Here is a 144,179-nt window from a genome sequence, read left to right as displayed (position 1 = left end):
GCACCCTTGCAGGTGCTTTTGGCCGTCTGGGAGAAATAGTGCAAGAAAAAGGTGGTGGAAACAATTTCATCTTGAGTATATTTTTGTCCTGGTACTCTTAGATTATACTAGTCTTGCTTACTTTTACCTTGATGTTTGCCTCCCTTGCCCCCTAGAATTGATTTCCATCCAAAGTTGGGGAGGGGCAATAAGAGTATAATATCGTTTAATAAGCGATAAGATTCTTCTACACTAAATTTCTAGATGAAAGTATAATAATGTAGGGACATAGACGTCTGGAAGGGGGAGGCAAGGATGGCCACACCTCCCCCTTATAAATTGAATGTCAATCTAATCTATAGGTCTGTCAGTAAATAGGATGTTGGTCTTGACATAAAGTGATTTAATTTTAATTTTTGTTATTTTAGCATCGCCTTTGTGCCACATTTGGCTAATCTCGACGATGAGAGTGAGCATAGGCGTGCGCATGGGGGTAATTGTCCCCCTAATCAAGAACGTCTGCAGAATATTTCCACAAAGGGACAAGCAAGCATCACACGTATAATTCGATTTCAGTCATAGTAATTTACATTAATGCGATAATTTAAAATTCAAGTGGTGTTTTTTTGAGGGGGCAACACAATTATCGGTGAAATATGCCCCATTGAAAAATGGCTTGCTTGTCCCTTTGTGGAAATATTCTGCAGACGTTCTTGATTAGGGGGACAATTACCCCCATGCGCACGACTATGCTCACTCTCATCGTCGAGATTAGCCAAATGTGGCACAAAGGCGATGCTAAAATAACAAAAATTAAAATTAAATCACTTTATGTCAAGACCAACATCCTATTTACTGACAGACCTATTCGAGTTTAATTTTTTGCAAGACCCTTCAGAATATTGCTATCATTTTAAGTAAAGAGATGCCACAAATGAACAGTCACAAAAATGTAACAGCTTCTCCAAGATGGAAGGCATTACACATCCAGATCAGGATGCAAATAATGTTAGGTGTTGTGTAGGTACACTTTTGGGTGAATAGGCATCTTTTTCATGGTCTGAATTTATGAGGAGAGTTCAAGTCAAACAAGCAATTTTAATTTTTCAGAAAGAATGAAGATTTTCAGCGTCAAGAATGTAATTTTCCTTTACACAAATACACTTATCCCAGAATTTCACTAGTGTTTGGATACCAGCAGTGTAGAAATATTTATTTCTTAATACGTTGGAGAAATGATTTGCCTGCTTGCTTCTCCCCTTCATTACAGCTGAAATGCTGGCCTCCTGATGATGAACTCCTTTAAGGGTGGAAACAGGTAGTGTTGCCCACGAGACGAGACTTTGGCCTGTCTCGTCTCGTGGAGCCTCGTGGAAATGCTGTCTCGTCTCGAAAATATTCGTTTGTCTTATGACACATGGTCAATCTCGTCTCGTCTCGAATTTCTAAAAGCCTGTCCCGTCTCGTCCCGTGGGCAACACTAGGAACAGGTGAAAATTGCTTGGAGTGAGATCAGGACTTAAAGGGAGTGAATGCCAGCAGAGTTCCTGTAGCAAGCAAATGGTATGATTAGCAGTATCTTGCATTCTTGCAGCAACAGAACACATTTAGTGATCAAACATGCCTAGGGTGACCAGACACATACATTCAAAAATGAGGACAGGGCATGGCGAAAAAGGAGGACAAAGCCCCAAAAAAGAGGATACCGCAAAAAAATCGCAACACATTTGCCATTATTACTCTTAACCCTAGCTAACCCGAGGGAGGTGGAAAAGGGGGGGCGGGAAAAATTTGCAATGTCGGGACGGAAAATATTCAAAATTTCCCGACACTGTGGAAATCTCGATTTCTACAAGTCATTTCCCATTGAGCGATTGTTTCTAATAATCCCAAGAAGTTTCAGACACTTATACAATGAAGAAAACATCAAGAATTTATCACTTTTTAAAATGTCCATTTGCAGGACCCTGTGGCCGAGTGGTGTCAACCTCCGTGGCGGAGTGGTTAGCAGAGTGTGCTACAACGCCAGGGATTCCGGGTTCGAGCCCCGGGTAAGGCATGGGTATTTGTGTTTGTCCAGATGATAAGAAACTGAGAAACTGTAACAATTGAAATTTGTAAAAGTGAGAAAAAGTGTGAATGTTGGGGGATACCTCCGTGTTGGGGGTATTTAGCGCTGCGACGCCAGGGTCCCGGATTCGAATCCCGCTCGGGCTTGGTTGTTTGTGAATGTCCATTCATCAATTTCATCATTTCACTTCGCACAAAACGCGAAGTAAAATAAATCAATCAAACAAATCAATCAATAAAATGTCCATTTAGAATCCTGACTGTTACGGATCGTTTAACCTATTTCCAAAACTGAATTAATATTTTATGTAGTTTAGGTTGGGACAAGAAATATAATTTTATTGCCGTGAACATTTCTGGCACTCTTTCATCAGCAGGGGAAAGTGACTGACTACTTTACATCCTGCCTCATATTCGTTTCTCCCATCCTTAAAACCTTGGTATAGCGTATGAATGACTCGTTCGTAACGGAAATGCAGAGATTGTATAACAGTATGCTCTCTTATGATACTGATGACATACTTGGATAAAATGATGGTAGATAAGCTCTCAGATGCTCAGCGAATATTGCTTAAATATTTAACGCACTCCAAGCGATCTAAAACATCCAAGCTTTTGATATGAAATAACAAAGGATGATCCTTATGCATGGATACATTCTCTGTGCAGCACACACCGATGCAGTATACTCTTTCCAAACAAAGGAGGACATTTGCCGATTTCTAAAAAATCCGCCCGGGCACCGGACAGACGTCTAAAAAGGAGGACATGTCCGGATAAAAGAGGACGTCTGGTCACCCTAAACATGCCCATTTTTGTGATTAAAGATTAACCACCATCTGATGAAATATTACACCTAGAATTTCTCAGGGTCACTCATTCCACTCATCATTTGTTTATAGGATTAACTGCAGTGCACTCCAATATCACAGCGGCAGGAACCATCTTGCACTGATGTATGGCTGTCTTTATACTATTATCATTATTCAAATATTTTACTACAGGTAAGAACCCCTTCACTGTTCTGTGTTTGAAGTCTTCTGTAAATGTCACTTGCTTCTACACCATTCAGAAGAAATTTCATCATAATATGCTGTTCCATGTTTTCAATCACAGACATTGATTGATTGATTTGCTTTATTTTACTTAGCTTTTGCCAGTCACGTTCACTGAGGAGTATCTAGTCTAGCAGAGATAGATCAATCAATCTCACATCTCTAATTATTTTCAAATCACAATATTTATTATCTTGAAGCCTCAGTTCATATGCAACATTTCTTTCCACGTGCTTCTTGTCCCTCGATGTGATCAGCTGGCAAGGCTGAATACCCTAGCTGGCTCTTCTTCCACCTTACCAGTTCCAGGTATAGACAACTGCCCGAAGCGAAAGGGAAGATTTCTGCCTGCACCTCCCTTGCCCCTTCACCCCCCGCTCCCATGGTTGAAAGCCCGTGGTTTCAGGTCCTCCAGTCTATCTCCTATAGGACAGATAGGGGATTGGTTTCCCTTCGCTTCCTTTGTAAATCCTCTAAAGAACTCAGGGGAAAATTTTCTGCAGTACTTATGTTCTCTGTATTTACACAACCTTTTAAACGTTGTACAATATCATGTATAATATGGGATGTAGTTTATTTATATATGAATGGGAACGTACTTGTATTATGTGCAAACAAAAATGTTATGGTTTCTTTTCTTTTTTTCAAATATGGAATATATAATGATTAAATAACAAATATTGGCTCACACTCTCTCTGGCTCTCGTTTTAGTAGTGTTTTATTTAAATATTCTAATAATTTGCCCTCCAATAAAAAAATGGGTAAGTTTAAAGTCATGAATATGGATGTATTAATTTGGGCAAGAAAATGTGCATTCTAATTGTTGTTGTTGGTTTGGTTTATTTTACTTCACCTTTCTGCCACATTTGGTTATCGCGAAAATGAGGATGAGTGATGACATAATGAAATTGATGAAGGGACCTCACAAAGAACAATTCAGGCCGGGATTCGAACCCGTGACGAGCGTGCATTCTTGTTCCTATATGTTGTACTCTGCAGTGAATAATGAAATAATTTGGAATGTAAAGTGTATCCCAGAACTAAAAAAGCCAAAGGAATATGGTTGAAGAAACTACAAAAAAGTGTGTTTTGTTACCTGTTCATCCCCTCTAATATATTTAATTTTTGCTACCTTCCATCCCTTTTTCTAGCTGTATAGATTTAACCGCGATAAGTAGCTAATGAGATTATGGAAGTCACGAGGGACAATCATAAACAGAGAACACTGGACTACTGATTTCACAGTGCCCTGCAGATGCACTAGGAGGAAATTATTTGTATTTTCTTTTCCTTTCTTTAGCGTTGCTTTTCCATCACTTTACCTAACTTCTGCCATGACGATGAACGTTGATTAAATTAAACGGATGAAGAGTGGTTACAAAGGAACACTCATGCACAGGCCAGGGCTCGAGCCCGGATACTTCAGTAACGAGATCGTGAGATGAAGAAATTAGGGAAATCAAGGAATGCAATTTCTTTGGAAAAACGTTAATCATGTGCAAATATGGTGTTTCAAAAATCCAATTGAAATTTACGTACCACTGAGTAAATACGCAGTTTGCTTTACCGATACCCAAGTATCCGAATAGTTAGAGCTTTCCACTCTCATCCTTGTTGTCGGCCGACCTCCGTAGGGGAATGCAAGTGGCTCCGGATCGGTACCAGGTGGACGCACATAGTGGTTTGGATCCCACTTTAAACTGTGGGTCCAGTCCTGATTAGCTTTTATGTACATAAAGTGGACTTAAACACCAAATCAACCAACCGCGGGGTAGTGGTTATCACTGCATGCTATGACACCAGGAGTTCTGGGTTCGAACCCCGACCTCGGCATGGGTGTTTTTGTGTTTGTCTCTTCATTAATTGTATTGTACCATCTTCACGATTAACCAAATGTGTCAGCGATGCTAAGTAGCATAAATCAAACCATTGATTGATTGTTTAATTTGGTTTGTTTTACTTTGCTTTTCCTACACTTTTGGCTAATCGTCAAGACGGTATGATAAAATTGATGAAGGGACAAACACAAATAACACCCATGCCCAGGTCAGGGTTCGAACACGGGATCTCTGCCTTAATAGTCAAATCAACATGTTTTGTATTTTCGAAAGTGGGTGGGATTAACACGTGCTTCTTTTCAGTAGTCCTTCCTCATTTTGCAATCCTTTCCTTTCTTTGACGTTCTATTTTTAGGAAAACTGGGCCCTAAAGGGCAGAGGGGGATTATGACCCGCACCAACCTCCCTTGGGCAAGCCACTGATTGCTACCCCAAGTGTCGACATCACCGCACGTCACTGGCTTTTGTGCCACTTTTGGCTAATTTACCTCCTTTGGTTTCTTTAATAATCTATTTTTAAGGGAAGTGGGTTATTGGCCTTGGCACTTGCCACTCCACAATGTGGGACACAGATGCAGATGTTTGCATTTGTCTGTTTGGGACTGGGTAGGAATATTAGGATAGGATATACTAGGTAAGATGGGACGTTGCACAACGCCTTAGTCTGGCTTCTCTTCTGAGACCTGTCCAGCATGGGTGACCCTGCTGGTAGATTCTACCGCTGGCATAGCTCTCAGCCTCAACAAAGTACGCAAACCCCTCTGCCTGCATGGTCAGTGCTACTTTAAGGTGGCGTTCCCTGGAGGGGTGGATACAAGAGTAGCACATTAAAAATAACTTTAAATAAGACTGAATATATCAAACAAAATTTGTATCATGAATATTACATAGAATGGATGGAACAGCAGATGGAATTATAATAGTTCAATCAATCAAATATGGAGGAAAGAAGAATATGTATTGCAACAATTAATCAATATGAATAAATGTGTGAAAAAAAATATATCATCTGATGACTAGGGAAGAAAGGCATTACGGAACATAGCAGACAAAATATTATCTTCAGTGTTAAAGAGAAGTGACAAGTGAAAAGAAATTATCAAAAATGCATGGATTTCACCCAATTTCAAAAAGGGGGGAAAATATTTGAGGAATAAATAATTTTAAATTTTGGAACATAAGAATATGTATATATGTGTATGCATGTGTGGAAAGGAGGGGGTTTTATAATGAAATAATATTCATTTAAATAAAAATCCTGTATTTACTAGTTTTACACATTAATTCATAAATCACTGACACAACCATTTCATTTGATGTCAACACCAATATTATCTACATACCCAATCATTTCTGCTTATCTGCTTGTCTAAAAAATCCTTACTATAATTAATGATGGAAGATTGCTTGTGCTTTGAACAGAATTCAAATTGTGAATGGTATTTCTAAATTTGAAAAGAAAAATGTAACAAATATGAAAAGGTTATAAACTCTTATATAGAGTTTTAACAATGGTAACAATGATTGCAACATTGAGAGGCAATTCTGTAACTATGAAACATGACTCTTGCACTCGCAAAACTGCTAGAGGCAAGTTAGAAAACAAAACAAAGATTGATAGATATTGCCGACAGCTAAAAGAACTCATTCCAATGCACATGGTGGTGGAGAAAAGTCATCAGTGCCAAGTACAAAAGGCAAGTATAGAGTACATTGATTGTATGTAGAAGTATGCTTCATCAGTTACTTACTTTTTGTAAAATAATAAAGCAGAGAAGTAAAAGTTTTCATCATTAATGCCCTCCAGTACAAATTCTCTCCTTTTTGCATATTTCATATTATAACCTTGTCATTCAAATTGATGCAACTCTTCTTTCTTTTGTTTCCTAAACAAAGCTAGTATTTTTTTGAGTAGGTTTCATGTTTTTTTTTTATAATAATGTTTGAAATTCAGTGTTAATTCTTAAAAATACCGAAATTACATTACCTTCTAGTTCCAAAGCAAAAAAAAACTTCCTTAATCATCAAACATATTTACGCACTTTATACTTGTTTCTTCAATTTTTTTGGTGTTACTGTTAAAATTAAATTTTCAGAACCCCATTAATATGAAGATAATATGCACATGTGGACTAGCAATAGAAGCTTTCTGTCTACTTGCACAGTCGCACATGCACACTCAAATAAAGCTATTAACCAATGAAATTTTAATATGCTGGTTCACTGAGAGACATTTCCTTCAAAATATAAAATATTCCTGTGTCACTTCACATTCCATCTGCATCCATACTTCACCAGAGTTTCTGTCTGCTGTTGGTCTCCTGCATTGACTGAGGCCCAAGAACTCCCTTTCCACCCAAAATTTTTGAGCAACTATCTTCAGGCATGCATTGATATTCCTTCCTCATTATATAATGTTGCAATTCACATATCACTGAAAAATGAGATTTTTTCTCCCCTTAGAAATGAAAAATTCGATGGTACAAATCTGAACCACAAAGAGAAAAACCCTCTGGTGCTGTCATCGAATTGTCAAATCGACGCAAGCAGCAGGAGAATGAATGATGCAGTCAGCCGCTTCCATTGCCTCTGCATTGACAAAATGTGCAGTGCTGTCAAAAGCTCTTTGCCTTCATCTTTGTCCAGTGTAAATATATTAAGAATAAATGTGTATAGATAAATGAAGCACGTTGTTGGCTCCACCATGTCTTTGGATCCAATATGGCAGACAAGAGAATTTTTGTGAACTATAATTTCCAGAAAAGCGTTGGCAACACTGTCTTCATGTGAGCAGCACTCCTTGTGTTTGTGCATTAATATCCCTTTTCGTCTCTAGGATAGGGAATGTGTTTGTGAACCAGTTATTTGTGTGTGTTCATTAAGCATGTATTTCACATAAGATGAGTGTCTTTCACACCTACAAAACCACCGATAGTTTCAGATTAAAAACTGGAATGGGGTTAACGCTCCCGATACATGTGTCTGCACATGTTACAATATTCATTGCTTAACACATTTGAGAGCATTGAATACAGCTACACAGAACACACAGGCATGCATGATAGGGAAGCAGGAGGACAAACAAGTGACTATCCACTTAAGTTCATGAGTTTGCTGGGGGAAAAGAGGAGGGTAAAACAACTGATAGTGAAACCGGGGTTGAACATTTACTAGGTGCCTTGATAAAAGGAAAGCGAAGGAAGAAACAACCTTTAGATGACAAAAATGTTCCCTAAAATGGGAAGTACAATGGTACTAGTGAAAACTTTATGCCAGATGTGAAGACATGTGAAGTAACAAGGGGAAAATTTGCTATTAATAATTCAGTTTTTACATAAATTATTTTCAATATTAAAAAAAGATCTTGGAGACTGTCCCTTCCTCAATACGATTAAAGTTTCCAATCACCAAAACTTAGTTCTCAGATAAACACTGTACGAGATTCAGAGTGATATATTGTAGTGTATGCTTGTAGTGTATCATAAAGGAATTATAACAATCAAATCAGACCATGTTTTAATTATAGCAGATAAACAAGATATAAAGTTTTCTGTTGAAACAGCAAGTGAACAACAAAGATACCCTCCTCTAGTCTCGAAAATCACGTTGTTCCTTTTAACTTTAGAATACTTGAATTGACAATACAATTACCATCTAAGTATTCAAAGATTGGTGTGAATAATTGAGAGGAGTGATAGCTCTTCTTCTGGATGTGAGGCTGAGATACACTCATAGACTCAGACCACTATTCGCCACTGCTCTACATGGTCTCAAAAGTAACAGAACAATTTGAAAAAACATGTGTGTACATGAGATAATGATTCTGAATTTGTTTTATCCTGATAATTCACTTCTACTTCTATGGTTTAATTGTTATGATATGGATGGAAGAAGTGTAAATGAAATTGGTGAAGTGATAACAAAATGAATTTGACATCTGTGTTTTGTGTAATGCACTTTGAAACAAGGAGGTCCTGTTGTTGAATCTGGGGTAAGACTTGAATCTATCATTGTACATTTCATTACATCATTATTCAACCTCATCATCACAATTAACCAAGACATGCAAAAAAGAAATGTAAAATATTCCAAATAGAAATACAGGATGAGTCGTAAATTTGTACAATTTTGCAGAACAGATGCAAATGGTCCTCCAAACAGGTGTTAAATGTGTAGTAGAGTGGAGTGGGTACTGGTCATCATCTCGCCACATGCGGGCTTAACAATTGAGATGAGGATATATTTATTGAGAAAATGTCAGACACAGCACATAGCCATTTTACACTGTTTGTGTGCCACTGCTCATAAGAAGGGCTGAATGCTACAGCTATAGTGAAGGAATTCTATAGCATAAAACTGTAGCTGACAAAAAATCCAACTTATTTGACCCGAAAACATCAGTCTCCTCAATAAAGCAAGGTGTACTCTACCAATAACCACCATTACTTGTACTACTCATATTAGCAACAGAAGAGGTCTATGTATCATTTTCTACATGCACCAGCTGGGTCACAAGGTGACTTTGATGGCTTGCCATGACCTCAGATCAAGCTCAACAACTTCTCACCCTTACCTTTCAAATTGCTGCACATGCAACACTACGATCTTGTTTTGGTGGAGACTCGTAACAAATTATGGCAACCGATTCTTTCTTTGTTATCCCAAGACTGCAAACTAATGGCTTTGAGTTGATTGATTGATTGAGTTGGTGGTTAAGTGCACTTTATGCACAGTAAGGCTAATTGTGACTGGATCTACAGTTTAATGTAGGATCCGAACCACTATGTGCCTCCACCAGGTATCGAACCCGGGACCCATTGATTACAAGGCAATGACGCTACCACTGCAGGAGGAGGGGACCAATGGCTTCAGTGGACATGGCACAAGTGGTTATTCAAAGAAGGCATTTTGTCCTCTCCAGTGGAAGCTTTAACCACATTGTTGAACCATGGGAACCAATATATTAATCAGATGCAGCATTTCTATAATGTTTTGCTTCAGTGTTACCCAGCATTGGTGACTCAATAGAAGGTGCTCATGCAATATACAGGGCATGCTTGGAATGGAAGAAAATGTAGGATTTCAATAGCCTAGAATATTACCACACACAGCCCCTATATAGCCTGGACCTTATACCACCTGATTACTACAGTTTTTCCATGGCACACTTCTTGAAGGGCCTCCCTGATGTCATAGTAGTAGCCCCCATCACCTTGTAATCAAGAGGTCATAGATTCGATACCCAGTGAAGACACAAAATTGGTCGGATCCGATTTAAAACTACAGGTCGAGTCCCAATTAGCCTATCTGTGCATAAAAATGGACTTAAAACAAGGATGTGAAGAATGTCATCAATCACTGAGTTCGTCTTGCATTGAAGCCTGCCTGCTGCCTGGTATTGCCAAGGAATTTCATTAGTGGCTGAAAGTTGGAGAATTATTACTGTATTTTGCAGAATAGCCAACTGTTGCCTATATGTGGTGTAGGAATGAACAAAAACACTACAAATTTATGATTCGCCCTGGTAATGCTCCCTAGCCTGAACTTAAATCCCAGACTGTGTGTGACCTAACGTGTGTGAAAACCATAACATAACCTAAGCTGAAACACTGCAAACAAAAAAGAATACAAGACATACTGACGAATGTCATAAATGGTTGAAATACTCCTAATGGAGAAAATTATTAATTCTCTTTTAATACATAGTGATATACTGAACATTACCACCATTTCATGTATCCAAAATTATTTCCTAGCATGGGTGCAATTTTTACAGCTGTCTCACACATTATCATTTGTTGCAACGGTAGAACACTACACTGTGCACATCTGTAATGTCATTTTAAAAGCTCGGCACATCCTTCTTGAATGTGCAAATATTTCCTCTGACAGAGTTTTAACCTGCCCTTCTGTTTATCATCCATGTTGGGAGATGATGGCAGTCGTTTAAGCTTTATGAGAAGAGCAGGCCTTGTCTTTGAGGAAGCTTTTTAGTCTGTTCTTACCTTTTTAATATGTTGTGTATGTCCTGTGCAGATCCCTTTACAACCTATGCTTTCAATCTTCTTCAAGGGGCTTTTACCCCCCTTTATTAACTCTCAGGAAATAATTTTAGATAAGGGGATTTTCCCCTATACACATTGAAAGGTGCAAAATTCATGCCATCTTAAGTCAACACAGGCAATTAAGTTGCAGTAGTGTCACTTGAGGAAGGCACATTCTCATGTCTAGAAAAGATGATCATACAGATATTACATGGAAAATTCTGTATATTCATTCTTTTAGAATTCTAAAAGAAATGAGATTGGTAATTTAATACATTTGACTAATAAAACTTGTGTTTAACTACATTATATTGAAGCTGTGTGAGTTTATACACACTAAACATCTCTTTGAGTTTCGTTTAATGTATTACAAGCTTTCTTTATCTTTAAATAGAACAAATGTCAGTTCATTTTTATTGTTAATTTGGTTAATATATTAAATAATAAGTTCGATTGTTGTAGATAATGGTACTATGGAGACAGCAGTGAAATACAAATATCTGTCCCTGAGGATGGAAAACGACTTCAACCAAATCATCAGATTCTTCAGCTGTCAGTGTACAATGAGGATAGGAAGGATGCACACAGCTTCACTCTAATGAAGAGAATCCATAATGGCACTGGATGAATCACATGACATTTTGAAGGTTGGTTTTTCAAGTGTTAAACACTCTGCATCCATAGGAAAGTGAAAATTTTGAGGCTTCACGTGTAATTTAAACATATCGACTTCTAACAGCACCTTCCCTGCATTCAGGAGAATACATATGAGAACGGATGGTTTCACAATGGTTAAGTTGAGGAGGTTGCGATACGTCAGTGAGAACAACCTCAACATGAGGAAAAGTGCAACATGCCTGGTTCTCAATATTGTCACCATTGGGAAACCATCAGCTATGCTAGCTATTGTTGCTGCAGGCTTCATTCAAATCTTGATCACATTCTCATGTATTTTTGCCACAGGCAAACCTGGATATTAATCCACAATTACTGTTCTACCTTTGTAATCATGTTTTTGGGGCGGTGAACAAAATGGTGTTCCAAGCTGACATAGCTCACTGCCTCATAGCACATCCACGGTGTTATCACCTTTTCCTGACAGTGTTGCCACTACTATATTTACAATCCACCAGTGTTGTAGGCATATAATAAAGTTTGAATTTCACAAACATGTATTCTCTCAACCTCTCAGAATTCCTTTCTATTTTTTTCGCCTCATCTCTTTGCTGTTATACGTCTTAATTATCTTCCTCTGTCTTGCCTTCGCACACACACACAGATAAACCGTTTGCCAAATCTTGATTAAACTTTTCTCGATCCACTCTAATCTAGAAAAAGATAATGAAAGGACTTTTGATGTCGTCAATGTTCTAAAGCCGCTTGGCTATTTTTCCTGGGTCAGTCTTCATATAACCTCTATATGTCCCTCCCCTGATTCCCTTCAATTGCTCACTGTGTACTTTGCTTTTTACAGGGGACATTTTATCTTATCCCTTTAAATTAAGAAGAATGTAACAGAGCCTATACTTTATGAGGTGAACGAAACATATCAATTAATTGATTTGATTTAGCCAATTTAACTTCCCTTTCTTCAACTTTGGCTAATCACGAAGGTGAGGGTGAAGTGGTACAAACACACATGGGCAGATCACAAAACAAGCTCCACAGAGGATTGTACTAGTCCAGATGCCAGAGCCTCAACATTATGAGCTTTTAACTGAAATGAGCACTACTTCTTCATTGAGGGTTAATGAATAATCCTTTTACTTGGCTCACAAGGGTGTTCCCAATTACGTACACGTGAATCTTTGTATTTAATTAATGTCTTGTTAGGAAAGTTTTAAAGCACTTTTTTTCATTGTGCATTAAATTTTCCTTGCATAATAACGTAATTTTGCTACAAGATAAAACTAATAAATAGTAAAAATAAAGGAATTTGAAACGATGAAATCGAGGTGCTACATATGGTTCGATAGAAATATGCATGGAGATTGAGAAAAGAAATAATATGTTTAAATATATTGTAGGAAGTAATTTAGGCAAAAAAAAAAAAAATGAAATTTGATCATGGTAGCCTCTCTTCTTCACATTTTACCTTCAAACAAATAGGGTTTCTGTTGTTCATTGCACTTTGAAACTCTTGGAAACAGTTTCAATTACTCACAATTACCACACGAGCAAAATAAATCATCCATTACCCAAGACACTGGGTTAAAGAAGCCTAGTCATGAATTGAAGTTTGTTTGCATACTATATGGAAGTAACAAGAAGATGTTTTCATTTAATTTATTTGTTCGTTTTTTAGATATTTTTAATAACATCATATGATTTTGTAGTCCCACCTCAGAAAAAGTGCACTTTAGCTGTAGATATTGCAATACTTCTAGTCACAGAATTGGTAACTCGATCACAAGTCTTATGTTTCAAGTTTTAAGTAAGGAATAAATTATACATAATAGGTATTACCTCTCCCCATGCTATGATTTTCGCTATCTTAATCGGTAAATTAATGTAAATTCAAACACAGCGAAACTTCTTAAAGGATGATAATTTGTGAGCCTTTCCAGTCTCGAGAATATGCACAGAGTCAAGACAACAATATATTTTTTATTGAAGCATTCAAATTTTCACAAACACTTATTAACACTTCTTAAATCTGTTCATGTGGGCATTCAGGTGGGCAGGGTCCACCCCTGCATTTCATGTAATGTAATTTTTACAAGAAATATATAGGTATATGATTAACAGATATTGATGAAGGGACTGAACACAGAAACTCATACTGTTTGAAAGAAAAATATTGAGGATAAGGTTATAACAGCTTAAGATGTAAAAGCATGCTATATTTACAAATAGAAATATTTCGAGTGTTATAATAATACTTAATTTTATTTCCTTGATTTTACATTTTCCCACGTTATACACTCAATTCTCAAGGTCCCAATAGAGCAAAACAATACAAAATGTTGCTGGATTTTACATTTCACAGTGTTTTAAGTTTTCAACTCGTTTCCCTGATCAGTGACATGCACTGAGGAGTAGCTAGTCTAGCAGAGATAGATCAATCAATCTCACATCTCTAATTATTTTCAAATCACAATATTTATTGTCTTGTGACAGCCACAGTTCATATGCAACACTTCTTTTTTCACACGTTTCTCGTCCCTCGGGCAAAGCTGGCCTAGCTTGCTCTTCCTCCGCCTCACCAGTTCCAGATATAGAAATGGCCACTTGAAGGAAAAGGGAAGATTTCTGCCTCAACTTCCCTTGCCCCCTCGACCCCCGCTGCAATGGTTGAAAGCACGTGCTTTCAGGTCTCCCAGTCTATCTCCTATAGGACCAATATGGGATAGGTTTCCTTTCGATTTCTTTGTAAATCCTCTAAAGAACTTATGGGGCAATTTTCTGCAGTATTTGTGTTCTCTGTATTTACACCACAACTATTTACACGTTGTACAATATGTATGAATAATATGGGATGTAGTTTTATTATTTATGAAATGGAAACGTATTATGTGCAGACAATAATGTTATGCTTTCCTTATTTCTATTCTTTTTTTAAAATATGGAATATATAATGATTAAATTACAAATATTTGCTCAGGCTCTCTCTCGCTCTCGTTTTAGTAGTGTTTTATTTTAAATATACTAATCTCTTGACCTGTAACGGATGTATTTATTTGGGCAAGAGACCGCCCATTCATATTATTGAAATTTTGGTTTATTTTACTTCGCTTTTCTGTCACATTTGGTTATCGCGAAAATGAGGATGAGTGATGATATGATGAAATTGATGAAGGTAACTCATATGAACAATCCAGGCTGGGATTCGAATATGTGATGAGCATGCATTCTTGTTCCTATGTGTTGTACTGTGCAGTGAATAATGAAATAATTTGGAATGAAAAATGCATCTCAGAACTCAAAAAGCCAAATGAATATTATTGAAGAAACTACAAAAAAGTGTGTTTTGTTACCTGTTTTGTTTCTGTGCATAAAGTGGACTTAAAACACCAAATCAATCAACAGTGGCGGAGTGGTTATCACAGTGCGCTAGGACACCAGGAGTTCCGGGTTCGAACTCTCACCTGTTCTTTGTGTTTGTCCGTTCATTAATTTTATTGTATCATCTTCACAATTAACCAAATGTGACAAACAAGTGATGCTATGTAACAAAAATCAAATCAAATCATTGATTGACTGCTTGATTTGGTTTATTTTACTTCACTTTTCTGCCACTTTTGGCTAATCGCGAAGATGATACGATAAAATTGATGAAGGGACACACACAAAGAATACCCATGGCCAAGCCAAGATTCGAACCCAGGATCTCTGACTTAGTGGTGAAATCAAATCATCTTTTATTTTCAAGTGGGTGTGGGGGTTACGTGTACTTTTTTTTAGTACTCATTCATCATTTTGCAAGCTTTTCCTGTTATTGACGTTCTATTTTTTAGGAATACTGGGCCCTAAAGGGGGGGAGGGGTATGAACCACACCATCCTCCCCTTGAGCATGCCACTGATTGCTACCCCAAGTGTCGACATCACCGCACGTCACTGTCCCTGATAGACATAAAATCAAGGTTTCACTAAAAATTTGTCATCCGATTTTGTATGTTATCAGTTTACTGTTTTCAATACCTAAATATTTTCTGGGGTGTAGAGCATTTTTCTCATTGGATTGTTGAAAGTTTTTTTTTAAAAAAATAATCATCTTTCAAGCCATCGCATTTGTTAATATCCAGTCACCTCACATGCCAAGAAAATTTGTTGATCAACGAATGATCTTACCACCAAGAATTAGGTTTGAGGCCTAGCAAGGACATGGTCATTTCTTTGTTAGAGTCCCTTCGTCAATATCACTTAAGCACTTAATACCTCAAAAGGCAAGAAAGCAACATGAAGTAATATGAATTATCAATATCAATTTTGTCAACATTGATGATTCACTGATGATTTGTCTGTTTTTATTTTTATTATTTATTTTTTGATGAGGTAATCCAGTAAACTCTGAGCTTCTGACATTGATGAAAATTTCGAGGAGACAACTCATGAGAGATTTTAACATTATCAAAATAGTTCTCAATTATGCATGCTTATTTCCCTTATCTTAGCCACATTTCTTGAAGTGCATTGTGGAAACAGTAATCTACATGCCATAAAATGTATTTCAGAATCAAAATGTATTTTGGTTTCACAGTTATTATTTACACACTTCTCTCTTTCATTCATGGAGTGTCAGGTTTCCTTTTCTCTGCCAACTTATCTATGAGTTCTACTACTATGAGAAATACTGCTCCTCTTACATCCAAAATGGGGGAAAAAATTGACATCAGATAGTTGCATTTAGCATTTATGTACTCTCTCATTGGTTGCTACTGATGACTAGTAAGAACCAGTGGCCTGTAGTGCTGCGAAAGGGAAAAGCTCAGGTATAGAAACCAGAGTGAATTTGGTCATAACAGCTGCAAATTAAAAGAGAGCTTCCACAATTCAAGCAATACTTGTGTACAACAAGAGAAAAAAGTACGTATTTATTTATTTATTTATTGAGAAAATTCCAGATACAGCAGGTGGCAATTTTACATTGAAATTGTCAACAATGAGAAAGAAATAATAATAATAAGCATAAAAGTAAAAAATATAAATAAATAAAAAATAATGAAGAGTAACAAAACAACATAAAAGTGAATAGCAAATGAACAAAGAAATAAGTAAAAGATGGCACTATGTGATATTAATTACAAGCATTTCTTCTGATAGAAGACCGAAAGGCAAACTTGGAGGAAAATATATCAATATTTGAGGGGAGATCATTGTATTGTACTGAAAGTCTGTAAAAGAGAGATCTATTTTGAATTTCTAGTCTAGGTTTTGTTTGTATCAAATTTCTTGTGTTGCGTGTTGTGCGCATAGGTACTCGAAAGTGGAATTCCTCAAGAAGTGTGTTGCAGCGGATTTTGCCATTCACAATTTTGTATAAATAACTGAAATCATTCTCCAAACGTCGCTGATAAGCAGTTTGTAAGTTTAGAAAAGACAAGAGATGCGGAGATGAAAAATTGCATAATGAGGGAACCCTGTGACGGACTATAGCTAGGAAGAAGTGAAAGACTGAATCGATTCTGGAGAGCTGAGTGGGACATGCCATGGACCAGATGGGAGAGCAGTATTCTATTATTGGGAAGATGAAAGATTTGAAGTACAAGGTGAGGGCTGAGATGTCACTAATTTCAGTGAAATGGTAGAGTAAACCTAAGAGACGCATGGCCTTTTTTTGTGGTGCATAAAATATGTTCCTCAAATGTGAGCTTTTGGTCGAAAACAATACCTAGGTCTTTGTGAGAGAATACTGCTTTGATGTTATTGCCAGAGATGGAGTAAGATGACTTTAACAGATTTTTCTTGAGAGAGATAGTGAGAGTAGTACACTTGTCAGGATGTAATGTAAGGTCCCATGTCAGGCACCAGGAAGTAAATGTTGCTATGTCATTCTGAAGAAGATGAGTATCGTTGGAAGTGGAGATTTCTCTGAAAATTTTACAGTCATCTGCGAAAAGAAGGTAATTACTAGAGGGAGCTGTGAGATGGTCAGCAAGGTCATTGATGAATAATATGAACAAGAGAGGTCCTAGAACACTACCCTGTGGAACTCCAGAGAGGACAGAAAGAAAGTTAGAAACAGTTCCTGGAAGAACGACACGTTGTTGTCGATCGCTAAGGTAATCTGCGAGAAAGGTTAGAAATTTGCCATGAATGTTAAATCTATTGCATAATTTGTGAATCAGAAGATGATGTCTAACAGTATCAAAGACTTTGGCCAGATCAAAGTATATTACATCTAATTGTGAATTATTTGAAATGCATTTCATAGCATGTGAGAGTAAAACAGAGAGGTTTGTAAGACAGGAGGTACCAGGAAGAAAACCATGTTGCTTAGAGCTTAAGTACGGAGAAACAAATTTGTACAGTCTGTCTTTGATTACTTTTTCACAGATGATGGACAGAGGAGAGAGTAAGTAGATTGATCTGTAACATGAAACAGAATTTTTGTTACCACTTTTGTGAATCAGTGTGATGTTAGCTTGTTTCCAAGCATGAGGAAATATGCCTTCCGAGAAACATCTGTTCAAGAGAATGGAGAGGGGATAGCACAGGGATTGCACAGTTTTCCTGAGGAACATGGTGTTGATATTGTCCGGTCCTAGGGCACGGTGAGCTGAAAGAGATGGCAATAGATTCTTCATCTCATCAGGTGTAGTGACAAGCGTTGTTAGGGAGGAGGAACAGACTGGTCTTACGTTTGGCAATGCAGCAAGGGAAGACGGTGGGCAGAAGTTACCATGAAAATAAGCATTGAAGAGTTCTGCCCTTCGGTCGCCTATCACACTTTCACTATCATGTGTAATTTCAGCTGTAATCCTACTGTTATTTTTACAAATATTTTATACTTCTCATGCTTCTCTGGTTTTATAGTTTGTGATATTCAAGCATGTCCTTAATTTGGTTTTAGTTAAGAGGTCAATTCTCCCATTGCATGATGGGTATAAAGATCCCATGTGCTGATGTGTCCATATTATTAAAAATTACCTTCATTGTAGAGAATCAACTGGCCTCACAAAGAGAAACAGGAGAAATGCCTGTGCATCAGATCTTGGAGTAAGTAGAAAGTTACTTGCCACAATACAAACAATTACAACTTCACATGGACCAGGAAGGTAAGAACACCTTGTTAAGGTAAGTAATAGACTCTACAGGGTGGCTCAATAAGTCACTTAACACCCCCAGTACAAGGCCACTGCGGCATGGGACGTGAAAATGGCGATGACCAATTGTTATCAGGCCAAGGGGAAACCACATTGACGTCACCCGCATGGTCGGCAGCCATCTTGATGTCCGCCATCTTGAATTCAACTTCAGAAATTTAAATGGGAAGGGGTCGTGCAACATATCAAAATGGGCTAGAATTTCACCAGGAAAACAACTGTGACATTTGTTTTCACCTAACTTTAATTGTTGCAGAGTTAACAATACCACAAAGTTATAACACATGCTCAATATGACGTCCCTCTTGCGCAACACACACGTATAATCATCTCTCCCATGACCTTACCACATTCTGAAGAACCTCAGGAGTTATTGCAGTACAGACATTCACAATGCGTGTGCGCAAGTGGGCCACATCCCTGATTTTCGTAGCATACACCATGGCTTTCAGGTGTCCTCAGAGGTAAAAGTCCAATGGTGTCAGGTCAGTTGAGCATGCAGGCCATTCCACAGTCCCTCGGCGACCAATCCAATGGTGAGGGAATAGTTGATCCAGGTACTGACGGACTATCATCCCATAGTGCGGTGGAGCACCATCTTGCTGGAACCATTCAGGATAGCTCCCATCCTCGGACATTAAGGATGGTAAGATCTGCTCCCGTAGCAGAAGCAAGTAGCCCTCTGCATTTAAGTTGCCCTCAATGAAAAATGGACCAACAAGTCGGGAACCCCAAGTACCACACCACACCATTAGCTTCCCGCCTCCCGTCACCTTGCTGGGATCTGTCCAATGTGGATTTTTGGGTGAGCAGTACCGCAGATTTTGCTTATTCACCTCTCCCGGCACATAGAAATTAGCCTCATCACTGAACAGAATCTTGCTACCGACGGCAGGGTCACGTTGAAGTTGTGCTATAGCCCACTCACAAAACTGCAAACGCCTGTCTGGATCGTCCTCACTAAGGTTCTGCTGCAGCTGTATCTTATACGGATGCCAGTGGTGGTCACGTACAATCCTTTGAATTGAACCCCTGCTGACACCGTTTTCCAGCGCCAGTCTCCGTGTGCTACGAGTTGGGGACTTTGCAAATGATGCCAACACCGCTACAGCAGTACCCTCATCCATGGCTGTTTTCGGACGTCCATGTCGCAGCTTGTCATCCACAGATGACATCTTGACATCTTGGAACTTTGCCAGCAACTGGCTGACGGCCACATGTGACACCGGTTGTCTTGCAGGATTGCGGTTATTGAAGTCTGCAGCTATGTCACGCATACTTCTCTCCCCTGACAACAATATGATGGCAATCCGTTCCTCACGTGTTAGTGGCATTTTCGTTCAGATCAGTGAAAAAGGAAATATGCTACTCTTGACACGATCAATTCACATCATCACTCTCCTAAACTTTTATGTAAAGACAAAACACAATCATAATTCCCATGCCAACCAATACTACAAGATATGTACATACCGGTAAGTCAATATCCGGACATTTTCAGTGATTGGTCTAACAATAAATACCACATAATCACATACTAACGATTATTTGAACAATAAACATTTAAGCAAAAAGGAAAGGACGTGTCACTCTCCCATGCGGAAATCGCCCTTAAATTTAAAGTTAGGTGAAAACAAATGTCACAGTTGTTTTCCTGGTGAAATTCTAGCCCATTTTGATATGTCACACGACCCTCTTCCCATTTATTTTAATTTCTGAAGTTGAATTCAAGATGGCGGACATCAAGATGGCTGCCGACCATGCGGGTGACGTCAATGTGGTTCCCCCTTGGCCAGACAACAATTGGTCATCGCCATTTTCACGTCCCATGATGCAGTGGCCTTGTACTGGGGGTGTTAAGTGACTTATTGAGCCATAACTTTGTGGTATTGTTAACTCTGCAACAATTAAAGTTAGGTGAAAACAAATGTCACAGTTGTTTTCCTGGTGAAATTCTAGCCCATTTTGATATGTTGCACGACCCCTTCCCATTTAAATTTCTGAAGTTGAATTCAAGATGGCGGACATCAAGATGGCTGCCGACCATGCGGGTGATGTCAATGTGGTTCCCCCTTGGCCTGATAACGATTGGTCATCGCCATTTTCACGTTCCATGCCGCAGTGGCGTTGTACTGGGGGTGTTAAGTGACTTATTGAGCCACCCTGTATTTTTCCTCCTTTCTATTTTCCCCCTTACTTCTAATTAGATAATTCACTTCCTCTTGCCTCAGTAATTTCTCCTTCCTGAATTATCTTTATTCAATTTCCCTCCCTCTCTTTTATCTCCCTCCTCCTCCTCTTTGGTGAATTTGCTTCATTCTGCTTCCCTCCATCTGCTTGGAGAATTTGCTTCACTCTGCTTCCCTCCATCTGCTTGGAGAATTTGCTTCATTCTGCTTCCTTCCACCAGCTTGCAGAATTTGCTTCATTCTGTTTCCTTCCATCTGCTTGGAGAATTTGCTTCATTCTGTTTCCTCCCATCTGCTTGGAGAATTTGCTTCATTCTGTTTCCTTCCATTGGCTTGGAGAATTTGGTTCATTCTGTTTCCTTCTATCTGCTTTGAGAATTTGATTCACTTTGTTTCCTTCCATCTGCTTGGAGAATTTGCTTCATTCTGCTTCCTTCCATCTGTGTGGAGAATTTGCTTCATTCTGTTTCCTTCCATCTGCTTGGAGAATTTGCTTCATTCTGTTTCCCTCCATCTGCTTGGAGAATTTGCTTCATTCTGCTTCTTTCCATCTGTTTGGAGAATTTGCTTCATTCTGTTTCCTTCAATTGGCTTGAAGAATTTGGTTCATTCTGTTTCCTTCTATCTGCTTTGAGAATTGTCTTCATTCTGCTTCCTTCCACCTGTTTGGAGAATTTGATTCACTTTGTTTCCTTCCACCTGCTTGGAGAATTTGCTTCATTCTGTTTCCCTCCATCTGCTTGGAGAATTTGCTTCATTCTGCTTCCTTCCATCTTTTTGGAGAATTTGCTTCATTCTGTTTCCTTCAATTGGCTTGGAGAATTTGCTTCATTCTGTTCCCTTTCATCTGCTTGGAGAATTTGCTTCATTCTGCATCCTTCCATCTGCTTGGAGAATTTGCTTCATTCTGTTCCCTTCCATCTGCTTGGAAAATTTGCTTCATTCTGCTTCCTTCCTTGAGTTTGGAGAATTTGAATCATTCTGCTTCCTTCCATCTGCTTGGATAAATTTATTCATTCTGTTTCCTTCCATCTCCTTGGAGAATGTGCTTCATTCTGTTTCCCTCCATCTGCTTGGAGAATGTGCTTCATTCTGTTTCCCTCCATATGTTTCGAGAATTTGCTTCATTCTGTTTCCTTCCATCTGCTTGGAGAATTTGCTTCATTCTGTTTCCTTCTATCTGCTTGGTGAATTTGCTTCATTCTGCTTTCTTCCACCTGCTTGGATAATTTGCTTCATTCTGCTTCCTTCCACCTGTTTGGAGAATTTGCTTCATTGTGCTTCCTTCCATCTGCTTGGAGTACTTGCTTCATTCTGCTTCCTTCCACCTGCTTGAAGAATTTACTTCATTTTGCTTCCTTCCATCTGCTTGGAGAATTTGCTTCATTCTGTTTCCTTCCATCTGCTTGGAGAACTTTCTTCATTCTGCTACCTTCCACCTGCTTGGAGAATTTGCTTGATTCTGCTTCCTTCCATCTGCTTGGAATTAATAATCTCCTTCTCTTCTCTTTCCACAACATGCTTTTGATGACCCTCCCTTCTGTATTAAGCCTGCTCAGTGGTAGAGTGTATTTAGTGGTCGAATTTCTATATCGCCACTGAAGTTCCAAGATTCAAGTCTCAGCTGGGGTAGGGATGTTCCTTGTGAGTATCCCTTCATTTATTTCATCAAATTGCCATTCATCGCTTTCATTACCAGAAGAACTATCTCTTCCTATTGCATCATTCCACCTTTTAAGGCATGTTTCCTGCTATCTACCTCTCTATTTCTTTATCTCTTTCCTGCTACTAAGTAGATTTATGTTCGACCCTGTCTTCAGCCCATCTCCTTGTAGGACACATTGAATTTCATCAGCTTACATTCTCCCGTAAATGCATGCATCTTCCTCTCTTCCTGTGTTATCTTTAGAGGACTTTATTCATTTTACTCCCATCCATTCTCCTTGTAGAACTTTACTTCTGTTGTCTCTTCTTTTCTTCTTGGAGGAATTTCTGCTTACTATATGGCTCCCTTCTCATACCTTCTCCCCTCATCCTTTGTAGACTTGCCTCCTCACATCTCCCTCCTCCTATCTCCTTCCTTTCTACTAGCAGGAAATATTTCTTATTTTACCCTTTCATTCTATTTGGAAGACTTACCTGGTTTCACTTGATCCCATGTTTCTACAATCTCCTTTGAAAACTTGTTTCTTCCTGTCTTCTTTTTTTGTCTTCTCTTACATTTATCTGTTATTGTTGTGAAATTATCTTCCATCTTATTTTTCTTCTGGATTGTCACATACTATTATCTCCCCCTCTATGACTAACTTGCTTCATTTTGATTTTCTGTTGTCTACTTGGGTGAGTATCTCACCTTATCATCTTTCTTTGTCAATGGTGAACTTGCAACCTACCTTTCCTTTCTCATTTGAGTGTATTTCTCCTCATGTGCATTCCTTTTTCTTGAAGGACTTGCATTCTCTTCATATTTTCCTTCCTCATCCTCCAAGGATTTGCTACTCCTTACTACTTCTCATCACCAACCCTTTCTCTTGAAGCATTTGTTTCCTGCTATCTCACTTCCATCTCTTTTAGGAAAGGTATTCTTTAAGTTGAAGACATATGAATAAATGAGTCTTCTATGGAGAATGGAATGTGAGGGGATGGAAAGGAATTCACAAGTGGAAGAGGGGAAATTGGGAGTGGTGAGTTTTCCTCTATTAAACAATGAAAAGTGGGAGGAAAGAAATCCATTAAGTGGAAGAAAGTGTACAGGAAGCACCGAGTCCTCAAAGAAGAAATGAACGTGATAGAAGGAAGGGAGTACACCAAGTGGAGGGAAGATAGGAAAAAAAGAGTCCTCCATAAAGAATAGCAGATGGTGAGAAGGAATACAATCACTAGATGGAAAATTGGATACAGAAAGAACGGAATCTTCTGTTTCATCATCTTCCATTTGTAATCCCTTACTTCATCTCATCTTTTTCCCTTTGATTGGAGAAGTCAGCATTCCTGAATCCTCTTTTTACCTCCTGGCGAATCCCTGTCCTCTTATCTTTTTCCATTCACCTTGAATTATTTGTTTCTTCCTATTCCCTTCCCTTGTCAAAAGTGAATTGAATTCCTCTTATCTCTCTCTCTCTCTCTCTCTCTCTTCCCTCTCCTTGGTGACTTAAGATCTTGATATAACCTCTCTCTTAGTGTGCTGGTTTCCATTCCTTCTATCACCTTTCATTGGAAGACTCCGTTCTTCTTTTTGTGATAGTGCTGTGAGAGATTGCTGCAGGAAAATTAAGACTGGGCATGCAGCATAATGAAGGAGGCCAAGGAAGACCTTCAATTATGACTGATGAACTCATCCTGGAAATTTGAGGAAATTCCTCAATGAGTTGTCAAATTATGAAACGACATTTTGCTTGCACAATTTCTTCAATTTGTTGGATGAGTCTCTAAGAATCTCTCACAGCACTATTACTCATAACGCCGTTGCCATAAACATGACAAAATCGACGATGAATTTCAGTTGTGTTGACTCCTTCTGCACGAAGGAATCGAATCACACTACGCACCTCACAACTGGCGGGAGCAGTAATATGAGCATCCATGTTGTCAGTTCCTACTTGCACACTTTTCAAGCAAATGGACTGTAGTTGTGTGATGAGCGTGATTACACATTACTGCTGGCTACTGTGTAAGCACCATGTTGCTGCGGTTATGTATTGCTGTTACAAGCCAATTGGAAATTGATTTCTGAATAGCTGTCATAAATCCATGAAAGAGAATGGAGGAAGAGAGGAAAAAGCAAATGCACTAAGGAAAAGGAAAGGTAAAATAAGAAAGAGAGAGTAAAGGAAATTTCTTACCTCAATATGTTCTTCTCCCCATCTTGACTCAGTGGATGCAGAGTAACTGTTCATTTACTCCAAGATCTGAGGCATGGGGTTTCTTCCACTTCTTCCAAGGTCAATGGATTCTCTGCAACAAGGGAAAAAAATCATGCAGAAGCATAATAGGAAGCACAAATCAAATCATATTGGTTATGATTATGGAGAATACATTAATAGTATGTATTATTTTTACTTTTAATTTTTAGGTCTCTGAAATTTTCCGAGCCTTCCTAGGTGATTAATGGATTCTCAGTGAGGGCAGTTCTGAGTGATTTCTATTCCTCTTTAGACTTTATGTGTATATCACATAATCTTATCTGTGCATGAAATCTATTTGAAATAGGCTTTTCCAAACTACATATTTCTTTATCTACTGAAAAGAAAACAGATTAAAAAATGGGAATTTATGTCTTCATAACAGCAGCAGATTTCTTAGGCCAACCACACGGAACACCGGATCCAACATGATGCGATGCAACATGATGAGACATGACATGACACATGCAATACAATGATACACAAAGTGTCAAGACAAGTCTTCTTGTGTTCTTCATACAAGAGTGAGAGAGTAAAAAAGGTGTTGATTACTTTAATTCCATTCATGGCAATGTTACACGATAACAAAACTTTAAAAATTGCTAGCCCAAATGAAATTGGGAAGGGTGTAACACGATGGGTAACAGGGAAGGAGGGGATCAGAGATACCCCCACAGAGATATTCGTGGCAACAAAAGTTAATTTTCATAACTACCAGGGATGTTTATATTCCCATACCATTTTAGCACTTTGTAAGTAAATATGATAATTTAATTTTGATATTTTGTTTGTACAAAAACTAAATATGTTGCATACAAATATATATATATATATATATCTATCACTATATATATAATATATATATATATATCTATATATATATATATATATATATATATATATATATATATATATATATATATATATATATATATATATATATATATATATATATATATATATATATATATACGTGAAAAGATGAAATCTATTGAAGCTTTGGAAACACATTTTTGTGTGAGGAAATGTGAAACCAATTGCATAGCTCTGTTTTATATTGTATTTTTAGTTACTATTTATTCTAATGTTAATTTATCTCTTCTCAAAGGAGAGAATAAATGTAATATATTTACATTTCCTTGTAAATATATTAACTCTTTACACATTAATCCAGCAATCCCTGCAAAAAGGAAGAAGTTTCATTCACGAACTGTAAACACATAGTTATTTGAGCAAAAAATATTCTGGTCTGAAGATTGTTTTCTTGTACAACTTACGATACATTTTCTACACTGTATTATCTGTCCTAATACAACATAATTTCCATCAGTTCTATTTTTTTCATGTAATGCAATGGTGCCACTATTTCCATAGCACATAAATTTTGTCCTTATTATGGTAACCAGTCGAGGAATAATCGTACAACGGAGATCTCGCTTGCACAAGAATGATTAGCATCTCTGGATCAACCTCCATTTTCAAACTTGACTGCAACGTCAAATTTATATATAATATGTGCTATCAAACAGAACAGTGCTGAGTCACATGCAGGTGGTGCACTAAGAAGAATTGATTCACACTTATGCAAAGCATCTAGTCACATTGTGCACCTGCAAGACCAAATTCCAACGACATTCATTGTTTTGTCGCAAACCGTCTCAACGTGTCTCACGTCAAATGTTTGTCTGGTGTGTGATGTCCCATAAAAACCCCATGTTAAATGTTCCTCGAGCCGATTTGCAATAAAAATGACTCGTCGAGTTGTGTCGTGTTGGATATGGTGTGCAGATGGCCTTCAAGTGCCAGTCATGCTTGATTGATCTGGCTTATTGAGGACTTTTTGTTTTCGACAAACATGAGGTTTGGTAAGCAATTGAATTGTTTTAATCTAGAGTGAATTTGTCACATCAAACACTGGATTACACCCAATCTTTCCTCGCTCATTTAGAGTACTTACAGCATTTTAAAGAGCATTTGATCTTCATGAACTCCCATGCTATATATAGTATACAGTACAGTGTTTTGATGTACAGAAATGCTATACAGTGTATTTCAGAAGACAAAGGGTAAGCTACTGGAAAGGAACAATCTAGAAAACCAAACTAACAACAGTGATGGAACATGATGTGCCTATAGCTCATTGCTTAATGAGAAATTGATCCTCAAAGTTTTAGGTTTCAATGTTCAAGTATTGTCTTCACAATGCTAGGTAAATATTGAAACATTAAACTCATCATAGAGATAGACTGTGGGACATAGTAAAAAAATACATCAGTATTACACACATAATGCATGTTTTGGATCATTGAGAAAGATGCACACCAATCAAACTACTCTTCTATTGATGAACTTTAACTACTAAAAAAAAATAATGTCTTGCATTCAAGTTGCATTATAATATCAAAAATATTTGTATTTGTACTCTTGACACTGGCATATATATGTTTCATCTTATTTAATTTAATTGGAATACTTCTAATTTACCCATTCATGTGAAAATGAATTCCAACAATCTGTGTGGTAATATTAGTATAATTCTTGAGTAGAGTTTATTTCCATTCAATACATTCTACATAAACAAACGAATGAGGATATCCATATCATTCCAATTGAGCACTTTGCAACCCCCGTGGCAGAGTGGTTAGCACATCATGCTACGATGCTATGGGTCCTGGGTTCGAATCCCAGCCTGGGCATGGATGTTTGTGAGTGTCCATTCATCCATTTCATCATATCATCACTCATCCTCAACTTCACAAATTAGCCAAAAGTGGCACATAAGCGAAGTAAAATAAATCAATCAATCAATCGAGCAGTTTGTAAGTAAAACTTGATAACTCTTGAGAGTTTCACAAAAGTATGAAACCAAGAAAGACACATGTGAAAGTTCGGCCATTGCATTGTGGACCAAATGTTCCTGTGTGGTTTTCACAATTACTGAAAAGACTTCGATCACCAATGTATGAGCAACAGGAGAATGTGCAGCAATTGTTTCCAATGTTTTCTCAAATTTGAATGGAGGCTGAGTTTTACTGTCAGTCACACTAGTAACCAGTGCACAATGGAGATGGAATGTAAAACAATAAAAGTAATATTAAAAGAGCATTGTATAATTAATGTCTTGTGCTACACACAGTAGGCAAGTGAGTCCATTAATTCATTGACTTTTGATCTCATCAACAAAGTTCCCAGGTTTGAGTCTCAGCCTGGGTGTGGGTGTTCTTTGTAGTGATGGGCACCATCAACTAATTTCCACCATCAACTAATTAGTCATTTGTCGAAACAAAATATCAACTAATTAGTCGAAAAAATTAGTCGACAACTCTTTTGACTAAAATTAGTCAAATTAATCGTTCGACTAATATTAGTCGAACGACTAATATTACTCGAATTAGTTGTTTAAATAATATTAGACAAAACTTTTAATTTCACTGTTCGTTCAGACTAATGTAAGTCAAAATATTTACTTCATTATTATTTTGAAATTTCTCATCAAGGCTACGTTATGCTGAGGCAGGCTAAATGGGACTGAATCTAAAGTTCTAAGATACAAACTATACTATAATATATTATGAATAATGTATATATTTGACTATATGATAGTTAACGCATGAAAGCCATCTCGAAGGTCCGACACGTTGAGTTGTGGACTCACGACGTCGCCACCAAAGGTTCCAGCTTCAAATCCTGGACGAGACATAGCACGACCATACACAGGATTTTTAAGTGTGTGTGTGGGGGTGGGGGGGGGGTGGAGGAAAATCGGAAAATGTAGAAGATGCAAAATGCTGTTTAAGTATCGGATATAGCTGCCAACGTTATGGTGTTATTGCAGCTAGACGTACAATTATAGATTTACTATATTATGATTCAAAGTAACGGAAGAAATTCAACTCACCAACAGACACCCAAAGAGTCAGCAAAACAGTCGCTTACACACGCCATACACTTGGTGCTTACTGTTTACCATCGATTTTTAGAAATATTCTAAAATTACTGTATTCTAAAATTACTGCATTAACAATGCTTTCACCGGAGATAATTTACTAGTGTTGTGAAACATGGACCCAAAAAAATTTAATCCTCTGTGTCCAATGATCTTGTGCTGCCATAATTGTTTTTTTTATCTGACGCACCAATGTGATAATTAAGAGATGAAAGGTTATAAACCAATTTCTGGACTGAAAAAAAAAAACAGGGTGCGATGATCATGCGATTAAATACGATATGTTCTCTTAATGCTAAGCCTTCAACGCCAAGAAAAAGTAAACTGTTTTGGCCCCCCACCGTTTTGGCACCCAATCGGCGCTATTGTTTAGTTTACCAATATCACTAACCAACCATGATAATTTTATGTATAGAAACTAATATAGGGTAGTTTCCTATAAGAGTACGCTGTCTTGAAAGAGTACCCAGTGCCAATGTCCAAAGTTGGCAGCATTGTGGGATGGTAGCTTCTAGATGTTAGGAAGCAGCAGTACAGAAGGTTGTGTATGAGCATGAAGGAAGTAACAAGCGGCTGGCAGGGACTGAATAATTAGCATAATAATTTAATGCCATTTCAGGGTAATATTACGCTTGTAGAATATAACATCTGCCCAATAACGCTAAAACGGGAAGACAATGACCTGTATAGTAAATATCTGTGCACACCTTGAGAATACATAGGTGTGGATTTCACATGTCTAGTCTGATTGTTTCTACCAACTGGTGACCAAACTTTAAATGTGGCATTGTCCTCAAAGAGTACGCATTGGGGAGTACCCAAAGAGGGTACTCTTGAGGGACAGGGCAGTTTCTATGTAGTAAAGTTCCTTGAATCTGTGATATTTTTAAAAAGATGTCTGAGGTCACAATTTCTCAATAATTTTCTGTAAAATTAGAAGAATTTACATAGATTGAATCACAAATAAAATGAAAGTACAGTATCCTATGTGCATAAATTCATACTTAAAATACAAACTTTGTGACAATAGTTATTATTTCATCTACAGAAAAGATGTCAGGCTACAAAGGAAAACAAACCGTAAATTGGTGTTCATGGAGGAAGTACTGAATGACTGCTACAACTGGGAGAAAGCAAAAGGAAAATTGCCTCATCGCTGGGAGTAAATGAGTGCACACTCCAGAAAAGAATAAAGGCTGGAAGTCCATTTTCCTACAAAAATTTTATTTTTTAAAAAAATCTTTGGCATGCTACAAAAAAATTAACTAGCCTATTCCTTTTCAATCATGAAGGCCTATTTCGTCTTTTCTTGTAGGCCTAGTCTAGATTAGTTTATGGGAATAAGTCTCTCATGTGAAATAAGATTTAAACTTCGAATTTAAGGAATAAAGTTTGTAGGTCTACTATCAATCACATACGCTAACTAGCACTAGCTACTCTCCTCATTAGATACACTCACAAATGTAGCTATTCACAGGACATTTCTATTGTAACTCAAAATTTTGTTTCTTCTTTGCATTCCAGTGTACAGGAATACATCCATACAACCCTGACATTTTCACAGACGAATATTTCCTACCTGCAGCATTAACAAACCGTCCAGCTGTGGCAGTACACCAGGAGGAGACCAGTCAGGGCTCAGATATTTCAATTCAGCCCTCATGAGGATTACGTTCAGCATCTGAGGAATTCCAATGCTAGTGCAGTGTCTTAAAGTACAGACTGTTGAAGTGACAATGGCAGCAACAGACAGCCAGAAGTTGATCTACGAGTATCTCCTTCTGAATTGTTCCCCCTGTCCAAAGCCAAGCATGAGTTGAAGAGCAGTAGATCCGGAAGGAAATCCGGAATAATGACATCATCACCATATCGAGCAACATTAGAGTGTGCATCATTCCAAAGTACGGAGCAAACTAAAGAAGGCAAGCATTGCAAAGGGAAAAAGCGCTTGAAATTTGATGTTGCTGTACCTTCCACATCTACAGACCTTCAAGAAGTTGTCAACTGCCCAGGATGCCACGAAATATACGAGGAACTAATTACAGAAGACTGGATTCAATGTGGAGGTTGCAAGCAATGGTGGCATGTGTTATCCTACTGTGGAAATTTTTTGTACTCATTATTGTGCTAAGTAATTTATAGGCAAGTTTAAATGCAGAAATTTTGCAAAGTGTTGGTTCCCTTCTGAATCATAGGTGTAACTTGGCAGTGTCACTTGGCCCAGCCTAATTTTACATTCATTAAATTTAGAAGTTAAGAGATAAGAGTGTTAACCTCTTGGGACTTGAGGAGAGAAGCAATAAAGAGTAATATTTATGATTTCTCAAATGCAACAGTTACTTTGCAAATACTTCTGGATGAGATGGAAACCTTTTATGATTCCCTCCCAAAATTAAGCCTCAAGTTCGATTTTGTCTCCTCAAATTTAGGTCCCAAGTTACACCCATGTTGTAATTCATTTGTGTGTTTTCTTAGGCTTTAGGAATGGTAAATTGAAAAATATCCATTAATATATTAGTTCATCTTTGTTCAAATTTTTATAGGTGTATTTTGGCCGCATATAATGTAAAATATTTTTTTGTTCTTTTTTTATCATTTAACTTTGAAAGTAAGGTTTCTGGTGCAATATTAATTTTCTGTTCATATTTTTGGTCCTTCGAAAAATTTACACTAGAGCATTCACCTATCAGTGAAAACTATGCAACTGCATTCTAATGGAAACCTTTGAATGCAATATGTTCTGATATTTATAGCAGACAAAAATTATCCTATTTAAATTATCTGATATATATATATATATATATATATATATATATATATATATATATATATATATATATAACATGTAATTATATGTATAAATTTGTTCTGAGTTAATTAAATTCTCATACAAATTATACCACTAGGATTGTATTTTTCACTTCTACTGTAAAACATGCATCTCCAGGGTTTCAATACACAAGCTACACAAACCTTAAAGTAATCAAGCGCTGTCTGTATTCTACTGCTGATGGCATTATCAGCTTCCTTCATTACAATTAGGTTGTCTTCATTGTGACTTGTAAGCGATACAGTCTCTGGTGATTTCATTTCATTGAGTTGTGTCTCCATAGTATCCTTACCATCTACAACAATGGAACATTTCACTCTTCTGATCAACAATAACATTTAACTAATATTAAATCAAATCAGTGCCATTGTTAGGAATGTTCAGTATGTGACATCTCACAGTGTATCGCATTTCCAAAATATTTATATATTATTGAATGTTTAATTCTCATTAAATTCTCGCAAAATAGAAGAAAGCATGTTTTGCTGAAATATGTACAGGGAGGTTATTTCAGTCGTTCACCGCCAGCGTGACGGCCGTTCCGCGGACTCCTCATGCAACAGGTCCCGGCAAATTGCGTTCAGGAAGTCCGTAACAGAAACCGCTTGTTTTGTAATGTTTCCACTTTTCACAATTACAGTTACAATTACAATTGAAATAAGCACGTACCTTGTCGCACGGATGCAGGAAAAGGTGTCCTCCCAAATACAAATATTTCCGGCACCTTATTTCTGACATCTAATCTTAGATTAGACATCGCTACTTTATCCTCAGTTGACAGAAAGGGAAGACAGCATCCCGGCGCATAAAGCAAACCGAAAGCGTAAAATGATATTTAAAAGTAATAATGATGATGATCACTAACCTCCTGTGTTATAAGAGATGTTGAAAATGACTTCCTTCAACAGCAATACAACACGTTTCTTAGGTTCAAGAGATCCTGTCTATCGTAATCCCTGACCACTTTTCTGCAAGAATTTGTTTTCACGTAATTATCGTACATAAAAACTCTATGTTCAAGACTATATTTGTTTAACGACATAAGTAATGAATGAATAACAATTAACACACAATAAAGCACTGGCCACGAGTAAGCACATTACAATAACACAGTATAAGCAACACGCGTACTGTTGAACGCAAACAGAATTGAACATGAACGAACACTGACGTCTGGTAGCCGACAGTGTTGCTAACCATTTTTCGGCAATGTCCCTACAGACGTAGTCAAAATGTCCCTACAACTGACCAAATGTCCCTACGCCAAGTAAAGTGACTAAAAAAAAAACACCTCATGAGCATGCAAACAGAAGATAAAATATACACATTTACTTACCAAATCTTTCTGCTCGGTGCTTCCACAATTAATGAAGGAGCGAATTTACAATACAGGACCTCTCCCCGATTTTTTGTAATATTTCGCATACTCACTAATTGAGGCCTCCTAATCACGAATTTGAAGTTAAAATTTGGGGGGTCACGTGTAGAAATTGCAAAATAAGTGACATTGAGTGGTCCGCGATCGGCACGATTGCTTATTATTTACCGGAAGATTTTGTGTTTCCAATACTTAAAAAACGAAATATACATTCCTGATATTACTACGACCCCAAATTTTAACTATGTTTGCCTATCCTAACCTAACCTAACCGTACCTGAATGGTTCGTGGGGCTATCCGTCAATGGTTTGTTGGGCTACCCATGCATGTTTTTTTCGAGCCCAAATTTTAACTATGTTTGCCTAACCTAACTTAACCTAAACTTACCGAGAATGGTCAGTGGGGCTATTCCTGAATGGTTTTGCGGTAATTGTGATTACGAACCGATAAAAAATATTATTTTCGTAGCACTTTAACGGCAAACGTTCATCATCGAAGACGCCATTTTTGTATCCTGCAATTTTATGATTGATGTACTGTTGCCAAATTTACCTGTAATCAAATCAGTTCTTCTACATCGTGATTGTCGCTGTCACATGTAAGCACGTTCTTTGGGCAATATACTGAAATCCATAAGTTTATTAATTAGCCCACAGCCATCCTCCTGCACACTCCACCTAACAATCTGTACAACATTAACAACTTTTTTACTGTTCTCTTCCGCCATTCTTACACGATCCATGCTCTCCAAGTATGAAATCAACAGTGTGGCAACGCTGTAGACAGCGTAACTAATTTTAATTTGTTCATATCAACAAATATGGCTACCATACTTGTATACGGAGAATCATTGCGAGAATTGAAAAGCTTATTTTACAACTTCTACACGTTAATGAACATTTTTTCCCCCTCACCCCAACATGTTAACTTGAGATAAATAATCACGAATAATTATTTCGTGAGTATAAGACGTAGCATAGAAATTACAGAAGGGTCCGGTATTGTAAATTCTTGCCTTAATGAATAATAGGGGTGTGCTGGACAGAATTTTTTGGGTCGGGACGGGATCGGGACGGTAATTTTTTTAAATCCCGACATTCGGGACTGAAAAATTTGCAATTTCCCGACCAAGTCGGAAAATTTTCTGGACGGGAAATGTTCGAAATTTCCCGAAGCACTGGAAATCTCGAATTTTACAAGTCATTTTCACTTTAAGTGATTGTTTTTGCATTTCTAGAATAAAAACTTACAACTTTCGATAAGTTCCAGAAACTTACAAGGCAGAAAACGTCGAGAATTAACGACTTTTTAAAGTAAAGAATCCAGCACACCCCTAATGAATAACGTTGAGTCGTTTACTGTTGATTATGTTATTTGAAGTCATACATGCTGCTGCTGTGAAGAGATAGATGTTGGTTGGTGATGCTGTATTTCCTGCATTCTTTAACAATTTTGGTCCCATTTTATTTCCCTTTTTTGTTTTTGTATCACTTAACATTGAAAATATTCTTTCCGTTTCCGCGTTAGAATGCGGCAATGTTAGCACTATTTTCGCGAGAGTGGAAATGTTTTCAAAAAGGAACTTGCCTTGAAAGTTTTTGGTAACCGATAACATGTTCCAAAATTCTGATGGAGATCTGTTAGTTAGTTCTTTTTTCTCCTCCTCGCTAAAGTATCCAGATAAACTAATTCATAAAATGTAATTTACCAAGATTGAAAAAAGTACCTACGTTTTCCCTCATTTGGCAAAATCTGTCCCTACGTTCCTACGCGGGCGAAATTTAGTGAAAAGTCCCTATGCGTAGGGACACGGTTGGCATCACTGCCGACACGTGCAGTATGAAGCGCCCTCTCGCGGCTGACAACTCACCCAACCCCCGATAAGCTGCAGGCGCTGTCGCGACAACTGAGAATAAAGTAGCGATGACTAATCTAAGATTAGATGTCAGAAATAAGGTGCCAGAAATATTTGTATTTGGGAGGACACCTTTTCCTGCATCCGTGCGACAAGGTACGTGCTTATTTCAATTGTAATTGTAACTGTAATTGTGAAAAGTGGAAACATTACAAAACAAGCGGTTTCTGTTACGGACTTCCTGAACGCAATTTGCCGGGACCTGTTGCATGAAGAGTCCGCGGAACGGCCGTCACGCTGGCGGTGAACGACTGAAATAACCTCCCTGTACATAATACATCACCTGTGCAACACAGATTATGAGATAACAATCTCATATATCTTACTGTACTGAATTAAACCTTTCAGCACTGATTTGTTATTACTCCAATGTTTTGGAGACTAGTTCTGTTTCTGTTTGCTTGGAATCAATGATGATCTGATTAACATGCAGATGTGAGTTGCCATGATGGCACTGTCTAGGAGAGGAGTATTAATCAATAGAGGTCGAAGCTACACTACTGTATTTCCAGGTCAAGAAGAAAGAAGTATTGTGACTTAGGTTTTTCTTCCAGTATTTATTTCTAGTATTTTGAGAGCCTAACATTGCTCTCATCATCAAGGAATGTTCAGTGGAGTCCAAGTTTCAGTTTAAATATGCATGGATTAGGGGGTGGAGCTTAGACTGCATCCTGTGATTGGTTCGCTCTAGGTTCCAGTGTTTTCATTGGAAAATCATGCTTTTATGTAGAAGTGACTGAGTGGAGTCCCATGTCTCTATTGGTGTTTGTGCTTTATTTCTCAAGGGCTATTGTGATCCAGTCACAGGATGCAGTCTAAGCTCCACCCCCTAATCAACGAATACTTAAATTTACACTTGGTCTCCACTCAACATTCCCTGATGATCAGAGCAATGTATGAACTAGGAACATTGTATGTAGTGTTAACTTAGCTGGTAACCTGAGAACACCTGTTTGAATCACATCACCAGAAAAGGCACAATTCCTATTGAGATTTGTAGTAATATATGGTGTGCATGAGAAACTGCTATTCCACTTGCCTAGGAGGATTGCCAATCTGTGAAACCTTGAACAAAATTCAATAATTCTCTTAGAAAGTGAATTCATGGTAACTCATATCTTACACAGGTCACAGCAACGATTATCATTTAATGCCTAGATGGACGCAGAACAAGTCTCCAAAATGTTGGAGTAAAAGCAAAACAATGGTAAAAATCCTAATTCGTAGAATAGGAATTCACAACCACTGATCAGGTACAAAGAATATCACACATATCATCACCAGCCAGGTTAATTTGGCGTTAGACTAGAGAGCAACTGGGAAGGCGGTTGTCTGCTACCTTCGCGCAGTGTGTTGCCACATCCATGGCTGCGTGGATATGCGATGTATTTCGCATGCACCACAATGAAACGATGAACAAGATCTTTGTGCCAAAATAAAAAAAAGAAATTTCGTTTGACATTAAGCGAACAAATCGAAGCATTATTGTCTCCCTAAATACTACAATTATAAACATACAAATTAAATCGCAAAACAGAAATGAATAGGATAAGAATGCGGCAACTGAACATACATACCTGCGATTTTACTCAGATTCAGAAGATTCATTTTCACCCTCAGTGTCTTCGGAGTCGGAGTCCTGGAGGTTGATAACGAAGGGCTCCATGATGCTGTCTCGGGAGATTTCATGGTGATAATCCTCTTCTTGCAGACGTTCTGCATATTGCACACATTTATCCCAGGCAGAAACTGACACGTTCGCTACAGCCTCCTGCATCAACTTTTCGACATCAGCCATTTTAAAAGTGCTGTTCTTTTCTACAATGTAAGATTTCACTTGCGCCCAGATTAATTCGATAGGGTTGTATTGGCAATGGTACGGGGGCAGACGCATAACTCGGTGGCCGAATCCTCTTGCAAGTGTATCCACTTCGTATGATTTTGACGTCGGCTTGTGATCCCTGACCAAAAGTAAAAGCTCTGCTCTGGTTTGCGAAGATGCGTGGGGAATATTGTGTTTTTCCAGCCACGATATTATTTCTGCTTTCCTGGTATTTGTTGTTGGGGCCTTATTTAACTCTACAGAGTGTATGCTGGCATTATCCATAACTATAGTGGAATTTGGAAGAAGGTTCGGAATTCATTTTTCTTCAAACCACTGCTTAAAGACAGCACCAGTCATTTCATTGTGGTAATCGGTAGATGTGCTTTTCGATTTTGCCCTGAAAATCAATTTGCAATCGGGAAGGAAGCTGGTGTTTGCAGAGCCAATATGGCCATCAGATGCCCCCCCCCCCCTTTCCTACAGGAACTTTTAGACCACCCATACCATCGTTCATTTGCCAACATGTTTTTCGTGTGTGGTTCTGGTTAACCTACGTTTCATCGAGGTAGAAAACAGGTGATTTCCTTCTTGTTTGATGCAATGCATCTTTCGCAAGGATGCAGCTCTCGCAGCTACGATGTCCATCCTTTCCATTAACATCTTCCGACCATCATTGCACTTTCTATATTTAAACCCCATGGTCTTTAGACAAGGCTTCCAACAAATTTACATTGCGCCTTCATTTTTTTTGCGAGTTTCAATAATGTAGGAAATTCACCATTTCTGTACATGTTCAAATCTTCCCTGCGTAATATGCTCTTATCGAAATCATCAATATCGGTAACAGGCTTTTCGCGGCGAGGATTTTTGCCTGGTGATCGAAATAGAGCACTCCCGCTTGCACGAACAGATTTTTGCCCCTCGCTCACAATTATCTGCACGGAACGCAAATCTACGCTGCACGCCGCGGCAGTCCTTTCTTGAGGTCTGGCAACATTGCACTCAGCTTCGCCCTCCACAATCGTTTTCTGCTCGACCTCGATTTTAAAGTAATTGTACACGTTGTACACAATCTCACATGCTTGCTTGTGTAAAACACAACGCTTCCTATTCTCAGCTTCCATTGTGCACACTGATATGCCAAATATTGCTACTCCAATAGCCACAACCAAAACAGTAAATCACAGGCTAAGTACATTCCATACTGTTTTTAAGTTCCAAACTTGCACTCTCACATAATTATGTTTAGTTCATGACCTTTCTCTTCCATACTACGTGGAGAAGTGATTTAACAGTGAATCATTGTTCTTTTGATCATCTTTAAAAAGGCTAGAGACCAATTTAGTTGATTATTAGTTTGGTTGAATGAAATCCATCAAACTGGCCCAAGTAATTAAGAGACAATATTTTATTTCAGTGAGTATATCTAACAAACTATATATATGTAGTCTCATGGTGCTTGCACATTATGTAAATAAACTCGCATCAACTGGAACAGTGTTGTACATTCGTAAGAGCATACTGCCTCAAAGCAATTTAAGTAGACTTTAAGGCATGAATCTTCCGCTGCGCTCACACTTCAAGGTTTGTATGCAATAAACAAGCCAGTTTAACATGCATACAGAGGCAGAGCATGGTGCATACATGCTTTTATAGAAGTTTCTACTTTCTTAGGAAAAGGCTTTGCCTTCCTTCACTCTTCTGTTCCAGTAAGCAGCATATCTGGCTATGGTTTTGCAAATAAAATTCTGTGACCCTAAGTGATGCTGAGTTCTGTAGTCCTCACTTTATTGGTTGGAACAGTCGCATGTACCTTTTATGTCCATTTTGTCTCTGATGGGTCGTCCTGTTTATCCTGTATATATTGTCCCACATTCATAGGGTATGCAGTACTGGTGAGCACATTTTGTACTTTTCAACACCTCAGTCTGCTGTGCCGTAAACGAATGCCACCAAGTGTGACGTTCTGCTCGTGTGACTAAATTGACCCTAGAGTTTCTGTGGATACAAACAAGTAACAATTGCAGAATGCACAAAAATTTGCTGGTTGCAATCTGCAGTCAGCGATCCGAGAGCTCTCGAGTTTTCTGCGCATGACCGAAGTAGCAGAGTCCAATCGTAAACTGGGGGAGTTTGCAGAGGCGCTTCTTTGAAATGCGAGCAGCGCGACTGTCACGTGGGGAAAGAAAGCAATGTTGCCATCCGGAGAATATTGACACAAGATATTGGAAGTGCTCTGGCCGTGGAGAGGCATCTTTGCAAATGCTGAAGTCTTGAACGTAGCGCCAGTTCGGCATCTTTGACCCAACCCCAGAGGAAGCCGACCGGACCCATATCTGGTTTCGAGCCACCACCATGGGAGTCCGGAAGGGGCCCATTCTAAAGATGCCCCTATAAATGAAACTGCAATTCTTTACCCTACTATCCTTCCATTTTAAATTGTAAGAAGGACAAACGGCGTGGTTGTGATACAAAACAAGTCCTTGTCACAATCCTTTACTTCTGTGCATTTCCCTCAGTTTTCGATACTTATGTTCTGGTGGATAAGCATCCTCGCAGATTGGTAACACTGTTCAACATGCAACCATGAACGGCGTTCTCCCACCTGCCTTCCCCTCACGAACTTCCCCTTTTTCTTTGCCAACTGGAGCTCTCGGATCGCTGGTCAAACAGTATATGAATCATGGTTATGATGCACCTCAGGGTTCCTGAAGAACCTCCTTGTTAAGCGAATAGAAATTAGTTCAACTAAACTTTGCATAAATACTTTTCATGCTGAAAAGACACAATAGAAATAATCTCAAGAGTTATAATACCACTTGTCAAGATTCAGGGTGGTTACAAACAAGCAGAAATGAAATTCAATGACTTTTCCAGGACAACATTTACATTTTCCCTGACATTTACAAACTAAATTAAATCGATGTTTTTGAAAATGGAAATAATAAACTCATACAGATCCAGGTATGGATTTATTAAGTACCCATATTATCTTCTATGAAATTGACTTAATTTCTCCATTCTCTATGATTTGAATTCAAACAGCAAAACAGTGAATTTAGAAAATTATTACAATTCACAAGCTAGGGAAGGATTATGGAATTATATCATACACAGTAAGTTTGCAGGACAATACAATGATCTCCCCTCAAATATTGATATATTTTCCTCCGAGTTTGCCTTTTGGTCTTCCATCAGAAGAAATGTTTGTAATTAATATCACATAGTGCCATCTTTTACTTATTTTTTTGTTCATTTTCTATTCACTTTTATGTTGTTTTGTTACTCTTAATTATTTTTTATTTATTTTTTTAAATTTTTATTTTATTTTTATGCTTATTATAATTATTGCTTTCTCATTTTTGACAATTTCAGTGTAAAATGGCCACCTGTGTATATCTGAAATTTTCTCAATAAATAAATAAATAAAATACTTAATTACTTTTAAAGTTATGACTAAATGAGATAAAAGTGAAGAGTGATTGAATAAGAAATACAATTTGTAATTTATCAGTCTCCTTATTCATTCTCGGCATTATATGTTGATATTTCCACTGAAGTTTGGAACACACTGCTTGCAAAAATCATGAGTGCAGCCTCATTTTTCGATGCATAAAGCTACTTCTCTCTTCTCTGTAAAGCAAACAACTTGTAAGTCACATGGCCTACACCTCTTCGTGAGAGTTTGATATCTTTAAAGTTATTTTGGGAAAGTTATTTTCCATACCCCCTTTTTAATTTTAAGGTAAGGGTTTTAGATAATGGAATTTTCCACTTATACCGCGTGAGGCACCTAAAAGTACCACCTGAAATAGCGAAGAAACCAGAAACAGTAGCGATGTGAGGTTTGCGGGAAACAATATCATCAAATGGGGCTCGTAAATCGGAGGTATGGGGTGGGTCGAAAAATATCGACAAATGGGGCATCTGGAGCAAAATCATATTTTTTTAATGGAACGATATACAATAACATGCATAATATAAAAGAGCACATACAGAGAAACACAATGCCATTGGTCTCATACATCTACTGCACATAGGAACGAAGATATGGCCATGTGAAAATATGTAAACAAACTAACAAGTGGCCCACTTGACCGTCAGTACCACGGCATGTACAAGTATGAGATGTCGGAAGCCATTGGACAAGATGAAGACAGAACGTGTTAAAGGAAGAAAAAATACAGTAGACATCGTCAGCACCATGTATTTGACAGTGTTACAGCATAATGAAAATGACCATGACAGTATGTCGAAGAACCACTGCGTAAGAAGTGAAAACCTGTCAAAGTGTGTGTTCAAAGTGGTGGCCGTCAGCTGTGATACAGGCAACAAGGCGCCCACGCAAAGATCATTGCACAGAATGTAGCATCCCGTAGGGAATGTCCCTACAGGCCGCAGTAATGCGGTGTTGCATATCCTCTGGAGTTGTTGGCACATCCCGGTAGACAATGTCCTTCAGCTTTCCCCACAGGAAAAAGTCTAACGGTGTCAAATCTGGGGAACGAGCCGGCCATTTGACAGGCCCTCCATGTGCAATTCAACGATTTGGAAATGTATTTTCCACACCTGCTGTAGCACATCTTGCACTGTGAGCTGGGCACCCGTCATGTTGGTACCACATTTCCCTCCTTGTCTGAAGTGGTATGTCCTCCAATAGTACAGGCAGTTCATGTTGTAAAAACTGTATGTATCGGTCAGCATTCAGTGTCCCTTGCATAAAAAAAGGGCCAATGAGATGTTCACCCACTATACCACACCACACGTTCACACTCCATGGGCGCTGGCGTTCCACTTGGCGAAGCCAATGTGGATTTGTCACCGACCAATAGTGCATGTTCCTTAGGTTGACATTTCCATGATTGGTAAAAGTTGCCTCGTCAGTGAAGAGGATACGTGACAAATCGGGTGTGTCGTGTCGTAACATCCATGTGCAAAACCGAACACGGTCCACAAAATCATTCCCGTGAAGTTCCTGATGGAGGGAGATATGATATGGGTGAAACTTGTGTGTGTGCAGCATGCGCAATACACTTCGCTGACTCATCCCAGCATCCCTGGCAATTTCACGGGAGCTAACGTGCGGATTCACAGCAACAGCGGCGAGAACATTTGTTGCACCTGCCTCACCTGTAGTTGGCTTGTTCCGCACAAGTGCTCGTGGTGTTACACTTCCGGTGTCTCTTAATTTCATAAATAACTTACCAAACAGACGTCGAGATGGCTGTCGTCTGTCGGGATATCTCTCTGCGTACACACGGTAGGCTTCTGAGGCATTCTTTCGGCATTCCCCATAAATCAGGATCATGTCCGCTTTTTCTATGTTTGTGAACACCATAATCTTCGCTCTTACCACTACGACTGCTTGTTATGAACTAACACGATCTCGTGGACCTGCTATCAAAACTTGCTCTGCGTAAAGGCAGTTCTGTCAGGCACCTGAGAAGTCTTACATGCTGTGGTACTGGCGGTCAAGTGGGCCACTTGTTAGTTTGTTTACATATTTTCACATGGCCATATCTTCATTCCTATGTGCAGTAGATGCATGAGACCAACGGTGTTGTGTTTCTCTGTGTATGCTCTTTTATATTATGCATGTTATTGTATATCATTCTATTTAAAAAAAATATGACTTTGCTCCAGATGCCCCATTTGTTGATATTTTTCGACCCACCCCATACCTCCGATTTACGAGCCCCATTTGATATTATTGTTTCCCGCAAACCTCACATCGCTACCGTTTCTGGTTTCTTCGCTATTTCAGGTGGTACTTTTAGGTGCCTCACGCGGTATACTGAAGGGTGCATGCATAATGACCATAAGTGGCGATGCATCCAAAAATTTTAAATCAATCAATCTCACGTGACAGATACCGATATATTATGGCATCAAAAATTATCATTATCTTCCTTTGACTTGTTAGTGTTAAGTTTCCCAAAATTCGCATTTTTGTCTTAGAACATTTTTCTGCCAAATATACCAAAACTTAATACTTCATTGTGCTTTTAAACTATTATTTTAAATTGTAAGTCACATGATCTACGTATTTTCGTGATGGTTTGATATGTTGGAACAGATTTTTGAGGAAGTAAAAGTAAAGTACCTCCAGGTACCTGCTTGATAGATGCTGGGTGGGCACCGGAGCAGTGTGAATAGGTGGAAAAGATCCCGGTTCTCCCCACAGGGGATCGACCCCAGGCCTCTCGCATGGTAGTCAGATGCCCTAACGACTGAGCTCCATTATTTCTCGCTCGACAAATCCAATGGTGCGCACTTAGCTTGGTAATTCAAAACACATCTCGCGCGACAAATACTGAAAATGTGGCTCCCGTGTGACGGTAGATACACACTCGATCTCCTGTTAGAACCCTGCCACTTTGCTCTGTGATGCAAATGGTTTTGATAGAAGTTGAAAAAATCGTGGGAAATACGTGATTGAATGTGGCTGTGGGAATTATTCCATGTATAACAAGCATTATAGTTTACTCTTGAATAAAATGTTGGAAAACTTGCACGTTCTTTGTACACAAACATGGCCTAGAAAAGACAAAAATTATGGATTTCATGGAATTTTTAGTTGTTTTAGGATATTTTTTTTAAAAAAAATCGCTAAAAACGCCAACAATTAGCATTTTATGCCAAATTCGCATTATTTCGAATGGGCGAAAAATGTGTCCAGACATCACTGCACATTCATAAACACAACTTCGCAGCAATTACCATTTTTCACGGTTTTCGAGTTTGCGAAAAATCAATGTCCCTACTAATTAGAAATTACTTTTTGGACACACCTCGTATAAATCTGTAGATGGAAAGTGAAAATTTAGCAGAGCTCGCAGAGAAATGTCAATTCTTGAAGAAAGTGATTTGCTTCCAGGATTGAATGATTCGAGTAAATATATTAAAATTATTATTATTATTTTATTTCATAATATTGGACATTAACTTCACTCAGTGAGAGATGAATGACCCCCTCATGAGTTTAAACAGACAGGACAGAGAGTGGCGTTAATTTCATTGCAATACTAGTGTTGCAGTAAATTTGAGGTTGGGAGTATGCGCTTGCCAATTTTTATAATGTTCACCAATGCAGATTTATGTTTCACTGCTTCGTGATAGTATTCAATATTTATCCTGTTTTGTTGGATTCTTCTTGATATCTAAGAATAGTGCAATGTCATTGTAAACGTATGTTAACTTGTGCGAAACCAGTAATACGTCAGGATGATGAAAGAAAACCTTCGTAAGCACTGCTACATTAAATAAGGTGAAGTGAGCCAGAAGATAAATAAAATTCCAGCAGCATATTTGCAGTCTAAAGCTCTTCTTGTTTATGAATGTCATTTTTGTTGGATGTTGCAGTCCAAAGACATCCAACAAAAATCAATTGCATATGAGTGCCATGCATGGAATTTCTGTTGTATATTGTAGCAAGATACTTTGTCGGGTGGCGATATATTCGAAAAAAAAAATTGTATGTATCAATGGAGCCTATTTGTTTCCATGTTCCTCCAGTTTGCCCAACAAAATGCGTTACTACGACGTCCGACAACTATCAGACTGCGCCAGCTGCTCCTATCCCCTCAATCTGTTGACAGTTCTGTCCCCTTACTACTCCCATAAGGACAAGAAAAAATGATAATTCAATGCATTTTCACGTAATACAAGGTAACCAAAAAAGTTATTGCAGTTTTTGACGTCCCATTAATCATGCGCTCACAGAGAGGAAATGAAATGACGAACGTGCCTGCCAAGCGATCAGGAGTTAGTCTGACCATCGACTGTCAGTAATACAGGCACGTTGCACACACACAGCAATCATAGCTAGTCCAGTGTCGAAGAGAAATGGAGGTATCGAAGCAGCTTTTTGTTCGCGTGTGTTTGTTGTATGACTTTAAAGTGGGCCTGTCAGCTGCCGCATCAAGTCGCCGCATTTGCCAGGCATTTGGGGAGAATGCCGTGAACGAACTCACTGCCAGGCATTGATTCCAGAAATTCCGTTTGGGAGATGTGAGCCTTTCGGATGAACCTCGGATGAACCTCGCAGTGGACGACCACATGTGTTGGATGACGAGGCCCTGAAAGCAGCCATCAAGGAGGACAGTGGTCTAACATGTGAAGAACTTGCAGAAAGGTTCCAGGTTTCTTGTGCATAAAAGGGGCCTAAAAGTTGAGGCCGAAACTTAGCAACAAGATTTCCTGTTCCCGTGCAGAGTTCCATAATGTCATCTTAAAAAAAAAAAAAAAAAAAATTAAGACAAAATTCTCTGACTTCTCCCAGTTTTCCAGGTCTGTTGCCACCCTGAGATTGTACACACTACTTAAGTCTACAAGATCTCACTACAGTACCATTTTTATACTCGTACTGGAAACTACGTCACTCCATAAGGGCTGCGAGTCTGATTTTGTACCTATTTTATCTGAAATACAATTGCTGAAATAACGTCTCACTAAGAATTTAATCTTTAACAACCTGTTTATTTTGTCCTAATTCAACAAGAATTATGTGGTAACAGTCTTGGGTATACTATTCCAATAGTTTTTCACATTCGCTTCAATCAAGCATTCTTCATTGCAACAACATCTAATCTTCAATTGGTAACACTACTTTGAATCGCGTAGTAAAATATCGTACGTTCAATAAATATACAAATGCGCACGTAAAAATGCAATCCTAACAACTTTGCAATAATAATAACAATAATAATAATAATAATTTATTCAATCAATTCAATTTACCATTGAAATATATAGTTTTATGCTTATTCATTTAACGCTCTTTTTGCCAGATAATTAAAATGCTCATTTACATTTTTTATTTGATTTACCCAAGTGGGGGAATAGTGGGGGAGATTATCGAAACTTTACTTGCTTTCTTGCCCCTCCAAAAATTCAACAAGAAATCGTGATAAGTTTCCTTAGTATTTACGCAAAGAACTATCGTATTGCAACCCAGATATATTACAATTATACAAAGTTCATTTTTCTCTCTTTCTTATTTTCCACTCGATTCATTACGCGTGTCTCTACATTATGCATTAGTCGAATTTTCGTTCCAATTTAACTAGTTCACCGAATCTAATGCACTTTCCACTACGTAGAATTTGACCCAAAGCAACATTTCACTTAGCACCTACATTAATGCTTTTGTCTCTGACAACGTTGCCGCATCTACAAGTCCTCGTCGTATTATTAGAGGTTTTGACAGCTCTCCGCTTTCCAACGTCCCTGCAATCACTGGCAATCGGTATGCTTGTTTGGCTTCAAGGTTGCTTGAAAGAATCCCATGGCTTCATTCGGCATCCTTCTACTCAAGGAAAAATCCAGACAAGAAAATTGGCAACATCGGATCCAGCAGTTTTCATGAACATCGTGCACGTTTGGTTTGGCTTCTCAAATGAATACGTGTCTGTCACAAAAACTACGAATTCTTCCGGCATGGTCTCCAACAAATCAAAATGCAATTGGAAGAAAAATTGAACTTGGCACATTTCCATCGTTATGAGTACTGGTAAATTCTTGATGAGTAGAAATGGTCAAAAACACAGTTGTTCAATTGCAGGATGGCAAGTAATAAAAATATTTCACTAGACAAACATGTCTTATCCATTTGCATATGTACAATGCAGAAATAGGCCAGCTTATGCAATGTTCGACCACGACTTACTCCTCGGCTGTTATGTATGTCAATAGGCCAGCATGCCTATTCCCCGGAGTTCCTTGATCTGGCATCTTTCGAGGTACTCTCTGAGTGTCTGTTTGTGCTGTGTTTTCCTACCAAGCGAGAGAAAGTGAAGGCACGCATAGTGCTGCCTTCTAATGGAGTTATGAGAAAACACTCTCAAACAAATAACATCAAAAGAGCGAAAGCATCAACAGTGGCTTGTGACTGAAGATTGCGAAAACTATTATTTATAGCTTTTCTTCGTGATTTTCACCACACAAGCAAGGAATCATTTTACTAAATGGTATATTTCATAAAATGAACAAATTGAAGCTGGCTATATTATTTTACCCCAATTAAAATAAAATAAATAAAAAAAATTACAAGTAAAACGCCCTTATGACAAAATTGGGCATAAAGTTAAAACTAATTGCTAATCTTCTGTTGTTATAACAAAAACTCTCCCTCTGGAAATTTTTGTTGACGGGGATTTATGAGGCCAAGCAGGATTTCACAACAATTGGCAGTACTCCTCCATATCTAAGACGAGTTTCAGACCAGAAATGCCCTCTTCTATGAACAATGCATTCTTTCAAATAAGCAGTTCTTAAAAATGTATAACTGAACTATTTTTCTTGTTGGGACTAAACTTGAACATATAACTCAAAAATCTGTAAAGTGTGTTCGAAACTTAACTATACACCTATATAGCATTCCGTGCGCTGTGAGTAATGTTTTCTGCAAAGGTTGGTAATCCTGCATTGCGTGCAGTTTGCTTCTGAGAGCCAGTCAGGCTGGTGCTTTGAGACGAGAAGGTGTGTCTGGTTCTTTGTTGTTCGTCGCCAGACTGATAACTGAAATATAACAGTGCACAACCTTAGGGAAAATGCAAGAACAGCCTGAAAGACATGTACTATCGCGAAATGTGTAACTCCAATTTTACTCTATGCTTAAAAAGGAGACTGTGTAATAGTTCGTTACTTGCACTTGCGTTTCATCCTTACTTAATGAAAAACATAAGATCTGGGTTCCACTCTACATGTTTATAATTTTGTGTCTGAACATGGTTTCCACACCATGGCTTGCTTAACCATCCCCTCCCCAACTAACAATTCACACTCTGAGCACTGGATAAGACAAGTTGTAATAGAACACAATAATGCGATGCTTGTTTTCAAAAGTACAATTATTTAATATTCTTCAAGGATTAATTGGTTATTAAAATTAATAATGAAGATTTCAAACAGGTAAACTTTATTTTCATGTAACGGATAGTTGATTACTTGAAGTTGCAGTACCTAATATATTTCTTCAGGATTAACGGAATCAAAATTTAGCCCCACATTATTTTTAAGGAGGAGGGGGCAAGGGGGGGGGGGGTAAAAGAGTGCAGTCACATCCACAGCTTCATTGACTAAAGTGAAAATCTACTTCAACCTTTCAACAACTCAGCTACATACATTATGAATATGAAACATTGGAAAGTTTTTTGTTTTCAAGAATACAATAAATTATTACATAATAAAAGTAATGAAGTGTATGAATTTTATTTCTTCATCTTTATTTCATCTACAAAATAAATTGTGTTTTGATGAAGCATTTCTTGCAAGTTTAAACTTTATCTCTGCTATCTATCAGTACCTTATATAACATATAACTAAGAACAATACTTTATCATAACCTTCAGATGTACACGAAATATGACTCTTGTTTCTAGAAGAGAGAATAACAAACAACAATGTGTAAAATAAAAATAGTTATTTTGCTTGTACACTAAATTTCCTGTAGGAACAGTTTCTCTCCTCAATAGTTTCCACAGCAGAGTAATATAAATACAAACACATACTTTCTTTTTTAAAAAAATATAATACATTACGAATATATGAAATGCATATTTATGCTACACAAATTTTCTTACAAACATGCAAATTATGAAAAACAAAACCATATTAAAATAGTAAGTGCAAATAATGTGAGGATTATTTTTGAAATGAAATATGAACTTTCAGAAAAGAAGAAAAGCATACTGAAATACTTCATGACAAGTTGTAATTCCAGATTACAAATGAACAAATACCATGTTGAAAAAAGGGACAAAAGCGAAAGCACACTATATTTGAAATTGTTACTATTATTGGGGCTTATGCTAACACCAACCAACAAATGCACTGACGACAAAATATATTAACTTTATTTCAATATCCATCAGGTTTGTGAAATAGGAAAGGGTACTTTTACACAATGCATATTTAGTAATCAATGAGATTAAACTTTCTGAAATGTTACACAACTTATTTTTACCTAAGAGAAAAGCAAATGCTAGGTAATAATATAAAAAAATATACCAATTTAAAAGATAGAAGAAATATAAAAACCAAAGAACATAGTAAAATGAAACAAAGAGCATAGTAAAATAAAAGAATAGAGAATTATAAAAGCAACTTAAGGAAAACCTCGTTCCTAGTTCATTCACAACACACACACAAATATGGCTAAATTTCAAGACAAAAAAAACAAACAAGTATACTATTTAATACTGACAAATATTTCAACTCGTTCCATGAGCTCTTTAGTACAATTTCTAAGTCTCTAGAAAATGTCAAAACAACTTGTTTACCATATAACCCCTTTTTGTATGTCTTCCTATTGTGATTAGTCCATGCAATATAAAAGGCATGATCATGAAATAATGTGTAATTTGTTGTCTGTGGAAAGAGAAGAGCACGCATTTGGATTATATTACCCACCGCAAACTTTCATTCTCTTTTCTGTGGCAAAATGACTTGTAAATTGCCACCTTTGTGTCACGAAACTTTAACCAAATCTTGTGAGCAATATAAAAACCAATGAACACAATCATTCACCAAAAAACATGCCTCACTGAAGAAGAAGGCACAAAATATTGGCTTCAGTGTACACACATGTGTGTAACATTCACATATCACATGTCAGCTATGTAAAAGTAACATCATTTACACAATCATACTTGACATATACTCTTGATGCTAAGGCCAGCACCTACTATACAAAAATGAGATTCAGCAGTATCCACATTGTTGAAATGGTGTGGAATATCACAGACATCATTGTTACAAATCACTAAGAACTCTTGCAATGTTGTAAAATTAATACATATGACTAGTTTTAATTTACAATAAACATAGTTGTGAGATCCTATTTTGTACCTTATAAACAGTGTTTGACAGTTTGACACAATGCAAACATTTCGAGTTAGAAACACTTTTGCACTGTAAAATCCTGATTGAAAGTGAACAGTCTTTAACAATGTCCATGTAACTGTACATATTAATTTATCACAAATATAGTAATTTAAATTAATAGTTGTCAATTTTGCAAAAGTAAATTTATTGCATAATTGAGCAGAGAAAGAAAAAAACAACTATTACTGTGGAATAATAAAAGTAAGTGTTACTAAATGAAGAGAGTCATATCACACTTATTCATTAATCACATCAAAGGCATAATGAATATTACCGATTTTCCCCCTCTTTAAGATGTTGAGGGAAAGGAGATGAGTTCATCATGCTGTGACCTTTCATATAGAAAAAGACTGAAACACATGGAAATGGTCGTTAACAAAGGAATAATTGCTACTATATTGTAGCAATTATCCTTATGATGTACAATTATTAATTAGTGTTAAAACTCATTAAACATATGAAATAAAGGAAACCGAAGTTCTACTACAGTAATAACTAGCTTGTTTCTCATCTTCCATTTCAGTGACATTTGAAACACTGAAGAATTACAAATTGCACTTGTTAGGCACATGCTTAATATAATGTTATACTGCATAACAACTTCGGAAAGTAAATGTTTGAGGACATTAGTTTAGTTTTATAACATGGTTTTTCTGCAAAATTTGCACACATTATATGCACTAATAAAAATTTTAAAAAATGGGGAAATTAAAAGAGTAAGTCTGCATTTAAAAAAATATAACTGAAAATGAATGAACATTGTAAAACATTCACATTATTAACATTGTTCATTAATTATATTTTAAATTTCTTGATTTGTGCGAAAAGTGTAAACTGTACATAGCAGTAAATCCTAAACTCTCCTCTAGTAATCCTGAACTGTATTTCTGAATGTTATTTCACAGTAGAATAATAATAATAAAAAAAGTAAATATTAATTTAAGATTCTACATGTAGGATTTGATTTCATAATGCTATATATAAGATTATATATATTCTCAGTACAGGACAAGTTTTAAGGTCATACTACTTGAAAAAGTGACCCTACTTAACTTACACTGTTTAGTCAAATATTAAAATAAACAATAAAATTAGAAAGAAAGGGAAAAAGAATTAATGAAGTTATTTACACAAAGCAACTGCATTACTCAGAAGTATTAATAATTAAGGAACAGAAGAACCAAAACTAGTTTAATTCATCTTTATGCGTATTTTGCAGTATTACTCCTGATTGCTATCTAGTGAAAAATATTATAAAAAAAGCTGTTTCCTTTTAGAAATAGAAGTTTACAAAATTTAATTAACGGAACTAATAGCATAAAGCAGAAATACAGGTAAGAATCATACAGAAGACTGAAAAACTTATCCTGCAGTACAGCATGGGCATTTTCACATAGTAAGTGGGTCTGTTTTCTAATTCAATAAATATTAACCATGATTTAATTCCTGATAACGGAAGCAAGGATGACATTGTCAAAGATGGAAAAGTTGACAATTCATATGAAAATAATACAAAAATATCAACACAAGGAACAAAAATTATATTATCCTCAGTCCAATTGGTGATAAAGTTTTTACGGCGAGCTATGTGATGAATTGTTCAACAACTGAGCTCTCTTGTCTGGACTCAGTGGATCCTCACCATCAATCCAGCTCTGTTCTCTGAGGAAGTCTAAGACACGAACCATGCCTTCCTTGTTCCAGTGCACCAAGTCTGGTCGTCGGTTGGAAGGGCAGCCCATGAAACTGCAAAATATCAGAATCATAACTACACAAACAGGATCACATGAAGCTAAGCCATGTGTTATTAACTAACAGACTAAAAACAGCTTCCAAGCGCTACAAAATAGATCGGATTGACGAGCCTATCCAAAGTGACATGAGGATAACTGGACGAGAAATTGCACATTATCTCAACATTGGACACAGTGCTATACAGGACATCATATAGACTGTTGGTTATCACAAGCACAATGTCAATTTGTAACATTAAATGCCCGTATCCATACAGCTGTGCACACAATACCGGAAATTGAAAAGATGGGCTGGGAGCTAATGCCACACCCTCCCTACATACTAGACCTAGCCCTCTGACTTTTACTTGCTTGTTATATTGAAGAACAGCATTCCGGGTAACAAGTTTGACAACAATGACGAGGTGAAGGATGAGATTCACAGGTGGCTACATCATGCCAAAATGGACTTCCACGAGTGGCATTTTCCAGCTGCTGTTACGGTGGCGCAAATGCGTGGACCAATCTGCATGTTTCTTTTTTTATTGATTGATTTTGTGTTTTAAGTGGAATCCCAACCACTATGTTCCTTCACCAGGTATTGAACCTGGGACCCCTTAATTACAAGGCAACGATGCTACCACTACGCCATCGGGGAGGCCCTATCTGCATGTTATGTGGAAAAGTAACAATAAAGTACAAGTTATGTATTATCATAGATAGAACATTGGACATTTTCCAAGGCTGATGAGGAAAATTAACAACTGGAAGGACTTGAAGAGGAAAGAAATACACAAAGACGAACAACATAATCATGGAAACAAGGCTTAATGGTGTTATAATTGGACATTTTCCAAGGCTGATGAGGAAAATTAACAACTGGAAGGACTTGAAGAGGAAAGAAATACACAAAGACGAACAACATAATCATGGAAACAAGCCTTAATGGTGTTATAACTTACAGTGATCTAATACAGTGACTTTCTTAGCCTCGGTGACTGCACAGCGGCAGCTAGCACGACAGTCAACAAGAATGCATGAGCCAGCAAACTGGATGCAACATTTGCGTAAGTGGAACCACTAGCTACGTAATGAAATAAGCTTGTACAATGACATGGAGATTTACAATCAAAATTAGCATATACCTTGTTGCAAGAGGTGTTGGAAATGATGGCGTCCTGCTTTCACATATTGATGACATTTTGTAAGGAAATTTTCTCTATCATGTACCACTTCCTCTTCCAAAATTGCATTTTTTACTCTCCTGATATTTTCTTTCAATTCTCCTAATGTATGGTTTCAGGTTTAAAAGCTTGGCAGCTCGCCACACGGACAACATGGAGATGTTTGTTTCTTGTGCATGGTGCCAGAGGGATTTTTGACGAGTACGTTTGAATCGTGCTCCAACATTGTCTAATTTCTTTTCAGTAAGGATATGCCATTCCACCCTTCCCTTCTTATCAAGAACAGACTCTGTTTCCCTAAATTTGTTTACAAGTTTCCAAACACACACTCTGTGTGGAATGAGAACATCTGGGAATTCTGCTGCAAAATGCCTTCTAACTTCCCTACAAGAATTCATAATTACTTGAGAGTTGTACATAAAAAAATGTTGTTTTAAATTGTACGTGGAATTATTAGACTGCAGCAAAACACCAGTAATACGCAAACTACAAAAAGAAAAATCTAAAATACTTGCGAATAACCTTAACACTTCACAAACATGTGCAAACTGGATAATGAAGCACTGACGCATCCAGTGGCAAGTTAACATACAGCTGCAGGTCTAAATGAAGGCAGATGTGCTGAGCTAACTGCCCCTCCGCGGCCACCGAGTCTAAGCAAGGCACTGCATATTTATATATTACATTATTACAACTCTCCGAACTCCGTGAATATCAATGTCTTATTCACCTAACAAGAAGAAAAAGAAAGATGAGAGGGTGAGATTTGAACCTACGATGTTTTGTTCTTGGCGAAAAAAAGCATAAGAGTGCAACCATTTTACAAACTGCTCTATTAGAGTACTAACTAGGGCACTGTAAAACATGTTGGCCTCTGTGGAAACAAGCATGTGCCCGAGTTCCGAACCATTTTTTCACACATGTGAAGCAAAAGATGCACTTTGCAGAATCGCCTGGTACTGTGCAAGGTTTCGTTACTGAAATTTAGCCTAAAATCATGAGAAATTTCTCTTTTTATTCAAATGTGAGGGCAAATCTCCCCAAGTGGAGGAGAACCTGTTCAGTGTTTCAAACTGCATATAAATTACTCTCTCTTCAATTCCAGAACAAAGAATTGTAAATATTTTTTCGACATTGTGTATTGTACTACTCATTTAGGGTTTCTAACTTCATGTAATGCGAAAGAATGAAACAATTTCTCGAAGAGCGTTACCAATTAGAAAGAAGAACTGCTGTAAATATGTTGACTCTGAAATGCTAGGTTGCCACATTTACAAATTAAGGACTTTTTAATTTTTTGAGGGTGGACAAAGAAGGTGTTGCGGAGATTGTTTCACTTATAAAAATATTACTACATGAAACTTATCTTTCCAATCAGCCTCATATTCGGGCATTAGCATTGGCTATGTGGAAATATAAATGTAAATAACCATCATCATCATCATCCTTCGCCATTTCCTGACCATGACTGGGTCGTCATAGAAGTCAAGCCTCTCCGTTTTCTTCTGGACTTCTCCATTCCTGTCTTTCCACAGTGTTCCAATCTTGCCCTCTTTTCCTAACACTCTCTCCTATCTGCTCTTTCCACCGACATGCTGGTCTCCCCCTAGAACTTATTCCCACTCCTTGTGCATTGTAAGCTATTACTGGAAGTCTTAATGCACTCGTCCACTCATGTGTTCGAACCTTCTCATCTGTGCCTGATCTATCCTGTCCTGAAGCTTCACCACACCCACTGTCTGTCGGATCTCCTCATTCCTTATTCTATCCCTTCTCGTCTTCCCCAATATACTCCTTAAAAATTTCATCTTCACTGCCTGAAACCTTCTTTTGTCACTCACTGTCATTGTCCAACTAAAAGATTTCAAAATACATAATTCTTTGAATTTAGGTGCATTCTCCAACTTTACTTTCAGATACATTTCATATTTATAAATTGTTTGTTTGGAAGCAGAAATACAAACATACGTACAGAACACATAATATGAGATTAAGCGTTTCTTGCTAATTCTAATTAAAAAGTAAATATAATGACATTAATATTATATTTATTTCTCATAAAAAGAAAAGAAAAAAGACTTACCTTTCAAAAAGTCTTGTATTGACCTGATTTGGTGCTAAAAGAAACAAAGGAGCGATGTCAACAACTCTGACAGTTTTGCCTGAAAAAAACAACAACATGCAATTCATATATATACCCTAACCATAAGATATCATACAAGCATATGAAGATTGATTGATTGAATTGGTGTTTTAAGTCCACTTTGTGCACAGTAAGGCTAATCGGGACTGAACCTACAGTTTAAAGTGGGATCCGAACCACTATGAGCCTCCACCGGGTATTCAACCCGTGACCCTGTGATTACAAGGCAACAAGAATATGAAGAAAATTAAGAACTGACACAGTGCCTAAAGTTAATGTTCTCTTGCTTTATTTTAGTACAATTCAAAAACTGATTATTGAAATTGAAATAAGTTCTAAAAATATTAAGCTTGAAAAATCCTGAAGTAGGTTCCAAAAAAAAACATAAATGGTAAAAAATTCCTGAAAAATGCTGATTACATGCAATCGTTAAAAAAAATTACAATAACCGTATGAAATTTTAGTAGGTATATATAACAATCAAATTTTAATTTGTATGCATCATTTTTAAAATTATCCACAAATTGTTGTAATACTAAATTTGTGCTTGCTGTTAGCAAAAGTTACTTGTTGATGTGAAAAATGAATTTAGTGTGTATAATTTGATGCACAATATCAGGGTGGAATTCCTTTAATTCCGGAAATTATATGTAAATTATTGGCTCTGGGAATTATGCATGAATTATTTATTGGCTCTAGGGATTATGCGTGAATTTTGATAAAACATGAAAAAAAAAGGTACAAGCAGATGTTTTCTCTATTCCAAATTTTTTTCTCCGTTGAAGTGAAAAATTGCAACTTTTATTAATGCAAATCCCATTAAATTTATACATATTTATTAATGCCCTGAGGCAAGTTTCTCTCAGTTTAGCTCATATTTTTATTTTTCATCGAGGAGGAAAAACAAAGTTGCATGGAAAATAAAGCAGAATTTTCTCAATCCATTTATTTTGTTAGTGTCTTTTGCAGAACAATCTACCTGACAGACAGAAGATTATTGCAAGATCCTGTAAGACATCTTGAAGTTGATTAGGTAAATTTTGGGGCGCATTGGAATCAAACAGACCCTTTATATTGTTAAATATTTGTGTGTGTGTGTGTGTGTGTGGCACCAACGTAAAGTTGGTATAAAGAAAACTTCTGCTTGTACCTTTGAATTTTTGGAAAGTTCACCTTGATAATCGAGGATTAGCTATATTTGAATATTATCATGGTACAAGTGACCACCCTGAATCTATTTAATGTTAACCACAGTCAAACTCCACCCCTTGTCTACGAGAAACATTTTACATGCTGAAAATTATCTTTCTGCCATTTGTTGGAGGAAGAGGAAGGTTGAGCGAGATGTGTGACTTGACACCTTGTCTTGATGCACCCACACACGATTCTGATCCCTCCCGTAGAGATGGGGAATGTCATAGCAATAAACTGGTGTCAAGATGTTAGCCTGAAAATAATCAGAATTAACCTTCGTATTTTTGGCAACACAATGTATGGTCAGCTTGCCATTGTACGAGTATCCAGCAATGATCATGAAACCTGTGCAAAAACTTTCCTTACATTCAGTGAACCATCTTTGAAAGTCCCTCGAACCTGTCGATCAATAAAAATTTGCACGTGGCTTGTGACAGTCATCAAGATAAACATATATACCTTGTCCAATGTAACAAGGAACTTCCATTTTTCACCTGACAGGTGCCGCTCATAAAGCTTTCGACAGTTGTTGCGACGTTCCTGGATGTGTTTTGGCAAGAGCTTATGAACACTCCCCTTGCGTCGCTTTTCCAAACACAAATCGTGGTCAATGATGGTGTGCACTCTTCAGTGATGTTTGTAGCCGGTTTGCGATACTTCTCTGTGTGGCTGGATTCTCCCTGGTGACCAGACATCCCAAATTGTAGCTTGTATGCGGCTAGTGGCAGGCCGGGAGTTGGCCTGTTTCTGCCCCACAGGAATCATCCCAAGCCTCATGTTACCTGCCCCTTTCAACACCTGTGATATGCCATTTCTGGACAGAGTGAATCCACGCTCCTTGCACAGTTTTATAATGGCACTATAACTGTAGTTTAAGTCGGAAAGTGCATATATGTAACCCTCCCAATATGCACTGATTTTCGGCAGCATTCTTTTCGATACGCAATGACCACACCTGTCACGCACAGTCAACAGTCTAACGTGCCCACACGACTGGCAGCTTCGTTCTCTTCACGCTTGGTGGTGCTCCAAAAGGTGCAATTACTTGGGGGCGGAATCAACAGAAAACATGTTTCATACACACCAATCACTGAATTGTTTCGTCACCAACCGAGTAAATGCCCCTGAGACATAAAAATTCTGTCAAACCTAAAATAATGTTTAATTTAGGCACATAAACCTAAAATAGGTTCTAACACGCAAAATATGTTATTTTAGGCCTTTCCACCCATTTGCCTGTGAACTGAGGCCATTGTCAAACTTTTTCCTCCATTAATAAACTTGCTGGTGTGGTAAGCATGCACAGGGATATTGAATTTCCATTTGCCGAAAAATTCTGTAAGTTTTAAGCGACGGAGGTCATGAAACCACTCCTCTTCAATGGTGCAAGTGTGTACAGGAGGTGCCATCTTTAATTGCAACAATGGGGATGAGTGAAATGATGAAACTGATGAAGGGACACTCGCAAAGAACACCCATGCCCAGGCTGGGATTCAAACCAGGGACCCATGGCATTGTAGTGCACTGTACTTCCCAATCTGCCACGGGGATTGGTAGGTAAACTGACAGTAGCCCACTTGCAGACATGTATGAAAAATGATGTGGTAAAGCATTCACAATCTCACACATTCTGTGAAGTTAAAGAAAACTAAGTGGCATTATCATGCACTATCAAACAGGCCTATTATGCTACAACTGGAAGAAACTGCCATCAAATTTGAAAACGAAGAAGCAAATTTGTCAGGGGTTTAGTCGAAGTGATCTGTACCAAAAAAATAGAAAAAAAATATATATTTTACTTCACTTTTGCTAATTGCAAAGATGGAAGGGCAACCAGAAATGCATATGGATAACACACAAGTCCCACAGAGAACTATACTGGCTGAGAGTCCAGATACCAGAGCATCCTTAGTCTGCAAAATGCAGTCCAGGGTGGACTACGTGGAAGGAAGGTTGGCATTTGGGTGTCCCTCAAAAGGGCTCCTCAAACTGATTCTGATACTCAATTTGGTATTTTTGAAATCATAATGAAAAAGTAATAACATTTGTAATTAATTCAATAGAATTTGTTGGTATTGTTGTCCTGTAAAGAAAATTTCACACCAAAACTAAAAGTGTCATGTTACTGATATTTATTGGTTCATTCATAAGTGATGTGTCACTATTCGCTTTGGTGAAATCTTCCTAAGAACCATGATAATACTTTCAAATAACAATATATTTCTCTTGCACAAAGTGCATCTGGGATTCACTCAGCGTCAAATCAATGGGTAGCTGGGAGCAGCCCTTGGGGTGTTGGAGCATGGTGCTGATCACATTGCCTCCAAAATAGCAGTGTCTGAGGATATATGGAGCCCTACACCCACATCCCCTATCTCGGAAGATATTTATAAATAAAAACTTTTAGAAAATATATATGCAGGATACTAAAAATCTCTACCCAAAATTATATTGGTATCAAGTTACATATTGAAAAGAGCATTGACTCCCCAAAAATTATATGGCAAGCACGTTGACCTGGATTCTATTCTCAGGGTGGCTGATATCATTTGAGTATTTTTTAAACAAAACCCCTCCATAAAGCAGCCCTGGAGCTCAACCAGCTTGGAAGATTCGAGTTTGGCTGTGGGAAATCCTGGTTGGTGTAAAGGCAAGTGAAGCTTGGTGCTGATCACATCACCTTCACTATGGTAGCCCCTATGGACATTCACATACATTATCTTTTACGTCGAAATTGGTAAATTTCTTGGTTCACCACATCACTTCGGGGTGAGTCAAAAGTCAGGTTACATAGGAAGTTGACCACTCCAGACCTAGCACCAATGGATTTTTTCGTTTGGAGTCATTTAAAGGTGCTCATCTACTCAGTTAAGATTTAGAACATCCAGCATCTGAAGGAACGCATTGTGCAATGTGCAAACATGATTATGCATTATCTACAAAAGGTTCTGGAGAACTGGAAACGTTGCGTGCATACATCTAACCAGACTTTTGACTCACCCTGTATGTTAGATATTTAAAAAATCTGAATTGGCATATATTTTCTTAGTTTGGTCTTGTTAATACAGCATGGCCACTCTAGCACCATGATGAAATTCAAGTATAATTCCTGGTTTTCAAGTCGAACTTTCCAAAAATTCAAGGGTACGAGCAGATTTTTTTTTCTACTTCAAACTTACTGATTACCGCCTCTCATAACCCACACACACACAAACACAAATATATTAACAGTATAAATGGTCTGTGTTATTCCAATGTATACATATTTAAAATATTTAAGGTGATGAGTTTACATCTGCCATTTCCACATACTTACACTCAAAATACTTTTACAAATACAAGTCATAAACGTTTCGGGATACACTAATGTATGAAAATTGTTAATTGTATAAGAATTTCAAACTGAAATTTACCTAACCATCTTCAAGAGAGCTTATCTTGAAATAATCTCCCGTGTGTCAGATAGAAGTAAACGGGTTGAGAGAGTTCATTTTCTTTTCTATGCACCTTTCTTTTCCTTCATCGATAAAAATAAAATATAAACAAAGAAAAGCGTATCTCAGGTCATTTATAGATATGTATAAATTCGATGGAATTTGCATTAATACAAGTTTCAATTTTTCACATCTACGGAAAAAAATTTACACAATTCCCGGAATGGAAGGAATTCCCAGTGAGTAGCCATCCTGTAATAAGATGTTATAGTATAATTACCATTATCCAATGATTTTAAAAAAGTGTTGTGTTCATCTAGTTTGTCCCAGTGGTCTGTTTGCATCCGAGCTAATCTGGGAATTGGAGGTACAGTCAGGATGGTGATTAAGTCAGTTATCTCATGCAAGAAAATCACAAGCTTCTCCATTCTCCTCTTCATACGATGAAGTTTCTTATTCTGGAAATGAAAAGCAAATAATTGTTTCAATTAACAGAAAAAGTTGCAAATGTCTGAAATATGTGCATTTTACTCTAATAGTGAAATATAAATAAAATTACAACTCAAAACTTCAAACTTTATATCATCATGCAAAATAAAAAGTATGTTGAAACTTGCAAAAAAATGCCTTGAAAAGAATTTCTGGCATATCTTGTTAAGCCTGTACTTTTTGGCAAATTTCTAAATAGTGCATGTCCTATGTACAGGGTGATTGAAAAAAAATGTAATACTATATGTGGAATAGAAAATTTGCTTATAGGAGGAAACTTTGTTGCAATGACACAAACTTATTCGTTATAATTCAATCAAAGTAGTAAACGTAGATAGTGAGTACTACATTTTATATTTCCCATATAGTGTTAACATTCTTTTTGAATCACCCTGTGTGTGTGTGAGCTAAAAATGTCAGAACTGATATTTGCAGTTTAACCTAATGGTGTTAAAATATTCATACATTGAATACTGTAAATGGGCTTACACTTGTTGCATTCTGTTAGACATACAAAAGAATAAACACGGGCTGTAAACTCATGCTAATCTTAATTAATACGAGGAGGAGTCAAATGAAAAACTTAAAAGTGTCCTAAAATGTTTAATATTTACGCAATTGTGATGAGATTTGGTGGTGCTGCTGCTCGTACTTTACTTTCTCTCCAATAGGTGGTAGAAGTGTGTTGGTGACCAGTCGTCGTTGTAGGAGCAGTTTCAAGATGGCCGCACCACTAACAACATGCACCACGGAAGAACAGCGTTCTGTGATCAGATTTTTGACGAGTGAGGGTATTAAACCTATGGATATTCATCGTAAAATGAAGATGCAGTATGGTGAAGCTTGTATCTCACAGCAACAGGTATATGAGTGGAGTAGGAAATTCAGAAGTGTTGCGACATCTGTTGCAGATGCTCCTCGTCCAGGCTAAGAACATTGAGTTGTGATGCCGGAGAATATAGCGGCTGTTGAGGCTATTCTACGGGATAATTGCCAAGTGACTTTGGATGAAATAGCTGCCATTATAGGTATTACACATGGTTCAGCACATAACATCATTCATGACGTGCCCCTGTTTCGTAAAGTGTCGGCCACGTGGTACCATATCATCTGACAGATGAGCTGAAAATGTGACGTGTTGATGCATGTGAGGAACTTTTGCGGCGCTCCAAACAAGAGGGTAAGGACTTTTTAAGGGACTTGCAACAAGAGATGAAACATGGGTCCATTATTACATTCCCGAAACAAAGAAAACAGGCATCTTTCCCTAAACCCAAAACGTTTCATTCCCTAGCATCTGCCAGTAAGGTCATGCTGACCCTTTCTTTGGCCAAAACAGCATTATTCTGGAGCACTACACACCTAAGGGACACACAGTATCTAGTGTTTTGATCTCATGATAAAAACATCTGAAACCTGCAATAAGGTTGCTACGACGATTAACGACTTGCATTTTGAGTGTCTACCCCATCCTCCTTAATTCCCAGATTTAGCCCCAAGTGATTACCACTTGTTCGGACCACTTAAAGAGGCCCTAGGAGGACAGAAGTTCCATTCTGATCGAGGTCAAAGAGATGGTACATACGTGGTTACGCAACCAACCAAAAGACCTTTTTTTCCTGGTCATACAAGCACTTTGTAAACGATGGGAAACTTGCATTCAACGTGGAGGGTATTATGTAGAAAAATGATAACCATTTGTTTCACTTCTGCTGAATGTATATATTTTAACAGCCCTTTAAAGGTTTTTATTTAACTCACCCTCATAATTTGCCGAAAATTTTTCTATTAAATATTAACTCATAAATATACTCAGGATGAATGGGTGCTTCAGTTTTAAAAGAAATATTAATTTTAATTCACTGCAGTTTACAAGGAAAATAAGACATGCACTACACTACATCATCAAGTTATAACTCCAATCCCTGAATTTTACTAAGTTTATTTTAATTTTCATATATTATGTAATTTATAATGCATTATACATGTTAGTATCTCCATATATTTTTTATACGTGGTGGTTCAGATCTGAAATATTGAGTGTAAACATAGCATGTTGTACATTGTAATATCTGAAATTTTGCATAAATACATATAGGCTACCTTTGTATACAATAGACTGATATATTATAACACTATTTAAATATAACTCATTGTCTTTTTAACAATAATTTATGTTGTGTATATTTACTTTAGCGTTGACACGTTTTATGTTTATTTACATTTCTGTAACTTCAAGAACATTTCTTGTCATTAAATCATGTAAACTTACCAACTAAAATCAGAAAATGCAGAAAACTGTAGTTGGGCATTCAGCCGTTCTGTTAAAGTAATCCACCGAGATACTTTATGCTTTTTGTGGTGGCTCTATGTATAGTCTTATCAAGTCTGTTCTAACATAATTACTTCAAGCGATTCACAAGACCTTAACAAACTATTTTAACCTTTTGTAGGTGAGTGGCACCACCACGGGGATTCTGCAAAGGATGAGTAGTAGCTATACCAACTGCCTCTAAGTAGTAACAATTAACATGTCATTTTCAAAACTACACATGATATTTCAGTTCTCTCATTCTTATGAAGACATGACACACTCAAACTACACCACAATATATTCATTGTTGCTATTAGTAATAAAATGCAATTTGAAAGTGTCTTTGTTTTCCTCACAGTATAACATGATACATCTTATCGCCTTATCAAGGAGTCCTGGGTTCAACACCTGATGCAAGCACATATTGGTTCGGATCCCACTTTAAACTGTATGTCCAGTCTGGATTAGCCTTACTGTGCAAAAAGTGGACTTGAAACACCATCTCAACATGATAGATCTTATAAAATGGGGTGCAACTCCTCAACCAGCACTTTTCACTGATATACGGTGTGTTTTAAAAGTCCTGCTGGAGTCTTGCAACTTAACTGTAAAAAAAGTCATATTCCTCATATTTGACATGTTCAACCTCAACTGCTTAAAGCAGGATCTACCATACAGAGAGACAGTGAAAGCAAGCTGTTGTTAGAGTCCATTATTCTAGGAAATTAGTTGCCAATTCAAAAACCAGAAAATTAGATCTTTTACTTTTTATTTTAACAGTGCAAGAGTACATTTATAAAATTGTAACAATGAACAAGTAATTATTTCCCCCTTTTTTATATATCATTAATCAGACAACTATAAGACATACAAGTTAAATTGATAAATAATTAGAGGGCAATGCATTTATAGTGAATGCGGCCATACGACCGAGAATTTTAAGATAGGTTCCTCAATACCCAAACTAATATTAATTTAATAAAAAGTTAGAATAACCAAAACCTAATATAGAACAAATAAATGAACAAATAAACTATAGAATTTAAAGGAACCACAATCTACGTAATCCCCCATCATATCGCCACACTCACCATTCACGTTGATAGTCAGAGCTACACCGCTTTTTCCCCCGTGGCGGATGCCTCAAGTCTTTTCCTCCTCGTGGCTCCGAGCATACCAGCCAATCAAATCCAGGCATGATGTCATGCAATGTTACCAGTACATTTGTGTGCAAAGGGTTATAGTCTATAAAGCTATAAATTTAAAGTAATAGGTTTTTACAACGAAATACATATAGCTTTTCTTTTACAGAGGAAAATTTAAAATTTTGTTCTGCTCCCACTGCTGAATGACGTGTGTGCAGGCCATCACAGGATTACACAATGCAGGAAAAAGCTCAGTGCGTATTACTGCTTCCAGAGTTAAAATCTTGTGTTTTGGTACGAAGGTTCCAAACAACATTTTTAAAAACAAGTCCAGTGGAGACAAGTATCCAGAGATGGTACGAAAAGATCAAGATATGTCATGTGATTCACAACATTCTGAATGAGCATCATCCGAACGCAATTCTCGGATTCAAACGAAGATTGCAAGTGTGTTTGGACATAAATGGTGCCCAGCTGGAGATCTGGCGATGAACCATACCACATGAAATGTTAATTTTAAAGTTTCCTCTGTGTAACAAACAATATTTTGTTGTACCTATTACTTTAAAAGTTATAGGTTTTTAGAATCCTGCAGAACATTTAAAAACACCCTGTATTTCACTCTTACATGTAATAATGGGAACAAAAAAAACACGTTCATAATGTGTGACAATTGGGGTTCCAGCAGGAAATGCCCAATTTTCAATTTTTTTTGACAATTACAAGTTTTGAGAATGTTAAATAATTTCAGTTCTTTTTGGGGAGGACATGGTTAAAATTGTGGGAAGGCCATTCCATGCCCTAAAAGAGTAGGCTTTTCTCGTGCTTCCCTGAACTACTTCCAACATAACTTTGCATTCTTTAAATTATGCACACACAGGAGATCTACTACGTAGAATTTTCAGCGGAAAATGCAGGATGTCGCATACTGTGCCATTGCTCTACCACTGAGCTACCGGGCCAGTCTGGCTTTGCCTGATTTTTCGCTGCAGCTGTTTTACCTGTGTGGTATCGTCTCTTCAACTGTGTGTCTAATTTAGTGTACGAGTTGCGACACAAAAAAAAAGAAAAAAAAGGAGTTGGCAACAATAGTTTTACTGATGTCATGTGACACCCCTAGTCTATCTGTGCTGCAAGTTTGGACTCACCCGGTCTCACCAGTTGGGAGTATTGCATCATTGAGTCAACACCTGCAACCGTGTTCTTCTGAAAAAATGTCTAGTGTGAAAAGTGAACAAGGAATCAACATCAAATTCCTTGTGAAACTTACTTTCAGGGTCATAGGTAAAAGTCCATGACTCATCACAAGTAACAACAGATTCCAATGAACTTGCCTCATTTCTAAGGCATTGTAACATGTCCTCATGCATGTATTTACAACACAGTTTTGGTCATCTGACAGAACTTTTGGTACAACCTTCGCACAAATCTTCCGCATGTTCAATTCCTCTGTTAAAATGCATCGAACAGCTTCCCTATCCAAGTTAACTAACTCAGCCACTGCACAAACACTCAATCTTCGGTCACCATGTATCACTTCAAGAATTCTTGCAATGTTTTGTTCCGTAATCGCAGTTCGTGGGTCATCCACACTGTCCCTTCCCTCTGAAAACTGTTTATGCCATTCAAACATGCGTGTCCTAGATAAAGTATTATCGCCATAAGCCTCACTTAACATTTCTTAAGTTTCACAAGGAATTTGATGTTGGTTCCTTGTTCACTTTTCACACTAGACATTTTTTCAGAAGAACACGGTTGCAGGTGTTCACTCAATGATGCAATACTCCCAACTGGTGAGAATGAGTGAGTCCAAACTTGCAGCACAGATAGACTAGGGGTGTCGCATGACGTCACCAAAACTGTTGTTGGCAACTCCTTTTTGTTTTTCACTTATGCAATCAATCCAGTTTTTTTTGTTTCACACCTCGTAATAGTGGTGCATTTGTGATAGGTATCAGAATTTCAATAGAACAGAAATACAGTCGAATCACAAGTTTACACTCCCAGAATATATACTCATGGTGCTTCTAACACAACACAATGTAGAATCTTCCCCATGTTTTAAGTTTTTCTTAGCTTCATACCCCTGAAACAAATATAATTTAAGTTTTACTGGATATTTCTCAATGATACATAGAATTTTCAGCGAAAAATGCAGGTTCGACCAGGACTTGAACCTGGCTCTCTATGCTGGAAGGAACCAGGCCATGTTGACGTATACAGTGTTTCAAAGGCAACACATCCCATCTTGGTAGCACTAGCAGATACAATTCCAAGCAGGTATAACAGTGGCAGCTAAAATCAGGCTCCGTGGTAGAGTATGGCACGGTATGCCAGAGAGCCAGATGAAAGAAAATTTCTGAGGGGATGTTGTTTGACCCATGTACTTGCCAATTACATGTTGGTCTCATTACAGTTGTGATAGTTTTGAACAAATTAATTATGTAACTTGATTTAAAGTGAAGTGCTTTAAATAACTATGTCCATAAATTCATATCTTTAAATTCAAAAATTTTCTGTTGTTTTTGACATTTATGATAAATTTACCTTTAAGGCGAGGAGGGACAATTTCCCCTTGGTCTTTCTCGCTGGGGAAGCTTCTGATCACTGTTGCCAACTTCGCTTTTTTGAAGCCAGATCTGGCTCTTTCGTGCACTCGTTTGACTGTGAACTGTGGCACCCGCCCTCTGCCCCACCATGATGCCACCACTGGCTCCGGCCCATAAAGACCAACCTTTGCCATGAGTGTACATTTTGCACGTGACGTGATATTCATATATAGGCTGCGTCACCCACCCCCTCTTTCCTCCCCAGGTATTTTTATATATAGCTCTGTGGCTAAGGTGAAGATGACAATATTATTATCCGGGAATCCTTTATTTTTGATTTCATATGAGTGTCAATGGGTGATGCCGCCAAATCTAGGCGGCGAAAACTAAGAAAGAATAAATTGCCATCACTTTAAAGCTAACGGTAATAGCAGAACCCCCACCCCTCTGACAATTAAAATTACCCTAGTAGGCACTTTATGCAGCCTTCGTTAATCTAGCTCCTTGAAAGTCTTCTTTAGCTATATTAATGGTGAAATTTAGCTCTATTATGCACATCAGGTTTGGCAACACTGCCAGGATGGCCGTAGGAGGCAAGGAGAAATGCACTAGGCTTATGGGACCATCATTTTATTCGTTCTATCGGGAATATCAAACATCCGATGACGTAGAAAAGTACATGGACGGAAAAAGGACACGTAGAACTATGTCATAGCAGTAGGAAAAGTCGAAACTCCCATTTGATGAGCCGTAACTTGAAGTTGAAGTTCATGTCCCATAAGGAATACATGGGATTCGGTAAATACTAATTCATCATATTTTTCAAAAATCGTATAAGGCTTAATAATCAACTTAGGAAACCGCTTCCACTTGCCACATGGGGAGAAATTCATACTCTTCATTTCTGGCGGAGATCTTTTTAGTAGCATTGCTCATTCCGACGATATTGGAATAAATGCATGCCTGGTGCGTAATTGTCCCTCTTCGCCTTAAACCAACAGACATATCACAACACCCTTGAAATTGAAAATTCTATACATTTCCTTATTTGTCCTTCAAAGGAATTAAACGCCACAGATTACATTAAAGAACGATTTTGTCATCTACAATCACAAACCAGATTATAAATCTCATACAGTGTGTTTCAAGTTTAACATTACCAGTTTACACCATACAGAAAATTCTATAAATTAATAAATGCAGAAGTCACGGCTAAAATTGAATGCTACTTTTGGTTGAGAAAAACATGTAAGAAATTCAAACAAGTGTTGTTGGCTTACCAGCCAGGTTAAATTGGTGTTAGCTTCCAACATTTCGAGGGCATACATTGCTCTCATCAGGAAATGTAAAAAAAAAAAAAAAAAAAAAAAAATGAGACCAGTATAGGGTCGACTATGATGGGGCAGAACTTGACTTCCTATTGGTTCACTCTGGATCCTGGTGTTCTTATTGGCAGGAACTTTGCTTTTATGGAGGAGTGGGTTCCAGGCATGACTGAGCGGGAGTCCCACATCCCAGTTGAGATTGGTGCATTCCCGTGAAATGGCTATGGCTTCCTTTAGGGTATTCCATGTCAATTCATCTAGGCCATGTCACCCACCATCCCCGATTTTGACGAAATTCAGTATACTTATAGAACTTCTAATGCTGATTACAAAAATGAAAACTTTTTTGAGATTGTTCAAGGAGTTCAGAAGTTATGTGCTTTTTAAAATCTCCATGTACGCCACTTGCCACTTTGAATGACACACATTGGGTTATAAATGATTGTATCTTTTCTCAGGTTTGACACAGACCCTTCAAGCTTGTTTTATTTTTTTTTCAGAATAGTGAAAGCTTTCAATTATAATGTTTCAGATGAGTGTATAAATAAACATGTATTGTATTTTTATATATAGTTTAATGTATTTTTTTAAAAAAATAAATGACTAACTTCAAGAATGAATTTCATACAATGCCCACCCCCCCTTCAGGAGCGTGTGTTCTCCTGAAACATCACAAAGAAAAACTGTTTTCTTATGCTTGTAATAACCGTAAACTACAGGAAAATAATTCTATAATGTAAGCAATGCGTACATACAAGAAAAACAAAAACATTTACAAGTTACATATAGTTTGTGAACCTCCTGGCTCTCGAGAAACAAACAAATAAAGAGTAATTATTGTGATTTTTCAAATGTAGTTAGCAAATAATCCTGGACACTATTTTTATGGGATGGAAAACTTTTTGATTCTATCAACCCAAAGAGAGTTCCCAAGTTACACCCATGAAGATAGTATCTAGTAATATTTACTCTATTGTATTCTATGCATTGTCAAAATTTCATGTTCTATAAATTGATATTGATGCAGTTCACATTTTAGATGGATATTTTGACCATTTCGAACACACTTTACTTCCATTTGTATTGTTAATGTCCACTGGACACAGAATACTTTGTGGCCAGTAGTAGGAAGTTGATAGACCAAGTGGATGCAAGAATTTAATTGCTGCATCTCCTTTTTTCACGTGTACTTTGGAGCAATCCTACAAACAAGTTTTGAGTTGCACACACATGCTACTGCATAACTGTTTACAATTGAATTTCGGAAAGCCACTTCTTCATAACTGTCAAACCATACAGTTATACAAAACATATTTCATCAGCACTTACTATTTTTGCCCTGACTGTTAAACAACCAGTGTTTTGAAGTAACTAGTTACAAGTAACAGTTACTTTTTATTAAGGAATTCTAACTGTAACTAAAGTTCAAATCACAAACCCTGAGACCTTCTCTAAACAAAATCACCTGCATGCAGAAAGCAATCCAAACTCTTAGAAGTAAAATAATCCACACGAAAATCCAGCGTTGTTAAAATAATGGCCAAGTTGTAGTATGGGATACGCTGCCGCAAATGACGTCTCACTTTAAACCCAATGCTCTTTCCTTTTTTTACTTATTGCTTCACCTTTATGGTTAACTCCTTGCACCAGTAATCATTTCCCATAAATCTGGCTTCTTTCTTGCATGTGAATTGAATATATTTTACTTGCATTTTTTAGACAAAATGATATAACATGGTAATGTATATTTCTAAGGTTTGATATAGATAGGCGTGTATTTGAAATTTGTTTGTAAATTTTATGTAAATTGTATCTTATGTAAATCAAATATATAATGGGCATAAACAGCCATATGCAATGCTGTAAGTCCAATAAATATATTGATGATGATGATCAAAACAAGACAAAGAAAGTTCGTAAATTTATTGCGGTTGGAAACTTTGACAAGCATCCTAATAACAATTTTTGTTCCGCCAATTATAGTGCACTTCGTAAAATAACTTGGTGACATGGCAAGGCAAGATAAGTGTGAATATTTTGTAGTAATATGCATTGTAACTTTCAATGAGTTTAGAGATTTGTGTACATAATGATATTTTATAACATTGGTTATTTTCTAAAAATAATCATGTGAACAGCAAGGAAGTAGTGCAACTTAGTAATGTTGCCTGACTTATCCTTAGAAAAATAACATGCCGAGTTCTATGCGTGCGGGAAGGTCTCGGTGTTCTCCGAGCTTGTTTCCAAAACACCAGCAAGGACAGCCTTTGAAAAGGGGTGAGAAACAGATTCTACTCAATATTTATGTAACGTTCTGTCAGTGGTATCCTGAGAAACCAGTAAATGAAGTGGTTAAGTTGGTATCGCAGTGCAGTGGTGTGTCAGTGTCTGCAGTTTTAAGGGTTATGAAAGAGAGAATGACCAAGAGAGTAACAATGTATGCGGCTGCATATTCGTCTGATGTTTTGAGAGCGGGTTCTCACATTCAGAGGCTCTTATATAAAATGAATAGGTGCGGTGAACTATGAGTGTAACAGCAGATGATTGCGGTCATGGATCAGCTGACGCGGAGTGATACATCGAATCGGTGAGACCGTTTGTTTACAGAAGGTCTCAGGGTTGGTGATTTACACTATAGCTATTTTTAAAAGTAAATAACTCTAACGTTAACAATGGTAACACTTTATGTATGAGGGTACAACCAACGAAATGTATTCCTCGCCTCAGATATAGATAAAATTTTGCACAATAGCTAGCACATTGCGACTCTAATGCCAAGTCAGTTGCCACCTCATTCTTAATGCTACAATCCTATATAAGAATGTTTCAAGTTTGATAATCTCAAAATAATTTAACAGATGAACTATGTAGCTACCCAAAACATATTCACAAATAAAACAGTATTTATCTTTTAAAGAATAATATATTCGTCACAAATTATAAATATTATTGTTATTGCATGGCCACGCCTACGTGTAATTTCACAATAATTTTACAAGTACGTCACAAAAGTACCAATATTACAAGAGTTGACAATATTGAAGTTTCGTAAATATTGATGGTACGCTTAAATGGCCATATTTTGTAGTATTCAAAGGATCTGTATTCTTAAGTTAAACTTGTTCCTCTAGTTGTAGTGACTGTTTAAAGTTTTCAACAGGTCACCAGATGATTTCAGCCTCCCTTACCTGGAGCTGGCTATAAAACACTTATCTGTCCGGTGTATGAAGATCACTCATACACCACCACTTGTCTGTAGATTCCAGAGTATGAAATGATATAAAACTTGCTTGAGAATCACTATTTCTGTTTTTGATCCATTATTGAAGCTAATTTGGACTTATGTTGGCCAAATTTCTAAATTTATGGCCCTGACGCTACTCTGCACATCTTTTAGCAGACATTTTTTTTACACGAAGCCACGAACCCGGTATCCTTCACTTTCAAGTTGTGATATGGACACACAGACTATTGAATCATTACTTTTTTCTACATCACGAATGTACCTTTTAATAGAAACTGCTGTAAACTTATTTTACAAGTTCAAATATGTAATAAAATTATGTTTCATACAATTTTAAGACATTTTTCTATTATTTACTAACCCAATTGAATATATTTTGTATGTTTATTGTCCTTATATTATTGCGATATTTTCGATCTTTGTACAAAGTGATTTGGCAACACTGCAAAATAGCCACGAACTAACAACAATCACAATTATGCATTTTTCTTTGACGAATTTCATCGAAATGTTAAATTAACTTAATTGTGCCCTTTTTCATTGCAAATGTATGGAAAACCTTGTGGAACAAATGTGAGTACTAATTAGCAAAGAATGATTACAAAATACAAGATTTACTGCTACAAAATTTCCCGTTGTTTGCAATGCTTGCAATGGAACATGAAAATAAATAAAATACGTGCCAATATTTTAATTTTGAATAACTTTTTAAATATAACTCAGATAATGATGACATTTCAGAATCTGTGTTTATTTATTATGGGGAATGCAATGAAATAAAAGCCCCCACTGAAAAATGGAAGATTTAACTTTCCAATCTTAGCATATTTAATGCCCATATAACAGTGCATCTGAATGGACTTGTTATAATAGAGGAAGAACTAAATTTGACAATTCTATTCCCAACTATAAAAAAAAATGTGCCTTCTCTGGATGCTACGTAAAAGGATTTTCTTGAAATTGCTGGAAAAAAAAACTCTCGCTTGTTGCATGCTAGATTTAGAACATCCACGGTTTACTTAAATTCATTTCTAATTGTATGTGAAAACTTCCGTGTTTTTGGTGGACTGCTGCATTCGTTTGGAATGTGGTTGTTGATCTAGCAAAAAGTCATTGTCGAGGGAGTGGATCTTTGGATCTTGTTTAACTTGGAATGGAGGAGAAAGAGATAGGTGCAAGTGGAATCAATGACACCATATTCAAAATACTGTGGTCAGCATACAAATTATTTCTTAATTAAAATCGTTCAAGCAAAGTTGACTCTGTTCCATAATTTACTTGCAGTAATAATGTAAATATGAGATGAAGGCATATTATGTACTACAAACATATGTAAGTAAAACATGCAAGTCTTCATGATCATTGATTGTGTAATTTTTACACAAATCAATGTCATTAACTGTACGTTACTTTTACAATAACTATAAAGTAACTCACAGTTACTTTCAAAGTATCAGTAACTGTAACTCAGTTACTTTTTAAATGAGTAACAGTAACTCTGTTACTTGTAAAAAGTAACTTATCGAACACTGTAAATAACATGTAAGATCAAAATAGTGCATACTTAATCTTCCTGGTACTGTTGTAGTACTTTGTAATCGCTGACACATTGTATTGTGGGTTGTTGTTATTTCACCTGCAACTGTCCCCACTGTGGAGCAGTTTGTTGCAATATTTTAAATAAAAATAACTTTTCAAATGTTACTTATCACATTAGTATATTAACCAATTTCTACAATCACTATAGTTACGAATAACAAACAAAATAACATCAAAATTGAACAGAGTAGCACAACAGAATTTTCTTCATTCTTTTCAGATTATGCTCACAACTAAATAACAAAATATAATTGTAAAATGTCTTTGAATTAAAGAACTGTTGCAATAGCCTCGTCCTCCGGTTGAAAACCTTGACATCATACTTTGATGTAGAAATACGTATATTTTTCAAACGTAACAGCTTCAATGTATCATCTTCACTTCTTCTTTGGCAGCAATCTTATTCCTTTCACATCTTCTTTACAGCCATCTTCAGTAGATTTCTTCTTTACTGGAATCTCATTACCATTACTATTTCATAACCATCTTATGTCCATTTAAAAAGGTTTTATTCTTAACGAGTGCACTTCTTCCGTTTGAAACTATATGTGCAAATGAAGCTCTTCAATAAAAATGCGAACCACATTACATTCAACTTACATTATATATATATATTCCTTCTTATCATTGATCAACAGAACAGAGATAATAAATTCATGCTGGTTTACACATGATAATAAAATACATAATGCAAACAACTGAACTCGTTTTTGCACAAAATTACAACAAATTCAACCCTTATGTACAATTAAAACATAAATCAGTATTTCTTAACAACTCCTTTCTTTTCTCCTCCGAACAATTTTGTTCCCTTTCCATCTAGAGAAACTACAGTCGCACAATTGTTTCTTACTTCTATTACCAAGAATGGGCCAATAAACAAATCGTACAATTTGTAGATAGTTTTGTTTAAAGCAGAGCTCTTAGCATGATTTTTAATCATGATTAAATCTCCTTTGACAATATTTTTAGTACCAGAGCTTGTTTGAACACCTTTAGAATTTCTTCGATGTTTAAGTTTTTCTTTTAGCTCCAAGTATTTTGCCTTCCAGGATAATTCTTCAATATTCTCAGGCCAATCGACAATATTAGTTATATTATCTTTAACTTGATCGTGTAAAAATAGTTCCGCAGGTGTAAAACCAATAGATTCAGAATATGAATTGTTCAACAATTTGACAACGTTTGTCAAACATTTAGCCCAAGATTTATGATTATCCTTGCAAAATAACCTCAGTAAATGCACAATCTCTTTATTGTGGCGTTCAATTGGATTAGCGTGTGGTGAATATGGCAAAGTAAAAATATGCTTGATGTTCTTGGAGGTAATAAAACTTTGCCACTCCTTAGATTTAAATTGTGAACCATTATCACTTAATATAATTAGACATGCAGGATAATGATGAAAATACGATTGGTTTAGTTTATTGATAATTTCCATAGATGAAGCTTTACGCAAAGGATAAACCATAATAAACTTACTTGCAAGATCCACTATACTTAGTATATATTGATAACCTTGAGAAGCTGGTAACGGACCAATCAAATCTAATGAAAGGAATTGATGTATTTTAGGAGTTAATATGTGAAGATCTTCTCGTGTGATACGTTGCACTCTCAGCTTTGACTTGGCACATTCAAGACAATTTCTCAGATATAATTTAATGCTGGCTTTCATGTTTGGCCAAAAGAAAAATTTTGAACACTTTCTGAAGGTTTTTGAATAACCAAAATGTCCACATAAATCATGATGATCATACAGTACCTTTTCCACAGCTTTTTTAGGTACAAATATTCTCCAGTGTTCAGACGCAATAGATTTATAGAATAAGATATCTTCATGCATTCTAAAATGTCCTCTGATTTCGAACTTAGAATCTCCTTTGTTTATCGCAATTCTTAACATTTGACACTGCTCATCGTTCTGTTGAGATTGTACCCAATATTGTGGAGTATCTTGGGATAGGAGATCGATATTTGTATTATTAACGTAGAGTTTCGATGTGAATAAATCTCCCTGTGCCCTTGCAGGATATCTGCTTAAGGCATCAGCCACAATATTGGTAGAACCTTGAATATGTTCAACAGTAAAATCAAAACTTTGAAGTTTTAATGCCCAGCGGTTTAGTCTTGGGTTTAAACTTCTAGCCGACTGCAGCCATGAAAGTGACTGATGGTCACAATGAATAACAAATGTTCTTCCACTAAGATAAACACTAAGCTTTTCTACTGAAAAGAGGATAGCAAGACATTCAATCTCATGAGTTGAATACGTTAATTCTGTACCACGCAATACTCTACTAACATATTGTATTACTAGCGTTTCATCTTCATCTGATAACTGCCATAAAACTCCTCCAATTCCAACTTTGCTTCCATCAGTGTTAAGATGGAAAATTTTACTAAAATCCGGTTGAGCTAATACATCAGGAGATGTAACTAGCTGTTTCAAATCATTAAAAGCTTGGTGATGATTCTCCTTCCAGTCCCACTTGTTATTTGATTTTAGTAAATCATACAAAGGAGCAGTATCATTGCAAATTTGTGAACAAATTTTCTCATCCAATTTACTATTCCTAAAAATTTCCTTAGAGCCTTCTTGTTTTGAACTGGAAAAATCCATGATTGCTTGGTTCCTTTCAGGATCAATATGAATGGTTTCTCCAGAAATCACATGGCCTAGGAAATGTATTTCAGTTTGGAAGAACTTGCATTTCGACAATTTAATAGACATATTAGCTGTCTTCAGAGTTGATAAAACATAACGTAAATGTTCTAAGTGGTTTTGAATTGATGGAGAGAAAATTAAAATATCATCAATATAAACAATCAGGAAAGAATTTGTATGATTGCCAAATATTTTATGCATTCTATCAACGAACACACTCACGGCACTTTTGATTCCAAAAGGCAAAAAATGGAACTCCATCAAAATACCTCTATAAGAAAATGCCGTAAACTTAAACGACCTTGATGTCAAAGGAATCTGAAAATAACCGCAACTAAGGTCAATAGATGTGAAGTATTTTGTTCCCTTCAATCTTTGTAGTAATTCCGAGATAGGCTCTACCTGTGTCATCGGAGAAATTACGTGTTGGTTTAATTTACGGAAGTCGACCACTGGTCTCCATAAACCTCCCGCCTTTGGGACTATGTGGAGTGGGTTCCTATAGGGAGATGTGCTTTCTTGTATGACGCCCCACTGTTTCCATTTTTGTAACTCTCTCTTTCCATATCATCCCGTCTAGCATAAGGAACCGGGTAAGTGGGTGCTATTATTGGAACATCAGTATCCAATTGTATATCGTAAGCTTCCACATTTGCTTTTTTAGGTCTGTCAGAAAATAAAACTTGGTATTCAAGAAGAAGATGAAATAACTGATCCAAACAATCAGATGGAAGAGTATTGTTCATGTACGCTGCACGCCGAATATCTTCCTCCGAAGCGATGTCAGATGTTCCTTCAATTTGTGAAGTGGTTGGAATTGGTAATTTGCAAGAACGTACTATTCCCTTCATTGACGGAAGACTTTCTTCAGATTGCACTAAAAACGGAGTAATTATTTCCTGACCTAATGAATTCGAAAGCATGACGGTTGCGTTGCTGTAATTTATAATTGCCTTATATTGCCACAAAAATGGCGAACCCAAAATTAAATCAGCGTGTAACTGTTTGACAATATACAGTCCCATGTGGAAAAACTCATTTGCTATTTGAACTGTTACATATTTGAAACCCATTACCTTTATACGTTGATCTCCTGCAAAGCAAGCCAATTGTATTCCTTCTAATTGTTCCAATTTTGCTCCTGGTATAATTGAACTTAGGATTGTCCAGATTTTATAATCTAATAAATTACACTGACTTCCAGTATCAATTAAACAATTTAAAGACAGATCTGCAATTTTACCTTGATTCTCAATTTTTGGTATTGGAGTACCGTTTTCTGACATAATCCACTCTGGTTCAGAATCGTACCATTCTAATAAAAATGCTACAGATAAAACTTTATCTCTGGTAACGCCTAAAGATTTAATTTTATTATAATCCTTCAGACATTCCTTAACATGTACTAAATAAGGGTTATTAACTCTACCATCCAACTCCTTTGCATTTATTTGTGGCAAGGTAAATCGGAGCATATCACCCTGCCTTAGTTGTTTAAGTAGTTAGAAGAATGTGCACTTGTGGTAGTAGTAGCAGTCGGAGTTAGGTGTTCCATATTTGCAGAATTATGCTGCAAGTTGGTGCTGCCTACTGTAACACTATTTTCCTGTGAACTATGAGATGCATTACCATACTCTATTGGTTGTTCATTGTAATTTCCAGTTCTACTATATCTTCTGTTATCAGATATTGGGGTATTGCCAAGTCTGAAATTCGAATTATTTACGTTATTATTAATTCTTTCAGACCTTACAAACTGCCTTCTTGAGGGATTGCGTTCAAATCTTCTGGGAGATGGGCGATGATTTACATTGATTCCTGCATTTTCGGTCTGTGTTGTAGAATCATAAGAATTCCGCTCCACATTTACTTGCCTGACGAAGTATTTTGGTCTGTCGAAACTTCTCTTCTTATTAGCCTTGTCATCAGAATCTGTATTATCACCGGGCAAAGATAAACTTTTAATCTCTTCGCTCGAATACAAATCAATAGTCCTTAATTTCTGCTTCAGTTGCTTAAGATCTGTAATGTTATGGCAGTTCACATTCTTTGAAATTGACTCAGGTAGCTGTTTCAAAATCATCCGTATTACTTCAACTTTGTTTGGAGTTTCCACAAGGTTACAATAAACAGAGTACGTTTTTAAAGCGTATGCTTCCAATGACAAACCTGAAGCTGGGTTGTATTTTCTTGATCGTAACAATGTCAACTGACTTTCTAATAACTCATTAGATGCAAACTGATCAAGAAATTTATGTACAAAGTCCTCATAAGAAATGAAACTCTTCTTTTCACTGTTGAACCAGTAAGCGCCTACATTATAAAAACACTTACGAATTATACATAATTTATACTTGGGAGGAACACAAATTATGTTTAACATTGTAGTTAGTTGTTCGATGAATTCTCTAGCAGACTGTTTTGAAACATCTCCTCCAAAACGTGGCAATTGACTGAGTTCGCTAACTCGTGAAAATCTATTAGAGCATGTATCAGACTGATTATAAGAATTCCATGTAGAATCATTATTCAGCCACATCGGGTTATAAGTACAGTTTGTTCTAGTACAAGGACTATGATTTACATTTATGTCATCAGGAAACTGATCATGGATTAAGGAATAACATGTACTTTGACGTTGGCAACCACATACTGAAGTTTCAAGATCTGTGAAATTGTCTTTATTATCACAAGCAACATAAGTTCTAGAAGGTATGGAATTTCTGTTAGATGTAGAACAAATTTGCTTTGATGTGTGTGTAGCACATAAAGAACTGGGTGCGTTATTTTCAGTATCACAAGTATGTACGTGCTTATTATCATACAGTAAAGAGTTGTTCAACGAAGAAAGACATGAATTGTTATTGAGTGAACATGTACAATGGATTTTGTCAACAGTAGGATTGCTATTACTAAATTCAGTATTATCTAAAACACAATGCCGCAATGCATATGTATTCTTGCCTTGTGAAGTGGAAGCTTTAGCAAATTTATTTCTACTTTTATTGTGAGCAGATTTGGCCTTGCACAATTTGGTTACATTTTCCTTTGCAGAATTCACTTCAGCATCAGATGTATCATAGCCCAGAAGAACCTGTATGAAATGTTTCGCATTTATTGTGTTCACTAAAAACAACATGCTTTAATTTAGAATTTAATCTTATATCAGTTTGGCATGCTATGTGCCTATGTTCATTAATAAGTGCATCAACATTACTTAATTCTTTATCTGGTTATAGAACGTCTCTAACCATACTAGTACAAATAACATCGCTTTGCTCTAAGTTAATGCATTTCTCATTTAAATCCTTAAGCATAGAATCAAATTCTTGCAACTTTACCTGCGTAGTATTCATATTTGTTTGTAGTGTACTTATAGAAGTTTCATGTTGGCACAACTGGTTTGATAAGTGTTGTTTTAACTCATCATCACGATGGTCTAGTTTTGATTCAAGATCACTGACTTTCGCATTTAATAAAGTTACTTCATCATTTATACGTTCATTTAGTAACCTATTAGCTGACTGACAAGAATCAGAAACCTGCTGCAACTTATTTTCTACATGTTGGAGCCCTTTGTTCAGTTTTTCAGTACTTTGCTTCAACCTAACCAATTTTGTGCCCCAAACTTCACAGTTTGTTTGTAAACTTTCGCGCAGCGTTTCAGCGTTCTGATCAAGTCTATCTTGTAACCTATTCTCCAAAGCTTCAGTGTTCTGAAGTAACCTATTCTCCAGCATTTCGGTATTCTGGAGCAACTTCTCTTGCAACCTATTCTCCAGAGCTTCAGTATTCTGAAGTAACCTATTTTCCAAAGCTTCAGTGTTCTGAAGTAACCTATTCTCCAGAGCTTCAGTATTCTGAGGTAACCTATTTTCCAAAGCTTCAGTGTTCTGAAGTAACCTATTCTCCAGTGTTTCGGTATTCTGGAGCAACTTGTCTTGCAACCTATTCTCCAGAGCTTCAGTATTCTGAAGTAACCTATTCTCCAGCGTTTCGGTATTCTGGAGCAACTTGTCTTGCAACCTATTCTCATGTTGGGCCAAACTCAAGTGAAAAGCAGATAAAATTTGGTCAATATTGGGATTTACAGTATCCAAGTATGATTTTAGAGTGAATGGATTGAATTCTGGCTTGCATGCCTTACAGTAATAGTCTTCTTTCATAGAGCTGAATATTACCCAGTGAATAACTGTAAGACCCCTACAATTTACGTGTTCCCATTTCTTGTATGACGTGCATTCAATCATGCGAGTGTCAGAAAATCTGTCCTTACAACAGAGTAAATCCTCCATTTCCTTACCAGAATTGTCCTCTTCGTTGCTTACTTCAGCAACATCACTGAGATCCGGTTGAAGGCACACGCTACTTCGCAGCACATAAGTCACTTCTCTTTTCTTCATTATAGTATTATCAGTTCAGTTCTTATCAACTCACAATTTTCAAATCCTGGCTCTAGGTCGCCAATTTATTGCAACTGTCCCCACTGTGGAGCAGTTTGTTGCAATATTTTAAATAAAAATAACTTTTCAAATGTTACTTATCACATTAGTATATTAACCAATTTCTACAATCACTATAGTTACGAATAACAAACAAAATAACAGCACAACAGAATTTTCTTCATTCTTTTCAGATTATGCTCACAACTAAATAACAAAATATAATTGTAAAATGTCTTTGAATTAAAGAACTGTTGCACACCTTACGTGATTAATAAGAAATTTATGCCTTGAATACTATTCCTAACGAGGGCCTCCCCGATGGCACAGTGGTTGTGTCGTCGCCTTGTAATCAAGGGGTCCTGGGTTCGATACCCGGTGGAGGCACACAGTGGTCCGGATCCCACTTTAAAAGCTGTAGGTCCAGTCTCGATTTGCCTTACTGTGTATAAAGTGGACTTAAAACACCAAATCAATCAATCAACTATTTCTATGGAATTAGTACATCATTGCCGCACTTGTTACTTGATACTGTAGAAGATTTTACAAGTCTTTTAACTGTTCCAACCACCCTGTCACAAGGAGATTTTATGTGGTATGTGGCAAAAAGGTTCCATTTGGAAGAACTTCAATCAGCACAAATGTGTATTAATTCTTACTTCATACAACATATCCCCATGAAGAGTAGCCAAGAAAAGAACTTGAGATAAAATGCATGAAAATAATGTTCTCGAAGATAAACTTGGGAATGCTAATTTCTAATTTCTAAAAAATTGAACCGTTGAAACTAACTTAGATACAGTGGAATCTCGATTTTATGATATTCAGGGAACCAAGTTGAAAAAAACTTAAAATGCGGGAAATTGTAAAACAGAGGAAAATTTCTTAGCAATTTGCTATGTTGGGACACCAAGATTGAATGTAAAATGCAGGAAAATGTAAAATTGAGGAACTTAAAATCGTGGTACCACTGTAATTATTATTTATAAATTGTAATTAATCTATAAATTTGGGAGGTGGTCAGCGCTTCCCTTTGCACCCGCCAGTATATGCCTATGATTACCTTCAAAAATAGTGAACAGAAATTTTGAATATTATCCTGAAAACATACTTGGGTCATTCCATGTCAAGTGAACCAATTAAAAACACCTGACCATCTCTAATTTTATTCATACTTAATTGTCATGAAGTACCACCTAAGGTAGGAAAAACTGAAAAATTACAGATTTTTATCTGTTTTACTTTTCTAGTTAGAGCCCTATAAAGTATGAAAAATACCACAATTTGCTGCACACATGCCATCACAAAAAAGTAATAAATCAAGCAAGAATTGACGTAGAAGATTGGGATAAAAAACCAAATTTTTACTACGAGGGTCACTATTTATATTTTGAGCCTAACAATGAAAAAACAGGAATTTGGCATTGAAAACTGATTTATTGTTTTTTGAAGTATTCTCCTTTATGGTCAATACACTTTTGCATTCGTTCGAACCATTTGTCAAAGCAGTTTTTCCAATCTTCTTGAGACACCTCCATAATATGGTTTTTGAACGCATCAACGGCGTCTTCCGCCGACGAAAATCGTTGTCCACGCAATTCATTCTTGACATTTGGGAACAAGAAGAAGTCATTGGGTGCCAAATCAGGACTGTACGGCAGATGACCCATCAATTCGATTTTTTGACTGTTCATAAAGTCGGTTGTTAGACGAGATGTGTGACAGCTGGCATTGTCTTGATGAAGAATGATCCGACGGTGTTTGTTTGTTTTTCGTATTTGACCGAAGACCTCTGGCAAACAAATTGTTGTGTACCATTCAGAGTTGACCGTTCTACGTTCCTCTAAAGGCAAAGTTGCCACATGACCAGTTTTCCCGAAAAAACAGGCGACCATTTGTTTCGATGTGCTTCGAGCGCGAACAACTTTTGTTGGATTGGGTTCATCTTGAAACACCCATACAGTCGACTGCTGTTTACGTTCCGGCTCATATGCATATATCCATAATTCGTCACCTGTTACAATCTTATATACGTCTTTTGAAGCACCACGATTGTATTTATTGAGCATCTGTTTGCACCAATTGACGCGAGCGTCTTTTTGAGTATTTGTCAAATTGTGTGGGATCCAACGAGAACATACCTTTCTCACAGCTAAATGATCATGTAATATTTTATATATGCTGGTGGAACTAATGCCTATGGTTGCCTCAATCTCACAGTATGTCACATGACGATCTTGCAGTATTAGGTTTTGTACAGCATCAATGTTTTCTTGAACAACAACTGATTTTGGACGACCTTCGCGAATCTCGTCGGTGAGCGAATGGCGGCCACGATTAAATTCGTTATTACAGCGTTTCACAGTGGCAAAGGATGGGGCTTCATCGCCAAATGTGGAAGTAAGTTGATCGGTGCACTCTTGTCTTGATAATCCACGTCGAAAATCGTAAAAAATCATCGCACGAAAATGTTCACGAGTTAATTCCATTTTATTGTTGTCGCGCAATCTCCAAGGCAACATAAACAACACAAATGAAGCTATTGACAAAACATTTGAAGTACGTTATGGTCAATAATGCCAGACGATTCCGTGCAAACGTCAAATCGCGCCTAACTTCAATCAGTGTTGCCAAGGCTCAAAATATAAATAGTGGCCCTCGTAGCTTTAATTAGATATATCACACGACTACTTTTCAATTTTTTTTCATTTCACGGTCATTCAAACTTTTTTTGAAAATCGATTTTTTTCAAAAACCTATATTTTGAAAATTTCTAAAAAGTACACATAGAAACATACATATTTCAACATCATAGAGCCGCTGCAGGCTTGCCCTTCCTGCAAGTCTTTTCGCAGTAGCACCCAGACCATCACACACTCCTTTCCCATGAACTGTAGCATAAAAATGGCACTCTGCTGCTACTCCACGGCAACAGTGTCATGCTGCAGACATTCAGAGATACATACAATACTTTTGAAGTTTAGATCATTGTAATCCTTGTAGTAGACTGCTATTGGAAAAATGGTTGCTTGCTCATTGTTCCAATGGAAAGACTGAGCCTCATCTTGTACTACAAACTAATATTTTTCCGCAAAGCCCATACATACCACAGCCTCATTTTCTTCAATGTTCTGCTTCAAGTAATTGTAATAATCTGTCTGTTTCCTTGCAATAAAAGAATGTCTCTTCAAAACTAACAACTGTTCACATAAAGATTCTACAAACTCATCTGCAGTTTTAGTGAATATTACTAAATTACATCTGTCAACAGATACCCATTGCTTGTATGTAACGTAGTCTACCAGTTCATTATCTAGCTGCAACTATAACTCATCCTTAAAATTAACTACACCTGGACACGGACATTCATTAAGGTGGCATGCTGTACCTAGCGCTATACACATTATCTGCGCTAAACACGACTTATAGTCACCTACAGCTGTGCCATCATTCAGTGTAATTTTTTTGGATTTCAGCACTTGTATAATTTTGATGTGTTGTGCAAACACAGACTGTGTGGGTACCACTTCCACCTGCCAAGACACAATGTTTGGGTCGTAAATCAGGGAATTTTGTAAACCCAATCTTATCAGTAGGATTTTCGTTTTTGAACAGCTTATACAGTTCCTTCAAGTTGCCCAACACTAGCCTTTTTCAACATGAATTCTACAGTCACCTGTTCTTTATTAATACAAAGTCTCTTTTTCCAGGCATAAGACGGCTGACAGCATCACTGTTGTAGAAACTGATTACCTTTTCAATGGCCGCTTCATTTAAAACCTTTCCAGGTTTAGGATTAGGTGTTGCCAAAATACCCTTTTCTTTAACCAATGCTTTCACTTTTCTTGCCATTCTGTTGCTAATGTGAAATTCTCTGTGTATTTTATTGTATGACCAGCTTTTAGGTAGTACTGTTAAAATTTGCAATTTTTCACTCACACTTACATTATTATCTTCTTGAAACTTTTGTTTTAGCTGACTGATACTTTTACATTCTGCATTCTTTTCCACAGTTTCCTCTGCATCTGTACTTGCTTCTGTTAGTATCTTTTCTCTCAAACCTCTTTTTATTTTCCTATATTTATTATCACTGTACTATTTCATTTGCAATTTTCTCTTAGCAACAAGTGATTCTTCTAGAGAGATTAGAGAGTTATTCAAATAACCTAAACTGACATCTACGGACATAATTGCGTCGTCAACATTACTAGGCCCTGGACTACTGCTACTGGGTACCGAACAGTCATCTGCCTCCTGATTTGTAACCTGTTGCAACTTCATTTGTTTCCTACAATTTTCATACCTGCCACAATGATGTCTGACATGTCACACATCCATTCAGTAACAGACCGGAGCTTCTTTTAACACTCTGGTGTCTGTCTTTCTTAGAAAATCTTTGCTGTTTCATTTACTTTTTCAGCCATACTGAAGAATAACAACACTCACACAATGTCTAATATCAGTAATAATAAACCTTTTACTGAACCCACTACTTAACTTGCAGAAATACATACTCTTTATGCAACCTGTGCAAAGAGCAACTTCACTGCACGAGTGTCAAGGCACAACTGAATGCTGGCTGATGGAAACAGCCAGCATGTACATGTTTCAACATGTTCAGACTTGCATTCCCTGGCTAACTCTCATTGTAGCATGCTTTCAGACTGCAGTTGGTCATAATATTTCACCCATAGCCTTCCTAAATCAGAGGCATAACTTGGGGGAACAAGGGGACACTTGCCTTCCTCCAATATTTTCAGACTTATAACAACAATTTATAAAAACCTGGTAATTATTTAAACTTTTAAATATGTTATACAATAGTAGTTTCAAATGGAATCATATCCAAATATACAAATTTGTACATTTTTTTAGATGAGCCAAAATATATATTTTAAATATTAAATTTAATGTTTTAAAAATTTTAAAATATTTTTTTTAATCTTTGTTAACAAATATTTGTTAAAAACTTGCCCTTCCCCACAAAAAAAAAAGCGTGACCCCAAATTACGCACCTTTCCTACATACCCGCATCATATGGTCTTACCTAGTGTATAGTATTTGTTTATACCTGTCAAAAACTATGATCCCCTTCCGATCCCATAACAAAACTTTTAAGACTTGATGTTGAAATATGTATGTTTCTATGTGTATTTTTTAGAAATTTTCAAAATATAGGTTTTCAAAAAACTTTGAATGACCTTGAAATGAAAAAACTGAAAGTAGTCATGTGATATATCTAATTAAAGCTCATAGAAAAAGCAACATTTTGGTTCTTATCCCAACCTTCTACATAAATTTTAACTTGATTTATGTCTTTTTTGGGATTGCATGTGTGCTGAAAATTGTGCTTTTTTACCATATTTCAAAGGGTTCTAACTGGAGAACTACAACAGATACAAATCTGCAATTTTTACTACTTTCAGTGGTACTTCATAACAACTAAGTATGAATAAAATCAGAGATGGTCACGTTCAAAATTGACCAGGCTTTGTGCTAAATACATAAGCATTTTTAACAAGATTAACTTTCAATTTCATTTGATGCAAATGATTCTTTTGTCACTGAACCACCCATCCCATTTTTTTCATCATGCATTAGTGCACACTATGAGCTACCTACATATAATGTTGTGGGGAAATTGAAGGGGGTGCAATGTATGAAATTAGCTCTTGAAGTTGGTCATTTATTTTTCTAAAAAAATTCATAAAAATGCATGTTTATTCATACACTCATCTGTAACGTTATATAAATGAAAGCTTGTACAATTCTGAAAAAAAAATGAGGGAAGATATGATCATTTATAACCTAATGTGTCATTCAAAGTGGAGCACAAGTGGCAAGTGGCATACACGGAGATTTTAGAAAGCACGTAACTTCTGAACCCCTTGACCAATCTCAAACAATTGTAATTTTTGTAATCCGCATTAAAAGTTCTATAAGTATACCGAATTTCATGAAAATCGGGGATGGTGGGGTGACATTTTTACAAAATTCAAAATTGATTACTCTTCGGTCCCAGCAAGAAATTTTTAAAGGGTCATAATTTGACGTCTGATGAATGATGGCATGTTAATTTGTGACCAATATTGGCGGGTGGAAAGTGGTGCTGATCACATCACCTCAAAAATAGCTGAGATCGATAATGTGCGCGACCCCACATCCCCTAAATGTGCCTTCATGGCACAGTGAACTTTTTCTTTTTACTTATTATTTATGTTCAGCATTTCATTGATTTGGTTTGATTTGGTGTTTTAAGTCCACTTTATGCACAGTAAGGCTAATCGGGACTGGACCTACAGTTTAAAGTGGGATCCGAACCACTATGTGCCTCCGCCGGGTATCAAACCCGGGACCCCTTGATTACAAGGCAACGATGCTACCACTGCACCATCGGGGAGGCCCTTTTCATTTCATTGATTTGGGACTGGCAATTACTGTATATAGGTTAAGTGAAAAAGGTGACATTATAGGGGCATATCGCCTTAGCTGGCAAGACTAGTAGCTTAAAATTTTGTCTACAGGCCCAGTTGCTTCTGGGGTTTGTGGAGGGCATTGATGTAAGCATTGGAGTTAAATATCGCATCGTGGGCCAGGACATCCACAAGAACAACTTCATACATATGCCAAAAGATGATTTCCCTAATCACGGATCATCCAACTCTGATTCTCTCAGTTTTGAAATTTTTTATTTTCTGCTTAGTCCAGCATCCGACTGTACCGGGTGTTTCTAAATTATTTGAATGACAAAAATACGCTCCATGAGCAATACAACTTAATCACTGATTGAATATCCAGTGAAACACATCCTCAAGGTTTTGGTTTTTTTGAATGGTCCCAGTAGTTATATTTCTGCCACCAGGTGCCAGGCTGACACATTGTAAAATGGCTCCCAGGGGTGAGGAGAAAGCATTTTGCAACAGTAGGTCGGTCGTGAGTGTGCAACGTCAGTTTCATACACGATTTCATAAATAACTCTATCACATTAGTGCTGCAGTGCAAACCATTGGAAGGTGCTCACATTGAGCATTTGTGAGTTAACATTATGATAACCATTCACACTTAAACTTGGACAGTTACATTATGAATAAAATATAATGAGTTGAAATCATTCACATCATTTTGAAACATGGTGTACTCCTATCGAGTGCAGCTCTTCTGTAATTGTTTACCACACTTTCATTTTCGGCCATTAAAAATTCACTAACAGCCCATTCTTTGGAGCGTTTCTTACTTCCGCCATTTGAAGGGATTGTCACTGCCTGTCGGACGACCATGAAATAAATCACATGTATGTGCAAGATATTTAACTTGCAGGATACAAATTCCTCCCTTTATATCTTGCTTCCAGAATGAGTAAAAAAAGGGAGTATTACTTTTTGAACAACCTTTGTACACAGCGATCCATTGAAGTGTATGCAGACCGCAGCATCAGTGTTTGCGCTTTCGGTATGCGAGATACTCACGACATTTTATCGGCAGCATAGAGTGTCGATGAAGCAAGTGCACAACAATTTCCGTAACTATTTTAAAAAGTGACTTACTTAGCAGCTTTATAAAAGGAGGTGTTCAAACTAGTAGCCTTCGATGTGCACACATTTTTTATGCATCTTTATTAAGACACCCACTAACATAAGGTGGCGAGGGAGGCTTGAAACAGGCTTTTACAGAAGTCCTGAAAGTATACAGAGGGCTGAAGTGATAAGGGTCCTTGTTTTCTATTGTGTGGCCTGTTTATTAATCTGGCGACAGTAAAGTGATGATTGGGTGCTTGTTATGTATTGTCTTTTTCTAGTGTATTCAAAAACAAAGTGTGTTATGGGTCAGCAAACTTTTTCTACTGCACAGCATGTATTTATTTATGATTCATGTGTGTAAATTCAATCAGCATGTGAGGTTCAAAGGTGATTTGAAACAAGATTCCTGGGTGTAAAAGTCCATGCAACTATTATCCCTGGGGTAGATTAAAAATGCTATATACTACTCAAATTCACACACCCTGGAAGAACTGAAACATAACATCCGCAAAGAAATTACCAACATTAATCTACAGAAATTGCAGCAAGTTATGGGTGACTTCATCAAGAGGTATCTAAAATGCGTGGACAACAATGGCAGCCTCTTTTAAAAATCGGTAATTAAATAAATCACTGTTTAAACAAGTTATGGAAATTTGCATGCTTGATTCACAGACAGTCTACAGTGCTGACATATGGCATGGCCGGAAGCACCTTGTTTGTCAATAGTGCAATTCCCGTACTACGGGCTACACTTTAATGGATCACTCTGTATATTCCAATAAACCCCCAAAAAACCTAGTTTCAACAACAGGAAAAAAAAGCACAGTTTTAACAAATAAGCAGTTTTTTTTTAATTTAAAAAAACAGTTGTTGTTAATAAAAAAAACAGTTGTTTTCCAACCCTGGTGTTATGAGTAAGAATTCTTAATAGGAAAGAGCAATTATTTATATTTTCTAATTGTAGTGTACTAACCATTTTTAAGTCATTTGTGCCAATGAGTATAATCACTTTCCTTGAGGTAGGAGGCTGTTTCCTCACTTTTCTAACCAATTCCTTTATTACAGTTCCACTTGTGCACAGGCCCAAACTTCGGGCACCAGTTTCTGAAATGAAATATGTCATTTGACTAAAATTTATAAACATGATCACACAAACTTGATGAAGCATCAGGTATATAGATTTAGACTCCCTTGAAATGTTATCACTTTTTCTTTCTGATTGAATCATTGAAATGTACCCCAAAAGAAACCATAATTTTGTAATAAAAAATTGTGTATTTATTTTTAGGTGTTACAAAATTAATCTCCTTCAAAGTATGTCCATTTGATGCAATGCATCAGTCTAAATGTTTTTTTCACTTTCGAAGCAGTCCTGAAACTCTTGCAAAGTGATGCCTTTTAATGCCTCAGTTGTTTTTTTCTTCACCTCTTCCACATCAGCAAAGCGTTTTCCTTTGAGAACTTTTTCATTCGAGGGAATAAAGAGAAGTTGCATGGAGCAAGAATGGGTGAATATGGTGGGTGGATAAGCTGGGACGCTGTTTTTGGTTAAAAATTGTTTGACACTCAAGGCTTTGGGCACTGGCATGTTGTTGTGAAGAAACCACCACTCTCCACTTGGCCACAACTCTAGACGTTTTCGTCTCATCAGTTGGCAGGAACTCTAGGACACACCAGACAAATCAACAAATTTGTCAATTGTTATGCGACAGTCTTCCAAGATCAGTTCACGAATTCTCATGATGTTATCATCTGCTTGGGAGGTTGAGGGTTGCCCTGACCAAGGTGACAATTCACCGTTCCTGAAGTGAGAAAACCACCTGTAAACTTGTGAATTCACCAGAGCAGCTTCCTTGTAAGCTGCTTAAAGCATGACAAACGTTTCCCCTGCCGTTTTCCCTTACAGGAAACAGAATTTCACAGCCACACGATGTTAAAACTTTTTAGCCATCACAAAAATTAACGAACAAGCGAGAGGCACTTAACTTTAAAAAAAATCACTGATTCAAGAGACATCTAGCGGTGGAAGAATGTACTACAACGATTCTGGTTCCTTTTGGGTCCCCCCATGGAGGCTTGCTTAGACAGACCAAAATAAAGGATTTTTTTAAACGTTAATTTTGTGTACTGTGTGTATTGTTCATGCAAAATGCGTATGTAATATGTACATATTTTTGTTTAATAAACTGTACCACATACTATATATTCCTACTAAAGTTGCCTTTGTACGTTACTTTGTAATACATACTTAAAGAGATGCCTGTTTTTATGAATAAATTTACTGTACAGTACTTCTTTTTGGCAAATAAACATGTACAGTTCGATTATCCGAACAAACCAGTTTTCCGAACACCCATGTCCCCCAATTACTTCGGATAATCGACGCTCTACTGTAGTTAATTACATGGGATAGCCTGATATAGAAAAAAGCACTTTCTAGTAGATTCCCATCAACCACATGCAAGAACATAAAAAGTGATTTGTGATACTCAAACATTATTACAGCCAGCGATAGAAACTTCCTCTGATGAGTTCACATTGTCATCTCCATAAATTTACTTCAAACAACAAGGGATGGGAATATTATTTGAAAAAAATCATTTTATCTTTTCTAAACAACATTCAAAAAGTAGAAGGATGACAATATTTATAACTAGGGCTAGGAAGTTGGTGACAAATTGTCTTTTTTTCTGGGCTTTGAAGACAATGATAAACCTGATAATAGTCCGTTTCACTTCAGTTAGAACCAGAAAACATTCTTGTTTTTTTATTTGTTTTTTTTTGCAATTTTCAGCCTTTTTTGTTTTTAAGTCATTTTTCAGTGGTTTTTTTTTCATTTTCATCATTTTTTAAGTTTCTTTTCTCTTCTTCCCAGCTGTTTTATGAATTTTAAATGCATTTGCTAGCATAACTTACATGTTTGAATTCTCTAACATGGTCTTTTTAGCAAGTACACCATTAATCGTAAATATGGTCAATGCAAAAGCACAACATAATTTTTAACTGAAATCTTTGCAATAGAATTAATTGTGGAAAATTTACATTTCTTCCAGCAAACTTAAAATAGTTTGGTTGAAGCCTACTTTGAGTTTCCCTTGTTGGCGACAATTATCAATTTAATCTGTGATTTGAAAGTAAAATTAGTCACAACACAAAAAAATTAGAAACTAATGCACACGAAACAAAACTGTATTTTCAGATGCTGACTGTACTCTTGCAATAGAATTAACTGTGGAAAATTTACTTTTCTTCCAACAAACTTAAAACACAAGGCCCACTCTGAAAAGAGGTGAATGACTTGTGGAGTATTTTATGTAACTTTGAAGTTAACATATAGAAAACTACATTAGCACTAATTGCTTTTCCCTTTGCTTAGATAGTTTAAACCAAGGAACAACAGAGTTTATCAAATTATTCAACTAGTCTTGAAATTTATGAAAAAATCAAGCATTCATTTTAAGGGAGAAAATTTCTTTTTAGGTCATTTTTTAATAATTTTAAGGTTGGAATTGTAGCTTGCCTGGTGGCGTGATTCAAACAAGTGTTCTCAGGTTACCAGCCAATAAGGACACCAGGATTCAGAGCGAGCCAATAGGTAGAGGAGAGTCATATTTAACCTTACGCTGGTCTCCATTTCTATATTCCCTGATGATCAGAGCAACGTATGTGCTCGAAACGTTGGAAGCCAACATCGACTTCACTTGGCTGGTAACCCGAGAACACCTGTTCGCATTTTATAGTGATTGTAAAGGTCTAAACTTCCGAGCCCTATTCATTATGTATTTGCAAAAAGTGAATTCACTCCTACCTGATATTTCAGTGTGGTATCCCAGAAGACTTTCTGAAAACCTCAAGAGCATGCTGTCCCCTAACAGTTGGAAACCACAGAACTGTGGGTCCTGCAATGAAACAATTGGAGTTCATTACTTACAACTGTATTTGTGAGATATATGAGGGTGGATCAAATGAAAACAGAAAAGGGGCCACAGAATGAAATGAACAAGGTTTATTTCAAATGCAATCTCCCAGGTTACACAAGCACTTATCCCACTGTTTTCTCCAAGTGGTGAATATCCTGCTCGTAGAACTCCTTTGGCCGAGATCGGAACCAGCTGCAAACATTGTCCATGACGTCATTGTCAGAGTGGAAGCACCGACCCTTCAATGCCTTTTTCAACGTTCCAAAAATATGGAAGTTGCATGGTGATAGATCAGGGCTATATGGTGGGTGTTCCAACACTGTCCACCCAAACGTCGCAAACATGTTCTTTGTAACAGCTGACACATATGGCCGTGCGTTGTCATGCAGCACAACCACTATAGAGGACAACAGGGCAGGCTGTTTGGCCTGATTGCTGCGCACAAATGGTGGAGGGTACTGCAGTAACAAGCAGCGTTGATAGTTTGACCATGGACCAGGAACTCAAGGAGAAGGGGTCTTTCATGATCGAAAAAATATGTCAGCATCACTTTACCACTACTCTGCAAACATTCCACCAATGCAAGTGACACACTGACTGACTACCTGCCTGCAAGCCTTCTCAGACAATACTGCTGCCCGACCACCTATGCATATCGAGCGACTATCTAGGGTGAGTCCATTACGCAGTAGGGGTTTTCCCTTACCTCCCACTCTACACATGATTTTCGCCACACACATACATAAATATAACCCAATACATCAACTGTTCCATTTTCATTTGATCCACCCTAATACATCTTAACACTAGAAGTCTCAAAAAAATGTTATGGAAGCATCAGAATGTGTGACAGGTGATAGCAGATACACAGATTTCACTTGCAAAAAAACTATCCAATTATACAATACATTTGAAGCATTAATTTATCACAATGGAATATATGTTATTTTTTTCATATTCCCAAGTAACCCTTAAATGTCCTGCTGGAATGTACAATTCTCACACACTATTTACATTAATGCACAAGTAGGAAGTAAAGTTCTAAGACAGTGTTGTTCTGAAGTCAGGTGTTTTCAAACTTCTCAAACCACGAAGCCCTTTTCACCCAAACACAACACCGCAGAGCTCTAACATTTTCTCTATGACAGTCACAGCAAATTTGTATTTTTACAGCCAATGAGAATTCGGGAATTATTTCTGATGAAGCAATGGTTTTAGATACACTTTTATTGGTCTTGGTGTTGATGTTCCAGGCAACTCGTAAAAAAGAAAAATCATTCATAACATGGTATAAAAAAAATGGTCATACAACTGAATGGATTATTGTCCAAATGGTATACTTTGAAAATAATTCATCTCAACTATTACATGATATTTCTCTGGCATGTTATTCTATTCACATTAATTAAATCATATTAACCATTAAGTACTATGGACGGTCTGTCAGACTGCTGTGTTATCTTCTTTCCATCTTTTCTACCTTACCTCTTCGAATGAAAAGTGGACTCTTCCATGTACCTTTCCGTTGAGACGCAATCTACACCAGTTCAAAGTCTTGCATTTTCGTCTTTGATTTCTGAATACTTCAGTTTTGTTTCCGGTGAGCGGTCTGTCGGACGTGCCATAGTATTAAACGTGAGATTTTTACCTTGTATACTCAGTTTATATTATGCGTGCTGTTGTGTGCGGTGTCTTTCAATCTATATGTAAACATGACTGAGAAAGCAGGACCTTCCGGACATGTTTTACGACCTTCGGATCCTAATTATGAAAGGAAATATTAATTGATGAAGTTCTAAATGACAGTGCTAATGATTTAATGATTCTGACTTTGAATTCATTAGTGATCATGACACGGATACAGAGAAGGAACGTAATGTGAGTGATGATGAGGCAGTTGAAGAGAGTGAAAGTGTGGATTATTTCTATGGAAAAAAGGAATGCTTCAAATGGAGGAAACAGCAACCATCAACAAATGTGAGAAAAAGACAGCATAATATCATCGTGCAACTACCAGGTTTGAGACCTACTACCAAAAGACTTGGAGAAAACCCTCACGTCATAGAAGTATGGGGACTTCTGTTCACAGAAGATATTCTTCAGGAAATCCTTCTATGGAGAAATGTAAAAATAGCAAAACTTAGAGCTGAATATACTAACACAAATTTGCCTTATATTCAAGATCTTGACTTGGTGGAACTGAAGGCACTTATTGGCTTGTTGGTTTTTACAGCCATTTTTAAAGCTGGAAACGAGTCAATTCACAGCTTCTTTGCAAATGACAACTGATGGAACCGGCAGGGATGTTTACAGATGTACAATGTTGAAAGAGACATTTTTGTTTTTGTTAAAAGCTTTACGATTTAACAACTCGAGAGGAGAGGAAGAAAGAAGACAAGACAGCAGCTATCTCAAAAATATTTCAAAGATTTATCGATAACAGCCAACTGTGCTATTCACTGGATGCATCAGTATGTGTGGATGAAATGCTGCTTCCTTTCCATGGCAGATGTAGCTTCAGAATGTACATGCCAAAAAAGCCGGCTAAATACAGGCTGAAAATTCAATGTTTGACGGATACACGAACATTTACGATCTCGTTGTAATTAAATTGTCTGTATTGTTTATACCATTATTATTTTTAAAAATTTGATTTATACCATAATAAACTAACTTCACTTAACATGACTTAACCCCTAAAATAAATAAAATTTTATTTTTGTGAGGTAAGTGTCCTAAAACATAGGAAATGATGCAGAGGTATCCTAGAATGCTCCATAGTACCAGGGTGGTAAGAAATGAATTAGCTATCAGGTCAGCATTACGAGGGTCACTATTTTTATTTTGAGCCTAACAATGAAAAAACAGGAATTTGGCATTGAAAACTGCTTTATTGTTTTTCGAAGTATTCTCCTTTATGGTCAATACACTTTTGCATTCGTTTGAACCATTTGTCAAAGCAGTTTTTCCAATCTTCTTGAGACACCTCCATAATATGGTTTTTGAACGCATCAAAGGCATCTTCCGCCGACGAAAATCGTTGTCCACGCAATTTATTCTTGACATTCGGGAACAAGAAGAAGTCATTGGGTGCCAAATCAGGACTGTACGGCGGATGACCCATCAATTCGATTTTTTGACTGTTCATAAAGTCGGTTGTTTTTAGACGAGATGTGCGACAGCTGGCATTGTCTTGATGAAGAATGATCCGACGACGTTTGTTTGTTTTCCGTATTTGACCGAAGACCTCTGGCAAACAAATTGTTGTGTACCATTCAGAGTTGACCGTTCTACATTCCTCTAAAGGCACAGTTGCCACATGACCAGTTTTCCCGAAAAAACAGGCGACCATTTGTTTCGATGTGCTTCGAGCGCGAACAACTTTTGTTGGATTGGGTTCATCTTGAAACACCCATACAGTCGATTGCTGTTTACGTTCCGGCTCATATGCATATATCCATGATTCTTCACCTGTTACAATCTTATATACGTCTTTTGAAGCACCACGATTGTATTTATTGAGCATTTGTTTGCACCAATTGACGCGAGCGTCTTTTTGAGTTTTTGTCAAATTGTGTGGGATCCAACGAGAACATACCTTTCTCACAGCTAAATGATCATGTAATATTTTATATATGCTGGTGGAACTAATGCCTATGGTTGCCTCAATCTCACAGTATGTCACATGACGATCTTGCAGTATTAGGTTTTGCACAGCATCAATGTTTTCTTGAACAACAACTGATTTTGGACGACCTTCGCGAATCTCGTCGGTGAGCGAATGGCGGCCACGATTAAATTCGTTATACCAGCGTTTCACAGTGGCAAAGGATGGGGCTTCATCGCCAAATGTGGAAGTAAGTTGATCGATGCACTCTTGTCTTGATAATCCACGTCGAAAATCGTAAAAAATCATCTAACGAAAATGTTCACGAGTTAATTCCATTTTATTGTTGTCGCACAATCTCCAAGGCATCATAAACAAAACAAATGAAGCTATTGCCAAAACATTTGAAGTACATTATGGTCAATAATGCCAGACGATTCCGTGCAAACGTCAAATCGCGCCTAACTTTAATCAGTGTTGCCAAGGCTCAAAATATAAATAGTGGCCCTCGTATTATTGCAGGAAACATAATTTGTAACATATGATGAAGGTGCAGCACAACATAGCTTTGGATTATTGAGTAAGTTAAACTATAGTTGTATCAGTAACTGTTCACATTGTCTTATGATTTTTTCAAATTCTTACAGCAGCAAGACTATTTACAGTATAATTTTGGCAATCATTGTGACACGAAATTTGAACTTTCCTTCAAAGCAACAATCAATGTTTGGATTTAAAAAAAAAAGAGTCATTTATTGAGGGAAAAAACTTAACAAGTACCTACCCTAAGCATGCATGCACACCATGGAGAAGGCATTCTTCATTCACAGAAGCGACAGCAAGTATCATAAAATAGTTTCATAACGAAAAAGTCCAATTTATGGGTAAAATAAGATGTTGGGGGTACCTTGCGCAAAACTCTCCATTTCACACGCTTGACGCATTACACAGACTACCACCTAGCATAACTACGAAAGCATTTAGGGATATTATTTTAATGCTAAGAAAACTAAACCTGGCCTGTCTAACCTAACCAAGAAGGCATGTAGGGTTATTAATTATAATATTATTATTAATTGGGAAATAAACCTGACCCTCCTAACATAACTACGAAAGCATACATTGAACAAAATCTTCAAACATTTTGGTGGCAACAATTAAATAAAAGTAAATGGAAGTGAAAACAGTGTAAAGGAAACATACAGTAAGTAATCACTAAAACTCAGTGTAAACAGATGTAAATAGAAATCAAACCATGTAAGAAATGCATACGTAACATGATGAAATTACAATAAAAAAAAGGAACCTGGGCCGTTGTATCAAATTCACAAAAAGAACCAAATAATGTGACTTGAATTATTTTAAATTTAAGCAGGATAATATATTACCACAATAATTTTTTGTGGGCAGGGGAGAGCAAGACTGTTTATTTCAAATTGAATTCTAGAAATAATAAGAGATAAAACTAATAACAATAAACTATAATTTGGTGCCAAATTATCCTAAGTAAAATTATATACTTGGGGGACTCTTCTACCAGATAGATATCAAATGAGCAATGATCCAGAACAACTATTTTTCACATTTCATACCAATAATATAGTGTAATATGTCTTACTAACTTTACTTGCCTCATTCAACAAAAATCTTGGAAACATTCTTTATTTTATACTCAATTTTTTTGAGCTAATTGAGTCTTCATATGGTTGTTCTATTGCAATTACCACTTATACACTTACACAAAGAAGCCAATTTCCAATGACCATCAATAATATCCAAACTTCAAACTTTAACCTCTCTACAAATATTACCTTACATGCATTTCGTGAGATTTTTATTGTTTCAAATACCTGAGAAAACCAGAGGAAAAAGCTAGGAATGGGATTGAAATGGTGCAACTTCAGAAGAATAAACATTTAAGTACAGTTTTTATTTTCCTTAAAGTTCCAAAAAGTTTCAATTTACTTCACTTTGTACTGTTAAAATGGTAATGCAGAACCCAGGATTTTTAATATTTTTGTGGAGGGGGTACAAATCCGTAAATGTGGAAAAAAGAGGAGATCCAAAATGTCACTGAGTACTAGATGTGAAAACCAACCCTATGGTAGCCTAGCATATACATACACATGTATTTTTTTTAAATTTATAATTCTCTAATTTAGGGATGTGACGAAGCTGAAAATTTACCGATGTCGATGTACTCACCGATAATTTTTGGAACCAATACCAATGTTGATATTTAACCGATTCCGATACATCAGATTATTAAACAGAAATGGGACGTTATATTCTGCATGACAAAAATTAATTTGGTATGTACATTTCTATTGCATATCATATGTATATACATATATATTCTCAAGAGATGAGAATGTACATTTGCATCTACAAAAGGTTATGTGAACCTAGATATTTAACATTAGTACACAAGCAGTTCTTTGAAATGGATTCCTGTTCTGCCAGATTCAACTTCGGAAATACGAGATTTGGAAGCACTTCAGGAAGTAACCTACTTCTTCTCTGATTGCAAATCTGTTCAGCAACACTGAACACTCAATCACTGAATACTGGCGCAGCAGGCATGCTCAAGTATTTTCTCAGTACTTGCTTCAGGTTTGAATACTCATTTTTGAATTTTCAATACAACAGCAGATCCTGGCTAAGCAATGTACTGTTTTATTACCGATTTATTGTTAGGATGATCCTCTCAATGAGAGTTTGCAATAATTTTATTACAAAAATTATACAATAATGATGAATCATAACCAAATCTTCAATAAATCTTACAAAACTAGAATATAAAACTTATTAGAAGGTAAAACTCTAGTATAATGAAAAACTAAATATGCTGACCAAGGCAGTAATTTATTTTATTAAAAACATAAACTAAACGTAACGTTTCAACCTTCCAGCAAGGTCTTCTTCAGACTATATCAAGTACAAAAGTAACAAGATACAAAAACAGGGCATTATATATACACAAACATTACTCCCTCCAGACTATTAGAAAGTTGTTCTGGAACTTTCAAGCAGGTGGCTTTCCCTTGTCAACTGTACTTTCACCTAAAAGGCTAAACATATTTACTTCCATACAGAATGTGGTTGGGCTTTATATCTCATGCTCTTTTTCCTTCATTTTTCTTCCTTCTCCTCTCCTCTTTCTCTCTTGTCCTTTCCACTCTTTCTAACACCTTCTTCCATTCTTTGTTTAACTTCAGTCCCCCATTCCAGTTCATTGTGTCTTCTTCACCTTTCTTCTCTATTTCCTTGGCCTCCTTTCATTTTCTCACTAGCATTCTCTTCTCCCTTCCTATCTGCTTGGCCTCATCCCACTCTATGTCATGTCCTGTTTCTCTCGTGTGCTTACATATCGCATTTCTCTCTCTTAAGTCGTACATCATCCCTATGTTGTTTCAACCTGTATTTCAGCCTCTTTTTTGTTTCTCCTATGTACACACTCTGACATTCTTTACATTTTACTTCGTAGATAATCCCTTCCTCTTCTCTGTTTTCCTTTTTCTTGTTAGCATTCTTCGCTATTCTTACGATGCTTCTCCCTCCCTTCCTGTAAGTTTTAATGCCCGCTTTTCTAAGCACTTTGCATATCTTTTCTGTGGTCTTCCCCATACTCCTTATTCCAAACCTCCTGTATTTTTCTCTCTATTCCTCCTCTTCCAGTTCTCCCCTGCCACTTTTCTTCGTTCTTCTGTTTATGTCCAGTCTATCCTCCTTCTCATAGCCATTCTTTTCCAGCTGTTTCCATAGGTTATTTATTTTGCCTTCTTTTTCACATTCTTTTGTGCATATTTTCTTGATTATGTCTTCCATATTCTTTATAAAATTTATTTTTGTCACCTCACTTACATCACTTCTTTTGTGGAAAAGAAAAGGAGGAAGAAGAAAGAAGAAGAAGAGCCTAGCAGCAACCTACCTACTTGATCCGATCGCTTCGGCTGATAGGTGCTCAGGTTTCTACCTGCCCGGCTTGACTGGGAGTACCCGGACCTTCCTTTTTAACCTGCGGTCCCTGCATAGGAGACACCGGTTGGCTCGCCAATTCCCCGCTAACGCAGGGGGGTGTCGCGGCATCCTTTAATCCTTTTACGCAGTGTCCGCTATTCGGGGGTACCTATTGGTTTCGGCCAATTCCCGGCTGTGGTTGGGGGTACTACGCACAACCTACTCTATTTTACAGGGGAACACTGTAAACCCACTGATCATCGACAACGCTAGTCAAGATTTCTCCGCCATATTGTGGGGTGTAAGGGGTGCTCCTGCCACACAGTGCACCCAATAGTCAACCTCACTTCCACATAGTACACCCTGGACTGCAGACTAACGAGGCTCTGGCGACTGGCCCCATGGCCAGTATAATTTTGTTTGTGTTGTCCTGTGTTTTGTCCTTATTTGTGCTGAGTGCTCCTTTACAGCCTCAGCTTTTAACGAAAGTCAAAAGATTTTAATATTTTATGATTTTAGCTCTGCAACGTTCGAGTTGTTCTTTGTAACGATAAGGGGCTGGACCCCGTATAATGTGACGGGTGCAAAATAGCCTTAGTGCTGACACACCCAAAATTTGAAATTCAAATCAAATCAAATCAAATCTGCCATACTGTGTGTGAGAGGAAACAACAATAATTACTCGATATGTGAAAATTGAAGCTATTTTCGTGAAAGAAGCGAAATCCCACCTTAAACAATGTTTTGCAATGCATAATAGGTAAGTACGAATGTAAAAAATGATGAAATGAATGAGTGAAATGTGTTTTCCCTATACCATACTGTTACCTTTTTTGTCTTGTTTCAATTTTTTGCATTCCATTGATTTTCTTGTACCAGTAACCCTAACAATTGATGCCAAAACATCTTTGTCATCTCCAGGGCATTCTCTGTTGACAGGGAAGTTTCTGGCACAGAGTCGATCGAACCTGCTTAAACCTTCTGGTCTTTCACAGTCATCCCAATGAACATTCAGCTAGAGAAAGTATGCTTCCATCATATTATTTGATGTGGAGTGTAGCTTCTCCTACAAGGAAATATGGATAAACTTCTTGTACGAGGGTGGTTTGAAAAGTTCTCGGAATCACCACCAGATGTCAGTGCTAGGACAACGAGGTTCCCACATAGTAATAGGCCATCCTTTATTAATAAACACGTGGCGCGTCAGTGTTCTGGGTAGAGATCTGTGGTGCGGACGTCACTTTGTAGTTGTTCCCGTGCAGTGCTTTGTGAAGATGGAAAAAATTGAGATTCGAGCGGTGATTAAGTACTTCGTAAAGAAAGGTATGAAAGCAAAGGAAATTCATGCCGATTTTCTGAACATACTGGGGGACTCTGCTCCTTCATATTCAACTGTTGCAAAGTTGACAAACGAGTTTAAATTTGGTCGGGACAGCTTAGATGATGATCCACGTAGTGCTCGCCCAAAATGTGCTACTACCCCAGAAATTATTGAAAAAGTGCATACATTGGTCATGGAGGGTCGCCGACTGAAAGTGCGTGAAATTGCTGAAGCTATAGGAATGTCATCCGAACGGGCGTATCACATTTTAACAGTTGAATTGGATATGAGAAAATTATCTGCAAGATGGGTGCCGCGACTTTTAACACAGGACCATAAACGCATCAGAGTGGACATTTCCGAACAATGTTTGACTCGTTTTAAGAGAAACCAAACAGATTTTTTGCGCCGGTTTGTGACGACAGATGAAACGTGGGTCCACTACTATACCCCAGAGACAAAACAACAGTCAAAGCAGTGGAAACATGTTGATTCACCACCACCAAAGAAAGCAAAGGCAATACGGTCGGCCGGAAAGGTAATGGCGTCAGTATTTTGGGATGCGAAAGGGATTCTGTTGATCGATTATCTTCCCACTGGTCAAACAATTACGGGACAATACTACGCTAATCTCCTCGACCAACTAAAGCATAAGATACGGGAAAAGAGGCCAGGTTTGGCAAGAAAGAAAATCAACTTGCATCAGGACAATGTGCACCCTCACACAAGTGTCATTGCCATGACAAAAATTCATGAACTTGGTTACGAATTGTTGCCACATCCACCTTATTTGCCTGATTTGGCTCCCTCAGACTTCCATCTTTTCCCAAAACTCAAAAGTTTCCTCGGTGGACGGAGATTCTCTTCAAAGGAAGAACTAATAGCCGAAGTTGACACGTATTTCACAGGCCTGGAGGAATCTAATTTTCGAGATGGGATCAAGGCATTGGAACATCGCTGGACCAAGTGCATTAGTGTACAGGGAGACTACATTGAAAAATAAAAAAAAAATCACTGTTGTAAGTTGTTTCTTTCTATTCCATTCCGAGAACTTTTCAAACCACCCTCGTACTTTAATACTGCTATTAAATTTTGTCCTTGCATCAGTGATTCAAAAAATTACATATTTTTTTCATACATATTTTGCCATTCTTTATTTCATATTTTACTAAAATGTTCTTCACGAAAACTCTAACACTGGTCATGATATTTCTTCTTTAGATAATCCTCTATGGATAATAAATCTGTACATGCCAATTAAATCCTACGTATTAGCAGTGATTCTTATTATGGAAAAGAATATGCATGAATATGTATTAAACAAAAAATCAGGACTTTTTTGCATTATGATGACAGTTCAAAAAAATTCAGGGCCAGGTTTAAAAAGGAAAGATTGTCCTGACTAAATTGGGTCATTGGTAGCCTTACATTAGTGGTTATAAAACCAAAATCCCAAATATTGCAAACATCTGGAGACTGTCTCTTTTCACAAACAACCAGTTCATTAAGCAAGGGGAAAATCTGAAAAATCAGCAATGGTATTTTCCTACGTTTCTATAGGTTTCATTCTTTTCAGATGGAAGGCCATGGCTCCCTTGGACACGGATGGCAGGAAAGACAGTTCACTCTATGATGTAAGTAGGTTTGCCAATTAAATAATAAAGTTCCGTGAGATTCCTTTACAGTCTTTAAACTGTTTCTACGAGGGAGAATCAAATGAAAACCGCAAAAGTGCCATTAAAAATATTTTCTTCTTTCTAGGCATTTGGAAATTTGCAGACACAGTCCTTGACGTCTTTCCAAGCTGGTAGTACGAAGCAGTGACGGTAGGTGGGGTTGGATGTGAGTATTAGCTGATTCAAGATGGCAGCATCACTACGCAGTTGCACCAAGCAGGAACAGTGCGGAGTTATTCGATTTTTATGGAGTGAAGGTGTGAAACTGGTTGATATTCATCAGAGAATGCAGACGAAGTATGGGGATGCCTGTCTGTCACAGCGGCAAGTCTACGATTGGTGCACGAAATTCGCAGAAGGTACGACTTTATTGACTGATGCTCCCCGTCCGGGTCAGGCTCAGCGAGTTGGGACAGAGGAGTCCATAGCCGCAGCAGATCAGCTTATTCAGAAAAACCAGCACGTCACCCTGGCTGAATATGAGCTTCGGTTCAGTACAACACATAGTGCATGACGAACTCTGCTACAGAAAAGTGTCCGCCAGGTGGGTTCCTCAACAGCTGACGCAGGAACTGAAAGTCCGTCGGGTTGACACATATCAAGAGCTGCTGAGGTGTTATGAAGAGGAGGGTGAGGATTTTCTAGCTCACATTGTCACTGGGGATGAAAGTTGGGTGCACCATTTTCAACCAAGACTAAATGTGCAAGCAAAGAATGGCAACATTAATCTTCGCCGAAACCAAAGAAGTTTCCCAGTCAGCCCTCTGCAGGGAAAGTCATGTTGACTTTATTCTGGGATAAGAAAGGTCCTATTCTGGAACACTACATGCCCCCACGTACTCAGAGGCCAGCGATACGCACAAAGCGAAGGGGATTGCTGAGTGCAGGTGTTTTGCTTCAACATGATAACGCACGTCCTCATTCTGCTCGTGCAAGTTCCTTTTGCGATTTCATCATGCTATGAATGCAATTTTTACGTCTGTTAACACATACTTAGGAGTTTTAGCGATTACTTAATGTTTTGTTAAATATATGCTTTCGTAGTTAGGTTAGGTTTTTCCGAGTCCTAAGAGTGCTCATTACTTTAAGGAAGGTTCACATATCGTGTGACAATGACTCCCAAAATTCTACGATAATAGTCTTTGTGCTAGGAGAAATCGTAAAACAATCGGAACCGTTACCTTCATAAATAGCTCCACGAACAATGCACAGCAAGGTTAGGTTAGGCAAACAGCTAAAATTGTCATGTTCTTGGAAAACAACGGTGTGGTTGGAAACACTGACCGGGGGTTACATCATCGAACGCAAGCAACATTTGATTCACGTAGTGGAAGGACATAGTGACAACAGCTTTCGTGCATTGGAGAGGTATTAATCTTCAAAAATACATGATTTACCGGCGAAATAAATAAACCGATGGGAAAAAAAACACTTCCACGACTTTTCAAAAGTGTACGGAAAGTCAGTTCGGTAAGTACTTTCTCCTGTAAAATTGAAGAAATAAGTTTTGCGGATACGAAAATTTTACCCGAAATATTACAAAAATCGGGGAGGGTGCAATCAGTACTTCTAAATCAACTTATTATTTTAACTTACACACCCTAGATCAGTGTTCAAACTATTCTTACCTTACAATACATTGCTGTGTCGATTTAGTTAAAAACTTTGAAGCAAACATGCATGTCAAAACACTCTGCCGAGAAACCTGACGCAACAGAGAAGAAACTAAAACATAATCACACTTACCCCCATATCATGAGTACATCAAATATAGCACACAAAATACAACTTCTCGTGAAAAAACACACAAATACATTCAAGTTTATCTCATGGCATTTAATTTCATAATTCCTTCCACCTACACTACACACGACAACGTGAACGTGAGATCAATCTACTTTCTCAACACCTCAAGAAATTGGGTCTCACTTATCGCACAACACTTGACCAACGGTTTTCTGTCGTTACCTGGGGCGCGATTCACGTACTGTTAGTAGTTCTAACACTAATACAGTATGTAACATTGGGTACGTTCCGAAAGTCTTAACGAAACGAACGCATTCAACGAAAATAACTGGGCTCGTGAATCTGGTGAAAGCAGTTATTTTACAGACTTATGGGACACTCTTGGCGAAAGCGCAGGCGCGGCGTTTTGTTTAGAGAAAGTTTCCGCATGGCGTCAGCGGAACAGGGTTGGCATGTTTAAACAAAGTGTTTAAAACACTTTGTTTTAAACGTTTAAAACACACGACTTTGTTTTTACAAATGTTTTAAACGTTTAAAACAATGTGTTTTAAACATGTTTGTTTAGAAGTGTTTAAAACACATATTGGTACTTGATATTTTATAGTCTGTGATAATTTCTTTGTTTGGCAACCCTGTCTTTTCATTAAATCTGTGTAAATTAAGGCGAAGAGGGACAACTACGCACCAGGCATGCATTTATTCCAATATCGTCGGAATGAGCAATGCTACTAAAAAGATCTCCGCCAGAAATGAAGAGTATGAATTTCTGCCCATGTGGCAATTGGAAGCTGTTTCCTAAGTTGATTATTAAGCCTTATACGATTTTTGAAAAATATGATGAATTAGTATTTACCGAATCCCATGTATTCCTTATGGGACATCAACTTCAACTTCAAGTTACGGCTCATCAAATGGGAGTTTCGACTTTTCCTACTACTATGACAGAGTTCAACGTGTCCTTTTTCCGTCCATGTACTTTTCTACGTCATCGGATGTTTGATATTACCGAGAGAACGAATAAAATAATGGTCCCATAAGCCTAGTGCATTTCTCCTTGTCTCCTACGGCCATCCTGGCAGTGTTGCCAAACCTGATGTGCATAATAGAGCTAAATTTCACCATTAATATAGCTAAAGAGGACTTTCAAAGAGCTAGAACGAAGGCTGCATAAAGTGCCTACTTGGGTAATTCTAGTTGTCAGAGGGGTGGGGGTGCTGCTATTACCGTTAGCTTTAAAGTGATGGCAATTTATTCTTAGTTTTCACCGCCTAGATTTGGCGGCATCACCCATCTCAATAATCCAATGATGTTAATATAAAATCGAAAATAAAGGGTTCCCGGATAACAAAATTGTCATCTTCATCTTAGCCACAGCGCTATATATAAAAATACATGGGGAGGAAAGAAGAGGTGGGTGACGCATCCTATAGCTATACGAATATCACGTCACGTGCAAAATGTACACTCATGGTAAAAGTTGGTATTTATGGGCCGGAGCCAGTGGTGGCATCATAATGGGGCAGAGGGCGGGTGCCAAAGTTCACAGTCAAACGAGTGCACGAAAGAGCCAGATCTGGCTCCAAAAGAGCGAAGTTGGCAACAGTGATCAGCAGCTGCCCCAGCGAGAAAGATCTAGGGGAAATTGTCCCTCCTCGCCTTAAGAGTGGCCTGTAGGTTGGCATGAAAAGAGTTTTCCTGCCCCGGCGCGATACAGAGACACCTAGCGACATATCAGGGAACTAGCAATTCTTCTCGCTTGTGTCCTAAACTAGAGGAAGAGCACAGGCCGGGGGGCAGAGGACCTCCCCCCCATGGTGGAAAGACTTGCCACCATGTCTCCCCCCTGCCTTCACCACCCCCTCCCCTTCGTGACCGCTGCTGTTTCATTTCATTCTGGTTCCGGCTTCTTTCAAGATTTCTCCACTGGCAAAATATTCACTGCTGGCTGGCTCTTGCGTGGAAAGTGGCTACGGCAAACAGTCAGGACCTTCACAAATGAGATTTGGATTAAATAAATTTTGTTGATTACAGTGGCTGCTATAATTATATGGAATTTCTCTTAGTGCGGTTGAGATTATAAATTGATAGTAAAGAAGGAGGTAGAGATTATCAGTTGAAAGTAACGACGAATCAAGTAAGAATAACTAATTGAAAGTACACTGTGTAAATGTATAGCATACCAGTGGCAGTGATAACAAGGCAGAGGCATACTAGTCGCCATTTTCTTTTTTTTTTTGTAGGGGGTTTCGTGTTGATACAAAATTTGTATCTAATAGTAATAAGCACAAAAAAATATTAACTGTTATTATTTTAACTACTACGAACAGAGCAACCTTATGTACTGACGTCATGGGAGAAAATAGGTAAACTGCTCCCCTGTGCTTAAAAACCACACCATGAAGGCGTATAGGGGGTGTGGGGGTAACGCCCCACACTTTCTTGATCCGGTCGTGAGTGGGGTGATGTGATCAGCATCACGCCCCTGACTGCCTTTATCTTCCCCCACCAGGGTTTCCCCCAGGTAACCATGTCATTCGACGCTGGGTGGGCGCCGAGGCCGCTTCCAACGTTAGAAAAGTTCCCGGATTCGAACCGGCCGGGGATCGAACCCGGGACCTTTAGCATGGTAGTTAGACGCGTTACCGACTGAGCCACCGCGACCACACATGGGAGAAAGCTTTTTAATTTTAGGCTAAATGCCTACGTTGTTAGGTTAGGCAGGCTAGCTATGTATGCACAAGGTAGCAAAACTGTTGTGCGACAAGAATGACCCGTGCTTTACTGTAGAAATCGAAACTTCTCAGTTCTTTGTTTCGTACCGTCCTGTAAGTTTGAGACTGGTGGAAGCTGGAACTAATATCTGAATACACAATGTGTGATATTGATCATGGCGTGATTTTTTTTTCTTTCGATACGATTCATTGGTTTGTATAACTGAATGAAGCGCAGATGCTTACTTTTGGTAACATAATTTTTTGGCCGAGTCTGCTGCCACGCACGTGTCAGCAGTATGAATAAGCTTCAAATTTGCTCCTGCCCCATAATTCGTCTGCTAAGAGGATGTTACAAATCTTAAGAACAGATTGAGACAAGAGACATGCAAGTTTATGATTAGTGGGAATTAATGTACAGGTAATTTAGAACCTTTTTCTTTAGAAAGCATTTAGCGATATTATTTTAATGCTAACAGAACATAACCTAACTACGAAAGCATTTAGGTTTATTATTAGAAGAATGCTAAGGGACATAATCTTAAAACATTTTTGTGAAAGTAATCGCTACAACTTCACAGTGTGCGTTACAAACGTAATTGCATACATAGCATGATGAAATCACGATAAGACAAAGACCGAGTCTGCTGCCACGCGCATCTTTTTTGAGGTTCCAGCACAAAAAGAACGTGGCAGCAGACACTATCTAATTTTTTACTTGGAAAGAGAAATTGATCTGGAGAATCTATTATGACACTGCAGGTTGTTTTCTGCTTTATAAACTGTTCAGGCGGCAGGAAATATTTCACCCTGATTTTCCAGGACGAGGATAATAATTCTATAATATTTAGTTTCTTGAAATTTAGATGAATATGAATCCTAACCTACTTCAGTAGTGGGGGGAAAAAGGGGGCTATTACCCGCAACTTTTGTCCCTGCAGTAGAGGTGTGCGGGATCCCTAAAAGTCGGAACCGGGATCGTGGGGTGTGGGGATACCCGTTCTGATCCCGACTTCGGAAAATGACTTCCCGACTTTTTCGGGATCCCAAGCAGTCGGGAAATACCGAATGGCCATTTTAAAAAGTCGTCAATTCTCGACGTTTTCTGCATTGTAAGTGGAAATTACGTGTAGAATTCGAGATTTCAAGAGCTTTGGGAAATTTCGAACATATCCCGTCCTGAAAATTTCTCGACTTTTTCGGGAAATTGAGAATTTTCCCCGTCCCGAATGTCGGGATTTAAAGAATTTCCCGTCCCGACCCAAAAATTTCTGTCCCGCACACCGCTACCCTGCAGTATGGTAAACCTTATCTCCAAAGGTAAATAAACTGTCGTTGCCGTCACTGAACTCATAAAAATGAGTATTTTTTCTATAACGACTTTAACTATAATTTACTGGGAAAAAGTTGACTTTCTTTTGTTTAAAACATATTTAAAGCATGTTTTTCTTAACTCATGTTTAAAACTATGTTTAAAACAAAAAACACATGTTTTAAACAAAAAAATAGTTTGTTTTGTTCTTTTTAAAAGAAACATAAATTTTGCCAACCCTGCAGCGGAAGGAATGTCCTTATGGCAAAAATAAACTCTACTGTGGACACTGTTACTCATTTTAATCACATTCTAAGAACGGTTAGAGACACACTCATCTTGTGCATGTTGCTTCATATCTGTTAAAATTATAATCCATTTTCCCGCGCTTTGTCTGCAAGGAGCAGACGATTCTCACGGAACAAACCAGCCTCCTGGCCCGTGCGTTTGGTGAATCTCGTTCTTGCACAAAACGCACGGAATGCGACTTTTGAGACAGCATAATGGAACTCACGAAACGCACGAAAGCACTTATGGGACAGCCAGTTACCTTAACGCGTTAAACTCGTGCGACATTCGGAACGGGCCCATTGTTATTCGTGCACATAGAATTTCCGAGGAAAAAATGTCATATCTACTAGTAAATATAATCATTTTCATATGTACCTGGAAATTAATGTTAATGAAGGTTTCAACAATAAATGTCAATAAAAATGTATGTTCAAAGTGTATAAACAGAGCATATAATTTGTGTGAAAAGAGAAAAACACGCTCTTTCATCCATCATTGTTATTCGTACAGGCAAGAGTTTCAATCTTCCTCGCATACAGCGCCACCGCTACTCGGGCGATTTCGTGCAGTTTGCAACTTCGTAACAAGCATAGAATAATTAGGTTATAGAAGGGGAAGCTACAGAGTGGCCAAGATAAAAGAGGCCCCGTGTTATACGTGATATAAAAATAACATTAAGCAAGTAAGAGCTGCATTTATGTTACAAGAATTTTTTTCGCACGTTGTGTGATGACGTGTTGTTATTTCTTACCGCTAGGGCGGCACTCGAGCGGGGTCACGTGATGTCGAGTCGGTTTGAAGCGTGTTGTGAAGTGCTGCAGAATGCCTTTGTCAATCGAACAAAGAGTGTTCATTGTTGAAACGTACTTCGGATGTAAATAGTTTAAAACTGTAAATGAAAGGTCCACGATAAAATATCCAGATACAGCTGCTCCTGCGAAAAGTGTTGTGCAGAAATTGATCACGGAATTTAGAGCATCAGGTTCAGTCCCTAACGCCAAACGTAACCGTGTAAAGACAGTTTGTTCGCCGGACAATACTGAACGTGTTCACGAGGCTATGGTAAGGAGTCCACGGAAATCAACTAGACGTCTCTCCTCCCAACTAAACATCAAACGAACGTCATGCCAGAAGATGTTGCAGCAGTTACATATGCGACCATACAAACAAACTAAGAGTGATGCAAGCATTAAAACCTACGGATTACGGACAACGACAACACTATTGCGAATTGTTACTCACGAATGTTGCTGATGGTTATCTGGATCCTCAGTAGTCGAAGAACGAGATAAATTCAATCGGTATTTAATATTCATAATTTATTTGCATGTACTTAGAATTTATTTGCATGTATTTAGAATAAATTTGCATATCATTAGAATAATTTACATTTATGTATTTGCATGTTTATAACTTTTATGAATACGTATATAATTATTTATTTTATGAAAAATATGTATATAGAAGGTAAAAAGTATGTAATGTATAAAGCGATAATATTAATGTTTATAATATTGAAAATAAGTTTTTATGGTTTATGAAACGCTATGAAGGGTGTTAAGGGTACGAAAGAAGAGGGTCCCGGTACTCGAACCCGCGATATGTAACGGTAATAAATGGTTATAATGTACTATGTACGTAATAAATGTTATTATGGTATGATATAAGTTGATCCGTAACGCTAGACAGAATACTGTCTCCGAACCTGAACTCCGCGCTGAGGGTAGACAGAGAAATTGAATTAATATTCAGCACAGGTATCAAGAATGAAGCATCTGTTAATGCAGGTTAAGGCGGAAGGGTTGCGGGCGAGAGGAATTGTTGTGTCGGATGAAATACAAGACAAGTTATTTGGGGAAAATAAATTAGTAAGAGATACGAATCGCTTCCATTTTAGGTAGAAAAGAAAATGTATAATGGGGTGATTGTTTCTCTTGAAAAAGACAAGAGATCCTAAAATGATAATCTCCCTGTAAGAGGAAAAGTCTGTGTGTGTGTGTGTGTGTGTCCAAAATGTAATAAAAACACGTTCAAATCGTGTTATTTGAGTAAATATTAGGCTAGACTTGTGAAATAAAGAGATAAAAATTGAAAACTCTCACTTTGTGTGTCGAAAATGTAGCTAAAAGTCTTTCCTAAACAGATGGAATTATGTTATTCGAGTAAAAAAGGTATAAACTTGTAAATAATAAGTTAAAAGTTGAAAAAATCTCTTTGTAAATGCAAAATAAAATAAAAAATGTTTCCTGAATACATAAAATTACGTTATTTGAGTAAATATTAGGATAAACCTGTAAAATAAACAGATAAAAGTTGAGAACACACACTTTGTGTGTCGAAAAACTCTTGCCTAAATGTGTTATTTGAATTAAAATAGGTATAAACTTGTAAAATAATAAGTTAAAAGTTGTAAAAATATCTTTGTCAGACCAAAATGTAATAAAAAATGTTGCTTGAATAGATGAAATTGTGTTATTTGAGAAAAAAATAAGCATAACTTTTGAAATAAAAGGGCAGAACTTGACTAAGCACACTTTCTGCGTCCAAACGTTCTTGCCTGAATATGTTATTTGAGTAAAAAAGCCTAAACTTGTAAAATAAAAGGGCAGAACTTCACTAACCACAATTTCTGCGTCCAAACGTTCTTGCCAGAATATGTTATTTGAGTAAAAAAGCCTAAAGTTGTAAAATAAAAGTGTAAAACTTGACTAAGCACACTTTGTGCGTCCAAAGGTTCTTGCCTCAATTTGATATTTGAGTAAAAAAGCCTAAACTTGTAAAATAAAAAAAAAATAAAACTTGACAAAATGCACTTTGTGTGTCCAAAGCTTGAAAGTAAACAATTAAAAGTTGAAAACTCACACTTTGTGTGCTGAAAATATAATAAAAAATGTTGCCTGAATAGATAAAATTGTGTTTTTTGGTAAAAATACTTAAAAAGTTGTAAAATATTTGACATAAAGTCAAAGTTTGGTAAAAAATAAACTCAATATTATATTACATATCACACAGTAACATAAATTTACTACCTAAATCAATAATCAATTGGTCCGAGGTTCGATACCCCGTGATAAAAGCAAATAGTGAAAACTGTAGGCCCAGTCCCTGATAGCTCTCCCTCCTTTCTAGTACAGATAAAAAACCCTTACATTTCGTTCTCCTTGTTCAAGGTAAAATTCTCGCTCCAATCTAATTGGGTATCGAAAAATCCTTTTTTTCTTGTGTTCTGAGCAACATTGGCCTACATTGACGGAAACCTGTTCTAAAGTACAAGCGCTCTAGCCTAATCTCAGTGCTTCAGCATTCCGTGCTTTAGAGGCAAACCTGAGCGGAATATTAATTGGCGGCTGAAACCGTTTCTGGAAAGCGACGCATAGCTTCAAAGATTTGACCTTGAGCGCGCATTCCAACACATCCTTTGTCGTATGGTTCAATCCCTCCCCTGCCCTACAGCGTTGCATACCTTTCTCCTATTCTTGCGTTCTAGTTTACCTTGGAAAAACCGGTTCTCATTGGTCAATCGGGTTCTTTCTTTGTTCTGGCGTTCTGACGTCATTTGACCTTGACCGCACACTCCCCAAATTCCTTTCTCCTCTACCTGCGCGGAGTTCACAGTCTTCTGTCTAGCGTGTCGTACCATCGTCTTTCATAACATAATAACATAATTACATAGTACACTATAAATATTACCGTTACATATCGTGGGTTCGAGTATCGGGACCATCCCAAATCGTAATGGGCCCTGTACCTACACCCATTACCACCATTCATAGCGGTTTATAAACCCTATAAACTTATTTTCAATACTATAAACATTAATTATTATCGTTTCATACATTACATACTTTACAGTAATGAATATAAAATCATATGCATAACATTTAGTACCACTAATTACCTTCTATATACATATTTTTCATCAATTAAATAATTATATATTCATAAAAGTTATAAACATGCAACCTGTCATTTTAGTGCACGAACTCACTATGTCTCTACGTTTCGTGGCTCTTTCATTGCAGTGACGAACTAAAAGAGCAAAAAAAGGCTCTGAAAAGTGAGTGTCACACTCGTACTTTCAAGGACACACGCTCCATTATTGTAACTTTCTAAAAACATGTGTCGTCCATGTTTCTATATCGTGAGCTTTGTAAAGCTAATGTTGCGAGAGTTTTTTGCTTTCCTCGTGTTTCCATATCGTGACCTTTGTAAACCTAATTTTGTTCGCACCTCTCATTTCGGAACATTTAGGTTTCCATATCGTGATTTTTGTAAACCTAATGTTCCCCCACCTCTCATTTCTGTATTGCGAGTTGTAAACCAAATGTGTGCTTTTTTTTTTTTCAAGCAAACAAATATATATTTTTTTTGTATTCCCTGGCCCCAATCCCGCCAGGGTGCTTGGTGCCCAACCAAAAAAAGTTCTAATGGCTGCGGTTAGATAACCACACCTCTGTAGAGTTTTTTACGTGTTTTTTTTATTTTTCCCATGAAACCCTACAGAGGACCTCCGTAATGCATGCAACGTGTACTAACGACTCTAGTGTTATTTGATGTTGTATTTTATTTTGATATAGAGTTTTCATTGTGAGATATGTTTATTATTTCTTGATGAAGATGTATAGAGAATATGTTACAAATAAAGTTGCATGCTTTTTTTTCTAGTGTGTGTGTGTATATATGTGTGCTTGTTGTTCAGCAGCAGCGTCTGAAACGAGAGAGCATTATAACTAATTATTTCGTGCTATAGTGCAAATTCTCATTGTAACTGATTATCTCACACTATAGTGCAAAATTTCCATTGTAACTGGTGAAATTTTTATTGTAACTGATTATCTCGTGCTATAGTGCAAATTATTTGGTTATAGTGCAAAATTTCTATTGTAACTTGTGAAATTTGCATTGTAACTGATTATGTTGTGCTATAGTGAAAAAAAATATCAATTGTTGTGTGATATAGCGCAAACTTCTTATTTTGTGCTATTTTTTTCTCGTGCTATGGTACATTTTTTTTTGTCGTGCAAGAAATGTTAACCTGTTAAAACTGCTCCGTCACCCTCTCGTTCTTCACGTCATAGATGAAGGACTTCTCTGCAATCAGGATGATGCTCCACACGGTGTCGTCAGGCAGTGCGTCGTGGAACTCACAGACGACCTTGATGTTGGTGCGATCGTTGACCACCACCTGCATCCTCTTCGTCGTGTTGATGATGAACATGGGTCTGTGTGTTTTAGTAGTGATCTTTCAACATTTCTTTCTTCAAGGTATCGGCATGAAATGGGTTTACCAACATGGCCAAATTAACATTACTAACATAATCAGAATCTAATTCTTCCGTGTGATAATCTCTCCAATCATACATACGAGATAATAAATCAGAAGTCACATTTTGCTTAGAGGGTATGTGCACCACTTCAAACTTATAATCCATCCATCTCGCATATTTGGAATATTTCCTAGATTGTTTAACCATATAACTAAGGCTCATATTATCTAATTGAATAATAAAAGGCTGAATTTTCAAACAGTATTCAAAACGTGATATGGCTTGCATTAAACTTATAAGTTCAATCTCATAAATTGTTCGTTTTCTATCAACTTCTTTTAATCTTTTAGAAAAGAACGCCACTGGTCTCAGATTAATATTTTCATCAGCTTGTAAAAGACAAGAGCCGAATCCTCTCAAGGACCCATCACACTGAATAACAAACGGTTTATTTAAGTCAGGCAATTTCAAAATTACATGTTCTCTAAATAGAGTTTTAATTTTTTCTAGTGCCTCTTGTTGCCTAGAACCCCAATAAAACTTTATTTTGGGTGTTCGGATTTCATTTAAGGGAGCTACTACAGTAGAATATTCTGGAATAAATTTAGAATAAAAATTTAAGGTACCCAATAATCTTAATAATCCTTTTAAATTTCTCGGCGAAAGGAGATTTTGAATAGCTTCAATTCTGTCTGGATCCATTTCACAATTTCCTTGCCCCACAATAAATCCCAAGAATTTTATTCTCCTTTTCAAAAAACAACTTTTATTGGGGGAAATAGTTAACCCATATTCTCGTAATCACTGCAGTACTAAACGTAAATGTTCCAGATGTTCTTTCTCATTAGCACTATGAACAATTATGTCATCACAAAATAAATGTAAAAACCTTCCCTTATAATCATGAAAAACTTGGTTCATAACTCGTGACATGCAACTTGGCTCAATACTAATGCCAAAAGGAATGACCTTATATCTATACTGATTATTGGGAGTTACAAAGGCTGTTACATCTCTACTAGATTCATCCAAGTTTACCTGGTTGAACGCTCTTTTCAAATCAATAACAGAAAATACTCTCCCCTGACTCAATTGAGCCATAGTTTCTTCCATATTAGCCACTGGGTGCGCATCATAGATTATTTTCTTATTCACTGCAGAATAATCACAAATAAGTCTTTTAGTCCCCCCTGAAGAAGGAATTACAAAGCAAGGTGCTGCGTACGGTGACGAAGATGCTTCAATAATGTTTTGTTCTAATAATTCAGTAATCACTCCATTTAGTTCCTGTTGTTTAGATGGTGGAACAAAATATGGACTCCGATGTACAGGAACATTATCATATAATTTAATTTTATACGAAAAGTTCTTTAAACGTCCTAGCTTAGAAGTAATAACATCAGAAAATTCACTTTTCAACTTACATAACTGTTGTTCAGTATCCTCTAATGCAAACTGTCCAAAAGATGCGCCAGAAACATCAGAAGCTCTGGATTCGAGTCCACGCCATCTCTCTCGTGGCCTCCACGAAGTCCTGGACTGGCTCCGAAAGGAGTTCTCACCATTGTTTACATTTCTGACGAAGTTTTCCTGGTTCGCACCTGCTGTCTGCTGGAAAGCTACATGTTGACCTTGGTCAGTTCTCGTGCGCTGATAAGACCGAGCTCCGACACCTCGGCCTGTGCTGGCTGAACCCTGGGCAGGAGAACGTACAGGAAATGAAGGACGATCTTGTCTTTGTCTTTGACCTATATTCTGTAAAACACGAAAATTTTTGCATAAGCTTTCAGATGTCGATTTAATAGGGATTTTCTCATCACTTCCGGAAAAACCGACAATTTGTTCTAAATAGTTAATCACCATGTGGCACTGTTTCTGAAATCTCACACCAAGCACTAAGTCTAGAGGTATGTTTTTGCAAACATGAAAAGTTGTGGTCCACGATAAATTTCCAAGACCATCATTTAACATAACTCCTTTATTAATATTCATAAGGTTGTTGTTACCAACTATCACTTGCATATCCAAATCCCATTCTCGAACAGTTCCCTTAGTCTTTATTCGATCTAAGAGACTTTCACTAATTAAATTATATGTTGACGCAGAATCTAAACAGGCCAAAAAATTCAGATTATTGATTTTACAGTCAACAAACACAGCAGTCACTTTAGTTTCACCACCTTGTCTGGGTCCTATGTCACTACGCAATCCTTGCAAAGCAGATTGAGCACCTCTCACATGCATCGGACACCATCGCTCAAAATGATCACTTGCTGAACATTTACGACAATATTTGGGCGTATAGTCTTTGAATGCAGGACCTTTAGCCTTGAATTGTCGTTCGATATTAGGTATCGAACCCGGGACCCTTTGATTACAACGTGACGACTTATCGACAAGGGGAGATTTTTTTTGGTGGCGTAGAGTACGCGTAGAGAGGTCGGGTTTAGTGTGTCGGTCGAGTCTCGGTGTCCTCTGTCCTCCCATACCAAAATAAAACATAGGTCGTCATGGAACTAATTTTTTCCATCAATCGAAAATTTTCTAAGTCCACAGCGTTAAAAAAAATCTTAAATTGCAAATATCTCAAAAATGGTAAGAGTTATCGAAAAAATATATTAAAAAAAAACACCCCCATACGGTATCGTTAGATATCCCCCTGTCGATTTTGGAGGTGTAGAATACGTGTACCAAGTTTTGGTTGTCCTGGGGTCAAGGGGTAAGAAGTTAGCCCACCCTCCAAAACTTTGATCACTCGTAACTTTTGAACGAATAGTCGCAGAAAGTTCGGGTTTAGTGCGTCGGTCGAGTCTCGGTGTCCTCTGTCCTCCCATACCAAAATGAACATAGGTCGTCATGGAACCAATTTTTTTCATCAATCGAAAATTTTCCAAGTCCCGCGTTAAATTGCAAATAACGCTACAATACCATTTTTTTTACATCATGAGGAGAAAACATCGTAGCAGGGGCCCCCAAAAACATCGTAGGGGAGAGGTGTCCCGTTAGGTCGTAGCAGGGGGCCACACACATTGTAGAAGATCACACATGAGTTTTAAAAAAACATCGTGGCAGATTACGCTGAGAGCAAGGTCGTAGTAGATTACACTGAGGGACCTTACAGTAAGAGGAGACAGCAGCCTTATAGGAAAATGTCGTAAGTCATTTCAAAAGTAGGTCAAAGGGCGAGGTAGCATAAGAGCAAAATTTGCAGGAGGTAAAAAATAGCTTAAAAAGTGATGCCAGAGATTTTTCTGTCCACTTTTCTCTCATTGTAGGTTAGTTTAGTCCGTAAAATGTCGTAAAATAAAAAGTAGGTCAAAGGGCGTTCGCAGAACGTACGGTTCCACCTACTCTCTAAGTAGGTCAAAGGGCGTTCCCAGAACGTACGGTTCCACCTACTCTCTAAGTAGGTCAAAGCACGTAGAAGCTCTCGTGTAGTTTAGCAAAAAAAAAAATAAAAAAAAAAAAAAAAAAAATGAATAGGTTAAGTTATATCACGTAAGATCGTGATATACCTACAAGTGTGAGGTGGGAAAAAAAAGTGGTGCATTGAAAATTGTACTAAAACATCGCTAAACGCTAAAACATCGACAAAAAATTGTCAAAATATGTCAAAAACTGATATTCAATTGATAAAAAAGAGGATACCTACAAAGTGTTACTTAGAAACAATACGTTTACACTACTTGTTTTGAATTCGCTGGGTGCGTAGTACATATCCACGTTTCCCTCGGTCACCCGCTTGTAAGCAGAGTACGCTTGGTATAGTTTGAGAAAATCATCTTTTGTCATGTCGAGGTTGTAATTGGGAATACTTCGTTCCTACCGTTCTTCAGATAAACGTTCTTGATCTTGCAGTCGTCGAACTTGCTGGAATCTTTTTCCAGATTGTTGTCCCTCCCGGTCCGAAAGAGCACTACGACGAAATCTGGCATGTCGTACTGTATATTATTGAATTGCGTCGTGACGTCGAAATCCAGGTGACTTCCTGACGCTATTTTCTGCACGCACTGGTAACCGTGAAAGTGAATCGGTATCTGTAGATTTTTCAAGATCTCTGCTTTGTACTTGAGAGCGTAATTCGTTTCGTATTCTACCACCGGCATTCTCAATTCCATGCGATGAGTGAACCCGTCGCCTACGTCGTATTCGAGTTCCCGGTTCGCTTCGTTGAGATTGGCGAACGTGCGACGGTTGGGAGGGAAAGATATTAGGTATTGTAGCGGTATTTGAAATCGACTGTGCTGTGTGAAGGGCATGTTCAGTGAACAATAGGAGAGCGGGAGAGTACAAGCAGGCGTCCCCTCAATTTTTTTTCAAGAAATTCGATTTGTCAAGTTAGTTTTAATCTAAAAAACTCTGCAACCCTATTGGAGAGCTTTGGGCGTTTTTTAGATTAAAAATTTTGTAATGGGGGTTGTAGAAAAGCCATTCTTGCTCGACGAAGGCGATATTTAAAACTGCTCCGTGACCCTCTCGTTCTTCACGTCATGGATGAAGGACTTCTCTGCGACCAGGATGACGCTGCACACGGTGTCCTCGGGCAGCGCGTCGTGCAATTCGCAGACGACCTTGATGTTGGTTCGATCGTTGACCACCACCTGCTTCCGTTTCGTGGTATTGATGACGAACATGGGTCTGCGTGCTTTGAATTCGCTGGGCGTGTAGTACATGTCCACGCTTCCCTCGGTCACGTGCTTGTAAGCAGAGTACGCTTCGTAAAGTTTGAGGTAATCATCTTTGGTCATGTCGACCTCTGTTTGTCAAAAATTCGAGATATTTGCAATTTAACGCAGGACTTGGAAAAAAATTTCGGAAAATTTTTGGTTCCATGACGACCTATGTTCATTTTGGTATGGGAGGACAGAGGACACCGAGACTCGACCGACGCACTAAACCCGACCTTTCTACGACTATTCGTTCAAAAGTTACGAGTGATCAAAGTTTTGGAGGGTGGGCTAACTTCTTACCCCTTGACCCCAGGACCACCAAAACTTGGTACACGTATTCTACACCTCCAAAATCGACAGGGGGGGTATCTAACGATACCGTATGGGGGTGTTTTTCGATATATTTTTTCGATAACTCTTACCATTTTCGAGATATTTGCAATTTATGATTTTTTTAACGCTGTGGACTTAGAAAATTTTCGATTGATGAAAAAAATTGGTTCCATGACGACCTATGTTTTATTTTGGTATGGGAGGACAGAGGACACCGAGACTCGAACCACACACACTAAACCCGACCTCTCTACGCGTACTCTACGTCACCAAAAAAAAATCTCCCCTTGTCGATAAGTCTTCACGTTGTAATCAAAGGGTCCCGGGTTCGATACCTACTGGATTCCGATTCTATTTTAAACTGTACGCCCAGTCCCCCGATTAACCTTTCTGTGCATAGAGTAAACTTAAAAAGTCGGTCAATCATTGTCGTGATTAAGGATTAAAAAAGAGGGGCGGGTGAAGTCAGATTCAAAGAGAATGCCACGTGATCACTTTGATTCAATAGCTCCGTCTAGTTCGCTGCACTTTTTGACTGCACTCACGCGTCTAGTTGGTTACACGGTGCAACCTACCTCGTTGATTTGGTGTCACGTAGTGTATTTGGTGTCTGCACCACGTCCTGGAGAGGTGTAATATGTGGTGTGGTGTATGACCACGTGGTGAGTGCTTAACTAATCAAATGAACGTTTAAAGCAGCAGACAGGCATTTGTTGAATCTTCTGAACTTGAACACCGCTATTCGTCTACTTGGTTGAACGTCATTTCCTTTCTCCAGCCTGACACCGGGATACACCTGCACTGCATCTAGTGTCAAAAAGTGCAGCGTACTAGACGAGGATATTTTTTTGTTCTGTTGTAAATGAGATGCATGATGTTCTCTCGTAAGTTGTTAATATGAATTGATGTTACTGTGAAGAAACTGAAGGCAGAATAACGCCAACGCTATCTGGACTCGCCCAGTTAATTCAAGATAGTCGCGACAAACGTAAACGGGCTGTGCAGGACTTGGAAATTTTTTTCGATTGATGAAAATTTGGTTCTATGATGACCTATACTAAATTTTTGGTATGGGAGGACAGAGGATACCGAGACTCGACCAACACATTAAACCCCAGACCTCTCTACGGCTACATGTTCGGAAGTTACGAGTGATTAAAAGTTTTGGGAGGGTGTGTGCAAACATCCCTTACCCTTGAACTCAGGACCACCAAACTTTGGCATACATACGCTACATCCCCAAAATCGACAAGGGGTGGTGTTTGGGGAGATTTTTCGATTTATTTTCGCGCAATCTCTCACTGTTTTCGATTTATTTGCAATTTTTAACGCTGGACTTGGAAAATTTTCGACCGGGGGGGGGGGGGGGTTCAACCATGATAACCTATGTTTATTTTGTTAGAAGCCAATGCTAACGCATGTCTCTACGATGATCCTATCGAAAAAAAAATTGACAATTGGCCCACCCTTGACCTCCAAATTTCGTACACGTACTCTACATCACCAAAATCGACAAGGGGGTCGACCCTATCTTCTGCACAACTCTGACGTGTACGTCCTGTTTCGCGAAGAGTCGACAACCTGGCTATGATTCCAGTTTGCTTGTGACTTCCTAACCCGTCAGATTTCGTGATCATCCCTTCAGCCACGTTGCAGTGAATGTTTAACGTCTCGATGACTAGAATTTTAGGAATGTTTGCTCCTGTGTGCTTGATGCCAGCTTCGAGTTTGGTGTTGTTCTCGAAACCTAATAGTTCTCCTATCGTGCCCAGATCCACCGTCTCCGTCGCGGACACAATTTCATCTCTGTACGTGACGGAATTTTGAGAAAGGAATGTGCCTCTAGGTAACTGATTGTATAGACCTGGTGAGTAGGTAGTAAATATGCCTTTGAGATCAATCCCAACTTTGACTCTTCAAAAACTTGTCATTTTAGTGCACGAACTCACTTTCTCTTTACGTTTCGCGGCTCTTTCATTGCAGTGAGGAACTAAAAGAGCGAAAAAAAGGCTATGAAAAGTGAGTGTCAAACTCGTACTTTCAAGGACGTACGCTCCAGTATTGTACCTTTCTAAAACATGTCGATGTTTCTATATCGTGAGCTTTGTAAACCTAATGTTGTTTTTCTCATGTTTCCATATCGTGACCTTTGTAAACCTAAAGTTCGCACCTCTCATTTCGGAACATTAAAGGTTTCTATATCGTGAGCTTTGTAAACCTAATGTTGCTTTCCTCATGTTTCATATCGTGACCTTTGTAAATCTAATGTTCGCACCTCTTATTTCGGAACATTTAAAGGTTTCCATATCGTGATTTTGTAAACCTAATGTTCCCCCACCCCTCATTTCTGTATTGCGAGCTGTAAACTAAATGTGTGCTTTTTTAAGCCAAGAAATATTTTTTTTGTATTCCCTGGCCCCAAACCCTTTTTTTTTTGGCGCACCACATGTTGACAGAGAGGCAGGACTTGGGAAATTTTCGACAGAGGGTCAACCATGATAACCTATGTTTATTTTGTTAGGAGAACACTGAGCCGATGCTAAGGCAAAAACCTCATGTCTATACGATGATCCTATCCAAAGTTACGAGTGATCAAAGTTTTGGGGGCGGGGTGTGCAAACACCCCTTGCCCTTGAACTCAGGACCAACAAAATTTGGCATACATACTCTACATCCCTAAAATCGAAAAGGGATGGTGTTTGGGGAGATTTTTCCATTTATTTTTTCTCTATCTCTCGCCGTTTTTGAGATATTTACAATTTTGAACGCTGGACTTGGAAAATTTTCGACAGAGGGGTCAACCATGATAACCTATGTTTATATTGTTAGGAGCCGATGCTAACGCATGTCTCTACGTTGATCCTATCCTTTCGGCAATTAGCACACCCTTGAACTTTTAGGACCATCAAACTTGATACACGTACTCTACATCACCAAAATCGACAAAGGGTGGTGTTTGGGGAGATTTTTTAATTTATTTTTTCTCTATGTGTTACCGTTTTTGAGATATTCGCAATTTTAGCTCTGGACTTGGAAAAGTTTCAGAGCCTACGTTATTTTTTTGAATTTCCAGTCAGGGATGACACGAACATGCCAATGCACAACCTTCGAAGTTACGAACGATCGGCAATTGGCCCATCCTTCGACCTCCAAATTTCGTACTCTTGGCGTGATGTGGCACGGAAGTAGATTGTTAGCGTGGAGGGCTGAAAAAAGTAGACTGAGAGTAAAAACTAAAAGTTTTGCATCCTTGAACTTGATGAATTGATAGATTTATTCGGAACATGCAGTTCTTTATAGTGACGTGCACCTTGTATTGAAGATTCTAATGTATTTTTGTTTTGGGTTATAAGTGTGTTATTCGATAAAAAACTGGATGCCCTTTCTCATTTTTGAACTCCACATTATTTGTAATCCAACCGATGATAATGCAAATGGGTGACATGATAGCAAAGAATAAAATGTTGCAAAAGTTGATCCGTTTATCACGATAGGGCACTCAAAATGTAAAATTTTCATTATCCTCCGCTTACAAATTTTCTCTTTTCTCCGATATTTCTATCTTGATCAATTATCTCCCTACCTCTTAGAAACATGTTCTCTACCTGTTTTAAATGTACAACAAAGGCAGTTGACTTGTTCGTCGCAGCAAGGGAATAATATTGCTCAAGGAAGGGCGTGGTGATTTAACACATACTCACAAAAAACAATCGTAAAAAATGCTAGTGTGTGTGTCAGTTTCCAAAATTCATGTACTAACAAATGAAAAATGATATTAATTCGGAAAATGTGTGTTACTTTTCTCTGTCTTCTGAAAGTTAAAATATATACTCACATGGAAAAATCTTCTCCTCTTTACATCGCAACGACGAGGATAAATAATGATGGTCAATTCCAATGTTGTTGAGCTATCGCACTAATTTTCTTTTTCTTTTTTCAGATGCCGAAATCAACTTTTTTTCCCCCTCCTATCAGACGAGAAAAAACTTTATTTATCACACATTCCATTTATCCATGTTAATTAACCAAGAATATGCTGTTTTTCGATAGGTTCCCATATACGTCCAGCGAAGAGGAAACAGGTGGTGGTCAACGATCGCACCAACATCAAGATCGTGTGCGAATTTCACAATGCACTGCCCGACGACACCGTGTGCAGCGTCATCTTGGTCGCCGAGAAGTCCTTCGTCCAAGATGTGAAGAACGAAAGGATGACGGAACAGTTCTAACGCATCAAATGCGAATATCTCGAAAACGATGAGAGATAGAGCAAAATTAATTCGAAAAAATTCCCCCGTCGACCCGCTTGTCGAATTTTGGTGATGAATACGAAATTTGGAGGTCCAAGGGTGGGCCAATTGCCGATCGTTCGTAACTTCGTAGGTTGTGCATTGGCATGTTCGTGTCCTCCCTGACTGTTAATTCAAAAATGACTTAGGCTCTGAAAATTTTCCAAGTCCAGAGCTAAAATTGCGAATATCTCTGAAAACGGTAAGAGATAGTGAAAAAATAAAACGAAAAATCTTCCCAAACACCACCCCTTGTCAATTTTGGTGATGTAGAGTACATGTACCAAGTTTGTTGGTCCTAAAGGTTTAAGGGTGGGCCAATTGCCGAACTTTTTTTTTTTGAACGCTCGATAGGATCACCGTAGAGACATGCGTTAGCATCGGCTCCTAACAAAATAAACATAGGTTATCGTGGTTGACCCCTCTATCGAAAATTTCCAAGTTCAGCGTTAAAAATTGCAAATATCTCGAAAACGGCGAGAGATAGAGAAAATATAAATCGAAAACCAAACACCATCCCTTGTCGATTTTGGGGATGTAGAGTACGTATGCCAAAGTTTGGTGGTCCTAAGTGCAAGGGCAAGGGGTGTTTGCACACCCTCCCAAAACTTTGATCGCTCGAAACTTTCGATAGGATCATCGTAGAGACATGAGGTTTTTTGCCTTAGCATCGGCTCAGTGTTCCTTTTGATCTCCTAACAAAATAAACTTAGTTTATCATGGTTGACCCCTCTCTCGAAAATTTTCCAAGTCCAGCGTTCAAAATTGCAAATATCTCGAAAACGGCGAGAGATAGAGAAAAAATAAATCGAAAAATCTCTCCAAACACCACCCCTTGTCGGTTTTGGGGATGTAGAGTTTCAAGACCGAAGTCTCGCTCGTGAGATGGAACACGCCCATGATGTTTCAGGTTCCACAGTGCTTTCTGGAAATCTTCGATCGTAGGGTTACTTATTTTAGAGAGAAACACGATCATGGAGAGACAGAGATGACCACAGTTCACGTCTCCGAAATCTTGAATGCGTTCGTCGTTGTAGTATAGGTTGCTCGTTTTTAGATAATTGACTAAATTTGTAGGTGGAACACCTCCGAAAGAATCGAAAACAAATGCTTTATTATTTGCGTGGTGATAACATATACAATGCGTGCCTGTAGTTTGGCGAAAGTCCAAGTTGACGACTCCACACTCTTTTTTCGTTACGGTGGAGGATAATGAATCTGTCATGAAAACGCCTCTGAAGTGTTTGATTTGTAATTATTTGATTAAAGATTCGATGTCGTGGTTGGTGAGTGCTTCTTCTTTTTTTAAACTTGCTCACGACGCCTTTCCCCTTCTTCTCCATGGCCAGGTTGTGACGTTTATGTTCTTCCAGTTCCGCCTTGTTCTTTTTCGAGATGACGGTTTTTGCTATGGCGGCGCTACCACCCGCCAAACTTCCTACAGCCTCCATTGCTGCCAGGATGGCCCGGATGCTGAATATGAAACCTCCTGTCTTTTGCTGTTTACGTGAACGCTGCAACCTTCTCAATTGTGGAGTGCTGAGCAGCAATTTCATTCCATGACCTTTCGTCAAGCAAGAACGTTTCTCTTGCGTTGTTTCTTGGTGAGTAACCCATCGAGGGCACCCAGCGTTTTCAGATTCGAATATGGTATCTGGTACACGACACCCTTGGGCTTCATCGTGTGTCTCTCGTAGATTTTTTTTCACGGTATGTTATTTATATATGTTCTGAGTTTTTTTTCACGGTATGTTATTTATATATTCTGGAATTTTTCGGCACCTGTTAAACAAATTCTATTACGTGCTTCGTTTTCTTACCAAGACGTTTTTTTGTCCCCTTGAACACGATTCGAGTTTTGTTCTCGATTAAAATAAATAGCTTCTGGTCACATAACATGATAGTGTATCGATCTGGTAAAAATAGGCTGTATTGTCCATTGAGCAACAGACATACTTTGGGACCATACTGGGTTGCAACAATTTCACCGGAAGTTATCGTGTAAGGTTTGTCCACTTCCAATTCCTGCATTTTTATATACTCGACTGATAAATTTAGCATTTGTTTTAATGCTTAGACTTCACTCATTTTTTCACTCATATCGAAGAATTTTTTTTCAGGGTGTGTTATTTATATATCGAAGAAATGTTTTTCACGGTGTGTTATTTATGTATTGAAGATTTTTTTTCACAGTGTGTTATTTATGTATCGAAGAAATATTTTTTTGGTCTCGTAGATTTTTTTTCGCAGTGTGTTATTTATATATCGAGATTTTGTGTGTGTGTGTGTGTTAGAGGAAGAAAGTTCGTGCTTTGGAAAACGCGATGATGTGTGTGATGATATCATCGGTCTCCTGTTTAGACTTGCACCAATCATCCGTGTATCGTCTTCTCCCCTGCCTCGCCTGGTGAAGTTCGTCCATCCTGTTGTTTAATTTTTCCCCTGCAGCTGAAAGAAGAGTGTCGAAATCACCGCACCTCATGCCACTTATCTCCCGAAGATGGTCCTTGAAAACCATTTCACATGGGATACGAAATTCCGGCGTTGTTTTTGCTATGTTTACAAGTTTCTCAACATCCTCACAATCTCCATTTAAAGTGTGTTTGAATATTTTACATAGCAGTTCGGGCGGTAAATCAGTTATACAAGACTGCGACATATTTTTTTACTGTATGTTATTTATACACCCCACAAAATTTTTGTTTTGCGTTCATGGCGACGGTGGTACCCAATACTGCAACTCCTTCGCCCAAGGATGCGTCTCTGCTGACGAGTCTCCCGAAAGCTGCATGTCCCAATTTTCTGTCTGCTTCGTGACGTGCATCTAAATTGGTGTCCGCGTTGTATGCAATGTCGTGGTCCTTGCATGCAACTTCCAACGGATTCACCCCATTGTCTCCTCTTTCCAATCTTTTCTCGAGTTTGGAACCGGGGCCGCAGTACTGGTAACCTGGTAAATGCATTTCGAAAGGTAACTTGTTGATGATGTCGTTCACGAGACCTTTTCCTTCGGCCACGTTCCGGAATCTTGGAGGAAGCGTGTTGATAATTTTAATGAGGTACCCGATATCTTTGTCGTCGTACACGATAAGGTTTGAAAGTTTGGTGCTGATCATTTTCACGATGCCCACCTTCTCGTTGTAGAAATTACGATTACCGGCATTTTCTTCGCCGGCTATCACTAACTATCTGTCAATGAGTTTTCTCACGTCGTCCACCCAAACGAATTCTTTCGGTAACGTGTTGTAGCGTTTCACGCCGCTTCCACTTTTCACCTCGTTCCATATCGGTTTGATGAGATTCCTCTACTTCTCACCGCTTCTCGATTTCACCCTATTCTGTGTGGCATCATTATTTTGATACATGGCATCCGTCATGATTAAAATTTCCCTGTAACTCTGGTAATCTTCGTCCGTGTCATCTTTCGGATATTTTTTGGCAACGAGTTCCCACAATCCCACTGTACCTGGATACCTAGACCAACTGTTCTTCTCACCTAAATTAATTTTAATGTCGTTGCATTCGAAGGTGACTTTCGATTTTCCAATCTTCCACACGACGCCTTCGTTGGTTTCATGCTCGGGTACAATCCGAACACCTCGTCCTTGTCGAATTTCCCCGTGCTCAGGTAGTTTTGTGCCAACGGACCCAACTCGATCTTCTCCGAAAAAGTACTGCGTATGGCTTGACGTCTTGGCAGTTGTCTAAGTTCCAGAGGAGTGTGAATGCTGGAGAGAGGCGTAGGAGGAAAATCTTCATAATTTCGAGCGGCAAGAGGTACGAGTTCCGGGATCAGATCCTTGTTCTGTTCCGTGACATTTTTAATCTACTTGCCGCGACCGCTGATGGCGTCGATGATAGGTTGACCTTCGCGCTTGTTCTCTTCGTAGAATCCGAGATTCTCGGATTTCCAACCTTTGTAGCGTTTCGCGAGGTAATCGCGCAGCTTAAGATTATCCTCTTCTTGAAATTTGGGTTTCGACATTTTATGGTTATTTCTATATACGTTGAGACGTTTTTTAAAAACGTTGACTTTTTTTGAGCCTATACTTTCCGTTGTTGAGGTTTTCTTGTCGTCACCAACTTGAGATGATCCACTTTTCGATATTAAGGTTATTTATAGATATACGTTTGAGAAACGTCTTTTGACCTTTTATATATATACGTTTGCGACCGTTGATTTTTTGTTTTGTGTCGTTGTATCTTCTTCTTGAAATTTGCGTTTCATTTTTTTTCATATGACGTTATTTATAACGTTGAGACGTTTAGAAAAACGTTGATTTTATTCCTGTACTTTCCGTCATTAGGTTTTCGTGCCATGTCGATCAAAACAAAACCAAAGTCGTCTTGTTTCCAACAGTCAGAGCAAAATTTAGAAAACTGATTGTAATTCCTGTCAGCTCTCACGTAATCATCATTTGCATGTTTTAAATTCGTTTGGTCTTGACGAAACAAGCAAATGAAATTAGCATTATCGCGTAGCAGTTGTTTCGGAACCTTGGAAAAAGTTCGTGCCTGGTAAAAGCAATCTAATCCTTTGTGACGACCTCCAGTGAAAAATTTACGAATCTCACTATGATTTTCCAGGATCATGTCGTCGAACATAATAACGGAATTATCGAGACAATTGTCCAGTGGAATGATTTCGGAAGAGAATGTACTAATGTACAGTCCCTCGTACAAATGAATAGGTTGCCTGCATTTTGTTGTTCGAGACTTTTTGAAAATACATAGAGATGCCTGTTTTCCCAGTCTAACCAATTGGGTGCGAGGAGAAAATTATCAATGAGCAGTGTCGTCTTTCCAGACCCTGAAGGCCCTACGATTAGACAACGGATGCTGTCGGGTAATAACTCGCCGTTTTTTTTTTCGCGTTCCGAATCGGGTAAACGTTTTACAAAGTTCCACGTTGAGTTCATAGTATGACCTGTTTGCGTCGATCCAGCTTGTTTCCGAAAGTCCAAGCCATTTCACCAGCAGCTTGTTATTTTTTCTACGCAACACTTTTTCGATAAGATACGTGTCGGGGTATTTAGTTCTAGAGATTTCTTCTTCGTAAAAGCGACCCTTTAAAATTTCGTTGCGATTGTCCTTTATTATATACGTATGACGGTTTCCGGGTAAGAGTCGAACTACGGTGAAAAGTTCCGTGCTCCAATTTCTAGTAAATCCCTTCTCAAAAGTACGTTTGAATTTACTGATTCGCACCCGGTCATCAATTTTGAATTTAGGCTTTTTTGTCGTGTGCTGATATTTGCTGCAGTAAACGGTAGAAATTAAACGCTGCTCGTCAGATTTCGTAACTTCAGCTGGCTTCATGCCTATCGTGCTGTGCACCGTATGATTATAGTCCTTGACGAGTTCCGGAAGCATGCTGACCCACTTGTAGTTGCCCTGAAGCGTGAAGCGTTTTTACATGCGTGTTTTCAAGGTCCGATTGAAACGTTCCACGATGCTGGCTTTCAAGTGACTGAAAGTCGAATAATGTTGAATGTTGTGCTTATGAATAAACTTTTGGAACACGGTGTTGTAGAATTCCTTCCCATTGTCTGTTTGCAGAAATCGTGATCGTCTCTTACTTTCGCGGAAAATAGTTTTGAATGCTTCCGTGACGCATGTTCCTGTTTTTGTTTTCAACGGTAGAGCCCATGCGAATTTTGAAAATGTGTCTATGACGGTGAGGAGGTATTTGTTGCCCTTGTTCAATGTATGTACATTTTTCATCTCGACGAGGTCACTCTGCCAGAGGTCACTACAGCCAAACGTTCGTAGTTGCGGCGTGCAGGTTTATGTAATTCGTCGACGATAGCTTGCCTAGACATTCAGATTACGTTTGAAGAGAAGGACTAACGTGATGGGATTCAATGAAGGTGATACCTCACTTGTGTTTTGAATGATAAGTTTATCACCTGGACTCACGTCAAACACAGCAAGATTTTCGTCTTGGTGTATTTCATATATGTTGCGTGTTTCGTTCCAATGTGCCAAAGGAATGTTTCCTGCTTTCTGGACACCACGATTCGATATTAATGTCATGGTGGAAACGCTAGCTTTTCTGCCGTGAGACCAGTACGAAAATTCGTTTATCTGAATAGTGCCATCGATGAGAAACTTGTAATACGGATGATAGGGATGTAACATGTACAGTTTGTTGCCTTCAACGAACGAGGAAATTCTCTGCTGATTCGGTACGCTGTTGATTTCGATGGCATCCAGAGAATGCAGTTTGTCGAATTTAGTATCGACGGTAAGCAGGTTACTGTGAACCTGTCCCTGACTACAACGTTCTGAAGGTTCTCAACTGATTCAATTTCGAGCTTTTCACGGTCGTTCACGATGTCTCTCATCTCGGTAAACTGGGTATGAAGATCCGTGACACTCTGCGATGTCGGCAACGTGGACACCATGTCGCGAAACGAAGCAATTTCATCTCGAATCTGTTCCACGTTTGTTGTTTCTGTTTCTAATCATTTTAGCATTCGAGATATGTTCCTTTTCAAAGCATGTAATTCTTTAGAGGTCGGAAGATTGGCTACTGTATTTTCGAGAGCACTCAATGAACTTTTTTATATTTTCGACGTCACTCAACTCGGATAATGCCGTCACTGCCGTTTTCAATTTTTCTAAATCTTCGTTCGAAGGCACACTCGTCTGTAACGATTCCAAATCACCCTGTATGTTGTCCAGTACATGATGAAAATGGTTAAGATTTGTTTCAACCTTCACATTTTCCAGGTAGTCGATTTTCTGCTGAACCGTGCTTAAAGTGTCTTGAATACCCGTTTGAGCTTGAGCGTCGTTGATCAACTCCAAAGATGCCTGAAGCGTAGCAATAGTGGTTTGAATGTGTTCGAAATCTTGATAAGCCTCTAATTGAATCTTGATGTTTGCCACGCTCTTGCTAATGACTTGTAATTCGTCGGAGGATGGTAGATTTGTCATTGTATCTTCTAAAATTTGTAATTTAGATTTAATTTCTTCCAAAGTGGTGGTGAATTCTGTGGTGAATTTGGAATCATCATCGTGTAGACGTTCCACATGAAGCTCAGAGAAATTCTTCTCAATTGTGGAAGTTCGTTCTTCGATTTCGAGTTTAAATTTTTCGAAATGTTTCGTTTGAAATTGCTGTAATTTGGCCAAATCATTTTGAAGCGAATCCACTCTCAATTGTATATTTTGAACGTTATCGTACGAAGGCACGTCAACATAATTTTCTATTAGCGTTTTCAACTCTGGATCAATTTTCAGAATAGGATCCAAGCATTGTGTTTGTAAACTAGCCACTTCAGATTTTAAACTGTTGTTTAACGTCTCCTGCAAAGCAATCAGGTCACTTCTCAACTTTTTAACTCGATCATCTAACATGAGAATCTCGTCAGCATGGTCTACACGATTGGTGTGTCGGAAAATGACGTTAGGCATTTTTGTTAATGCTTATTTATTAAAGAATAGACGATTCGTAATTCTATGAAGAGAGGAATGAGTTTGTCGTAATCTCCAAGGAGTTCCATGTATAAACGATCTCCTGTAGAAAAATCATACGTGATGTCGGAAAGCATCTTATCGTGCTTGATGCGATAAATGTTCTTGCCGGAGGAGACTTTGATCTCACCTACGTTCTCAGGATTCACGGTGATCCGAAGTTTTCCGCCGATCGGAATCTCGTAGAAATGTAAATTGTTGTTGAAGACGTAAAACGTTTTGCCGACGTCCTCGTCGAATTTCGTCCAAATGCTGTTGAGGTGAATGATCAACAGAACGTTGAGTTTGGATAGTATTGAAGATAACAATTCATTATCTGTCGTGTGGTGTACAGTTTCCATGTTGGTTTGCTTTCTAAAACCAAATAAATCCATCGGCATTTTCACGTTATTTAATACACTTTTTCACATTAAACAAATTCTATGGCGTGTTTTGATTTATTGCCAGGAAGATCCAATTTACCATTATACACAATTTGAGTTTTGAGTTTAGTATATCTTTCGGGTAAAAATACGCGGTATTTATCATTAAGTAACAAGCGTATCCTAGAACCAAATTGAGTTGAAATAATTTCACCAGAAGTTATCACATAAGGTTTCTTTATTTCTAAGTCTTGAAGCTTGATGTACTCCACTGACGCTTGAACGTCATTCATTGTTGTTGCACTTACGTAAGAAATCTGCAGTCATGTTATTTTATAAGGATGCATGAAGTTTGAAACCAATTTAGCAAGAAAAAAGAAACAAAGTTGCAGGTAGAGCTGAACTTAATGACTTTGCCTGGAGGCATGAGTGAAGGTCGTTCGTTACCTCTATTCCTCTTCCCAAATGTTTCAAGTACGCAAAACAGAAAAGAGAGAGACACATCTATTGGGGACACATGGCACATTTGTCACTGGTATTCCAGTGTCCCCACTCGAGTGTATGAACTTGACAATCAAGTGCATTTAATTTATTGTCCGTTCCATCCAATGCTAGCTTGGTCACGCGTGTTGTGTAGAGTTCGTGCGAAGTATTCGCAATGTGATGATCGGTGGCTAGCTTTGTTCATTTTTGAAACAGGCATTCTTTGTAATCTTCTATGGTGAATCTACCTGTGCTAGTTTTTCCCACCCCCTTTGCTTTGTTGATCTCTTTCTTATCTGCAATCTTCACGCAGTACATTTTTGCCCAAAGTCCTGCAAATTCACTGATGTAATTACCGGCCGCCTCGTCTTTGAACTTCCTATGGCCATTTTATTTTCTGACGAATGCAAGGGATGGCCTGATGGTAAGTTGCTAAAATCAAAAAGATGCTTCATCGAAGTCAGATCATGATGGAGGTCTTGTGTTTGTATTAGAAACACAAAGCTATCAGTGTCAATGTAGCAAATTTGAATGTTATCGCCATAAAATGGTTGAAATTGATCATAGTAGGATTCGTACATGTGTAATTTGGAGAGTTCAAGAACGGTGGCACCTATAGCAATCGGCTTATTGAGCTTCACTTCCTTCTTAAATTCTCATCGAAAATGATGAACGTCTTGAAGTATGGGGAAGCAGCAATTTTCTCAAATTTCATCACATCCGTGACTAATGTTGCATCGATGTACTTGCGCACGTTCTCCATTGTTTTGCCGTAAATGGCATTGTTAAACAACTTGTAGAGGTCTTTGTCCGCAGGGGTTGTAGATTGTGCTCGACGCTTGGTGTTCTCAGCAATATACGGCTCCAACCATTTGCTCTGTATGAACTTCAAACCTCTATATTTTCTTGAGCTGCAAACCATGATTCAGATAGAATTGAAGTAACCTGTAGTGGAGAATGTAATTTCGTTTGTTGTTCAAGCTTAATACGAGTTTTGGCTCCGATCTTCCAGGTGGTTTTTCTTTTATTGGAGCCATGGCCAATCCTTGATATTTATCATGGAGCGTTTCAGGATATTCAATGTCGACTTCCAAAAAACAGCCCCATTCGTTATTCTCGGCCCAGCTTAGAAAATCCTTGGAGGAGAGTTCCTCTTCGTCCATCCATTGATAGTCACTGATGGGAAGACACTGCGACATGGAATGTGTAACGTTCACAAGTCAGTCATTTGCTCGATTACATTTCGTTCATAAATATTTGAAACTAAAAACGCGAAGGTGAAGATACAACTTCGATGGGTCTATATATTAGTGAAATGACTGAGCAATATGCAGTTCACTATTACCTATATTTCCATTTCTTGTCACACACATTACTACATAATGACTATTAATTCTCGTTGCTCTAGCAACGTTAGAATTCCAAATATCTCGTTTATACAGCGTATAGTGCAATGAATAACATAAAACATAATTAACGGTGTACAAAGTAATAATTATACATTTTTTGAATTGTTAATATAAATTGATTTGTATAATATGAAATTAATAATTTCAATAAACATATAATTAATTATATTGTGAGGATCCACAGGACCGTCACAAATGACCGTATAAATTATTCACATCCCAGTAGACAATGTAGGTGTCAGGTTTTGATGCATCGTAACCAGGAGAATAAGGATTATTTGCAACAGCATGGCGACGTGGACATTGGACAATGCCACCGCGTACTGCATTCTCAAGAAATACATATTGGTCCTTGTTCGTTATGAGGTCCAGAGCTACATTCGTGTATTTCAACATAGACTCCCATGTCAGTCCCGGTGTCGTAAAAAAATGCACTGGGTCCAACTTGTAGATTGCAATACATCTGTTCCGAAACGATTCGAAAATGTCCTTCAGAAGGGTGACATCAAGTTTGAGATACAGGTCGTGATAGTCACGAACATTTTGACAGTTGAAGGCCGACCACACTCTATGGGCATGTTGATAATCATCTTCGGAACAAACGTCCTCGGTGAGATGAGAATAAAATGCAGTACGCGGTGGCAGTTCGGTCTCGTCGAATTTGTCGAAATCATTGACGTATTCATAGGGGTAGACGCCCTTACGTTTCAAAAGATTCAAATTGTCGTCCCCAAAACATTGTTTCGTGGCCACAAGGTCTTCGTCGCTAAGTTGAGCTGCAAGGGTGGCCAGGCTGGAAGGCAGGAAATTGTAAGAGTCAAGTATTCGCACTTCTACACTTTCTCCGTGTTCGAGAGGGATCCACACCCTTACAGCAATATACTTTTCGCTCGTTCTCGGAATGATTTTGATGCGATTCGTGATATTGTAGAGCTCTTTGATGAACAGATGTGTATCGTACTTCTCTGTGTAATGGAGATACACAGCAATGAATCGTGCTTCCTTGATTTGAGATTACACACGTTACAAATGATGGACAAAATTTTAGAATTTTGATGGTTGTGATGAACAACCTTGTGGTTTTCGGGTGTAAAATCAAGAAAGCACTCCTCGCAACTTGTGGCCATGTCACGTCTCTGTTGTTGTTCCGTTGTGAGTAGGGGTGGAAAAACGTAAGGGCCTTTAAGTCTATGTGCAAGTTCTTTGGCACATTCTGCCATTTTTTTGACAAAGTTTTTCCCAGCATCAGGTCCACAATACGTAATAACCTCATTTAACTTTACCCCGTAAATGGCAAAACTGCAAGGTTCGTGGTGAAAAATTGGTATTGTGTTTGAGATAGTGGGGTCAGGGTCACATGAGTCTAACGGAACTTGAAAACTTTCAAAATCAGCATAAAGAACAATAGGATGGGGGAGAAGAGCCTAATATTTTTGAAATGTCATCTTGCTTCCGGGTTCCGGCATGACATCTTCGGGTTCCGGCATGACATCTTCGGGTTCTGTATGCATGGAACCGAAACACTTGTGTTGTCCCATTTTTCCCCCGCGAAAAATTCTCAAGCACGTATCGCAAATTTCAATCTTGTCGTGATGCTTGCTGATTTGTCTTCCCACTAGGCGTGAAAAGTTGCGAATTAAACTGTAACGGTCGTCTATGAGAAGAAGTCTGATTACACTATTTTGGCTTTTTGCAGGTCTGAGAACGCAAATGTCGCCGCATTCGTCAACCCCGAACACGCAAATATCAATGTTGTGCCCCTTTTTTTCTTTATACTGTTTTATAAATATGTCGATGTCCTTCAAACTCACAGGATAGGAAATTCCTTTCATCACTTTTTTGTATCTCCTCTTGTATTCGGTGTAGTTGGACAGACGTTGGGGGTTATCATAGGCAGGGTGTAACGCTGCGATGACAGACCATAAGAAACTCTTCTTATATTTACTTTCTATGTTTAACACTGCATTTTGCTTTTTTTAATGTCTGGTGGAGCATTCTTTGAGTACTACTCCCTTTGTTACCTAATGCTTTGAAATTACACAGTCTAAGCTGTAACATATGATTACAGCCACAAAGACTCCACCCACTTCCGCGACCTTCAAATTCTTCTTGTTTTCTTGCCAGGTGGTCAAATAGACGACTTACAATTTCGTCAAGATCGTCGTGATTACCCTGATGTAAGCCATCACATCCTACATAAAAACTGAAACTGGTTGTCTCGGACGAGACGACTTTCTCATACATAAGGGTTAACACAAGATGAATTTTGATTGCGGCGTTAATAATGCAATTGCGTAATTTGTCAACGACAAGAGATTTCAAATTATCCAAGAACGTGCCGGAATCACATTTTTCATCAGGTGCAGATTTATACGTCATGGTGCGTGGACTTTTATTCAAAGCAGAGCCTTCATGCGCATCAATGCGAGATTTTTTTGCCGGGGGGACATCAACACTTTCATCTTCCGGTAGGCGACATCTCTTCTTATGCTTAGACATGTTTAGTTTAGAAATCAACTTCCCACAGTTGTGGCATGATACATTTTTGCAAAGACCAGAGGGTCCGGGTTGCGGCTCCGTTCTGTATATATGTTATTTTATATGTCCAGCTTTGATTTTGGCGACGGGGAAAAGCACTGAAACAGGAGAAAAAATAAAATAAAAAGCTGAACATGCCTGATATCGTGCAATGTGTATCACGCGAACAGTCTGCACTGTTGTGAAAAAAATAGAGCAAAGTGTGTGGCATGACTTTAAAAAAAAATGTTATGGCTCCTACGGGTATGTAATAAGCGCATAACACATCCTCATCTTCAAAAAAACGCGAAAGAAAATGTTACGATCCTTCGACTTAAACACCCTTAAAAAAAATAATAATAAAATAACTTACCTTTAAAACTTGTAGCACAAAAATAAGAGCCCACTGAACTTCCACGATGATACTGCTGCACAAACTTGTATTACAAATAAGAGCGCACTGAACTATCACAATGAATGTTCACTATGATACTGCTACACAAAACAGGAAACTTTTCCGTTATATATTCCCTCAGCCCCACGTGTTGCCCTGATACTATTGACAATGCTAGTTCCTTATTTTTCAGCAAGACCGTTTGACAAAATGTTCTGACACAATTGGCAATGATAGTTCCTTTCTTTTCAGCGAGACAGTTGACTGGCACTATTGACAATACTACTTCCTTCTTCTTTTTCAGCGAGACCCGTTGACCGATCCACCCATGTGTGATGCTCTGGCACAAATGACCTTCTTCTTTTCAGCGAGACAGGAAATGCACACCTCACATAAAATCAGTTCCGGGGTAATCATTACAGACTAGCCGAGGTCCCAACAATACCAAATTACAGACAGCAAAAAACAAAAAAAACAAAAAAAACGCACGGAAGCCAGATAGTCGCACACACATTGTGTTCACAGATGATTTGTTAGGTCACGTTCGTGGATCGACTCTATACTCTCTTCCTGCCATCGGGAGATCGTGAAATAAAAATTATCCGAACTTATTAAGTGCGGGGAAAGGTAGCAAAGATCCAAACGCAATTGAAGGTTCTTACCGACGAATTCAAATTCAATAGAGCGTCCGTAAATTGGATTTTGTTTTACTTTCACCCGCAAAGTATTCGGATAATCTTTCCGAATCATTTGTAAAATTGATGAGTTATGTACTCACGATTTTGGTTTATGATATCTGCAAATTCCATGATGGCAAAAAAATATAATAATAATATTTTTCACAAATGTTTTCCCCTTTTAACAACTAATCGTTTAACATGCAAATTATTTCGTGTTAATGTTGGCGTTCGGTTATAAACACTAAATTTTAGTTTACGAAGAGCTAAAAATTTTGCAAATTCTGGAGAAACTTGACATTCGGAAGGTTTGCAGAGAGGGTGCGGGATCGCAGGTCCGCATATTCCGGCTAGACTGCAACTTCCTTCGAATCTACGGAAATAGTTATTTTTTCCGTTGAGATACCGATTTGTGATCAACAAACCGAAACTTTGTTGCAACACGTATTGACGAATTTGACTCCGCACACTAACTAACGTTATGAAGTAAATTGAAGGGAGCAAAAGGTAAATAGTATCTCCTTCTATCACACCGTTAAGGTGTGCCGGTTGGAGGGGTGTCAATTTTCGAGCAGTTACTTTTTTATAATTTTTTACATAGTACTCGTAAAGATCTTTCATGGTCACACTCACGATAATAGAAAAAAAAATTTCGGACTAAAAAAAAAGTTTGAGACTGTAGGTGGTATGTGAATAGCCGAAGATTTGGTTGGATGCGATTGCCTTACAGCAAGCTGGTGTGGGTGCATTTATTGGTGGATATTGCAACCATTTGCTTTTATTCCTAACCATGGGTATCCAAGTACATTTCTCGTAGCTCGTCGTGTCCAACACGATCGGCATGATCGTATTGTTAAAGTCTGATTTCAGGATGTGTTTAGCGACAAGATGAAAATACAATTTGTAATGCATGGTGAAGACACAAAAATGCACCTTCGATAAATATAAAATAGCATCTTTATTACACTTAAAATCTGCAAAAGAATAGCGACGAAAAGAAATAGATGTTAGTATATTATTCGGTGGTGGGTACGTTAGAGCTGATTTTGTTGTATGTGTGAGCGTGTAAGGAATGGAGGGTCCGAATTTACCGTCCGTAAAATACATCAAAAATTTCAATCACACACCGTGGATCCTATCGGTTCTCGAACACTTCGGGCTCTTAATAGATTTGAGGCGAACATTAGGTTTACAAAGGTCACGATATGGAAAGATGAGAAAAGCAAAAAAACTATATCAACATTAGGTTTACAAAGCTCACGATATAGAAACATGGATGACACATGTTTTTTTAGAAAGTTACAATAATGGAGCGTGTGTCCTTGAAAGTACGAGTTTGACACTCACTTTTCAGAGCCTTTTTTTCGCTCTTTTAGTTCGTCACTGCAATGAAAGAGCCGCGAAACGAAGAGAAATAGTGAGTTCGTGCACTAAAATGACGGGTTTTTGAAGGGTCAAATTTGGGGTTGTTCTCAAAGGTACATTTTGGCTCTACTCATGCAAATACATAAATGTAAATTATTCTAATGATATGCAAATTTATTCAAATTATGCAAATTAATTCTAACTACATGCAAATAAATTCTAAGTACATGCAAACAAATTATGAATATTAAAGACGGATTGACGTTGTCTCGTTCTTCAACTACTACTTGTGGTAAACGTGTAATGTGGCTGGTAGCCCTCTAAGTAGTTCAAAGGGAATGTAAAGGGGTCACTAGTATGCCCAATTTCCCAACACTTTCGCTTTTGGCACTTACTACGTTTACTACTTTTTGTCCTCATTTATCGTCACAAGCGAGTTGTTTTTGGTGTAAGAGTAGTAATGCACCCCTTTTGAAGTCGATAAATCAATTGATTGGAAAAGATCGATCAAAGATCAATTGATGATGTAGTTGTGTGGGCAAGCAAGGGTTATTGTTGTTCGCGATGACGTCATAAAATGGGCGTGGCTTAATTTTGCGAGGAGCGTTTTGATTGGTTGGAGAAGTATTCGGGTTTTTCCCGCGGTGTCTGAAAACAGATGGCGTTGATGATTCTGAAATTCTGGGAATTTGGGTTGGGGAGATTCTCGGAATTTCCAGATGGCGTTGATGAGGCCTTTAAGTGGTGCGGTGAATGTTAAGTGCCTTTTCTTGGAAAATGGGATTTGTTGAGTGTTGTTTCGAGGAAATTTTGTGAGAATTAATGGATGTGGTTTGGGTAATGGGTTTGGAATGGTAATTGCTTTTGCATTTCTGAAATTCTGAGAATTTGGGTTGGCGTTGATGATTCTGAAATTCTGGGAAATTGGGTACGTGTTTTTGTTGTTTGAAGAGAGATGGCGTTGATGAGTCATTCCGGGGAAGGTGGTGTTTTTCTCGGGCGACCGTTGATGAGTTTGAAATTCGTGGAATTGGGTGTGGTCTGAAAAACATGTCCTGGCATGTTTTAGGTTTAACCTTCCAGGGTGACTGTTTGAAGTATGTTTAACCGAAATCGTGACGTAGAAAAAAGAAGGTATAAATAGAAGGGATACAGGATAATAGTATCATGTGAGGATGGATGTGTGCGGTACAAGACTGTCTGATATGGTGTGAATTTCTACGAGGTTAGCTACGAGGAGTTCTGGGAACTTGTTCGATCTTGCGGCGACCTGGACAACGATCCAACGGCCCTGCATCGGGTGTTGAGTTATTTCCAGTTTATGTATGTAGCGATACCTGAATCTCCCTGGTGTGGATGTTACCTGTTCGATGGATTAGGAAAAGGAGTCCATCATCACTGCGAGACGTTGAAGGAGATAGAAGAGAGGAAAAGAAGAGCGGACGAGAGAACGGGATTTCCAGGTCACGGGTGTATGTGCGAACTACGTCGCAGGAAGGAAGAGGACAAGATCGGTGAAGCTTTGAAGCAGAGAGTGAAAGAGTGGCTTTCATTGCTGGCAGACAGAAATTCCTTGTGGTGTTCTGGCTGTGATCGTCCTTTGTTACGTAAATTAGAAGGACATCCCTGTTTCCCTGTGGTTCCTGCAGAAGGTTTCGGCGTCCCCAGACGTCTGTTCCCCGACGATCTTCAGGTTGTTCCTTTATCGCCGATACCTGGGACGCCGTCACCTACAGTATCCGATTACTTCACCTTTTATGACGTATGAGAGTGTTTACTCACCACGTCTGCTGGACTCACGCCGAGCCGTATGTTATCAATTACGTTTCAGTGAATTCGAGATACAGAACATACAGAAAGTGGCCTATAGGATTACGTCAGACTCCGGAAGAATTAGTGACTGCAGGATTTTACTATTCAGGCTTTAGCGACAGAGTATTATGTTTTCATTGTTCGTACGGACTTTGCGATTGGACATCCAAAGATTGCCCGATTCTAGGACATTACATGTTGGTACCCCAGTGTCCTTTTATACAGAGTGTTGCGGCGTTACATCGTAACTCCAAGAGCTGCAAGTATTGCGGCAGTATAGAGACTCCTGAGAAAACGTCCGATAAACCTAGTGTGGATTCTGTGTGCAAAATATGTTTTCAGAATCCTAGCAGTGTTGTAATTCTCCCGTGTCGACATTTTGTTTCCTGCGGATCCTGTGCTTCCCAATTGGACAAGTGCGCCGTATGCCGGGGTAGCATTGAAGATACGTTGACAGTTTTCACCTGATGCCCAAAATGGATGTCTGTTTTTTGGACGATCAAGGTCTTCGAGGAGCAGGAGGAGAATTTGTGTGGAAAGAAGTCGGAATTTTAAAATTTCCTTTTGACAATGCCTTTGACTGTGTAGTGAAATCTCCATATGGTTTACGCTTTTTGAGTGAAAAGTATCGCCGAGTGAATTACTGGCTCCGTACCAACAAACACGGCCTCAACTGGGGAGATGGATGGCTACCGTATGAGAAATTAGGAGATTTGTTATATGTTGTGCTTGTGAATCAAACAGTGTACGTTAAAGGTACGGAGAAAGTGAAATGGTTTGAAAAATTACTTGGAGAAAAAGGTATGGGTAAAATATCCGTACGTAACATCGAAGAACTTGAATGTCCAAAATTGAATAGTGTGAAAAACACTTCAGGAAGATGCAAAGAACATAGCAAATGTAAAAATGTAAAAAAAACCTGTGCAGTTGAAAATGTCTGGAAGATGTACAGTTTCTATTGTAATAAGTACAAGAAATAAAAGAGTTTTTTAAAATATACAAATGTTTTATTTACAATCGATAATATGGATATAGGTTTACAATACATAGAATAACACAAATGTTGTAGTTACAATTGAATATGAAAGGTTTACAATACCTGAAGGGTTATATTACAATACATAAAATAACAATGCACAGAAAGAACAATGGTTCATTTACAACATCAGATACATGGAAGTAACAGAACTTATTTACAGTGTCAATGTCTGTCCATGATTGTTCTCAAGATATATTTCAATCATCAGTTCGTTGTACCAAAGAATATAAAAATAGTTCACTAAATTGGGCACTTCTTTTTTTTCTGAAACCAGATTGTTCTTGATACAATATACAAAAGCCTCCATTTCGGGTTGCAATTTATGATAACGTTCGTTCTTTAATTTCTGCAGAGGCCAAAAAAGGTTACACAAAAATAAGTGTAGTTCAGAGGCTGTGAAAATAAAAGCATCGGATGAATGATGCTGATACATCGAGATACAACGTTTCCCGAAAAAATTTACACCACTGACGGTGATATTTCCCGTAACCAAGTAATTGAATCGACGACCTGTTTCGACGTAATTCAGTAAGTCAGATTTCAAAGCCCACAGTTCTCTAATCTGCTTAGAATCGATGCTTACGGGTGATCTCCCCTGTTGCGAAAACTCCCACACCAAATTGAAAGGGGATCGCTTTTCGAATCCTATTGCTACGAACTTGTTTTTTTCCTTGTTCAGAAAATATGTGTTAGCAAGATAGAGATCTAAACATGCCTCTACGTTGTGTAGTCCAGGACATTCGATTGTATCTGGGGAAAAGCCGATCTCCCTACGCCGTTTCATGAAATCACAGTCTGTAGTCAAATCTATTCCCACGTCCATCGGTTCGTTCTTGATAGGGACAGTTTCGATTTTGAGGGGTTGCACACGTTTGCGAGTTTTACGTTTGGAAGCACCATCCTGATGGGTCATGCGTTTCACTAGTTTGTCGTGTTTTTCCATTGTCGAATCCCTAGCAGGCTCCATGATGTTTTCACTGGAGCTGTCTCGACGGCACTGAGAGAAAGATGCAGCAGCACACATTTATATAGCTTTTTGCATAACACGACACCGGATCGCGTGGATAGAGCAACACGATTGATCCCCTCTCGGGCACTTGCAATGGGGTAAACATTTGAAGATCTGACGAAAACGGTGTAGGATATATCCATCTTTACTGACACCGGGCGGAAATGCTTGAATGAAATCCTTGGTCGTAACATGGCATGCTTTGTAATAAGCATACACGCAACAGTAATGTCCGCACGTCGTGGCCAACACCCCCTGTAAGGGAATGTTGTTGTAAGTCCAGACCGAGGAATGACGGTTCAGGAAAGTTACGAATTCTGGATAGAAAGGATGAAATCCGTATGAATCGAAATATTCAGCCATATTATTTTTCCCAAAATAGAAGGCCACCCAGTGTGTACCCTGGAAGTTGGAAGTATCGGTGTTTGCGATTATCAAGGCAGGGGTAGGAAACGTCCGAGGTAAAAGGTCTCTCGAGTAAACACCGTAGAAAATGTTCTTGGTGGAACAGTTTCGAGATAGAATCTCCCTGATCTGCGACATGTTCATGCTGCCTATGTTTTCGAAAACGGAAAATGAGAGTACAGCGTTCTGTTATTTCTATACTCTCAAGATGATATTCTTCTAATATTTGGGGGGACGGTTGCGTGTCAACAGGTTTGGCAGACAGTACTTCCAAAGAATCACTATTATAAATATCATCACAGGTTATCAGTTCGATGAGTTTTCCCATCTCACGTTACATATGTTTTCATATGTTTATAATAATATTTCTGTCTTTGGTTATTTCTATGCTCCCAGGGCTGTTGTCAAGTAGTTCGGGAAACGATTGTATGTTCACAGGTTTTGAAGTTGTCACTTTCGAAGAAACACTGCTATGCTTAATAGTACGGATTATCACTTTGGTAGGTTTTTCCATCACATGTAGTATAATGTCTACATCAGAACTGTCTCGATAACACTGCAAGCCAGAAACACGAGCACACATATTTATAGACAAGTCGGTCTCACTGATGGAGGATAACACTTCTGTCTTTTGTTATATCTACTGCACATTCGAATTCAGCATACAGAAGGCATGTTATATTTTCCGACAGCTGGGGAGAAAATTGCATCTCGGCACCGATGATACCTTGTTCCTGGAGACTGGTGTGCGTGTCGTTTCCTGAAGAGTCAGGCGTTATGTCGAAAATCAGGAAAAAGGATCCGTTCTCGAACATTTCCCTTGTGATCTGGTGTCCGTAATTGGCGTGGTGAATGCCTGTACCGGAAAATAGAGTTTGATAGGCACGTGTTATCAATCCTCCGTTTCCTCCTGTGGTGACCCGCAAGGGTTCGTAAGGTACGAGTTCTCCATTTTTCACAAGATGGAAAGAAGATAGGTTAAAACTTCTAAAGTCGAACGGATTTTTCTTACTGTCTCCGAGAAAGCTGGCGGTGGATACCATAGCAAAAAGAACAACATTCGGAAAAGGACCTTGAAAAGCATTATCGATCGAAATCTGCTGCGTTCCGGCAACGTAAGAATAAGCTTTGATGACGCTTCTGGTGAACGGATAATGGGCAGGAGCATAAGAGAGTGCTCTGTCTATGGCCAAACTGGTGGTAGGAGTAGGAATGATGTGATTTATTTCGAGAACATCCTTTAAAATTTTTAATCTGGTGGTTGGTGAAGTTTGATCTCCCCAGATGTAAAAAGCATCACGTGACCTGGCTAGATCGATACGTACTTCAACACCGTTGATCAGGTATTTAGGCTGGTGGAAAAAATCTATGTGCAGTTTTCCCATAAGTTCGACTACGGCAGACACTTCCGTAGGATTTCCGGTTGTCGGAACGTGCTGGAAAAAGTCTTTTCTGGTGGTGAAACCTTTGTTGTCGGCTGTGATTGCATCTTGATGTCCAGGTGTGTCCAAGTACCACAAGGCATTTGTGAGATGCGTGTTCGCAGCATCGCTGCCGTAATTGATTTCTGCTTCGAAGATTGATTTATATGCGTAATTGTTATCGGCAACTGTTACAGCGATACCGTTGAGAGCCACTGTAACTTGTGAAAAAAGTGAATGGAGAGGATAATTTACAACCCCGCAGTTTTTTGTGAGGGCGTTGGAAGGTTCGGAAGCACTCATGGGAGACCCATCTTGATTGACCATCTGCGTTAGCAGACGAAGATAGGCAGATGAAAGATCTAGAAAATCTGTTCCTGCCGGCGGAACGGCAAACTGAAGTATGTTCTGATTATCGATGGAAGCGATAGGCTTGTAGGCGACCGTGTACGTTTTTTCGACATTTTGCTGAACAGGTTTTTTACTGAAAAGATCGAACTGCGAGATCATGCAAGTGTTATTCTCCATCATTATCCAAAAATATCTTTTCCTGCCGCCTTCTGTTTAATTTTCCTTTTGCGTGTTGTCCTAGATTTTGGGGATGTTTTTCTCCGCTTTTTGGATGCGTTTTTTTACGGATCGTAGATGTTCTAATACGGGTGGCTGAACGTTTTAACATCGACTGAGCAATTTTTGTTGCAGGTTTTGTTCTTATACCGGAACCTACCAGAGAGTCGATTTTCCGTTGTGCTTTACTTTGAAGATTTTGACCCGCTTCACGTACACGTTGACGAACGATAGTTCTCGGAGTTTGCTGGCTTGTTGCAATGTCGGTGATAATGTTAGCGCCTGTTTTCAAAGCTTCTTTTCCGATCGCTTTTGCACCACTCCAGAGTAGAGGTTTCACCATTCTAAAGAGTCCTGCGAAAAGTGAGCCCAATCCTCTCCCTTTCTGAATTCTAGTTGAACGGTAGATGGGTCTAATTCCCCCACGGATCTGATTACTGTAATATTCGGTCTGCGAATTCATGGTGATTCATTCGCTTTTCGACATAGACTGAGCAAAATGATTCCTTACTGTTTTTTAAAAGGACTTTGCTTTTCTACGAAAATGTAAAACAGCAATTGTGGGTACGGAGCCGTTTCTCAAAGGCAGCAGATCTCCTTTTCTATCGTACATCGCAATTTCTATTGTTTCGAAAGAACCTTTATCCAGAGAAACGTAATGAATCGGATTAAATGTATGATGGGCTACGGGTACTGTGCAAGATGATTCTGTTTCCGAATACTGTTTTCGGGCAAGACGTAAAAGACGTAGCATTTCTCCTCCGACCAATTGCTGTTTCACGAGATCGGAATAAATGAATATGTAGGGGCTTCTATCCACGACGTTATTGGACACTGCGTGCGTAGAATAAATAGATTTCAATACGTCATATCGAAATTTAGCGTAGTCATCAGTTTCGTCTATGGGTGTAACAGTATTTGTTGGAACACCTTCCGATTCAGGATCGGGAACCCCTATCACGGACAGATGTTTGTTCACAGCCTCTTTAAAGAAAAATCTGAGATGAGTAGGAACAACGGTATTAGCAGGGTTTGTTTTCAGGAACTGAATGAACTCCTCTACTGTATATGTTGCTGCAGGAAAATAAAATGGCTGCTCGTTAATATAGAGTGTATTATCCGTAGAAACAGAAGATCCCGACGCGTCCCATTGCGCTTCCAACAGAAAATGCCAGAATTGCTTAAGAACATTTCTCCGTATTTCCAGGTCGTTGGGGAGGGATTCTTCGATGGTAGAGATCAGGTCCTCAGCATTTGCATACGTCCGAACAGGAAAGGTTACCGTTCCGTAATCTGTTTCCAAAACATTGTCGTATAGAGTTGAATAATGCAGTTCTGCTAATCCGACTTCCCACGATTCTGGAGACAGATCGATCCGTTTTGCAAGTTTTACGTTGAAATGGGTCAGCGTGTTGTTCGGAAAATAATTCTCCGATGCTGATGACGGAAGGTAAACATAGAAATTATCGTTCATTCTCGCCGAACACAAAGAATTCACTGGATCGTGGTGACGATATATTTTGATA

At 38.0% G+C, this 144,179-nt stretch overlaps 2 protein-coding genes across 4 annotated transcripts; both read right to left on the bottom strand.

The window, feature by feature from the left end:
• Positions 1-36,500: 36,500 nt before the first annotated feature.
• LOC145977856 (uncharacterized) lies at positions 36,501-37,022 on the bottom strand. Its single transcript, XM_083110179.1, has one exon. The coding sequence runs from the start codon at positions 37,020-37,022 to the stop codon at positions 36,501-36,503; it is 522 nt and encodes a 173-aa protein (XP_082966305.1).
• A 10,926-nt stretch (positions 37,023-47,948) lies between these two features.
• LOC146005398 (uncharacterized) lies at positions 47,949-102,978 on the bottom strand. Of its 3 annotated transcripts, none has more exons than XM_083144634.1 (6): positions 102,839-102,978; positions 90,417-90,507; positions 87,582-87,712; positions 59,594-59,771; positions 54,626-54,704; positions 47,949-51,371 (listed from the first exon to the last, which is right to left on the bottom strand). In XM_083144634.1, exons 1-6 carry the CDS (start codon positions 102,842-102,844, stop codon positions 51,200-51,202), a joined length of 657 nt encoding a protein of 218 aa, XP_083000760.1. In that variant the 5' UTR covers positions 102,845-102,978; the 3' UTR covers positions 47,949-51,199. The 3 variants fall into 3 exon arrangements, with proteins under 3 accessions (XP_083000760.1, XP_083000761.1, XP_083000759.1); XM_083144635.1 differs by lacking the exon at positions 102,839-102,978 and adding an exon at positions 102,721-102,772 and having other exon boundaries at positions 54,626-54,659; XM_083144633.1 differs by lacking the exon at positions 102,839-102,978 and adding an exon at positions 102,721-102,769.
• Positions 102,979-144,179: the final 41,201 nt, after the last annotated feature.

This window comes from Lepisma saccharinum, chromosome 23 (genome assembly GCF_977018435.1).
Source record: "Lepisma saccharinum chromosome 23, izLepSacc3.1, whole genome shotgun sequence".
Lineage (NCBI taxonomy): Eukaryota > Metazoa > Arthropoda > Insecta > Zygentoma > Lepismatidae > Lepisma > Lepisma saccharinum.
The sequence above is the reverse complement of the archived record's forward strand: the minus strand, read 5'-3'. Positions and strand labels throughout refer to the sequence as shown.

What these genes read in the sequence shown, in the direction of transcription:
- LOC145977856 (XM_083110179.1), bottom strand. Translation starts at nt 37,022, where the DNA reads ATGGATAATGCCAGCATACACTCTGTAGAGTTAAATAAGGCCCCAACA.
- LOC146005398 (XM_083144633.1), bottom strand. An exon ending in ATACCACACTGAAATATCAG is followed by an intron (nt 87,713 to 90,416) that starts GTAGGAGTGAAT and finishes ATTTCATTTCAG; the next exon opens with AAACTGGTGCCCGAAGTTTG. An exon ending in GCACAAATGACTTAAAAATG is followed by an intron (nt 59,772 to 87,581) that starts GTTAGTACACTA and finishes TTTCATTTCCAG; the next exon opens with AATAAGAAACTTCATCGTAT.